The sequence below is a fragment of the Toxorhynchites rutilus genome, chromosome 2 (genome assembly GCF_029784135.1).
Source record: "Toxorhynchites rutilus septentrionalis strain SRP chromosome 2, ASM2978413v1, whole genome shotgun sequence".
In the NCBI taxonomy this organism is placed as follows: domain Eukaryota; kingdom Metazoa; phylum Arthropoda; class Insecta; order Diptera; family Culicidae; genus Toxorhynchites; species Toxorhynchites rutilus.
This window is the reverse complement of record NC_073745.1, coordinates 271,336,018-271,473,623: the sequence shown is the minus strand read 5'-3', so window position 1 is coordinate 271,473,623 and position 137,606 is coordinate 271,336,018. Positions and strand designations below refer to the sequence as shown.

The following is a 137,606-nucleotide window of genomic DNA, read 5'->3' as shown; positions in this document are numbered from 1 at the left end:
TCTAATTGTTATTCTATTCATTGCTGGTGAGTCCCACGAGGTATAACAAAAAGTATTTTGTATGCGAGAAAATATTAAAACTGTTACTTTTAGTTATGTATGATTAATCGTCTTTTGTACCGTTTTGTCTCAATTTTCGAACTGTTAAGCGTTGTATTCAGAAAGAAATCGATTTTTCATTTCTTTTTTTATGCGTTCATTATATGTACAAAAAATGTATTTGTATGTAATGAAAAACTCTGCAAATACTTTTCGGACCACCCAATACTTATAACCGTTTGGGAGAGTTTCACTCCGGCAGTCATCGGGTACGGACGTTATTATTTTTGCTCCGCGTTGGGTTTTATTTGCATCGTTCGTCGTCGTCTTATGTGTCCCAAAATGTTATAGCTCAATCCGCTATACGTTCGGTACAGGTTTTTACTGAATGCATTCGGTTGTCATGAGATATGTGATGATTTTCCAATCTCGTAGGAAAGTGTGAAAAAGTGATATTTCCGATGTTTTGAAACGCTGTTGATGTGATTATTGGAGCCGCATATTTTATTCAACATGTTCATACATGTCGCGAAGCTCAGTCGAGTTTGTTAGTGTTGTGTGTGTGTTTTGCATACAATTTCCCGAAGCTTGCATTCGGCAGCAATCGCATTTTATTTGCGTAGTGAGGCTATCACCAAATACAACTGCGCAGTTGCTTTCGTATATTCCCACGCATTGTAAACAAATTTGGTCACCAGTTCGTCGCGTGTGTAAATTTAACTCGGACGGAAACTAGAGGAAGGGGTGTATTATGTTTATTTTTTTTTTTTTTATCTTCGCTTATTTTTCGTCGGCCTATTTCCGCCACTTTAGTGCCAATCACCGACATCAGGGAGGCGACTCCACCTGTTCCTACCTATCAGACTCAACAACTCATGAGCCGGGCCAACTTCTTTTACTTCCGCTCCGAAGGAAGACGTAACCAGAGATTTTTCGCCTCAGAAAATCCCAACGACGCCAGCTGGGATTGAACCCAGGCCGATCGGATTGTGAGGCTGTTACGCTAACCATACAACCACTGGCGCCGTCGTATTATGTTTAGTGTATTTCGTGTTTACTTTTCGCCGTGTCAAACACTGCACACTGCATGCTGATACCAAAGGAAAGCTATTTGATTGGGTGCGTGTATCATTGGAGCAAACGGGGCCTTGGCAACCCTATCCCAACCAACACAAATTGAGCGTATGCAGCATGAAGCTAGGGCTCGCGCATTATTTATTGTTTGTAGTCAGTAGTGATGCAAATATGGTCAGAGATAAGTCCATTCTATTTTGATACTCCTTAACATGTTTCTTGGGACATTTGATGTGGGGATGGGTATATTTGTGTATATTATTATTCCTTCCCTTTAGTTATCATCTTGTTACTGCTAGCGTGGTTTTTCACATGGTACGGAACTCAATACAGCAATCCACTTCAGAGATGGAATCTGCATGCAGAAAAGGATTCTAGATGATGCTTGGAATTTTTGGACTCGAATTCCGGTGATGTGTGGCAGTTCCGATTTTAAAAATGTTTTATTTCTATTTTCAGCTATTCACATTACATTTATATATATTTACATTACATTTAAAGATATTTCAGATAACATTTCACATTTTCATTTCCAGATTTTAAATTTAAGCTTGAATCAGCCGTCGCGTGATAAAATATAACTAACATATACGTGTTCTCGTTTTTCCGGAAATAGAATTATTTTGGCTGCCCTGTAAAAAGTTTCATCGGTGACCTTTTCAGGTTGACCAGAGATAATCTCAGCCACTGCGTTCAAATAATTTTAAAACATGATACGAGTAATGAATCACTAAATATATTGTCGATTCGAGTAATTTCAGGGGGATTTTCTGGTTGACCTTCTCAGGTTGAATAATATTTCGTCGGTTAACTGAATTTTGCAGGAGTCTCTCGGCAACCTTCTCATGTTGCTCAATGATAAACTTTACCGTCGTTATTAGAAAATATGTTGAAACATAATAACAAAGAAACAAGCGCTTCTTTGCGACCTTCTCAGGTTGCCAAAATAACCTTGGTCTCCGCGAGTGAATAAAAATATATAGAACGAGAGGAGAAGGAGTTTTTTATGGCCTTTTCAGGTCAGGAAAAATATCTATGTACTACGCACGATGAATAACGAAATGCATGACCGGTCCGATAAGAATGTATATTTTCTTCAAATCTCATTTCGCCGTATAGTTGAGAGTTTACGTTTTTAGAATCACATCACTTACCACAGTGAATCCTGATTATTCCTAACCATTCCCACTAACAACTATCCCTTCCATGATAAACGCTAGGGAACCACGCTATAGAGGCGACCCTTCTGGCCTGCGGGCGGCGAATATCATACTAACATTCCTTCCTTCTCCTGGTGACTGTAAGGACGTGGCCGGTGTCGTTATTGACCATTTAAAGCTTGAACCACCGAAAATTGCACAACGAGAATGATTTGCTAGTCCCAAGCGTCATTCTGTGGGTTCTTTGTGCAATTTGGTTGGTTCAGGTAAATCACGGAGAGCAATTATGAATTGTACAGTCTACCCAAGCTCAAGCAAGCTCAAGCTCACCCAATACTTATAACCGTTTGGATTCATAATATTCCAAATAAACACTATAGACACACTACAGAGACCACACGCCATACTGTAAATAAATAAAAACTCATCAGCATGTCAGACCCCTGCTCATTGGCTACGAAAAGCTCAGCTGGTTTGAGCTATTGTTTCTCCTAGCTTTCATGTGTTCACTCACAATGCTTTATGAGCAGGGTTCCCAACCATCAGCATTTGTCAAAACCCGATTGTCGATTGTCGATTGGTTTTCCTGCGGATTCTAACAAAGAGACGAACTCGGCAGATTGCGATATCCGGTCTTTCCACCTAGAGCTAGAATCGGGAGTAGTAGTGCGCGTCGTGTCTAGTTTTAATTGTAATATCTCTTTGTCTTTTTATAGTACTTAGTTTAATAGAAGAAGTTTAGTTCTAGGTGTAATAGTTGTGGAAATTATGCTTTGTGTATTGTTGAAAAGAAAAAAAAGAAAAACCATATTATACTTACCAATGTAACCGACAAGAAGTACAAACCTGAATGTTAAAGAAAAATAGATAGGAAGAGAAAAAGGTAAGAAAAGCTCACAACGAGCATGCGGTTAATGAGCGATGGTTGGTATATTCTAACCTAAACTGTGTAGGTCTGCACAGTGGACCTTTTTTTCTTATTACGCTTTATCTAGTACATGGCGGACGAATAGACAGAAATTAGAGAACATCGCCACCAAACACAGCACACACGTGGATGGAAAAGGCTAACCCAGAAACCAACAAGGGAAATCCGCCAAACCCGAACCACATTACTCAAAATTGCGCAAGTATTGCACAAAAAATGTGGCGTCACAAGTAGGACAAAATAGAAAATGGAAGTAGGAAAATAAGGAGTAAATACACATACCAAACACTTATAATAAAACATATATTCTTCTTGCAATGGTTCTTCTTCTATACAATATTTTTCTTATATCGTAATCGAACTCGAAAGGGATTACCAAGCCTCGCCCCATATAGTTTGGTGGAAAGAAGGACCATCTCAGCCTTTGAGGTGAAGTTATAACGTGGTTGAGGATCCTAACCATTGTGGACGTGTGTAGAACACAAGAGAGAATTCCCATCAGCTCCCAACCGACGTCAAGTAGTTGACAGTGAGCGTTTGGGAAACGACCCTGATGAATGAGCTAGTCATTCATGAAGTAAACTCAAAAATTACATACTTTCAATTATATTTGACTCATTTTCCGTACACTATTTATGTCACTGATTCAAATTCCTAACAAATTTGTCTCAAATTCCGAACAGCACAAAGGTACAGGAATATTATCCACAGGTAAATAAACGAAGAGCTTTCATTTTGTAGATTATTTTGGGGAACGGAAATCAACTCTTCCACCCCGGATGCGAAAACTTCACTCAACGCCACTGCATATAAGTAATCTATAATTCATATCTTCAGAGGCTGAGAGTAAAAGAAGTCGATTTTCTCGATTCGACAGTAGGCACCATAACGAAATTGCAGCGTATTCGTGATTTATTCCAAATGTTGTATTCCAATTCTGTGCCACACCTCGAAACGTACTCATAAGTGGTTGCAGGAACATCTGCTGTTATGGGCGAAGGATATGTGGCCGCCTGCTAGCCCCGATTTTAATCTGTGTTTGGCGTGTCAGAAAGACCATCGCTTGTTCTAAACGCCATCCGAGCAAACCTCAGACAAACATTAACCCGTACCTGGAGAGAAATGCGTCCAGGCCACATTATAAGGATCTACCGTGCATTTTGGAAGCGTGTGGAAACCGTAATTGCAGCAAGTGAAAATTCGTTCGATGATTAACATAATTCAATACTCTTAGAAACATTGGAATAAATAAAAAAAAACCTAACCGAATTTTTCTGTGATTTTTTAAATTTTGACAAACAAAAAAAAGCATTGTCATTTTTCCGCAATACACTGTTCATAGAACAAAAGAAGCTGCTGCATCCTTGCTGCAGATCGGTGAGATGTAGGGGAAATTCGGGAAAGACGCTCCTGTATGATTGACAAATTACATTTTTATTTTAAATTTTAATGATGTACAAACTTGCAATACAGTGTACCTTTGACACTTACTGGATACACCTAGCTGGCCTTCTGCTAAAATTGTGAATAAAAACAAAAAAGTAATGTACAAAGAGCAGCTCGATGTAAAGGGCCTGGCCGGGTAAGGGAGTAAAAAGTGCCCCCAAACCAAATCACCAGCTGTATAACAAATATTTTAAAGGATATTAAATAAGAAATTTTGTCGGTTTATTTGAACCCCTATGTGGTTTGACGTAGGATCTATAGTGAAAAACGTACTTTTTCGTTTATTTCACGACATCCTCAAAAGATCCGAGATAAACATTTGAAAAAAATACTGAATGTGCATCTTACTACGGTGTATCTAGAAAAATTATCAAAAAAAAAAATTTATCAAAAATTTTAGTATAAAACAAAATATTGAAATTTTGAATATTTTTTTTTTTTAGAATTTAGAGATTCAGTACTACTCTAATTCATATTTAAATGTGTTTCTACGGCTTTTCTAGATAGGTGTGATTTTTTTCAGTGTTGCGCGGTACAAAAAAATTTTTTTTATATTTCCAAAGAGTCTGGCTAGGTAAGGGAGAAAAAGTCCCCCGAACAAAATCACCAGCTGTATGGCAAATATTGTATAGGATATTAAATAAGAAATTTTGGCGGTTTATTTGAACCCCTATGTGGTTTAACATAAGAACCCCTATGTGGTTTAACATAAGATCTAACGTACTTTTTCGTTTATTTCACGCCATCCTCAACAGATCCGAGATAAAAAATTGAAAAAAATACTGAATGTGCATCTTACTACGGTGTATCAAGAAAAAATATCAAAAAAAAAATTTCATCAAAAATTTTAGTACTAAAAAAATATTGAAATTATGAAAAAAAAAATTCTGGATTTAGAGATTCAGTATTACTCTTATTCATATTTAAATGTGCTCCTACGGCTTTTCTAGATTGATAAATATCTTCAAACTATTTTTTCATCTAATAATAAAAAAAAAAAATACACAGTACAAAAAAAATGTTTTGAAAAAATTTTGAAAAAAAATATAACTTTGAGACCCACATCTGCTCAAATTTTTATTTAAATGCATTCATATGTGTCTTTTTTCTACATGTGGCGTAATTTTTCCTGAATTTTTAAGAGCACTGCGACGCACAAAAATAATTTTCTTCATCGTCTGCATTTTTTTTTTATTTTCTTGAAATTGATTATTTTATTGTATTCGTGGTTTTCAATTGTAAGATTAAAATAATAAAAAAAAAATCGGATTTTTTTAAGTGTTCTTCTCATTAATCCGAATGATCTTTTCACAAGGACTTAATTTTTTTTTCTCACAGAGCTCTATCGTAATGCTGACTCCTATGAATTTGGTAAACCATCTAAATCCAATGTAAAGATAATCTCATATATTTTAGGATACGAGAAAAAAAGTTGTGCAGCGCAATGCTCTAAATATACCGATAAAATTTAGACATATGAAAAACAAAATTTAAAAAATATTAGAGCAGTTATGGGTCTCTAAATTCAAAATAAATTTAAAATGCCCAAAGGCCAAAAAAAATTTTTTTTCGCACACTCTTCTTAAAAATTTAAGAAAAGAATACGCTACATGTGGAAAAAACAACACATACGAACACATTTAAATAAAAATTAGAGTAAAATTAGGTCTCAGACTAATATTTTTTTTTCAAAATTTCGAAATGCCTGAAAATATATATAATTTTTTTTGTACCGCTAAAAACACTCTAAAAATTCTGAAAAAAATCACATATACCTGAAATAGACGTAGGAAGAAATTTGAATACAAACTAGAGTAGTACTGAATGTCAAAATAAAAATTTGAAATAAAGATAAAAATTAATTTAAATTTTTTTTAGTGTTTGATTTTCTGATGAAAAAATTGTTTGAAAATATTGATCGATACACCTAAGTATGATGTACTTTCAGTTTTTTTTTTCATATTTTTGTCTCAAAGCTATTGAGAATGACGTGAAAAAAACGAAAAGGTGCATTTTTCACCATAGATCCTATGGTATACCAAAAAAGGACTCAAATATATGGTACTACTGCCAAAATGTTTTATTTAGTATCCTATACAATATTTTCCATACAGCTGGTGATTTGGTTTGGGGGACTTTTTACTCCCTTACCCAGACAAACTATTTAGAAACATAAAAAAATTGTTTAGTGCCGCGCAACACTGGAAAAAATCTGAAAAAAAACACACATATCTAGAAAAGCCGTAGAAACACATTTAAATATGAATTAGAGTAGTATTGAATCTCTAAATCCCAAAAAAAAATTATTCAAAATTTAAATTTTTTTTTTAGTACTAAAATTTTTGATGAATTTTTTTTATAATTTTTCTTGATACACCATAGTAAGATGCACATTGAGTATTTTTTTCAAATTTTTATCCCGAATCTTTTGAGGATGGCGTGAAATAAACGAAAAAGTACGTTTTTCACTATAGATCCTACGTCAAACCACATAGGGGTTCAAATAAACCGCCAAAATTTCTTATTTAATGTCCTTTACAATATTTGCCATTCAGCTAGTGATTTGGTTTGGGGGCACTTTTTACTCCCTTACCCGGCCAGGCCCTTTTCGTCTGCAGAAAACAAGGTTTTCATTGTTATCGAGTATTTTTATGGTGTTTTTCGTTAGGTGAGTGTTTTACCATCACTTTTCTTCCAGTTTATCGAATAAGCGGTGAGTTTTCTTATTTTTACTCCAGAAATACTGTTGAAAAAAATACTAAAATCAAGTCAGGTAAGACGGACACTCCACCGAAGAGGAAGGAAGACAAAGATTTTGTTTTCAAAACAATTTTATTTGATCTCCTATTCCGTTTTTTGATAGATGCCCACTAACTACGTTTGCAAGAGCAACCAAATATTATGGACGAATCAACAGAGCGTGTTTCGGACTTTTCCCAGGTTAACTGGGTGCTAGAACCCGCGGCGACCCGTGAGTGCCGAACGAAATAAAAGAACGCGTTTAACTTCACAAACACTTGTGATAATTCACACGGAATTTATTTCTGCTGCTGCTTCGTAGTGGATCACCGATGGTGATAAAAGAGAGGCTGAGCCTGATCTCAGTTCCCTATTTATAGGCTAAGCTATTTTCCCTTTCATTCTCTATGCTGTAGGAAAGAGATGTGGTACAAATAAAAATAAATAAACATTCACCGGATTGAGTACTTAATTCATAAGCGTAAAGAAAAAGAAGAAAAATATACCCCTAATATCTCCCCTTGTATTTCGATGGGCGGGTGAAACGAAAGAATATCGTCGGGAGGGAAACATAATGAACGCCGCTATATAAACGGCGCGCAATTTCGAGCGAGCTCATTCTTAACTTGGATGCAGAAGAACACACAGTGAAAAGCAGCAAAACCAACTTTTCGGACATTATCCACGGGCACAGCAGCAGCAACAGGGGAACCGACCATTTGGACAGTAGCGGAGCACACATCGGACAACAGCAGCAGAGGATCCAACCTTTTGGACAGCAGCGGAGTGCGCATCGGGCAGCAGCAGCAGAGTTCAGTCGTATAGTAGCGGAGCGTACTTTTGGGACAGCATCAGCGGAGCACACATCGAGCAGCAGCAGCAGCGGAGTACTTTTCAATCGGCGGAAGGAAAATCGTAACCAGACAGCAAATATGATGTCCGGATACGACAATGGCGCAGCAGATAGGAATGAAGAACCTACTGATAAAAGTGAGTTCTCTGAAATATCAAAATTTTAGGAAAGTGTCTTAACCATAGAATTTCTATATGTAAAGACTCCGATTGTAAAGGCGGAGTACCTGTGAAAAAAAAAATGGAACTATGATTGGAAAGGCATAGTAGAGACTCCGATTGAAATGGCGGAGGACTCTTTTATTCGAAAACTATAATGGAGAAGATATAGTTTTTTTTTTAGTAGAGTTTTAAATTAACTAAAATGGAGGAATATAATTATAAAATTCTTATAAGTAAAGAGTTCTATTTTACTAGCGGAATATTTTTTCACGCAAACGAACTATGATTGGAAAGGCATAGTTGAAAAAAAAAAAAAAAAAGAGAAATTTGAAACATCAAATGTGAATGTTGTTTTGATGAAATATGATCTGTACGTAAAGTAATTTAGTGTTATATTTACAGAAACAAAAAAAGAAAAAAAGTCTCGGAAGCTGAAGATGAAGATTTTAGAAATGAAAGCAGAATTGGAAAGAACACGTATGCAAAACGAGCAATTAAGTCATACCCTGGCTTCCATTGAGCAGAATGATAATTTCCTCGAGGCAAGATCAAGCACGATACGTGACGAACAGAACAACGGTAACGAGACACTGCTTACTACAATGAACAACATATCATTGAGCAGTCTCAGCATCCCGATATGCGCCCCCACAGCAGGAGATACGGAAATTAATAAGAGATCATACGATCACTGGAAAAACGTGCTGAACGCCTCTATGAATTTGATTCAAGCCATCGATGAACCAACCAAAATGGATTTATTTCGTATAAAAGCAGGTCCATCACTTCTAGAACTGTTTGAAGGAACTGCCACGCAACCAGGAATGCCAGATGAAATTCTTCTTCCATACTCGAACGCGATTGCTCGATTGGATGCCTATTTTGGTTCAAGAGCATATATTTTGTCGCAACGCAGCAAGTTGGCCAATATGGTACAAAAGACGAACGAACTTAACATCGAATACGTGAACAGAGTGGCAGCGGCCTCGAAACTGTGCAATTACAAAACAGATGAAATATTCGAAGCAATTTCTCGTACGATAACTAGAGGATCAACTGACAGCCGTGTCAGAACGTTAGCTTTTCGGGTCCTAACTGATGGTGGGACGCTGAATGAATTGATTGACAAAGTACGAAATCGTGAAGTTGAACTGGATAATGAAGATGATTATCGTAGACTCCATCAACCGAGTTCGGCCAGAGTGGCAGCAGTTTCACACCAACCAAATGATTATGGTCAACGACGTCGGGTTCAGAACAATTCTTTGAGGGGATACAGCGGTGGTCGCGGCAGAGGAGGTTTTCTTCACGGTCCCGTGAGAAATCAAAGGGTCAGCCAATCTTGTTGGAGATGTTTAAGTGCTTATCACACTCCGGATAATTGCTTCCATATCGATAAAGTTTGTCGCAAGTGCGACCGTCGCGGACATTTGGAACGAGCTTGTGAAACAAAGCAGGAGTCTCAGAAACGACGATGGGCAGGTGAAGAAGCAGGTCCTTCGAGCAAGGTAGCAGTTGTCCAGAAAGCGGAAGAAGATAATGAGCAAAAAAAGGTAAAAGAAGTTGACACTGAAACATAAAAATAATTTTTAGATGTTGAATTATATTTTCGTGAACAGAGAAATAACATGAACTAAAGAATAAAACTATTTCAAAATGAATTAAAACGGTTTTCTTTTTTCATAAATGCAACCATTACAGGTATTACAGCCATCTGAAAAGAAAATAACCGATATAAGTAAAATCGACTTTTGTGTCCCAAACGATGAGACTGGATACGTTGCGGCATATGTTGCAGGAATAAAAGTTCTATTTTTCATAGATTCGGGTGCACAAGTTAATACTATTACTTCAGAGTCGTTCGATACTATTCTTCGAGATAAAAACGCTAGACAGAGTATTCATGAACTAAGTTACGATTCGGACAAAACGCTCAGGGCTTATGCTTCACAAGGAAATATTCATGTAGTGGCTACGTTTTCGGCTGAGCTGTTTGTTTCGAAAGAAAGACCAGTGACTATTGAAAAATTTTATGTCGTTCGTGAATCGAGAGCCCTCCTCGGGCTCAATACTGCTGCAAGATACAGTTTGTTGGTGGTAGGCATAAATGTACCAGTGGCTGGAACTGCGGAATCAGACTGGCGATGCGAATTTGCTACAGTACACAGCATTCTAGGGGCTCACGTCGCAGAATTTCCGAAATTCAACGTACCGGCAGTTAAATTACGTTATGATGATTCCATGCCGCCTTCCAGAAATGTCTACACGCATATTCCAGTAGCATTCAAGGAGTTAACTAAACAAAAATTAATGGAACTGCGAGAGTCCGGTATTATAGAAAAAGTAACAACGGATATGAATAAAAGTTTTTGCTCTTCATTGTTGGTTATTCCAAAAGGTAAATCAGATATTCGTCTTGTCATTGATTTGCGTGGACCAAACAAATGCATTTATAGAATGCCATTCAAGATGCCAACATTTGAAGCAATTTTATTTGAATTGCACGGAGCGAATTACTTCTCCACGATAGATTTAACCAACGCCTTTTTTCACATTGTCCTGGACGAAGAATCACGACATCTTACAAATTTTTTTGCGGGTGAAGCGCTCTACAGATGTTGCCGATTGCCTTTCGGACTTACAAATGCCCCTGATATCTTTCAGGAGGTTATGCAAACCATAATACTTGCCGGATGCGAAGGAACTGTTAACTATTTGGATGATATTTTGGTGGTCGGACGAACGAAGGATGAACATGATCAAAACCTGCAGAAAGTTCTCAAAAGGCTGGAAGAGCATAACGTAAAAATAAACCATGAGAAATGTTCTTTTGCGCAACAAGAAACAAAATTTTTGGGTTTCAAATTGTCGAATAGAGGATGGCAAGTTGATGTAGAGAAAATAGGTGCAATCAAAAACTTCCGAAAACCTGAATCACAAGCAGAGGTCAAAAGTTTCCTAGGCTTAATTACCTTCATTGAACGATTCATTCCTCAGCGTGCAGATAAAACTCGTTATTTACGAGAATTGGCGAGTGCTAACGACTTCTACTGGAATCAGGACTTGGAGAATGAATTTAACTACTTGAAGAGCACAGCCTGTACACAGATAAAAGAATTGGGATATTTTTGTCGTGAAGATGTAACAGAGTTGTATGTAGATGCATCGCCTCATGGCCTAGGAGCCATTTTAGTTCAGTATGATGCGGATTATAATCCACGCATAATTTCATGTGCATCAAAGACGTTGACACCGACTGAAAAAAAATATCCCCAAACTCAGAAAGAGGCATTGGCAATGGTATGGGGTGTGGAGCGCTTCCATATGTACCTGCTAAACATATATTTCATAATCAGAACGGACGCGGAATCGAACGAGTATATTTTCGGCGGTTTACACAGAATAGGAAAACGAGCTGTTTCAAGGGCTGAAGCATGGGCACTACGATTGCAACCGTACAACTTTAGAGTTGAACGAGTTCCAGGACATGAGAATGTAGCTGATGCGTTATCCCGATTGGTCACGGAGTCACAGTTTGCTGAACCTTTCGACGATACTACAGAGAAACATATGTTGTATTTTCTGGACACAGGTACAATGGAGTTTACATGGAATGATATTGAGGTTGAGGCCGAGAAAGATGTTGAACTGATTTTAGTACGTGAAGCATTGAAAAGTGGTCGATGGGATAAGACATTAAGAAGATATGAATCAGAAACAAAGAATTTAAGAGCTATGGGAGCATTAGTTTTTATTCGAGATCGAGTGATTTTGCCCAGTACTCTTCGGAACAGAGCACTCCAATCAGCACACGAAGGACACATGGGAATGGTTTCTATGAAAAAGATTCTACGAAATTACTTCTGGTGGCCAGGAATGGCTAGGCAAGTAGAAAAATTTGTAGAGAGTTGTGAAACATGCGTCAGACTTTCACGGAAAAATCCACCTGTACCTTTGACGAGTCGTGAGTTGCCGGAAGGGCCATGGGAATTTCTTCAAATTGATTTTTTTTCATTCAAAGATTGTGGATCCGGAGAATTTTTAGTAGTTGTAGATACCTACTCGCGTTATCTTCACGTCATAGAAATGAAAAACATAGACGCAGAGAGTACGAATGATGCGCTGGGCAAAATTTTTCAACTGTGGGGATATCCGCTGTCAATTCTCAGTGATAACGGGCCTCCATTCCAAAGTGAAAAATTTGTTAGGATTTGGGAGGAAAGAGGTGTGAAAATTCGAAAATCAATTCCATTGAGTGCTCAATCAAATGGAGCTGTTGAGCGCCAAAATAAGGGAATTAAAGACGCTTTAGCCGCCGCGAAGATTGATGGAATTAATTGGAAAGTTGCTCTTGAAAAATATTTGCACATGCATAACAAGGTACGTCCACTCTCGCGGCTCGGTGTTACGCCGTTTGAACTACTTGTCGGATGGAAATTTAGAGGAACATTTCCGTGCTTGTGGGAAACAATCGATCCTGACCAGCTTGATCGAACGGATGTACGCGAGAAAGACGCTTCGTCTAAACTATGTAGTAAAACGTATGCTGACACAGTTAGAGGAGCAAAAGAATCGGAGATAATAGTTGGAGATAAAGTATTTTTAGCACAAAATAATAAGCAAAAAGGGGACCCAACATTCTTGAAGGATCGTTTCACAGTTCTAGCAAGAGATGGACCAAAAGTTATTCTGCAAAGCAGCAGAGGTGTACAATATTCGAGAAATGTTCAAGATGTGAAGAAAGTACCAATTTTTTTACAAGAGATAGATAACACAGAATTATTGGATACTGGTGAGATGCAATTTTCAGAAATGTGTACAAATAATAATGTGGTAGATTCTAATAGGTTTAAACGTACAATGAAGAAACCTTCTCGTTTCAACGATATGGTTTTATACAGCATTTTTGATTAGAGAGTACAGGTGCGTGGTATTGTAGGAAAGAGATGTGGTACAAATAAAAATAAATAAACATTCACCGGATTGAGTACTTAATTCATAAGCGTAAAGAAAAAGAAGAAAAATATACCCCTAATATCTCCCCTTGTATTTCGATGGGCGGGTGAAACGAAAGAATATCGTCGGGAGGGAAACATAATGAACGCCGCTATATAAACGGCGCGCAATTTCGAGCGAGCTCATTCTTAACTTGGATGCAGAAGAACACACAGTGAAAAGCAGCAAAACCAACTTTTCGGACATTATCCACGGGCACAGCAGCAGCAACAGGGGAACCGACCATTTGGACAGTAGCGGAGCACACATCGGACAACAGCAGCAGAGGATCCAACCTTTTGGACAGCAGCGGAGTGCGCATCGGGCAGCAGCAGCAGAGTTCAGTCGTATAGTAGCGGAGCGTACTTTTGGGACAGCATCAGCGGAGCACACATCGAGCAGCAGCAGCAGCGGAGTACTTTTCAATCGGCGGAAGGAAAATCGTAACCAGACAGCAAATATGATGTCCGGATACGACATATGCGTACCCACATTCCGTTTTGCCTGCCAAGATCGGGTCGATGAAATGTCAACAATCGACCTCAAATGCTGCCACCTTGCAATCGAGTTATCGACCTTTCATATGCATTCATCGAACAACTTGACGCCACTTTTTCGCCAACATGTGCAAGGCGTCGACCTGCTTGCAGCGCTGCTTCCAGCACTGCTTGCTGCTTGTTTGTATTGGTTTGTTATTGAAAATGAAAAGGAAATACATTGATCGATTTTAATCATTTTATTAAAAAAAAATAATAAAAATCCATGTATAATAAAAATAAGGTATATAATGGAATCGGTGCATCCGGGTTGTCTGGATTGACGATTCAAATCCGACTGAGTACATTGATGAATACCTCCTTGCCCTTGATGACACAGATATGTGGCTGAGAAGGATTCTTCAATGTGCGTGAAGCACGGGATCTCCGATGGGGAAAATTGCTCGAAATACTATCGATGGCCAGGTCCTGCTGCGGTTGCTGTTGATGCTGTTCCCCGGAATAGCACCCTGGACTTAAAGGATACTGCTGCGGGAAAGCTGACGCTGTTGGCTGGTGTGACAGAAGTGGAAATAAGCAATGTGGTGATAAGGGAAATCATCTTTCTCATTCGCCGATTGATTGAGTCGGATGTATTCATAGCTGAAACAAAATAAAATGATTAGTAAGTGAAAAGCAGAAATGAATTCCCTACTCACCAGTTGTATGATCCGGATAAAAATGCGAACATTAAAATATCATGCGAATACGTTCGCTTACCTCGCCTATTTTCATTCTACTATACAACGGAATCAGTGCATTCGGGTTCCTCCGGGGTGGTAATTCAGCTGAGCAAGTTGATAAATACCTCCTTGTCGTTGAGTTTTCGTGTCTGAAGAGGATTTTTGAATGTGCGCGAAGCACGGAACCTCTAATGGGGAAAGTTCTTCGCAATACCATACCATGGTCAAATTCTGCTGCTGCTGCTGTTGATGCTGTCCCCCGGCATTGCCAACAGGGGTTGGAGGTTACTGATGCAGGAAAACGGATGTTGTTGGCTGCTGTGATAGAAGTGGAAATCCGCACTGTGGTGATGGGAGAAATCATCTTTCTCACTTACCGATTGATGGAAGCAAACGAGTCGAATGTATTCATAGCTGATAAGACAAGATAAAATAATTAATAATTAAAAAGCCGAAATATATTTCATACTCACCAGTTGTATGATCCATTTGTTTTTGTTTGAGATGACAATTTAGCGGAGTGGAAAAAGAACCACCAGTGATGCCATTTGGTTTGTTTAATTATTCAGTATTTTCGACTAAAGAACTATCCGCGTTGACGATATTGGGGAATAGGCATGACAGTATGGATTTGCAGAAGGAATGAATACACTTTTAAAATGAAAATTATGAATGAACATGATTTTTCCTTAATCAAATTAGTACTCTATGTAAGTGAAAATCACTATTGCCTGCAAGTGGTGAAAAAACGTCATAAAAAATATGTTTTGAGATAATTTTATATTATAATGATAAGTTTTTTTGAGAATATCTGAACGTCTATAGAAAATAATTCAAATTAGGGTCATGACAACGTACTTTAAGTAGAAAAATTATGCCAAGAAAAAAATTTCATACAAATTTTAGCAAATATAAACTGATTCGGGCCGACTAATATGATAGAGAATAGTTTGCCTCATACAAACTAATGCCGTATCCAGATGTCGATACCTAATCGTCGTCATCGTGAATAGGTAACAGCGTTACGGTCGTTGTTAGGTCGATGTTTTTTTCGTCGATTGGATTGTGGGTAGTAAAGGAGAACTAATCGTAACGCATACTGCGGTTCATCGTGAATTCAAAATTCGCCTTAACATACCGCCCGCCTTGAGTTCACTCAACATAAACAAAATAATAATTCTTCTAATAAGTAATTCCTAACATAATTATGAACCTCCTAGCTAAATGTTTACAATAGTTACATATTATTACAATTTTACCATTGTTTGATTTCATAAAGTGCGTCGAACGACGATTTATTCCACACATTATCGCTCGTTGTCTTCTCTATGCGTCCTGATCGGAGGATGTGGCAAACATAGGATGTGCCTCGAAAGCCAACTTTCCGGTCCACCTGGGAAGGCTGATGCTCAATGAATTCGTTTGGTGTTTCTTCGCATGCCACCCGCTGACAGATGATTGCAACAATTGTTCTGTCGAAAGAGAAACGTTTGAAATGCAGAAATTTCTTGCGAAGAATCTACGTAACTTATGCTTCGGCCCCTGACATACACGGCCGAAGATGCCGTTATTTGCCAAAATGCCCCACCGGGGCCATCTCATACTGATGATGAATCTCATGTTGGTGATGAACATCCATTCTAGGTGATGTGAAATACGAAAGTGCTGTGAATCCAGAGGCAATGGTAGTAATGGTTATGGAAACAAAAATCGATTGGGTTCCGAACTCATACTGAATAGAGGCAACATAACTTAAAATTCGCTCCCTGGCATTCACGGCGTTCTTACAACCGTTAATTACCAATAGTGCCCCTTATGGGGGCTATACTTATCTGCGTAGGTGGATTTGAATTGGTTGTCCAACCAGCAACAATCTGCAGCCTGTTAGACGTCAATGTGTTGTAGTGCTGGGCTAGAAATCCAAGGAGGTAGTTGATATTCACAACCTTGTCGGAGAAGAGAAAGCAGTAGGCTCCGGAAACAAACTAGTAGGGTTGAACGTAACTTTAATGTTGGCCCCCTGGCCTCTACGGCTGGAAAACCGTAGGTTGCCAAAAGTGCCCCAACGGGGGCTGAAATACTTAATTTATGAAATTGCGAATAACTTTAAACGTTTTACTGCTTTACTGCAAAGCTGATACTGACTCTGAGACGACTCGTATATTCCCTTCGGAGTCTGGATGAATTTTCATGATGAACCCGAAATAGCGTCTAAGATGAGGAACCTTATCATCCTTCAATGGATCCATTGTTCTAATGGAAACGCTATGTTTCTGCTTGGTACACGTGTCATGCTTGAGTGGATGTGACCGATTCGCCGTTAGCCAACGTTTCCAGATCACGCGAAAGAACATTATTACTCTCTGCCATTTGCTGAATCTATTTTTCGAAGCTTCACAGACGCTTGGCTCTGTAATTTGTATGAGTGACCGACCGCCAATAGGTTCATCCCGTGAGTACCTTTGTTTCGAAAGGATTTGAAGTAATACCATCGCTATTATTGTTATAAGCGAATAAAAATGACACGCAACTTTCGACGATGCGCTACGATGTGGTTGTGATGACCCGAAATTGAACCAAAATCTATTAATTGCTGGCGTCCTGCTCGAATCTAATGATTCAATGGGAGAGTTCAATTTATCGATGTCATGTATTTCTCCATCATCTTTAAAAATGTCTGGCATCCCTTTTCGAACATGTGTACTTGCTCCTTCAATTATTGCAACTTCTTCATTGGGTAATCTTACACGGAATTTATCATCTCGATCTCGTGAGATGCTCTCCTCGAACACTTTATCGCATGTCGATTTATCAATCGATGAACAACTCATCATACAACAGGAATACAACTCCGAAAGTTTTGCACTCCATGCAGGTTGCTCGTGATTTTCCTCCGTCAAAACAGTAGCTACCCTAGGACTGGAACAGTTCGCTGAGTCTTGAGATAACTCTCCTGCAACGATCCAACCTAAATGTGTATTCCTCAAAATAGGACCGTGTTGGTCAAGCTTCATCTGCTCATTCAACAACAATTGATAGAAAACCGTCACTCCCAATATTACATCGACTGTATTGGAGTGATTGAAACAAGGATCAGCGAGACACACTACTTTTGGTAAACTCCACGAATTTATATTGAAACTATGTTGTGGTAAGTTCATAGTAATGCGCGGTAGTACGAAGAATTTGATCTCCGTTGTAGTAAATGCAGACACTTGTGAATGAACCTTTGCTATAACAGCTTGTGTAGCTATTATTAGCGACTCTCCAACTCCTTTAACAGGTAATTTTTCTCGACAACGTTTGAAGTCAAGTTTTCGTGAAATATTCTCGGAGATCAAACAAATTTGAGATCCGTTGTCCAACAAGGGGCGAGCAAGAATTGTGTTTCCTTTGCGATCACTAAGTCTAACTATTGCAGTTGGTAATATCGCAGTGATGTGATCCTCTTGAGTATTGTACAATGTAGCGGTGTGGTAGATAGCAGTTTGTGTGGTAGTGGAAGGTGACAAGCGTTCTTGTGGCAACGTATTATTTGAAACTGGTGTATATTGTGGGTACGGTTGAGTATTGATCATCCGGGATTGTGTCTGAACATTTGATAGCTGAGACTGCAAATGCAAATTCGCGGCTTGAGGTCGTCGAGGACTCCATTGGGTACGAGCATTATCTGTAGTAGAATCACCATTGAATTCGTAGTTGACCATATGTGGATGAAGTAAATAATGATGACGCTGTCCACACTTGCTACACATCTCTTCTGAACACTCTGTCGCATAGTGCCCAGGCACTAAACAATTGAAACACAGTCCATGGTTCCTCACGAGCGCTTTCCTATCGATGATTCTCATTTTATCGAACCGACGACATTGGTCCACCGTATGGGATCTTACATCACAAACCACACAACCTTCACTTGATGATACAGCGGTGTGTATCGCAGGACTATTGTAATGTATTCTCACACCAATACTCTTATGAGTGGACGTTGATTGTAAAATTGCACAATGTTTATCCAAAAATTCGATCATCGCACTGTAACTTGGTATATTTTTCGAGCTGTAGTGTGTTTCCCAATGGCGGAGAGTATCATCATCTAATTTTTGCGACAGAATAAATGCTAAAAGTGTGCTCCAGTTTTCCGTTCTCTCACCCAACTTCTAGCTGCTGAAGTTGAACTTTGAATGTGGTCAAAAGAGTATTCAATCCTTGGAAATTCTCACACTTCAGTGGAGGCACATTAAATAATGTCCTGAAATGTTCCTGAGCAATCAATTTATGATTCTCGTATTTCGCTTCGAGAATACTCCAAGCGAGTGTATAATTTGCCGCTATAACCTGAATTTGATTTATTTGGAACAGCGCTTCATCTTTCAACGATGCTCGCAAATAATTAAATTTATCCATCGTATTCAATTGGTTGTTATCGTGTATCAATGATTTGAAATTATCTCGAAAGTTAATCCACTCTGAAAGCTTTCCAGAAAACGTGGGAAGTGTGAGCTCTGGATATTTCGTCCGAGACGGCTGTATAATATAAGTAGGTGCCGAGCGCTGAACAGAATCTTTCAATTTACGCGTATTACATTTTTTTATAAGTGATTCCTTCAATCGAAAATAATAATTTTCAAACTCTTTTTAAACTATAGCATTATTCGATTCAGTCTCTTCTAACAATTGACTCGAATGTTCATCGTCGTCCATTGCCTTTTCGACTACGGTGTCATCTGTGAGAAGTTCGATTTGTAACCTCACATCACAAAACTTCTCAAATATTTCATCTAACCTTTTAATCTGAATTCAACCGATCCTCTATCTCTTTCCTCCAGGTAGTTAGATAGGAATTCCTCTAAATTCTCCAATGATGCTCTTATCTGGCGTTCTTGCTTTGCAAGTTGTCTCAAATCGGTGGATGGCATTGTTCCACGTTCCACCACAAAACTACAGATCACAAACTTAATTGGTGTATGATAATATACTATCCCACCCGAGACCTCATGCTTCCAAACGAATTGATGTGAATCGCAAATGATCGATGATAAAAGGCAATCATCAAATTGTGCGGCACCTAGCCCTATTCAACCGGAGAAACTCAAAACCTTCCAGCACAGCTTCACTTGATCCAATGTCGCCTAGTCTCAATTCGTTTGTATGGATCTATTGTTTCGTTAAATTATTTTCAGTATGATGGAAATGATGCTCTTCTATGGCTTGCGTATCATCAAAGCTAAGCCACCTCAACCACTCGATCTCACACGCACACAATCGCTCTTTGTACTTAGCTGAGTATAATTCTCGTGATGGACATCCTCCGTGTTGCTCCAGTCGATGGACAATCCTCTTTGGGGATCCCGTGACAGAATCAGCAATATATTTCACTTCACTATAGGCGCGCCTGAAATATTCTTGTGGACGCAAATAAAGGAGAACTAATCGTAACGCATACTGCGGTTCATCGTGAATTCAAAACTCGCCTTAACAGAGCGGTATTCAAAACGTAATCCGAATTTGTCATTCCGAATGCCGAAAGCTATTTTAGACATGAAAAAGTGATAAAAATTACAAACCCTTCTAGTCTGATTTTAGTCTTTCCTGACTCATTGTTATTTTTTCAAAGATGCCGGACACATTCGTTTTGCACAATTTCTGCCTCGAGAAAGAATTTTATTATAAAAAGAGACTTAGACTATCAATTCGTATGAAAGCTCTATTTTTTTTCTGTGAAATTCACGAAAAAAAATCAAGCTACCAGCTGCCATAGCTTCAAATGCTCGTTGAATATTTTCTTTTTTAGACCTAATTTCACTCATAGTACGCACAGCACAAAACGAAAGGGCCTTCGGTTTTCGACCTTTTTCATAAATTTACCTAAGAAATCCGTATGTTACTGTCGTTTTAGTTAAAACTTGATAAGATTACTCTCATTGATTTACGTGTGTGGCTTACGATATGCAGAGAAAGAGCTTACAATCATTCGTTTAGAAATGGTATTGTTTTTTACTGAATTTGCTAATCCAAACATTTTATTATTGGTTTTGACTGCCTCTGTTTCAAAATGAATGCTTAGTATTATAAATTACAGGCAGTATCAATACCTGTAAATGATATCATTTTAGTCTGTTCATAATATGAGTCAAAACGGTTCAAGTGCGATGAACAAACAGAACAAAATTATGACTCAGACGCGATCGATTGGTGGCCAAACGCGATGAACAAACTCACCGAAATATTTTCGTTGCTTCCAGATCTGAGAAAACGACAATTAAATTTTCAACTATAGAAGGAAGACTGAATAGTTTGAATTTAAAATAAAACTGTGCTCAAAATATCGCATTTGTGTCACGTCGCGTCGTTTACGAAGATTTGCTAAAACACAAGACTGTGGTCGAGAACATAGTAAATGCGATGCGAAGCGATCAATTGAAGCTCATCGCGTGCTATGACATAGTGATCATTATAGATCCGCGTTTTTTGACGTTTCAATAATATCACACACCAGTCCATTCAACATGTAAACAGCCCAGCACAAGAATGCAAGATATGATAACATTTCTTCACTGTGTAAACATGTGAATAGTTGTAAGATATTTTTTTTACTAAAAAAAATTATAAGTGTGCATATATTTCTCAAAAAAACTTCAGTCGAATATCTAAATTGAAAGTATAGCAAATGGAACTTTTTCTCCAATGTCTTATATTATTTTTTCAATCACTCAATCAACGGCAATTTTAATTTTCATTTGCATGTATTTTCCTGAAAACTTTATGATAAGTCACGATATTGAAAATTGCTTTTAATGTTCATAAAAACATCAAGAGCACCCGTGGCCGAGTGGTTAGCGTCTCACAATGTCATGCCGGGTGTTCGGGTTCGATTCCCGTTCTTGTCGGGGGATTTTTAGTCAAAGAAATTTCCTTCGACTTGCACTGTGGTCACGCGTATTCTAGAGCTTGCCCCTTGGAATATATTCAAGGCGTGTTATTTGGCTTGAGAAATCTCAACTAACTATTAATGAAATGACGCTAGTTAATGCATACGTTGAAACGGCAAAAGTTCCACAGGGAACGTTAACGACATTCAATAATAAAAACATCAAGAGTGGTGTTCGCGATATGCATTATGTAAATTAGAATCAAGTTATATGATTTATCGAATGAAACGAAATAAATTATTTTATAACTCAATTTTTATTTTCGTTTGATAAGTTCGATTGTGAAAATATTTATGAAAACCATCTGGCAATCATCACTTGCGCTCACAGGCCGCAAAACACTCCCCGAACAGTTTCGCCGCATTGGAATCCGCATCGCATCGCGTTCGCTATGTCCTCGGTCTGACGCAGTTTGTCGGTTTACAATCACAAAATTATGATACCCATATCTATTTTTATTTATACCACTGCTGTCTTGTTTCGAATTTTTTTTTCTTCAATAAATTTCAATAACTGTTAACGAAGCCCTTGATTTCATTACAGTGGAACCCCCATTATCTGCGAGCGGATGATCCGCGGTGCGGATTATTCACGACAGCGAGTTTCATAGTAAATCTATAGGCCTTCCCGAAATTTGTCAGTGAATGATTGGCTCATGCACTTCTTTTTTGGTCATGGCTCACATTATCTGATCACTGGTGTGCACGACCTTGTAGATGGATAGTTTAATAAAGATTGTATTGATAAAACATAGTTTTCATGCTGCAATATCTTTTGTTTTAGTTTGAAACTCATTTTTAGTCCTTTATTGCATTATCCACGATTTTCGTTATTCGCGGTTAGCTAGCCATACTATCCAGCGGATAATCGGGATTCTACTGTATCTATTTTTTTTCCAAACAGCTTTTTATAAAAATTCACGAGATTGAAACTTTAACACTTTGATAGTTAAGAGGGAGAAAAATTTTTAAAAATCAGAACGAACAGATATTATGTATTAAAGAAAAATAAAAACAAAACTGAAATCGAATTTAGGCGCAATTTAATTATTTTGCAGATTTTTTTTTCAAAAAAAAGGAAGATTTCAACGTGAAACGGGGAACAGACAAAGGGGTATAAGGAATATCCACGTTTGTCCACGGAGGAGTGTCTAAAATCGTGCAGGAGTGTATGGTCTCAGAATGAAAATTTCTGTATCTATGGGGAACTGGCTAACAGAATTAGCTAAAATAATAGAATGTAGTGCTCCCATGGCCGAGTGGTCGGCATCCCACACTATCATGCCGGGTGTTCCGGTTCGATTCCCGTTCTGGTCGGGAGATTTTTCGTCAAAGAAAATTCTTCCGGCTTGCACTGTAGTCACATGTATTCTAGAGCTTGCTACTCTAGAGTACATCCAAGGCGTGTTATTCGGCTTAGAAATCGCAACCAGGTACTACTTATAAAAATTACGCAAGTAGTGCTACGTTGAGGAGGCAAAAGTTCCACTGGAACGTTAGTACCATCCAAGAAGAATATAATGTACAAATGTCTGCCTCAAAATAAATTATAGACATGCTAACATTTTCACATTCTCAGACAGTCAAGCGGCACTTAAATCCCTTAATGCTTTCAAGAGTTATTTAAAAATTATCTGGGAATGCATTTGCATTTTACGGCAACTATGTCAGATAAGTTCGATACATCTGTACTGGATTTCTGGCCATTGCGGTATAGAGGGAATTGAACAAGCAGATGAACTCGCAAGACGCGACTCAAGCTCACTCTTCACTGGTCCTGAACCGTTCTGTGGAATTTCTGATTGTGTGTTGAGGAGTGAGCTGAAGAAATGGGAGGTCCGGGAAATAACGGCCAACTGTATGGCTGTACAACTTAACCAATAAAAAAAAATATCACGCCGAGTATTAAAATTACTCAATAATTGCTGAGTCTTAATAAGAAAGACTTCAGCACATTCACTGGTCTTATAACTGGTCCTGGTCCGAGTAAATACCATTACAAAAACATAGATTTAGTGCATGATGATATTAGTCGCTTTTGTAATGTCGAACGTGGAACCTCGGAACATTTGCTTTGCAATTGCGGAGCTCTTACAAGACGCAGACTTTAATACCTTGATAAGGCTATTCTGGGCCCATCAGGATTGAAAGTTTCATCAGACAGATAATTTCTGATTGGATTTCAGTCTACTTCTTCATCAATAAGTAGTAGATAAGCTTGAAGCGTAGTAAAAAGAAATGGGAAAAAGTCGTGCTTTCTCTGTCCATGTGTTGTGTGGACGACCCTTCACCAGTGTTGCTAATGGTCACCATCGTATGACTGTTCATGGAGACGTATGTGCTGTGTCATTAATGAACATCATAAAATGAACAGTCAAACAACCGTCGAACTAAAAATGTCATATGACATTTCGGCTTTTTTTCGTCCTATACATTAGATATCCATCGCCCCGTAATTAAACAACAGTGTTCACGGGGAACGCTACCGCTGAAAACGTTCATTCAACACATTCGCACTTGATAGGGAAGAGTTCGACGGTTGCTTTGATATAGCAATCCGTCTGAATACCATCCATCGTGTATGGATGTGTGAGTGAGCAGGTGGATGTATATGTGCAGCTACGCTTGAATGCAGAATAAAGGGAGAAAAAGAATGCACACCACTGCAGTTTTAATCTCAAATGACATTAAAACTACAGTCATATTAGCCGGGATTGAGGGATGGTTATGAGCACGAATGGTAGAATGGAAATAGCATATTTTCATCGCTCTTCTGGGTACGGTCGACAGAAAGAGAAAACATATAAACGTTCAATTCATAGTCGTGTTTGCGGCTGTGCGTTTATTTCTGATGTGACTGTTAGAACCGAGCAATGCATTCTTGGTTACATTTGCAATACATATTGAGCCGTAACTCTTGAGCGAGGGCAGTATGTGATGGTTGAGAGAAATGTCGACAGTTTACAACACTGCCCTTCACTGAGAAAAATGTTTAGAAAATGAGGACATGTCTTCACAACTAGCATCTCGGCTCGCATCTCATCGGCTAAGTTGCTCTACCTGTCTATAAATTTTGCCCCTCTCATTATGTCAAAACGAAAATGCCACTGTGTTGTTTTGGCTTGTTCTGAAAGTGTTTCACCAATTTTGGTGATTTTGCCGTTTTTCCTGTTCCACAAATGAAAATTTATGCTCAGGATTGAGAATAAATGTGTCCTTAATTCGAAAATTTCGAATCGGAAGTTTATTTTGCCGAGCAAACACGACTATTTTTGTGGCTTCCATATTCTCAAAGAACCACACGGATTGGTGTGGCGGACCCGGGGAGGGAGTGCTCTAACAAGTGAATATTAAGACTTATTGCGCTTTGAGGTGTTTTAAACTTTGGGAAGATGACGCCACAGCCCCTGGAACAGGGGGGAGCTGTCACTAGCTTCATCCCCACTGGACAGGAAATGGCCCAGCGTCAGAATCTGATACCTCTGGGAAGGTTGATTGATTTCATCATCCAGCGGACGTACCATGAACTGACAGTGCTGGCGGAACTGTGAGTAATCGTAGTCGTAATTATTGGAAATTATGTTCAATTAATCTGTTTTCAGCCTACCCCGCAAAACTGACATGGAACGCAAAATTGAAATCTACAACTTCTCCGCTAGTACCCGGCAGTTATTTATTCGACTGCTAGCGCTAGTCAAGTGGGCAAACTCCGCTTCGAAAGTTGACAAATCGGCCAAAATTATGGCCTTCCTGGACAAGCAGTCAATTCTGTTCATTGACACCGCTGACATGCTTTCGCGAATGGCACGCGAAACTCTGGTGAATGCCCGACTGCCCAATTTTCATATTCCAGCTGCGGTGGAAATTTTAACCTCAGGCACCTACTCTCGATTGCCCTCCATTATCAGGGAACGTATTGTTCCCCCGGATCCAATTACGCCGCTCGAAAAACGTCAAACACTGCAGCGTTTGAATCAGGTCATACAACACAGGCTAGTAACGGGGAATTTGTTGCCGCAACTGAGAAAATTTAAGATCGAAAATGGACGGGTGACCTTCAAGGTTGATCACGAGTTCGAGGTTTCGCTGACCGTTATGGGGGATGGACCGAATATACCGTGGCGATTGTTGGATATCGATATTTTGGTAGAAGATAAAGAGACCGGAGATGGAAAAGCATTGGTTCATACTCTGCAAGTCAATTACATTCATCAACTGATTCAGGGTCGCATCGTGGACAGTCCAGATTCACTCGCAGAGGTCTACAACTGTCTGCATTATTTCAGTCAATCGTTGCAGTTGGAAGTCCTGTACACGCAGACTCTCCGTCTTATGCGTGATCGCTTGGACGACCATATTCACGTTGATGAGTATATCCCGGGAACGAAGTTAACTGTTTCGTACTGGCGCGAACTGACTAACAAAGATCCTAAATCAGAACTTGGCTATCGGCTCATGATTCAAACGGACCAAAATGATTCCACCAAACAGCTAGCCATTTTGCATATCCCCTCAATTGGTAACAAGGAAGTAGACATCGCAGACCGTGCGGTACGTTCGGATCTGCTATCGATGGAACGCCTACTGGTTCATACGGTTTACGTACGATCACTTGCTCGCCTCAACGACCTCAAAACAGAGTTGCAACTATTCCTCGATGAGGTTGATTATAACATACAAGGAACGCCCGCAATGCTGACGGTCCCAGTTTTGAACCCTTGCCTGCGGGCGGAACAAATTCACATTACTGTTGACACTCACACCGGAATGCTGCGCTGTCACGTGCCGAAGCACTTGAACTGTCCAATCATGCCGGAAATGCAACACGCTCTCAACAACGATAAAAGTAAGCTTCAACATTTGTTCTCGGAGCTTCGTTACTGGATTACCCAACGAAGATGCGAGAAAACGTTGCAGCATTTACCGGCTACGACGCAAGAGCGGTTGCCACTTGTGTTCCCACCGAATCATGCGATCGAGAAGATTGGAGCTCACAAAGTCTACATTCAACTCTATCGTCACTCGAATGTTATTTTGGTAAGTTTTTTAATGCATGCACTCATATGCCAAATTAACAGGCCTCTGTAGTATGACCAATTTTTCATGAGGTTTAACTAAATTTGCAACAAAAGCTGACGTACCAACTGTTGATAGTCCGGTCCGAATAAAGATTGTGGCCGTAGGGAAGCAGACTATAAGGGATAATTCCCTGTCAATACCGCTACGCGCTACGTCAATGGACAACGGTAGTTATCCAACGGTAGAAACAAATCTGTGAAACCTCAAGCATAATGTGGCATTGGTGGAGGAGTAGCATTTAGCTTCATTTGTTCAGATGTTTCAACAGCAATCAAGGTTAGTTATCAAGAAAGTCAAGAAAACACAAACGAAGACGATTCAGTCATTGAAGCGTAATAGCTACTTCTGGAACCTTTTCCGATCTCTTCCAGATTGTGCTCGTTCATTTTGGAAACTAGCCAGAGTTTGAAAAAAAAACCTAAACCTTTTCCCCCTTAGGCTCTTTTTTGTTTAACAGCACAATAGATGGTTTGGAGACATCTGCAGCACTTTATCAACTTCCACAATCTTGGGCTAAACATCAACAGTCTCTTGGAGATCTCCGTTGCTGATCCAATCTGTTTTTTGATCACAATCAACTGAAGGTGCCAATTAGCCAAAATATCACAGTTGACGAATAGCTAGCCTCTCTGAAAACATAGAAGAACATGAAAGGCCCTGGTTTCGACAATACCTTCAATCCGGAACTCAACAAATTGAATGTATGCACCAGTTGATAGTCAGGATCTGGTAAATGGAACAGCTTCCGGATGAGTAGAAATGCCTCTCCGATCGTAACAGAATCCTTCTTGGTAGTAGTGTTGTGATTGAATTTGCCAACCTTGGCTCGTTGATAACAAATGAGCACAACAAAAGTATAACGAGTCCATTTTCACTAACAGAGTTCATCTCTGATCACTTTTGACTACCTCGCGGGCGAACAGAGTCCTGTCACGGTCGCTATATAACGAGTTCCACTGTCGCGGAGGCCGCGTGATATCAATTTGGCAAAATAAACCTAACACGACTGCGTGTCAACTCGCATTTATTCTGTCTGATCTCTTCTTACATTCGTCTGCTTAAATAATATTTTTTTCCTTACAACTCTACAGAAACATTCTGTGAGCTATTCTCAAGACGGAGCATCGCACGAGAGAGAATTAGATAGAGAAAAAATGAGGAAAAGAAGGGGGAAATATGCATAAGTTGTCTTAGGTTTCCGCTTGTTTGGCTCTTTCCGCTAGTTCGGGTTGAATTCTCGTTCTGGCCGGGGGATTTTACGTCAAAGAAATTTCTTCCGACTTGCACTGTGGTTACGCATATTCTATAGCTTGTCACTCTAGAATACATCCAAGGCGTATTATGCAGCATAGAAATCTCAACAAAGTACTACTAATGAAATTTATTGAAGAGTATTCATCAATACCATTTCGGAGTCGAGCGATCGAGAACCATTGCTCGAGCCATCGTTTTCTGGCCTTGCATCGACAACGACATTCATGAGACTACGTTTGGGGATGTTTAGCGTTAGTGCTACGCCGTGGAGTTGCCGACCAAGAATAGAACTCCGGGCCTTATTAAATTGGGTTGACGCCAGTAAGATCCTGATTATACGAGACAAGATACGGAAACGAATGTAATTCGACACTAAAGGCCGACATTCATGCTATTATTCTCCCTGAGTAAGGAAAGGTGAGATCTTCCTGAAAAGGCGTGTGGGTTAATGGTGCGATTGTCTTCGTCCCGGTTAAACCTCGGCAGGTCTTCGGGTACGTTCGATGCTCGTTTCGACTTAGACAATAGATACTAGGCTCATATGTAATATTCCTGACCGGCTCTGTACACGATCCCCATTAAGGGCCGTGACAACCCTAGTATAGCTCCTCTGCTCACAAAGATAATCATGAGATCACTTGGGCGACTATGCCCAAGAAAATATGAACTTAAAAAAAACCACTAAAAGAGGTAAAGCCGACTAAATGTGGACGTACCGCCCGGGTTTGCCGACGTGCCGAAAACCGACTCAAACCGAACCCAACCCGAAACCCGAAACAAGTGGGTCCGGTTCGAGAAAGTCGAATCAAAACAACAAAACGAAGTAAATTAGCGTTGACGACAATGTGCTTCGTGTGTTCGTGACGGCTTCGTACGTCAGATGAGGCTTCGGCTTAGTGTACCCGATGTGGCATCTACATTACATAACGAACCGAATATGCCGCCTGGTACAGGTCGATCGGCATCATTCGGCATAATGTGGACGCGCCTTGAGAAGGCACTAGTGGCGAATGTAGTGAAAAAAAACAAAGATTCTAACGAGTGGTAGAAATGTGAGAGAAGACGAGATATACAAAAAATACGGATAAAGAGACATATCAGACGCTCTGATTGTCACAACAGCGAGCGCCACAGCTCAAGGTTTGATTCAAATATAATCCGGAATCACATTTTATAGCAGCGGCCATAGTAGGCGTATCTGAAATCATTTGACTGCAAATTGTTTTTTTGAAAATCCTGTAGAGGAAAATTGCTTGGAAGCCGAGAGAAAAAATTTGATTTTGGTCACCCAAATGAAATATTCGGTGTGGTGAGGTACTGAAAGATGTTAAATCGACCATGTATAATGTGTTGAAACGTTTTCGTGAACGTACAACTGTTGTTCGGAAGGAACAAAGGACGCGTCGTAGCGGAACTTACGATCGGAAGCTGATGTTGAAGGTATTGAGAACAATTAAGGCAAACCCGGACTGTCGGACTACGACATCGCCAAAAGCACAACTCTAACAAAGTACCACTGACTGTTCGATACAAGAAGTTCCAGAAGATCATCGTCATTTCTGTGCAAAATCTGGTGGCTAGAAACCGCGCTCGAAAGTTTTACAACAAGGTTTTGACGAAATACGAAACGTACGTAAAGATGGATTTTGGATAGCTCCATTCCCTGAAATTCTATAAGACCACTGTCAGAGGAGATATCCCAAGCAAATTTAGGTTCGTTTTCGCTGATAAATCTGCCAGGAAGTTCTTGGTTTCGCAAGGAATTTGCATCTGTGGTCAGAAACCCAAGATTCTCGTCACAAACAAGACAATGGACTCGAAAATATATATGGAAGAGTGCCTCCAGGAACGTCCTCCTCCGTTTATTAAAGCTCACAAAGGTCCGGTGAAGTTTTGATCCGATTTGGCAAGCTGCCACAACAGTCGAGAAGTTCCGCCCGATTCCGCCCATTCGAAAAACATTGGGCAATTGAAATTGAAAAAGGGAACCAAATTGACTCGGGATGCTGCATACATCAAGCTATCGTGGATTAAAATGGCCGCTGCGATTGACCAACAGAGAGTACAAACTTTGATGGAGGATATGCGAATAAAAATACGAAAATTCTTCAAAACTGTAACGGATTATTTTTTTCAAGATTAAAAGAACAATAAATTTTCTGCATTTTGATAAAAAAAAACGTTTGATGTAACTTAAACCAATCCCGAGATACAGCTGGTTTTGGGAATAAATTGAATTTTTCATTCCTGGGTTATTCTTTGACAAGAATAGAAGTAAATGTTATTTGTTCCTCAATCTTGTTTTATTTCAGTGAACATTCAGAGAGAAACTATCAACGTCGACATTTTCCAAAAGTCACCTTATTACCCTTTGGTTATGCAAAAATCGAAACAATATTTCTAGAGCAACGAAAAAAAAATATAAAGAATAGATTTTAGAATTTGAATTTTTCATCAAATACACAATTTTTAATTGAAAAAAAACTGCATTTCTTACACAGTACATTCTAAATAGAACGTTTACAGTGAAAAACTTATCAACTTGTTGCCTTATCAACGAATTTAAACAGAATTTTCTGCCGGCGCTCTAAGATCGCGGTTTTTTTACATAAAAATGACTCACAAATTAATATAATACATTTTCGCAACCCAAGAAAATTGAGACAGTTCACCTGTGAACAGGTTGAAAGTTTACCTGTTTTAGGATAACTTCATAAAGCCCTTTCTAAGGATCATACCAACGGACTTGTTAGTCTGAAAAAAGGAAACGGTCAATATACAACCAACTCCCAGGAAACACTTAGTATCATGATGGAAACACACTTCCCAGGCTCAATCCAATTGACTTTCGAGAATAGAGCTAATGAAATGGCTAGCGCGGTCTTTACGAAGTCGACGGTTGAGTGGGCAGTGGGTTCCTTAAAGCCCTTTCAATATCCAGGACCAGATGGAATTTATCCGGTGCTGTTACAAAAAAGCAACGATATCACTGTCCCTCGGAGGTGTTTAGAGCTAGTATGGTACTAAGCTACATTCCTAGTAAATGGAGAGAAGTCCGGGTTATATTTATTCCCAAGGCTGGTAAACGTGACAGGACGACTCCCTAAGCGTATAGACCAATTAGTCTAACATCTGTCATCTTAAAAATGATGGAAAAGGTCATTGAACTCTATCAAATCATCATTTTTGAACCGTTCAACAAATTTCAATTTGTCTACCAAGCAAATAAATCAACTGAAACAGCGCTTCACGCGTTAATTTCAAAAATAGATAAGTCTTTTGATACTAAGGAAATCTCACTTACAGCTTTTCTTGATATTGAGGGAGCATTGACCAAGGCACCCTACAACTCTATAAATAAAGCTATGAAAAAAATGTAGTTTTGACATTTGCATCTCCAACTGGATACATGTCATGCTAACCAATCGACTAATAGCAGCTAAATTAGGAGGATCTACTCTATCAACGAAAACAACTAGAGGTTGCCCTCAAGGAGGAGTTCTGTCTCCTCTGTTGTGGTCCCTAGTTGTCGACGATCTTCTTAATAACCTAGCTAATTTAGGATACGAAGTCATTGGTTTTGCTGATGATTTTGACATTATCATCTTAGTGAGGGATAAATGTGAGGAAACCTTTTTCAATAGAATGCAAACAGCCCTTAATTACACACTCAAGTAATCCTTCAAAACAGTCAATGTTATTTACCAGAAAAAGAAAGTATAAGATTCCACCTCTTAGATTAGGAGGTGTACAACTGGAGCTTTCAAAACGAACCAAATATTTAGGTATCATGATTGACCAAAAGCTAAATGGGAACGACCAACTGGAGTATGCAATATCTAAAACCCAGACTGCGCTCTGGAGTTGTAGTAGTATATTCGGTAAAAAGTGGGGGCAAAACCGAGAATGATTTACTGGATTTACTCGGCAATTGTGAGACCCAGACTAACATATGCTTCGCTAGTGTGGTGGCCTAAAACTACATAAATATCAGTTCAATAAAAACCTCGATAAACTATAACGTCTGGCATGCTTATCAATAACTGGAGCAATGTCCAGCACACCCTCCAAAGCCCTAGATGCTCTTTTACACCTTCTACCCTTGCTCCAATATGTGCAACTTGAAGCGGAAAAGGTGCTCTTAGGCTGAAACGTATAAAAATTTTCTAGAAGGAGATCTCACAGGGCATTTAAAAATCCTGAAGGATTTTCAGCTAAACACTATAGTAAGTATGAATGAAGACTGGATGGAACTTCAGTGTTCCCTTCAAAATGATTGAATTCAATCGCAACGAATGGGAAGATGGTGGTCCCAAAACTCGTGTTTTATACAGATGGATCTAAAATTGTTCAAATCTAGGGAAGCTGGGATTACTGGACCAGGAATCGAAATGTCAATTTCAATGGGACAGTGGCCTATAGTTTCTCAAGCAGAAATACAAGCTATTCAAACATGTACACATATTTGTTCGGCTAGAAAATACAGGTAAGCCAATATCTGTATCTTCTCAGATGTCAGTCAAAGCTAGTTTGGGAATGTATTCTACACGAGCAGGCATCACCTTAAAAAACGGTAAACTAGCAGATGATAACTGTCGTTTCTGCAATTTCGGATCTTAAACTTCGGAACATTTACTGTGTCAATGCAGTACCCGAATTCAGCGAAGACTGCCGAATCTTATGCCAAACGCAAGCCAAAAAATGCAAGGAACATCATAAAGGAAGTCATACCTTCATAGGGGGATATGCAAAGTCCTGGTGCGGCTATCACTTATTCCTTGAGTGATGAAACGAACTGACACTGCATACATAGTAAACTGGAATGCACTACAATAGATCAAACTAATGGTCGCAGTGGTACAATGGTCCTACAGAAGAAGAAGAACTCAAGGAAAAAAATTGGAGTCTTACCAGACAACTTTTTTTTTTTTTATTAATCCGTTTATTTTTACAGGCTCAGTTACATAAGTTTAATGGAGCCAAACTAGACAACTTTAGAGGTACATATTTGGTTGAACAAAATATTGAAATAATCAATGTTGGTGATTGACGAGAGAATCGACGAAAGCATCCAACTTTTTTCAGCATGTGAAAACAACTTCTTCAATCAATGTGTTCGTCTCGCATCATACGATACCACTCAGTGAGTGAGCGAATCCAAACATGTGGTAGACAAGTTCATTCTGTCTCGTAAGTAGAAAGAACAGCAGGTCTGTCGACCAATGATTCGCTCTCCGTCGATCGAATTTGTGTGCGGATGAGACAGAGAAGGATCGCCAAGTGATAATTTTCCCGTGATTGTACTCATTTGAACCTCGTCCCAAGCCTCGGCCACCCAAAACATAGCATCCCTAATGTTGATTCGCTTAACCATCTCATGGAACTCTCCTTGGCTCCTGGATGCCAAGCTTTTGCTTGTATTTGGACTTGATCATTTGAATAATATTTTGGTTCATGAGCTGTAACAAGGCAATGTTTTTTTTCGAATTTCAAAACATTATTCCTCCCCCATGGGGCGATAGTCAATTTGTGGCTAAGATACTGCATTGTACAAATAAGTCAGTGCAAATCATAGTTATTTTACGTTTACCGAGAGATTTCCTTTTAATTTTCATATGATTCGATTATCCGGAAAATTCGATCATCCGGAGTGAAAATAAAATCAACATTCCGTTTCATCTCTAGTCGAGAGGGAGCAGTCTGAGAAACTGATCATCCATTGCAGACCATTGGACAAAACGATTTCTTCAAAGATTTGGTGTTTTTGCGAAAGCCATCAAAGTCCAGCGCGGATACAACCAGGTTACAAAACTAGAGGGACGAGATCTAGCTTCATGAGGATGCATCGTATGCCTTTTCGAAATTTACAATAAATCGGTCTAGCCAGCAAGTAATCAACTACCCATCCCCTCTTGGATGATGCCTACACACGCTATTAATGATTTTTTCACACGCTACCAATGATACATCATTCATTTTTGATACAAGTTATCTCAAAAGCTTATTTCAATAAGTGCGATCGTTTGCCCCATAGGCTGCGAACTTGTGCCTCCACTATTAGACAAAAATCCGCTTTTGACAATTTGTATTATAATAAATATTAGACAAGAAAAATTCGAAGCATTTATAGATTGCGTTTCGAAGGTTATATATAGTTACTATTTAGTAAGCAAACTGAACCCTATTGGCTTTCCTTTTAAAAGTTATTAGACGACAACTGCGCACCTGCGAGCATTAGCACATCGAAAAGTTATATTTTCATCGCTTCGCATTTTTGCCTTGCGATTCAATTCTTTTCTGAGAGCGACACCACTCTATCACAAAGCGATTCGATCCAAAGCTCCGAGGCTAAGCACCCAATCGGATCAGGAAACGAAAGTAAAGCGACGGCAGAAACTAACGAACGAATCATAAAATGATACAAGCAAGCATCGATGAACACGCGCACAAATACCAAACGATGACTCTCACGCTGCGTTCATTCAGTGTTTTCGTTGACACGTCAGTTTTCTTTTTCATGAGTGATTTAAAACATATTATTGTGTGCGTTGAATGAATCAAATAAGAGAATTGAACGAGCGCTCGTTGATACGATTGGAACCATCCTTGGAAATAATATTCCAAGTGCAGCGAAAAAAATATTTTTCTCGGGTGGTAATATAGTTGCCACGGCCTTATAAAGTATTAAGATAGCTTCTATGAAAAATACATCGAAAATAAAAATTGTCATATGAGAATGAAAATTGTAATTTTGGGTAGCCGTCAACAGCCAATTCGCCCAGTAATTGTTTTAATTTTGAGTGCAAAACAGCAAGTTTTTAAGCAGAGAATAACCTTCCTTTTTTGCAGATCGTCGAGCTAAAGGAAAAAGACTTGAGCCCAAATGAGATGACCTACACTTTTTATCTGGTGCTAGTGAGACCATCATCCGTGGAAGACAGTCAGTCCCAGGATCAAGACCAATCTGGCGCATCTGGAGGCGGTAGAAGCTCAACCAGCCAATCCGGCCCCGGTTCAGTCCCCCCAGGTGGACCTCCAAGTGTCCCAAGTGCCTCTTCTAGTGGTGCTACACAAAACGTACCTTCCTCCGGAACATCATCTTCAACCGTGGAAAATGATGGAATGCCAAAAATGTATCTTAAAGTGCAATCTCTCATCGAATTCGACACATTCGTGGCCACTCACGGCCCGGGAACCTATGTGGATGAGTACGTTCCAAGTTCTATGAAACGAAAATCGCCCTTCGGCGAGGGGTCTTCACCGAAGCAACAGAAAACCATCTATCCGGCGTACTTCATCCCTGAGCTAGCCCACGTTGTGGCAATGTGTGACGAAAAGCTACCGTTTGTGGCGCTTGCCGCCGAACTGACCAGAAGAAAAATTCCCAACGGTGGCCTGCAGGTGGAAGCAAATGCTACCTCTCTGGTGCTAAAATTGTTGAGTTTGCCGCAGCCGAAAGCTCCACTGGTATCGGCATCGGCCGTTGCTTCATCTCAAACCGGGAGCCAAGAGCAGAAACCGGTTGAACAGAAGGTAGTCAGAGTGCCAAAGATCGAAAAAGACGTGTGGAACGCGTTGCTTGGAAGACTGCTATCGGTTTCCGTTCGGGCACAGGTCAACAAAGGCAACCAGACCCGATTATGGACAACGGAATTGGTATTCTATGGTACACCGTTACCAAGTACACACCACAAGGAGCAAGGAATGCGAAGAGCTGTTTATCTGCAATATGATATGCTCCCGGTGGATGCTGTTGACAAAATTGTCGACATGATTCTGAATGATTGGTCAAAGATAGTTTATTTGTATACACTGGTGCATGATTTTCGTGAACAGATTAGAAATGACAAATACAATCTGCACAGCATTGTAACCATCAAATCGTACAGTTATACCAATCTTTTGCTGGCTTACGGTCCAAATAAAGAAGTCAACGTGAATATTTATTGGGACATAGAGGTGAAGGAATTCAAAATGATTTTCACCGGAGGTAATAATGCGATAAATGCACACTCAATGATGCGTGACCAGTTGCAAGCTCATTTGAACCACAATTACGACCTTGCCCAAATAGTGCATCTGCTGCACGAAACCTACCAGCCGTTGAGTTCCATTGCAAAACTGCCCATCATACCCCATTTGGCCATTCTTCAGTCTCCAAAGATTCCGGTGTTATCATTCTGCATCATTCCACAATCACCCACTTTGCTCAGGATGTCCTTCCAAGGTGTATATTGTCTAGAAATACGATTGCGTGGCAGTGGTCTCTGTTCGATACGAGACGGTGCTTGTAGTCGATTCGATCGAAGCCACGTGGTTGAAGAGTTTACTCCAACCCAGGGACTGAAAGGATTCCTCTCGAAGTATGTTGACGAGTCTGCCGTATATCGAAGACGTTCCCAGTCGGAAGATGATAATCCGCCATCTCCAATCACTATGGAGGACCCACACGGGGGACCAGCTTCGGTTGGATCTGGTTTCCTGGGTGGAGGAAGTATACGGGGTCCACAAAGCCCACGTGATCCGGGGTTACGTTTTGCTGCTCCGCTCACCCCACCAACGGGATCAAATCCACACACACCGGCGTCACCACATCCTCAGGGTATGGGTGGAAGTCAGAACCATCCAAATTTCAACATGACTTCCCCACCAGCACCTCACATGCCCCACCCGTCACCGAGCGGAGGTCTCATGCCTTCGTCACCGCTAAATCCTCAACCTAGCCCTATGGCGGCACACTCTCCAGGACCAACCAACATGCCCTACATGCAGACACACACCGACGGGAGCCCATTTGCTGCTCTTTCCCCGGCTGCTTCCAACTGGCCAGGATCACCGGGTATGCCGAGACCATCACCACGACCCGGACAGAGCCCTGATCACAAAACGCAGAGTAAGTAATCTCATTTCGATGGAACTGCCTATGTTTGCATAGATGACGTAAGCGACAAAATGAACAAAATCGACTTTTTGGTTGCTCTGCATTTTACGCAATACAATGCAATGTGCTCCAATAAACGTTGTTTCGCTCCAAGGTAGGTTCACCAGATGCCACAATCAACATTCGGAAAGTGTTCGCGCACTACATTTTGTTTTTCACACAAAATTTGCTACAGATTCTTAGATCCATTTTTGCAATAGGCAAAAATCGAAGATGAACCAAAACACGTGTAAGAAAAGTAGTTGTCAAAAATTAGCTGAACATTCAAAACTTTCTTCGTACTTGTCGGCATAGGTGAGAGACATGAGTACCAATATAATGCCACAAAATAAAATCTAGAATCGAATTTACGTAACCCGCGTAAATTCGAAAGTCGCGATACTTTTTGAACAGACCTCGTGTGTCCATCTTGAATTAGAGGCGAATGAACTGAAAAGATCAACGCCTCTATAATTCATCACATTCGTTCGTTCCACATAGAAAGAGTATAATAGGAAACGGTATTTTCTGCTTGACAAGACAAGAATAAAAATAAATCCTTGAGAAACAGGAAAAATATGTCCCGGATCATCCAACCCGATTCCGTTCATCCAGCGACCCAGTTTTCGGCCAATCTCTGCCAGATTTTAGCATCCTGGATATGTACAGGTAAAGCATCAATATTGGTGCTAACTGCCTGACTGCCTCTTCACAAAACAGGACAGTGTAAGATTCTCGATCAAAGTTATCTAACTTTGCGTGGACGTATCTTTGGCCGGAATCAGCTAGAACCAGTTCCTTTGTAGGTACTGTACGTACCGCTGTTTCGTCCAAATTGAATATCTGTTCCGGAAATTTCTAAACATTGGATAGCGCCTCTTTAACGAAATACTCACGGATTCCATGACACCAGCTCCTGATTTATTGCTCGGAAACGGCTGCACGGTACTTTGGAAGTACGCTCGGCACCCGTCTTGATATTTCTGGATGCCGTTTAATGAACCCATTGATCCGTTTTTGAATGGATTGGAACGAGCACCAAGTAGTAGTAGTCCTGAGAATGGTCGCTTTTCCCGGACCAGGTTTGTAATACTTTCCTAAGACCTTATCGGGCATTGTTGGATACGGAAGTCCATGCAATTTGGCCGCCATTCGAACGGGAAATCATGTGTTTCTGGCACGCGTTTGTTTTACTCATCGCAATATAGCCGAGATACCATACGAAATGGGCACGAAAAAAAACCACCCCTATTTGAAATTAAAGCGTTCCAATATTAAAAGTTTTTTCAAACTTTTCGTCATCCCGGTGAATACTACGTAAAAGTAAGTAGACCATTTTGCCATATCAGTATAGTTGATTTAGTTTTTAGAAAAACAAAATATGTCTTTTGTTCCTGAATGGGTATATTTAGGGAACGACATAAAAAATCCACATGCGTAAATTTGTTCTACCTTATTTTGTTCATCGATGCATCCCTCGGTTTTGACAGCTTATTGTTTACATCTGACACAAACATAATTTTCGAAGCTGTTTAGTCAACTTTTCGTGCGTAGTGACGTGTTTTTAACACTAAGCAAGCTTCCAGAAAATGGGTGGAAAGCAAATCTCAACATAGGTCCGAAATTTGATTGTGCGTGACTTCCAGCGTAAGGAGTCTCAACGAAACATTGCTTAGAACTATCGGGTAAGTCGTGATGCGATCCAATTGGTCGTTCGGAAGAAGAGGACCGAAACGTAAGGGTGGGTTTAGACTAGTGATATATTCATGTGAAGAAATATGATGAGATTTATAGAAATCGCATCAACCGTTTACACTAGCGTGAACTTCTATAATGAATATATTCATATCTTAGGTGAATTTATTCAACTGAAGTAGAACTGCATCCAACTTTAGTGATTTCTCACCAGTGAGAAATTCACAAGCGTTTACATATGCTGAATTTATTCAAGTTATATATACCTCGAATAAGTGTATCATATTTATTCTCACCCATTTACATCTATTTTCACGTGAATAAATCCATCTATAGCTATAGATCTCCCTAATGTAAACCCGCCATAAGACTGACGCCAAGGAAGTCCAGGAAGTGAAGAAAATCCCACGAACGACCATTCGAGCGATTAAAGAAAGGTTGGATCTGCATCTTTCCAATCGCACTATTCGATTACGCTTGGTGGAACGGGACCTGAAGAGCCACTTCGCTAAAAAGCGACCGTTGATTAGCAACACCAATAAAAAACGACTTCAGTTTGCTAGGGACCATGTAAACAAGTCGCTGTAGTTCCGGAAGCGCATTATTTGGTCGAACGAGTCCAAGTTCGAGCTGATTAACAAGAAAAGGTGACTGCGAGGGTGACGGGAGAGCGACGAGGGCTTCCAGGACCGGCATCAACAACCGACTATGAAGCACGGTGGTGGTAAAGGGTGTGTCACATCAAATTGCATCACGGAAAAAACGCTGTATAAATTTAATTTTTAGGAATACGAAATTCAGCTTTCGCTTATAATCAGATAAGAGTGTACAGATCACGTTGACGGAGGCGATCTGGCGTAGTGGTAACATCCATGCCTCTCACGCTGAAGGTCACGAGTTCAATTCTCACTCCCGACATTCTTCCAAAAATGGAAGTAAAAAGTGACGAACCAGCCAAATGAGTTGAAAATCACTATAATACAGATAAAAAAAAAAAAAAAAAAGATCACGTTGACCATGCTTCACTAAATTTGGAAAAATTTCGTCGAACGAAAAAGAGCGTCGTGAATTAATCCTGCGCACTCATTTCGAGAATCCGGAGTTGTCACATCGGGACATCGGTAAGATGCTGGGAATCGTCCAATCCACGGTCAGCAGAGTACTAAAACGATACTTCGAGAACCTAACCATCGACCGGAAGGTGAAGAACGGCAAAAATGGATGCTCCGTCAGTGAAAAAATCACAAGCGCGTAGTTAAGCAGTTTAGACGTGATCCGAGAAGTTCGGTCCGGGATGTCGCCAATAAGCTGAATTTGTCAAGTTCATTCGTCCAGCGGACCAAGCAGCGGGAGGGCCTGCGTACATACAAGGTTCAGAAGGCTCCTAACCGCGACGAAATGCAAAACATGGTGGGGAAGACGCGAGCCCGGAAGCTGTACACCGAAATGCTGACGAAGCCGCATTGCCTGGTAAAGGACGACGAAACCTACGTCAAAGCGGACTTTCGTCAGCTGCCGGGCCTGTTGTTCTTCTCCGCAGAGGACAAATTCAGCGTTCCGGAGGAGATTCGCAAGCAGAAACTATCCAAGTTTGCCAAAAAGTACATGGTGTGGCAAGCGATCTGCTCTTGCGCAAAGCGGAGCGCCCTCTTCGTGATGACCGGCACGGTAAACGGGCAGGTTTACCTTAAGGAGTGCCTACAGAAGCGCTTACTACCACTATTGAAGCAGCACGAGGGCCCGACCATCTTCTGGTCGGATCTCGCTTCCTGCCACTATTCAAAGGACGTGTTGGAGTGGTACGAAGCCAACGGGGTCACCTTCGTGCCAAAGGAAATGAACCCGCCCAACGCGCCGGAGCTTCGCCCAATAGAGAAATATTGGGCGATTATGAAGCAGGCCCTCCGGAAGAACCCAAAAGTTGTCAAATCGGAGGCGGACTTCAAGAGAAAATGGATTTCTGTTCAAAAAAAACTACAACCTGACGTTGTACAGAACCTTATGGACGGGGTAAAGAGGAAGGTGCGAGCATACGGGCTTGGGCTCGAAGTATGAATAAAAAGAAAATGCCAAAATGGTTTAATAGTTTTTATTTTACTGTCTAAAATTTTCAAAAGGATCGGTCTACTGGGCGAATTTTTACAGCGTTTTTTCCGTGATGCAATTTGATGTGACACACCCTTTAGTATCATGATGTAGGACAGTTTCTCGTGGGTTGGGATGGGAAACTTAGTGCAGGTCAACGATATTATGACTGCCGATAGTTACAACGACATTTGTGCGGGAATCTGAAAGAATTCATGCTGAAAATGGGACTGCACCTTCCAGCAAGATAAGAACCCGAAGCATACTGCGAAGAAAAAAGCAGCATTCTTCCGATCGGCCCGGATCAAACCAATGGTGTGGCCGACCCAAATTCCCAACTTGAACCCTGTTGAGAATTTATGGGTGATTTCGGACAACAAGGTGGGCAAAACTGATGTTACGAACAAGCAAAACTTTTTTGCTGAGTTGAAGAAGGTTTGGAACGAACTGGACCCCCAACACCTCCGGAATTTCGTGGAGAGTATGCCAAGGTTGATCATCGAGACCAAAGGGGATCATACTGACTCTTAATTATTTGTTTTTATTATTTTTTTAGTGAATTTTTCTATGCCATACCCTGAAAGTGCCCATTTAGGAGTAAAAGCCTGTTTTTTGTTTTTCTAAAAAATAAATCAACAATTTCGAAATGGCAAAATGGTTGGTTAACTACTTTTACGTACTATTGACTGGAATACCGATAAGTTTGAAAAAAACTTTTAATATTGGAACTCTTTTATTTCAAATGGGGGTGGATTTTTTTGTGCCCATCACTGTATGAAAAAATCAATATAATGAAAATCATGTTCGTGAAATACTAGGATATGCATACTGCTGCTGAACATTCCAACTAAGGTTCCAACTTCGTATAGAACTAACATTATTTTCACTATAAAAAAATGGTTGTATCTCGAGAACGGTTTGTCCTAGGATAGAACGTTATTTATAGTTTTTCATGTAGAATCGCATGATGATTCCATTCTTCACGTTACTTTTCTTAAATGGTTACGATTTCACAAAGTATTGAAATTTCAAAAAATTCATATCTCCATTTTAGTGAGATTACCACGGCAACACTGTACGTCAAACTTTGTTAAATTAGAGCGGGTTTCCAATAAGAATATATAAAAAAATCGATGGAGGAGGTGTTTTAAAATATAAAGTTTTTAATATTTAATTCAATTTTTGATAAATATTCCATTAGTTTTCCAACAACTTTGTCAAACTAGAGATTGGCAAACCGTTCATGAATCGATCAAAATAACTAATTCACCAAAAAGAGTGAACGAACTGCCGTTCTTTTTTGTTGGGCAACAGTTCATGTGAACTGTATACCCAGTTCAGAACGAACTGTGCGAACGGTGAACGGTGAACTGATATTACAGTTCAGAACGAACTGACCGCTGACTGAACTGTGTATACAGTTCAGAACGAACTGTGTGCGATGACCGCCGAATGAACTGTGTATGCAGTTCAGAACGAACTGTGTACGGTAAGCGGCGCATAAGAGGAAAGAAAACGAACGAGTGATAGATGAATGGTGCTGCAAGGTAAATAGTTCTTAAATTAACGAATGGAAACAAACGATAGCCCCATGAAATAACAAAAATAATATGTCGCTATTGTCGCTTTCATAAAAAAACGCAACATTTCAGGATACGATGGTTTTAAATTGGATTGCTATATTATTTTTCAAATAAAATTTTAATTTCATATTTTGTAGTTCAGGGTAAATATTTCAGCAAGTTGATATGCAAATCTATCTCACTTAAAAAATATAGTTGAAGCGGAAAGATTTAAACAGTCGTGTTTTTATTATATCAAATTGTGCTCGATAATTTTTAAATGGACGTTCGCAGTTTGGATACAGTTTTGCTATAGCATTTATTGCAATACATCGCAATCAAAGCAGCACAATGCTAGTTTATGCTGAAAATAATGAAGAACGACTCAAACAAGATCAAAATTTTAAAAACAAAGTTTGATTTTCTATTGTGCTAAGTTTTTTCTAACCAATATCGGACGAATAATGATTAAAACAGCATTTTATGAATGAACAGTCTTACATAACATCCCACACTTTTTATACTTGCTTTGACATATCCCTCCACTGTACAAAAGAGTGAGTGAACTGCTCAAAAGAACTAGTTCACTTAAGTGAACGGTTGTTCACTGAACGGTTCATTAAAGTGAACCATTTTGCCCACCTCTATGTCAAACATCAAATTCTAATCATACATCCAGATTTTCAGTTACGATTTTTTAAAAGAAAGGTCAATGATTTTGGAAACGCCCTTTTGAAAAATCAGTTGTATTTTAAATTGGTTATTTAATAATGAAAAATTGTGATTTTGAGTAGCTTCTATCATATGTATCAAGTTTCAATAAAATTGAAGAGCGTCACGTGAAAATTTGCTGTTTTTTGGCTGATTTTGCATGGAATTGCTTTATTATAGATATCGAGCAAGTCGATAGCATCGAAGCGAATGAAAGATGCAATTGACATAATTTTTCGTGTTGCTTGGTTTGCTTGTTGCATATCTTCAGAGATTGTTTTGGTTTGCGTCCCTGATATTTTTCTTTTGGAAATATTATAGAAACGCTCAATTATATGCAGTTCAAGCTTGGTAAGAGATTATCTTAATTTACAAATCGCGAAATTTTGCTCGGTGTGATAGTGACAGTGATTGTAACGACCTCTCGATTCGATTTACATAATAAGATCCTGTATAACGCACACCAACAAACCGCTTCGTTCGTGAACCCGAAAAAGTTTTTTTCATTACAGAGTCAGGTTGAAACTAACCTAGGTTCAAAAATGGATCGGTATAAGGGGGCTCCACGGCAATTCATTAAATTGTTGCATTTGAAACACGAAAGTGAATAAGAAAGTAATCAGATTCGTAATTAATTCAATATACAGTAATTTACATTTAATGCGACATGCCGAGGCATCACTCAGTGTTGCATTCAAATCGATTTTAATCTGTAATTGGACATTGTGTATGAGAGTGGTACAGTGTCGACGTCTGGTGGCGACTTTTAATTTGGGCCCCGAACTCGATGTTTACAAAAATGTTCAATTAGACGTAAAAATGTCCAATTAAACGTGTCGCATTACAGTTCTGTCCAATTAGCTAAATGTCGCATTAAATGTAAATTACTGTACTATTGACGTGGCCGGTGAATTGGATTCATCTTCACCTTCCGTTTAGAAACTATCATAGACTCGCGACAAATTCAGAGCATTTCTTCAGACATATAATGAAATTTCTTCAAAACTTTTTTTTTTCATTTGACAACAACTGAATTTGTATTTTACACTGTAGTCATTTTTAGGCCTAAGCCAGGGTTGCCACATATACAGAATATTCTGTATTTTACAGATTTTTCGCTAAATTTGAGATACAGAATCTGTATATAGAGAATTACTAATTTTCAGCAAAAATACAGAATTTACAGATTTTTTCAAAATTCAATTTATTACAGTGCATACATAGATACCTTGGTTTATAAAACGAATAACGCAATACAACGAGATGGGTTTCGTTGGAAGCAGCTATTAAGAGAAATCTTGAGCAATTTGAAGAGCTTAAACTAACTATTTATAATGAGAGAAGACTGTTATTGTTGATCATGTTGAGTAACTTATGTTTGGAGAGCTACGTACAACGATTCGCCGATGGTGAATACTACCAAACCTTAATGACTTTATGTGCCAATTTCCTCAATTCGTTGAAACAGGCAATAGACAAGGCTTGGATAACGAATTAAGGGTACTCAAGTCGAATCTTATAGGGCAAAAATTGAGTGACTCGGATATATTTTGGTCCCAGCTGTTGAATGCCAAAAGACGTGATGGGAATTTTTTGTAGGTCGGTCGTAAGACATTTTTGATGACATTCATAAGCATGTGTTGAGAGAATGTTTAGCTTTACAGTGTCTACAAAACAAAGTCTGGAAATCGGTTGGCTCGCACAATTATGGACTCTATTTCGGAAGCGAAGTACTATGTATCGGTTCAAGGAGGAGCGTCAAGAATAAAGTTGAAGGAAAATTTGAAGGCAAAGTTCAACAAAACCATGTAGAAATATCATACAATTCACAGGCGAAAACCCTTTCTATGATTTATTTTGTTGTATTGACAGGACTTTAACAACCCATAAATAACAAAAATAAGTTCAAAGTGAAAATAAACCTTTATTTTAATTTATTCCGATACAGATTTTTTGGCTAAAAACACAGATGTACAGATTTTTTCAGAAAATTTTACAGAATTAAATGTAGCAACCCTGGCGTAAGCGTATTCTTATTCTATCGATACACAATACATGTCGCCTTTTTCGGCGTAAGAATATTCCTATTGTTCAAATGTTCACAGTTTGACTGTCCACAGCGAGACTGTTGATATGATGTTTCCATTGTTGTGTTGTTAATAGTGTCAATTACCGATGCAGCAGACCGAAAATGTGAGCGGTAAGGGACTGGAAATACCGTCACATGATGATTGTTGCGTGGACATAGTAGCTAGAATAACACACAAAGATGGTCAGTTGAGGACCCTGAGTTATGAGCTCATGATTGTTCGCTTAGTAACGGACACGCCACTACGAAGCTACGAAGACCACCTATTATCGTAAATGTAAATGTTAATACTAAAGACGAAACAACCTGGTGCTTACGTCCAGCAATGCGAACAAATATTCATTGCGCATAAATTGACGTAAGCATTTTCCAAATGGAGCAAATTTGTTTCAATCCACAAAATCTCTCAACCCATCCTTTTATCGATAATATTCTTTAATTGGACAAATTATTTCATTGGAAATGTGCATAGTTATGCTTTTAGGCAAAAAAAAACCAATATGCGTTTTCCCAACACTAATGGTATTGGTGATTACGTCTTCTCTGCAAACACGGACAGAGAAGGAACAAATCTAAACATATCTCCCCATAATAGCTTCTCACCACAACACTTCACGAGTGCTACCGGCGCGGTCATGGGCAGGAGCCATTCCAACGTTGTTAACCCACGAGTCATTGGATACCCTATGTCGAGCTACACCTCATCCACAGAAAGAAATTCCCGGGCCAGAGCTTAGTCCGCTGGAGCGATTCCTCGGATCGGTATTCATGCGTCGTCAATTACAGCGCATCGTCCATCAAGAGGAAAATGTAATCATCTAATCCCTAATAATATCAACGGAAATCTAAAATACACCTTCATTTCACAGCTCACTGCCATCACATCCAATGAACCGGGAGTAGTTCTATTCAAGGCAGATAATCTGCAGTATCAGGTATTCCTCAACCCAAACCACATGCAGTCGTTGCATATGAAGGTTAGTCAGATGCCCATGGCACCAAGCATGGACGGCAAAACACCGTACCAGTGGGCCCCAGAAGATCTCCAAATTCTCGAACAATTCTTCGACCAACGAGTAGCCGTTCCACCCTACAGACCTGCGGTCGTTACCAGCTTCACCCGGATGCTGAATCTACCTTCCCAAGTGATGAAAGACTTCATTCAAATCATGCGCCTAGATTTGCTGCCAGAGCTCGGCCAGGGTAACAAATGGAACGTGCAATTCATTCTTCGTATGCCACCATCGGCGACCCCAATCGTTCCGGTCGGAACGACCACCATTCTGTCGCACAGGCAGAAAATTCTATTCTTCATCCAAATAACCCGAGTGCCCTACCTTCCGAACATGGAATGGAAAGATTCGGTCACCATGCTGCTGCCTATGGTCTACGATATGACGGTCAATCACACCCAGCTGGCGGAGCGTCGTGAGCAAGTTACCCCTCAGCTGACCAGTGCGGTTAGTGCACATTTGCGACGTTTCGTCGAATGCACAGTTCTGCAGCCGGGCGAATGCTCCCTATTCCCAGCGGTGCGCGATTTACTCATGAACATGACGCTTCCCAACGAGCAGCCTCCTCCAGGACAGATGGCCAATCAAGTAAGTTAACATCTGATCGCAATTTTAGACATAACAAATACCTAACGAAAAGCATAAAATTCCAGATTGGTCCCATGGGAGGATTAGCCCCGGGAGCAGGTCCAGGCCAGATGGCCCAAATCGTGCCCCCTCCTGTAGGCGCACAAGTTGGATCAAGTCCCAACCCGATGATGCATTCACCCATGCAAATGGGTGCCACCGGGCAGCAACCGAATTACGGTGGAATGGTCGGTGGAGGAGGGCAATCTGTTGGTCCTGGTCAAGGAGCAGGGGGTCCAAATTAAAGATAAAAGTCGCTGGGGATATACTTTTTTCTCTGGAAATAGACACTGGTTGTATATCAAATGTTAGACACAGGAATGAATAATCAAAATGTGAATACACATATATGAAAATAAACATTCTTCATAACAAGCTCGAGAAAGTATACGTTTAAACGTGTTTTTATTTTTGTTTCCGCCCAATGCACTTTCCTGTAGCTACCAAGAACTTTTTTCAAAAAAACTTGTATGGTACGGCAATAAAAACATATATCAGTAACAGTCATAGAATTCGAAGACGGAAAACTGTGGTGCTAAAATCATGAGCAAGGAAGAAGACCCAGATGATAACTTAGCGCATCCGGGAGTTACATATCGAGCGCTGCAAAATAATTTATGAATTTTCTTAAGTAGAGACTACACAATAAACAGGAGCTGCGCGAGGAAGAATGCATTCACTTGCGAGGCGCTATCATGAGCAATACCGACACAGCCTTTACTATCGCCAGACCAAAACGTACATGTACATGACATTACAACAAGTGTGTTCAATGAAGTTCTTACTGAACTTTATTACAGCATTACACGTAATACAAATAAACGAGTTGAAAAAAAACATTACACGTATTTGGTCCAACACGTTGTTGGATGTATTCGGTTGATGGGCAAACGCGAGGATAATCTCATACACACATTTTTAGTTCGGTTAATGGAAAAAATAAGCACCGAAGAAATCAATAGTATAAGTCCCTCGGAAATTCCAGATCCGTCTACCAATGAGCAACTCGCCCGCATTCTAAAATCCAATCGATTCAGAATTACATTCTGTCCATTGGACGCAAGTTCAATCGAGCAGTGCAAATGTGATAACCTTGCCATGCTTTCGAAAATTACTAACAAAAATTAGGTCTCCCGCATCAAATATGTGTTCTATGTTACGAAGTAACACATTCTCTGCAAGCAGCAAAAAATCTTGAACTATGGATAAAATCTTGACGGAAATACAGCGAAATTTATGAATAAATAGTTGATTTAGGATCAGAACTTTTGAGTATGTGAAAACTTTGAATAATATTGGCATAACTCGATTGGAATTGAGTCTAAGGGTGGGTTTAGACTAGTGATATATTCATGTGAAGAAAAATGATGAGATTTATAGAAATCGCATCAACCGTTTACACTAGCGTGAACTTCTATAACGAATATATTCATATTTTCGGTGAATTTATTCACCTGAAGTAGAACTGCATCCAACTTTAGTGATTTCTCACCAGTGAGAAATTCACAAGCGTTTATATATGCTGAATTTATTTAAGTTATATATATATATATATATATATATATATATATATATATATATATATATATATACCTCGAATAAGTGTATCATATTTATTCTCACCCGTTTACACCTATTTATACGTGAATAAATCCATCTATAGCTATAGATCTCCCTAATGTAAACCCGCCATAATGGATAATATAATGCAAAATTGTTATCCGTTCGGGTAATAATATTCATTTTTTTACATTTTACATTTTTTTACAGGTACATTAAATTAAGAAAATTAATGTTTTTCCGTCAGTGGTCATCGTCTATAGCACTCCATTCCTCTGTATGTCAGATATCCCATCCCCAAATATCTGTTTCATCTTCATCAAAGAATAGACTGATGATACTCGGGTTCGGAAAGATACCCAGCAAACATTAAATCGCATAACTTGGCGTATTCTAAGTCGCATATAAAGTAGAATCGAATCAAAGTCACATATAATATCGATCAATGGATTATGTACATATAAAATCGTATAAAATGCGGAAACCTCGGTTTTATGATATACACTATCATAAAATCGACCTATACGAAATCATTTACAGTAGAACCCCGATTATCCACGAGCGGATGATCCGAGGTGTGAATTATTCGCGACAGCCAGTTCCGTAGTAAATATATAGGCTTTCTCGAAATTTTTCAGTGAATGCTTTTTTGGTCATGGCTTTTACATTATTTGGCCACTGGTGTACACGACCTGATAGAGTTTTATGATTTCTGTATTAATGAAACATAACACCCTATTATAGAAATCGAGTCGATAAGAATTTTGCTCGTTAGCTCTATTTTACTATTATAGATACCCAGCAAGTCGATAGTATCACTTGGTCGATATAAAGCTATCTGTGCAACTTTTTTTTTTCCAAAATATATATTTTTTCATGAAGGTTCATATAGCGTAACACATGAAAAAAAATTTGGGAAAATTATTCAACAGTAAATTGTATTACTTCGTAATAGCGGCCTTAACACATCATATTAAAAAATTTTCATGTGCGTCATATATTCATATATTCATATAAATATTCATCCAAACTATATTATCATATATTCATCCAAACTAATTTGCAAGCAATCGTCATGTATGTATATCGCCTCCACTTTTGCATGTATATAAAAGTTAGGTGAATCATATACGCTACTTATACGATTTAATGTTTGCTGGGTACGACATGAAATGCTTGATTGAACTGAACTTTCTGAATTACCACTTTTTGCTTCTTCATAGAACACAGGAGTCACGAACGTTTCGCGTATGCTTCTCGAATGACAATGCGCAACATAAACATAAACATAAAACACGCTTTCGTTCAATTCGTTCTATTATATCGATCACATCCGATAAATTTTATAGATCGTTCAAACATTCAAACATACTTACGATACATTAGTTATTTTTTATTCAGCAATCAAACGTTAATCTGGTTAATCTGGTTAAACAGAAATTGCTATATTTCACGGATTGTTAGATAACAGGAACAAGTTTCAAAACAAATTGAGCTTGTGAATCTTGGTATGACTGTAAAAATAACTCTGCTGGGAAGACAACGTGAATAATTATGGCAACTCTGCTATCAGCTGTCATTTACCGTAATCGCACGCGAATGTGTAACATAAACAGTCGAAATCGATGCACATCGCGAGTTGAGTGATTGAAAGTAGTTCCAGATAAAATTTTAAAATGTCTATTGATGTAAGTATTGTTCAAAGTTCTTTCTATCACATTCGTGCGTTAACGAACTTTGCTTCCGCAGTTTGCCTGGTGGAAGAAACCACCACCCATTGTCGAAAGTACTGAAGATGTTCTACGGAAGTTTATACTGGAGCCCTCGATTCCAGTAAATGATCCGAAGCCTCATTTTTGCCCCCGTGTACCCAACGTTGAATCATTGTACCATATTCCTCCTGCACCGCTTAGCACCCGTGTAGTACCAGATCGGTGTCAAGAAACCGGAAGAATAATTGATTTCATCGAAGTGCCGATTGAGAATGCCGGCAGTAATGCTAAGAACTCTATGTCACTACAGCGTGAGCCTGGTGGCATTGATGATTCCAGCAGAGGTTCCGCCTCATATTTTCCGTTTTGGCCGGGTGGATTCGACGAACCGGAGAAAGCACTCCAACTGCTGGACATTGATAACACCGTGTTTGAAGAAAATCTGAAAACCTGTCCACCAGGATTTGCCAATGGGATGGATTTTGGGGATACGAGAAGTTCGACTGGAGGAGTGGTGGATTTGTTATCGGTGATTGAACAAGGATTGGATGGTCTCGATATTTGGGATTCGGGCAACGGTGCGGATGGTGGGGTTGATCATACCAGAGATTCTAATGTCACGCAGTCAATGGGGGTGGATGAAAGCTTGGATGAATCTCTACTCACTGTAGAAAAGAAGGAAGAACAAGTATTGCCGATCAGCGAAGTTAACACGAAATCCAGCACTTTGGCTGAATGGGCGGAAATTCTCGATGTATCGAAACCGGTTGCTGATTTTAAAACTAAAATTCCGGACATGGCCCACAAATACCCGTTCGAGCTGGATATTTTCCAAAAGCAAGCGATTATCAAACTAGAAGAGCACAATCATGTTTTTGTGGCGGCCCACACATCGGCGGGCAAAACCGTCGTAGCGGAATATGCTATAGCCTTGTCTAAAAAGCATATGACGAAAACTATTTACACGTCACCGATTAAAGCATTGTCGAATCAAAAGTATCGTGATTTCAAAACCACTTTCGAGGATGTTGGACTAATTACGGGCGATATTCAGATTGATCCGACCGCTTCTTGTCTCATCATGACGACGGAAATCCTTCGCTCGATGTTGTATTGCGGCAGCGATATAACTCGTGATTTGGAATATGTGATATTTGATGAAGTTCACTATATAACAGACGCAGATCGTGGCCACGTGTGGGAGGAAGTTTTAATTCTACTTCCAGATCATGTCTGTATCGTGATGCTGAGTGCGACCGTTCCAAACACGTTGGAGTTCGCCAATTGGGTTGGCAAAACTAAACAGAAACGGGTGTATGTCGTGAGCACTCCGAAACGTCCGGTTCCTCTTAAACATTATCTCTATACAGGTTGGCTTTTCTTAGAAATTATAAAAGTTAAGGAATCTCAATTATCCAATTTTTTTTTTCAGGTTGCGGTGGAAAGTCCAAGGATGATATTTTCCTCATTGTGGATGAGCAGAGCACATTTTTGACAGCTGGTTACCGAAAAGCTAAGGAAGCTACAGATGCTAAAGCGGCAAAGAGTGCAAACAAAAACGTCGGTCGTCCCGGTCAGTTCAATCAAAAGCAAGAACAAACCCTATGGGTTGGTTTGATAGACCATTTACAGAAAAATGATAAGCTGCCGGTTGTAGCATTCACATTGTCTCGCAATCGCTGTGATAATAATGCCAACGCGCTAATGTCCTGCGACTTGACAACAGCGCGCGAAAAGTACCACATTACGTCCTTCTTCCAGCTATGTTTGCAAAAACTGAAGCCTCCGGATCGTATTCTCCCACAGGTTATCCAGGTACAGAACTGTTTACAGCGTGGAATCGGGATACATCATAGTGGCATATTGCCGATTCTCAAAGAAATTGTTGAGATGCTGTTCGCTAAAGGATTGGTGAAGGTGCTATTCGCCACGGAGACTTTTGCGATGGGCGTGAATATGCCTGCTAGAACGGTTATTTTCGATTCAACTAAAAAGTATGACGGGCAGACCTCACGGATGTTGCAACCAGCCGAGTACACGCAAATGGCGGGTCGCGCAGGCCGGCGAGGGCTGGACCAGAATGGAACCGTTATCATAATTTGCAAGATGGGAGTGCCTTCGGAAAGTGACTTGAGGAACATGATCCTTGGCAAACCGATGCGGCTTGAATCCCAGTTCAGACTAACTTATGCGATGATTTTATACCTTCTGAGAGTGGAGCTCGTAACGGTGGAGAATATGATGCTGCACAGTTTCAGGGAGTTCGGGAAACGCCAAAAGTTGCCGGAGAGTAAATTCGAGCTGAGCAGAATGGAAGAAAAGATATCAAAGCTAAGCGATTTGAGTGAGCACTTGAAACCATTGTGTCAATTCTATGACGCTGCTGTTAACTATTTGAGCCAATGGAACGAACTTATGGTAAGTAACAAAGTATGTGAGGAGTGAGTACAAAACTATTGCCATACAGAACATAAAAATATACAAATTTGCTACATATCGAAGGGAACGGGACCAGAGTAGCAAAATCTCACACTCATTTTACTGACAACGCGAGATATTGAGACAACACTAAATTCAATCACCAATGCCCCTGCAGTTCATGACAAATGAACCGAACTTAATTACATGCAGCCGACACTCTGTCACGTGTAACATTTGGTTTTTGCATTATTTCCCACACTCATTCGTTTCACTGTCTCACTGACAATGAACACCCGAAATATTCATACGCATCTCCGATCAGGTGGCAGTGGAAGGGCGATTACACATTATCCGGTTTCAGCCGGACCGGTTTCAAAAAGCGCCGCTGGGTTTGGACGGATAACCGGATAACAATGTGAAAGAGTCATCGCACTACACAAAACCGTACATCATTCACATACACATACATGCATTTATTAATATAGTGGAATGACAGGTAAACATTGCAAATATTTCAGCTACATGCAGCTGATTGCATATGGGAAATCCTGAAACCACAACTGCTGCGGCAACCACGAGCCTTCCCAAATTTGTGTCCATTGGAGAGTACATTCGGCCAGGGTGTAGTACGCCAGGCCTCGCGTACACTACTTGCACATCAGAGCGGTGTTCTTATGTTAAATAAACATGAAAAACCTACTGAACAAAAAACATGGCTGTAATAAACAGTATTTCAAAAAAACTAACTTTAGTCCAGTTGCGGTGTACTTATCCACACGCTAAGTTCTTTTATTTCCAAACATACACAACTAGCATGATTTATTTCACACGCTCTGTTGCCACATATTTTTTCAACAGTCTCAGAAAAAAGTGTAAAATTTGATGAACCAATAATTATATCATTTCGTAACAAGGGGGGGGGGGGGTACTTAATTATATGTGATATGTGTTCAGTTCCTGTGATTATCCTTAGAATTTACCTACGAGAGAGTATATGCTTATTCATCCATTCTAGACTGTCTATTTTATTCCACCATTGCAGTAATTATTCTTACGATTAAAATTACATAGTAATTTTCCTTCAAACACTATCTCACTATCTCTTCGTCCAGAAAGGCGCTCAGCATACATATGTCGCAATTCCTGGTGCACGTACTCCTGGAGCAAGGACAGCTTCTCGAACGCATTTCGCTTCAACGCACAACTGTTAATAAGCGGATCCTGGGCGATGAATGACGAATCAGAAATGCCAACAACTGGGTGATTTCGCTCTATCTGAACCGATACTTTTGTGTCGGACAGGGGAACATCTTGATCGCCGAGCACAGATCGGACAGTTTTGGTTTGAGTTCCTCGAGTCGAGTTGCGGACACCTCATCGTCGATCGTGTTCCGGGTCAGGACGAACTGTGTGGAATACCGTATAAGAATTAGAAGAGATAACTATTTTGGTGTGTTTAATTGAACAAAAACTGACCTTCACATTCAGCTCGATGAAGTCGCTCAAAATTTTGCCCTTGATGAACCAGTTGGAAATTTATTTCACATCCTTGATCTCGATCAATACTGATTTCGAATAAGGGAAGTTGTCTGTGAACAAAACAAAAACAGAGGTTAATTAAGAACTCGATCAATTTGTCGAAAGACACTACCCACCGTTAATAACACAATCCATGGCAATATACTCCATGATGCCCTCGTGCGCCTGTGACCATTGCTTCGCTTTGATCAGAAAGGTTCATCACTTAACTTGTTCCATAGCAGCGAAATAAAAATTTCGGCATCCATATCACTTGCGACTTCTGAATTGACTCCAAAACAAACAAACGTCAATACCACACATACTAATGCATGAGAGGAAAAATTGCCTGAATTGTACTAACACTAACAGACATCACAAACAACTGTCAATTCGCTTTGAGCTTCATGCTCCGCTTTTGGGAAATGATAGTGATAATGGACTTTCAGGTGCAGTAAACACATATATAAAATAAAAAGTTATGAATGAAAATTAACTTTTTCTTATATGTTATATGTTTTTATGTAATAGAGTAGCACGTTTTTTGCAAGAGAGGAAATACCCCGGAACAATAATTATGTTTGATAGTGATTTTATATTACAATATTGAGTTTTAGTGAAAATATCAAGAAAATTATACAGAAATGATTAAACAAGAATCAGTACCGCAGGTTTTAAGAAATGAAATAAGTAATGAAATAAATTTTCATTAAAAATTTAAACAACTCAAAACTGTCTTAAGGTTTAATAATCTTATAGAGAATGATTTGCTTTCCCAAACTGATGTCTCCACCAGACGTCGACACTATACTACTTTCATCGCGTATAATACTTGTCCGATCGCCGGACATGTAGTCGCAGTAGACGGCTGCATCACGGCGCCGTAAATAGGTTGGTACGGTTGAAATTTGCCATTTGGGTTTCAGACCGGTCCGGCAGAAACCGGATAATGTGTAATCGGCCGAAGGGTACAAATATCCATCCAGAGAAATATCATCTCACTGACACCGTGTCAGACGTTTAAACGCGTGTTCGTGTGTATGTTTTACTGGTATGTTTCTAGTCCCGGTCCCATTTTTTGCCGCTTATTGCACACTAGAGATGGGCAAATCAGCTCATCATGGTGAGCGGCTCAGAGCCGTCCAGCTCATACAAGTGAGCTGCTCATTCGGAACAGCTCTTCAGCTCAATTGAATTTTGCGGCTGTCCACACAATTGCATAACTACCATGGGACATTTTATAGTGCTCATTTTCTTAATAGACGGAAATAAAAAAAAATAAACGAATTTAATTTGTAATTGTACACAAACTAAATTTAATATGGATTCTAATAATATAATATACAACAAATATTGAATGCTGAAATCCAACATAGAAGATGCTTAGGATATGCTGAACTTTAACAACAGAAGAACCAGCAGTAGCCAAATAAAATGCCTTCAGAAATATTGGCTGAGACAACGTTTTTTGATAAAACTAGCGAGATTTTTTTTTGCATCCAAGGATATAAAAATAAATCCATTAATAGGCGCAACGAGAAGCAATTCTTCGCCATGACAAAGGTAGGGAGACGAAAAATTCTTCCGCGTCTCAAAATTCACACTCTCTGCTGCTTTTGCGCTCCACAGCTATGCAACTCATCAGCTCAACAGCTCAGCAGCTCATCAGCTCATCAGCTCAGCAGCTCATCAGCTCAGCAGCTCATCAGCTCAGCAGCTCATCAGCTCAACAACTCAGCAGCTCATCAGCTCTCCAGCTCCGTAATGAGCTGATGAGTTGCGTTGTTTTGATTGCGAGCCGATCCGAATCCGCTCACTATGATGAAGCGATTCGAATGAACAGCTCATGGGCGGATGGCACATCTCTATTGCACACACATCGATGGGCAACGGCGCATTCGAGTGCTGAGTTTATGGGTGTATGACCAACGAAAATTTCACCAGGACGCAATGAAAGGTGATATTTCCGGCTTGGGCATTCACTGACATCGAAAATGGACTGATATTTCTGTCGATGGAACGAAAACTATATCAAAACAAACGTGATGGTAAGTCAGCAGTCATAGGCACCGCGGCACCGCGATAGAAAGAAGAGAAGAGTGTCGGTGGAGATATTTTGCACTGAAAAAATTGCTTTTCGATTTCAACAAGTTCTTTCGACATTTTGCATTTTTGAACGGGACACGTTCGAAACACTGTATCTTCTGAAATTTTACGGCAATGAGTGAAATATTTCACATTACACAAAAACAAGGGTGGGTGTCTGTACTCAAAAAGGGGTATGTTGGTTTTGATCAACGTGGTTGAACATATGCTACAGGTAAGCCAGATTTTTAGTATCGTACATAAAAATTACTCAAACAGGTTAACAGGCAACCTTTCGATACGTCAGCTCGCAGAAAAGCTGGATTTGTCCAAATTTACTGTTCACAGTGTGTTAAAAATAATTCCTGAACGATTGACTACCGAAAGGAAACGAAAAAGTGACAAGAAGAAACCTGAGAAGATCCCAAACCCAAACGACTCGATTCGAACTGTGGCTATGAAAATAGGATTCGTCGAAAAGTCAAAGAAACGATATGGATTGAGGTCAAAAGCAAAAAAGTCCCCAACCGCAACGATAAACAAAATTCGATGGCGGAATCACGTGCTTGAAAACTGTATTGTAATTATTTGACGAAATTTTCATGTGTTGTGGACGATGCAACTTACGTTCTTGAATGGTACCCACATCCAGTCGTACAACAACAAGCGTCGCCCCATTGGCATACCAACAGTAACGGAAAAAAAATATTATGATAAGAGTACGGATCGGGACGACCGTGCTGTATAAAAATGGAAGTGAAAATATTTGCGGATCGGGACGACCGTATTAAAAAATTATAATGATAAGAGTGCGGATCGGGACGTCCGTGCTGTGTGCAAGTGAAAACGCTTGTCAATATGTAATGGTAGAACACATGCGAATTTAATTTTTCGAATTTTCCCATTTTCTTTCAGAGTTTTACGAAACTTTTCAATTGTCATGTTTGGTTGGAATATGTGCATGTGCCTCTTCTTTCCTGAAGAGAAAGGGGTGTTATACCATCATAGAAACATTTCTTGTACCCAAAAACCATCATATCCCAAATTTGGTAAATTTGGCAGTTCTCGAGTTATGCAGAAATTTGTGTTTCATTTGTATGGCAGCCCCCATGCCCTTAGAGAGGGGATAGGTGTGTCGAACCACCATAGAAACATCGTTTCATTTGCTTGATTAATTCTAGAGTAATGTCGAAGTTTGTGTTTCATTGGTATGGCAAGTGAGTATATCTCAAGAATATATATAAATAAATTTTTTATCAAAATTAAATAAAATTATTGCAAAAGCTGCATTACAACTGAATCGCACTTTGTAATTTACTCGACGAAATCGAACAGAGGTTCGCGCCTAACCTAACCACCGGAAGACGCGGTTTGCTAGTTAGACTATTCTGCGAATAATCGGGGTTCTACTGTATATAGAAAAAGAAGATAGATAGATAGATAGTAGTACTTTTTCCTCATTTTTTTCTCAAAATAGGCCTCAGTTTCGGTATTCACTTCATCATCGGTCTTAAATTTCTTGCCAGCGAGCATTCTCTTCAGGTATGCGAGCAGAAAATAGTCACTGGGGCCAGATCTGGAGAATACGGTGGATGCGAAAGCAATTCGAAGCCCAATTCATGCAATTACACACGAAATTAGGATGTTTTTTTTTATTTTTTTCACAATAACAAAAATTGCTTCACTCTCAATGCTGGAACTCACGAACCAATCCGCCGGTTGCTGTCAAATTTTGACACGTATCCATTGAAAGATGCTGCTTTGTGATAGTCAAGTAGATTTTTGTAAGAGGCGCCATCTAGACGTCAACCTTATGAACTTTTCAGCCGAACTGTTACTGGAGGGATCAATCATTGAGACTTCCAGACTAAGTAGCTCTATTTACCAGAACTACAATATAGACAAGCTTGTGATGGATGGATGGAGACTGGGCCATTTTTAACGTTAGTAGCTTGTTTTTTTTTGTGGTGCGGCTCGCAAAGCTTACACTAAAGAGAATACTATTCAAAATTTGTCATTTTCTGTTATGTGAGAAACTATGGCAATAATTTCATACTCATAAAGATTACACATTCGATGGTATACTGATAAATCCCTTTGTCCCTAGCCCAAAATGTTCATGTCCAAGAAAATCGCGAACGAGATGAAACCTGGCAGAGTGTTGATAGTAACTCACAAGCACCACTATAACAAACTAGCAGTTCTATTGACGCTGGCCCAGCAAGAGAGAAACTCCGTCCGTTATAAGGTGCTGATACTAGATCATCGAATACCCTCCCTAGTGGCGGAAAATTTAGAACGAGGCGAACTGTGGCACCGAATGCTATCCCTATCTGCTGGAAACCGTCATTTTCTTCCCGAAGGAATGGGTGGTCATTCGGTGATTCAGATCTCCGTAGGAGATATTGTAGCCGTCACTAAGCAGACTATCAAATGCGATCCGGTGAAAATACTACAAAACTGGGATAATCGTCAGATACCTAGATTCAGGGATCAGCCACCCTCTTCATCCGTTTTGGATGCAATAGCTGCCCTCAGTGAGATAAATATGGCCGCCGTCAACGAAACTAATAAGTTAGAAATCTTGAAATTTCAATTCAATCTTGATCAGTTGAAGCAAAACGAAGAACTAAAGAAGGCAAGAGAAAAACTCGATCTGTACATTCCGTATACTGATATTGCTGACTTCGTACACGAATTTGCCATAGTTTTCGATCGCAAACAGTTGGAGAAGAAATTGGAAGACCTGAAGTATCAAGTATCGTATAAGAGTTTGTCACTCTATCCGGACTACTGTAACAAGCTCAAGGTGCTCCAAGAACTGCGGTACATTGATGAAATGCAGCAAGGTAGCGCTTAGCATGCTTCAGTCATATTGTGTTTTCTCTCATGGTATTCCTCTTCCACAGTCGCAATGAAAGGACGGGTAGCCTGCGAAATGGGACAAAACGAGTTGATGATCACCGAGCTGGTACTTAGAAACATTTTAACCGATCTGCAACCGGCAGAAATTGCTGCTTTGCTCTCCAGCTTGGTGTTCCAGGCGAAAACTGATGTGGAACCCAAAATGACCGATACATTGACGAAGGTTTGTTGGTAATATTGTTTAGCAAAGATACGACATTTATTTATGAATTCTAGGCTCGGGTACTCTTCGAAGAAGTTGAAAACGACATCCGATATGTGGAGCAGATGTACAGTGTCACAGATATTTTGGACAAAGATAAATTGAACTTTGGTCTGATAGAGGTCGTGTACGAATGGGCCCGTAACAAGCCGTTTGCGGAGATTATGGAGCTGACCGATATTAAGGAGGGAATCATAGTTCGCTGTATACAGCAGCTCAACGAAACATTGTGCAATGTTAAGGATGCCGCACGAATAATTGGAGATCCGGTGCTTAACAGCAAAATGGAGGAAGCTTCTAATGCCATCAAAAGGGATATTGTGTTTGCAGCTAGCTTGTACACCTCCAGTACTCCAATCGAAATTGAAGCGGAGGCCGATTAATTCAAACATTGTGTTAACTCAGTAACTCATACAATTATGATAGGATTCATAGAATCGAAATCTATTTTTATGTGGTTTTATAGCGTTCAAATAAAATTATCATATTTCACTCTCGCATGAATATGCTTCGAAATTTACATTTTCCGCCAAATATATATAGAACTTGCCACTTCAAATACAATATTCGAGACATAGATTTTTGGGTCATTCAACCACAATTCGGCATGGTCAAAATGCGGTTATACTTCTGGCGGTACAATCAATCCATCGGTTATGATCAATGCTTTCTTTATTTTATTCATCAGTTGAATCCATGTAAGAAAATCAGTACTAAATAAAGTCCTCCTGACGGTGCTTTGACTGGCATTTAATTTCTTGCCGATATTATGGGCCCTATTCCAAAAAACGAGACATACGAGCAATTCGTCTCGTCTCGACTTCAGTCACCGTCGAGACGAGCAAAATATCCTATCCGCGTTGACGTTGAACTTCGTATTACGAAATGAGGGAATAGGCATGACAATATGGGTTTGCAGAAAAAATAAAAATTATGAATGAAAATTATTTTTACCAAATAAAATTGGACTCAATGTAAATGAAAATCACTTTTGCTTGCAAGTAGTGAAAAAATATACACAAATTGTGTCTAAGGATAGGTTTAGACTAGTGATATATTCATGTGAAGAAATATGATGAGATTTATATAGCGAATTCGTTTTTGTTCAGTTTCACCCCCAGTGCCGCACTAACTGCTGTCAAAACGATTTTTTATTCACTCAGTTTCGTACTCAGTGTCGCACCAAACTCCTGACTGTATTGTTACAAGTATATATAAACATTTTTCGTTAATTATAATGTTAATGGTGTAGAAAACCGATTACTCGCGGTCTACTCGAGTTTAGAAGTTTGACATATTTTCTTCAGGAAAAGGAAGGGATAAAAGGATATGTTGACAATGTTCACTCTCACATTCACACTCACATTCATTACACTCAATTCTTAAGCCTATCTTATATCTAATATGTATTTACATTTCATTTTATTTTATTGTTATTGTTTCTAAATTCGATCTGGCAACAAGATACTCCTCGCACGACCAAACAACGTGTTCGATGTCGTGGTAACCTTGGCCACAGTCACAGATATTGCTGTCGGCAAGATCAAAACGAAAGAGTAGCGCGTTTAACGAACAGTGATTGGACATGAGTCGGGAGAAGGTGCGAATAAAGTCCCGACTCAAGTCCAGACTTTTGAACCATGGTTTGAGGCTAACCTTAGGGATAATTGAGTGGAGCCACCGGCCCAATTCATCTTCGTTCCATTTGCGTTGCCAGTCAACGATGGTATTTTTACGAACTAAAGAATAAAATTCATTAAAGGCGATTTGACGCTGGTAAATTTCGCCTTCAATTGCACCTACCTTTGCTTATGAGTCAGCCCTCTCATTACCCGGAATTGAGCAATGTGGGACCCAGACAAAGGTAAGGACATAACAGCGTCTGGTTAAAGCACTCAAAATTTCTCGTATTCTCTCAAGGAAGTACGGCGAGTGCTTTTCCGACCTAACTGAACGGATAGCTTCGACAGAGCTAAGATCCGTTACAATGTAATAGTGTTCAACAGGTCGTGAGGCGACGCTGTCCAGCGCCCAGTGTATTGCTGCCAATTCAACAATATACACTGAGCAAGGATTCTGAAGACTGTAGGAGGTGCTAAAAAATTCGTTGAACACTCCAAATCCTGTGGACTCATTCATAGAGGATCCATCAGTAAAGTACATATTATCACAATTGATACGCCCATACTTTGCATTGAAGATCGTAGGAACGGTCCCCGATCGATTATAATCTGGAATTCCATGGATTTTCTCCTTCATGAACAGATCAAAATGTACAGAGGAATTGATGTAGTCAGGAAAACAAACACGGTTGGGAATATACGAAGAAGGATCAACCTGCATGGGGATGAATTCATGATATGAAGTCATGAATTCAGAATGAAAATTTAGCCCGATCAGCTGCTCAAAATTTCCGATCACCAATGGGTTCATAACCTTACACCGGATGAAGAACCGAAGAGATAATAAATTGAAGCGATATTTTAGTGGGAGTACGCCTGCCAAAACCTCGAGACTCATGGTATGCGTTGAGGGCATACATCCCAAAGCAATACGGAGACAAAGATACTGAATTCGCTAGAGTTTAATGAGATGTGTTTTGGCAGCTGATTGAAAACAGAAACTGCCATACTCCATCACTGAGAGAATAGTTGTTCGATACAATATTATAAGATCTTCGGGATGGGCTCCCCACCAGGTGCCGGTAATTGTACGGAGAAAGTTTATTCTTTGTTGGCATTTTTTACTCAGATACCTAATATGGGCCCCCCAAGTACATTTGAAGTCGAACCAGACCCCAAGATACTTGAATGACATAGCATGAGTGATCGGTTTACCCAAAAGTTGAAACTTTGGTTTTGCTGGTCTATGCTTCCTAGAAAAAACCACCATCTCTGTTTTCTCCGTGGAGAATTCGATCCCTAGCCCAATGACCCAGGTTGAAAAATTGTTCAAAGTATCTTGTAAGGGTTCTTGCAGGTCGGATTCGTTTGATCCTACGACAGACACCACTCCATCATCTGCAAGTTGTCTTAGGTTGCAATTTTGTGTAAGGCAATTGTCAATATCGCTTACATAGAAGTTGTACAAAAGGGGGCTTAAACATGAGCCTTGGGGGACTCCCATGTAGGAGATCCAACTTACTGTCAAATCCCCATGAGAAAAATTCAAATGTTTCTCACAAAGCAAGTTATATAACATATTCAATAGAGGCGGCAGGCCCCGAGAGTGTAATTTGTCTGACAAAACCTCTATTGAAACAGAATCAAAGGCCCTCTTTATGGCCAAGAATACTGAAGAATACTGAATACTTGTTTTTTTTTCGGCGTAAGCCATTTGAATTTCTGAAGAAAGCAACGCAAGACAATCATTCGTCCCCTTGCCCCTGCGGAACCCATATTGTGTATCTGAGAGCAAGGCGCTTGTATAAATATATAACAGGTGAAGCAACATCATCACTTCAATGAGAAGGGGATTACGGTTTGTGGAGCGGGGGTTGTTTGTTTTGTTATTGCTAGGATACGCCATTTTTGCATTTTCACATGCGAGAGTAGTGGATGAACTGGATGAGAATGAAATTCTACAAAACCATCTCTTCTTTTTCACATAAATTTGCGAAAGCCGAACATAGTAGGCATCGTTCGAATAAGCGTCGTGGCAGTTTGTAGAGAGCCGCCGGCAGCTGTTTGTAAACAATACCGACAGCAATTCCAATATGGCTGAAAGTGCATTTCATATGATTGTTTCACCTGGTATATATAGAGGCGCCTTGATACAAACTAATGTCGTATCCAGATGTCGACACCAAGACGGGTCTATGGTACTAGGTGAGGCCGTTTCATCACTAAATTGGTTAGGGGAGCGGTATATGAAAACAGTACGGAAGAAAGCAGAAGGGGAATTATTTACTTGCAGCGTGAAAGAGACAGACTGATCACGAGCGAGCTTCGGCACTAGCGTATTGTGTTTTATTTACAAACAAAACACAGTAGACTTCCAATATGGCTATAGAGTGGTTTTAGCCCACCTTAGGGTATACTTCTAGGCGCCTTGGTCGACACCATTCCGCCGTCAACGCGAATTCCACGTATTCCAGTACACGAGTTTCATTGAAATGTTTTATTTGGAAGACTGGAGAGACTTCAGTCACTTTTTCTCGGTATGATCAGTGATGTCCGATGAGAAGAAATGTTTTTAATTTGAGAAAAACAACAAACATTTTTAAAATTGATCAATTGATACTCTTTTCTCAGTGCCAAAATAATAAAAAAAACACAACGAACAGGAATAAGTTTCATATATCTTTTGGTTTCATTGATATTTTTTCTCCAGCATATGGCATATGGTTATCATGGATTTATTGGGGGCAATGTTTGTTCTCCTAATCAACGATTTATCAAGAAAATTTTAAATCTATATGCATGTATTTCCAATGAAGTAGTTATTTTGAATTACTCATTTTCGTTCAATATGACACTTTTCGTACCGTGTTAATATATTGAAAACAGTCATCTGGCATCCCTGGATATGAGTACAATGTTTACATTTGGTTGTGTTGTTTGTAAAAGGCCCATTTGAAAATCTGTAAAATCTTGCAATTACTGAATTGAATTTGATGATTGCAGTTGAAAACATACATTGCTTATGCAATACTCCCGTAAGCGTTATTTTCAAGAACGAACGGATGCAAATCGTCACAATCTTCGCACAATTGAGACTCATTATCACGAACTTCAAACCGCATCATTTCAGAATTACATCGCCCACTTGGAGACGACTGCGAAGCAAAACCCTTCCTATTTTTGGACGTTTATTCGCAATCGGAAGCACTCAAATCGATTCCCAGCCGAGATGACTTTCAACGGTAATAGTGCTGATTCCCCGGTAGGAATAGCAAATCTGTTCGCAGATCACTTCGAAAAGGTACACAGCACCATTTCACCAGCATTCTCGCCTGACAGTCTCAGAAATTGTCCAGTTTTCGATTTGAATTTACCGCTGTTTGAAATATCACAGCACGATGTCTCTTCTGCCTTGAGTAAATTGGACGTGTCTAAAGGTTCTGGAACTGATAAGCTTCCGCCACTGTTCCTGAAAGAATGCGCCTCTGCAGATACCATTGACAATAATTTTCAATAAGTCGCTACGTCACAGCACTTTTCCGCATCAGTGGAAAACAGCTTCAATATGTCCGATCTTCAAATCAGACTCCAATCACTCCGTTGAAAATTACCGAGGCATTTCCATTCTATGTTGCGTAGCAAAAATATTCGAAAGACTAGTTCATAAAATTTTATATACCGCATGTCAACCGATGATATCTGAATATCAACATGGCTTCGTCAGTAAACGATCGACAACAACTAATCTGTTGACGTTCACTAATTTTTTATCAACGGAAATCGAGCTCAGACACCAGGTAGACAAGGTTCCCCACGAACTTGCAGTAGCGAATCTTAGTCACCTAAGTTTTCCGTATTGGATGTGTGAATGGTTGCGTTCCTACTTATCTGGACGGTGGGCGTATGCAAACATCAATGGCTCTCACTCTCGATACTTTCCTATCACATCAGGGGTGCCACAGGGAAGTGTTCTCGGGCCGCTTATCTTCGTTTTGTTCATAAACGACCTGAGCTTTCGACTGAATGCTGGAAAACTTCTCTATGCCGACGATCTGAAAATTTATAGATCAATAACATCTCATCTTGACTGTTGCGCGCTTCAGGCTGACGTAGAGGAGCTACGGCGGTGGTGTGAGGATAACGGAATGGAATTGAACATCAAAAAATGCAAAACAGTGTCGTTCACCCGCCGGCAGTCTCGAATTGAATTCCGTTATTCAGTTGGGCCTGAAACACTAGAGTGTGTTGATTCCATTCGCGATCTTGGAGTCGTCCTCGATAACAAACTGAGGTTTAATGAGCATATCTGCGTCACTACCGCTATAGCGTTTGCAGCCCTCGTCGGTGCACCAATAACTTCAGAGATGTTTACGCAATCAAATCGCTATACTTCTTAGTACGTAGCATTTTGTAGTATGCTGCCTGCGTGTGGTCTCCGTTTCACAGCACCCAAATCACACGAATGGAGAGAGTACAGCGCAGTTTCATCAGCTATGCACTCCGACAACTCCCTTGGATAGATCCAGACCATCTCCCCGACTACTCGAGCCGCTGCAGACTGATCGCGTTGGAATCGTTAGCTTCTAGGCGCGCCAACCTTCAAAACATATTTGTGTTTGATCTGTTAAATGGAAATATTGACTGTTCGTCCTTATTATATTATGTATCACTCTATGTACCATTCCGACAACTACGTGAGCGAGATTTGTTGTTTATCAATCGCCATAGGACTTCCTACGGATTCCATAACCCCTTAGAGCATTGTTCCGTGAATTCAATAGTGCTTGTGCCGTGTTCGATTTCAACGTGTCCAAAACTGTCTTTAAAAATAGGATTAAGAATTTAATATGAGGATTCAGTCTGTGGAATTATAAACAATTCGAGACGGTGATAAATAAATAAATAAATTATTCCGACATTTTCGACATAAAAAATGCAGTAAAATAAACAGTGTGAAAGTTTCTCTTACAAAAAAAAAGAAAAAATTTAACGCTTTCGTGTGAGTTCTGATCTTAGACTACTAGCTTTATTTCTATTTTGTTCAAATATATATATTATTTTCTTACTTATAAAAAGGTGAAAGAATTCCCCTTTACCTAAACTACAGGTACTAAAATTAAAGAAGAGAAAAGAAATATTTGTTGATGCCTGCTCATCAGGCCTAAAATCTATCTCATTGTTTTCTTTCCCTATCCTATCTGGAGATGTAAACAATCTTCTTGGGGAATAGGTTTTTTTCCCTGTTTTTGTTTTCCTTGCATCATTTTCTATTTTATTGCATTCATCCGTAATAATAAATACCTATATTTTATAGTTTTATTGCCTATTCTTTCATGCCCTCGCTGTGCCGGGTCTTATTTCCTTAACTTATTTGGTCTCCTCTTATTCCTTATGGAATTTCCTACTTTATTGCAATCTATTCATAAATAAACAAAGACCTACGTTCGATCTCTTTACTACTTATCATTTTATTCATCTGATGGATCATCTGTCCGTAACACAATGCATCCACATGTTAAGTGTCTCGAGCTTTACTGAATCGACGATCGTTGGCGATTCACTATGAGCGAGCGATTAATTTCGCTTTAGAAACCCATTAATTGTCTCCCAGGATAATGCGGTTGACGCCTTTTGGCCATGGCCATTGACGGGAATGACAGATTATTCGATTGAAGGTCTCGATATTGGTAGATCAGGAACTCGGGAATTTGGTCTTGAGAAAGACAGTTTGAAATGTGGCTTGCACTGGAGATAATTCACTCATTGGAGATAACAACACAGGAATATTACTAAAACACTACTGGATTTGTTAGCGGCGATGCTACACTGTTAACGGTTGGTTTTAAAATTAACGATGCTAAACACTCGAAGGCCGGAATTGGAATTGCTTTATGGAGTTTTTTAAACTGTGCGTCAGAATATATTGCTGTCTGTAGTTGTGTCATGCACCATATAATGCATTTTTGATGGGAATGCTGCGGTTTGGATAAGAATAAGGGATGGAAAAGGAAAATTATGTGATAAGAACATGCTCATCATTCGTCGTTGGGTTATTTTATGGCTCGTTTACATTATGGATATCTATAGCTACTAATTTGGTAATGTTTCATGTTGAGGATTTAAAAAAAATAGACTCCCTATAGATTGGCGGAAGATAAAAATATATTTGGGATGTATAAACCTCCTATTCACCGGTACTCAGCTTTATCAATGTTCCAGATTTATCTGGAATTGTCCAGACTTTCACGGAATATCCAGACATCTAGAATATTCCCTGCCTAGTCCTATTGCTCAATGACATCACTAATTTTACTATTAAGAAGACTATATAGTGATTTTGACAACAGGATTTTTTTTCAGGTTCTATTTTCTGCCAGCTTTTGTTCATTCGTTTCATCGATTGATGCATGCTGCTGTTAAGAACAGAACCGTTTTGACATAGATCTGCTGTCTATGATTTACTTTACGAAATTGTAAAAATGAGACATGTTACATTATACAATGTGTCAAAAGGTTGGCGTAAAATACAAATAGTGTCTATAGTTGAACAACACAACAATTCAAATAAGAATGTCTTTTTCCAATTGTACTCGAAACTAGGATTCTCTCACAACGCAACAAACAATGTTTTGAATACAACTCGGACGTCGAATAGCATTTGCAAAAATGGTAAACAAAACTTTTCGAACATATGCCAAGGTTGAGCGACTAGAACTAGTTGCCTTGCACAATGTACAATCAAGCATGTTGTTTGTAATGAGGACATACACTTTCTCTGTGCCTTGAATGATCTGTTAATCCATGCTATAATCTAATATATGTGTACTTGGGGAGCCCCACAGAACAAGTCGGCTACGGAGATTGGTTCATTGATACGGCATTTGCATAAAAATCAAGATTGGTTGAGTTTAAATAACATCTATGATCACAAATTTTCTGGGAGATGATCAACTCGAGATGCTCATCAAATAAAAAAAGAACTCATCAGACGAGAATTCACTCGCTTTCGTCACGCAAACTGAATAAATATGAATGGTCTTAGTTATTGTTCCTATAATCCTATCTAGGTTACCGAAACGAATTTGAGAATCTTATGTGATGAATATGTTTCATTATTTAAAATTATTTTCCGAAATAACTCGATCGAATTCGGTACAGAAGGTGCAAATAATATTATTATACCAGAAACATTACTTGGCGCTATCTTGGAGAGATGGATGGTTTAAAGTTTTTCATCCAAATTTTAACATTTGAAAACTGGCTTCGTGTCTTGTAACCGTGACGTGACGGGTCGTGAACGAGACGTGGATGTTGTATGTGAATCGCACTTAATACGACACGTTTAATTGGATATTTTTGAAAACATTGAATTAGTGACCTAAATTCTGGCCCCACATTGATAGACCCCACCAGACGTCGACACTGTGCCACTATCATCGCGAATGTCCAATTACAGGTCAAAATCGCATCCAATGTGACACTGAGTGGTGCCTCGGCGTGTCGAATTAGATGTATCTTACTGCATTAGAAATACAGTGACTCAAATCCGTAATCGTACTCCACCATGCAGTTCTCTTTTCCTTTCTTTTGAAAGTCGAAAACAGTATATTTATCAATTTTTCCATTAAGCAGTTCTTAAAATCTTTATTTTTAGTTATTTAATGGTTTCAAAATTTCCCACACAAATAACTTCCTTAGTTTTTTACTGGGATTGATGTCGGAAGATTGTGGAGGAATATCAATAACTTTTGAGTAATTGTAAAGTAACCATGTGCGAACTTCATATGTCTTGAGCTCTGGGTCATTTTTTTTTTTTTTTAATTCGTTTATTTTTACAGGCTCAGTTACTTAAGTTTAAAGGAGCCGAATTCTTAAATATAATTTTAAAACTATATATATAAACAATTTTCTTACATCTATGGTTAGTAAGGTGGAAAACCGATTACTCGCGGTGTACTCGAGTTTAGGAGGGTGACATATTTTTAGGATAAGGATGGGATATAAGGAAATTGTAACAATGTTGATGAACACTCATTTCATAAATCTATTCGTATATCTATAGTGTATTTACATTTCAACTTATTCTACTATTTATAGCAAGGAGACGAATTACCCGCAAAGGAAGGAAAGGAGGGTATAAGGATGTAGGGACAATCACACACGAAGATCTATAGCTTTAAGGAAAACATATATATGGGACATGTAATCAAGGTCTAACCGAGCCAACACATCTCTCACCGGCACATTGGGCTGTCTTCTTCGGGCCCGAAGGGAGTTTTTTAAATTCGATCTGGCGACCAGATACACCTCGCACGACCAAACAATGTGCTCGATGTCGTGATAACCTTGGCCACAAACGCAGAGATTGCTGCTGGCAAGATTGAAACGGAAGAGTAGTGCATCTAACGAACAGTGATTGGACATGAGTCGGGAGAAGGTGCGAATAAAGTCCCGACTCAAGTCCAGACTTTTGAACCACGGTTTGAGGCTAACCTTAGGGATAATCGAGTGAAACCACCGGCCCAATTCATCTTCATTCCACTTGCGTTGCCAGTTAGCGATGGTATTTTTGCAGACTAAAAAATAAAATTCATTGAAGGCGATTTGACGCTGATAAATATCGCCTTCAATTGCACCTACCTTTGCTAATGAGTCAGCCCTCTCATTACCCGGAATGGAGCAATGTGAAGGGACCCAGATAAAGGTAATGACATAACAGCGTCTGGATAAAGCACTCAAAATTTCTCGTATTCTCTCAAGGAAGTACGGCGAGTGCTTTTCCGGCCTCACTGAACGGATAGCTTCGACAGAGCTAAGACTATCCGTTACAATGTAATAGTGTTCAACAGGTCGTGAGGCGACGCTGTCCAGCGCCCAATGAATTGCTGCCAATTCAGCAATATACACTGAGCAAGGATTCTGAAGACTGTGTGAGGTGCTAAAAAATTCGTTGAACACTCCAAATCCTGTGGACTCGTGTATAGTGGACCCATCAGTAAAGTACATATTATCGCAATTGATACCCCCATACTTTTCATCGAAGATCGTTGGAGCGATCCTCGATCGTTGGTAATCTGAATATCCATGGATATCTTGCTTCATGAACAGATCGAAATGTACAGAGGAATTGATGTAGTCAGGAAAACAAACACGGTTGGGAATATACGAAGAAGGAACAACCTGCATAGAGGTGAATTCATGATATGAACTCATGAATCCAGAATGAAAATTTAGCTCGATCAATTGCTCAAAATTTCCGATCACCAATGGATTCATAACCTTACACCGGATGAGGAACCGAAGAGATAATAAATTGAAGCGATCTTTTAGTGGGAGTACGCCTGCCAAAACCTCGAGACTCATGGTATGCGTTGAGGGCATACATCCCAACGCAATACGGAGACAAAGATACTGAATTCGCTCGAGTTTAATGAGGTGTGTTTTGGCAGCTGATTGAAAACAGAAACTGCCATACTCCATCACTGAGAGAATAGTTGTTCGATACAACATTATAAGATCTTCTGGGTGGGCTCCCCACCAGGTGCCGGTAATTGTACGGAGAAAGTTTATTCTTTGTTGGCATTTTTTACTCAGATACCTAATATGGGCCCCCCAAGTACATTTGGAGTCGAACCAGACCCCAAGATACTTGAATGACATAGCATGAGTGATCGGTTTACCCAAAAGTTGAAGCTTTGGTTTTGCTGGTCTATGCTTCCTAGAAAAAACCACCATCTCTGTTTTCTCCGTGGAGAATTCGATCCCTAGCCCAATGGCCCAGGTTGAAAAATTGTTCAAAGTATCTTGTAAGGGTCCTTGCAGGTCGGATTCGTTTGGTCCTACGACAGACACCACTCCATCATCTGCAAGTTGTCTTAGGCTGCAATTTTGTGTAAGACAATTGTCGATGTCGCTTACATAGAAGTTGTACAAAAGGGGGCTTAAACATGAGCCCTGGGGGAGGCCCATGTAAGAGACCCGACTTACTGCCGAATCTCTGTGAGACTCTGGGTCATTGTCTTGGCATAACTTTAATCCTCCATACCATCTCATTTTGTTAACACTTTGCTACATACTACACATTTAGAATGTTCAAGTAAACAAATTGAGCAAAAAAAAGTTTGTAATGTGCCTAGGAAAGGCAGCAAGAATGCACGAGCACAGAGGGGCAAACCGTTTCTCAGCAAAAAAAGATCAATAACTCCAATTTGATTATTCCAAACAGCATGAAACACATCAATGTCTTACTGGTAAGATGTTATTTCCTAATTTGATACTTTTGACTCCGATGGTTATCGTTTCGTATGGAGGAAGCTAACGATGAATTAAACGTAATAAAATCTAAAAGCAATGTTTAAACATGATGGTGGTGGAGGGATGATATGATGGTGCATGTATGAGGAATTTGGTTTTCATCGATGGTGTATTAGGTCAGAATATTTACTCCATTATCCTGAAGGAAAATATGGAGCAAAGTGTCAACAAAATGGAATAGAATTGAGGATTCAGGTTTTTCCAAGACAATGCTCAGGACATATGAAGTTCGCACATTACAATCACTCAAAAGTTATTGATATTCCTATACAATCTTCTGACATCAATCCCAGTAAAAAACTAAGGAAGTTATATGTGTAGGAAATTCAGGAACCATAAAATTTCTAAAAAAAAATTTAAAAATAAATTTTAAAAAACCACCATATGAAAAAATTGATAAATATATTTTCCAAATACACAAAAAACTCGTAGATAAGGCTAAAGGCAGCTGAAGATAGTTTCAATGAAAAAGGGATACCATAATAATGATGGAATTAGGAAGTTGGCCAATGCCTTCGAAATCGAGTAGAGATTTCAACCAGCGTACGATTATGAGTTTGAGTCAATTTTTATACATTTGTTGCACATTAATTCGCCATTTTTAGAGAAATCCTGACAAAATTTGAATCCTCGAATCCAAACCTTTTAACTCTCATATGACACTATAATTTTATTTGAATAGAATGTTCCGAAAGCTTGTTTTCGACTTTCAAAAGAAGGGAAAAGAGGTCTGCATGGTGGAGTACGATTACGGTTTTGAGTCACTGTATAAACAAGAATAAAAGTTCAGAGCACAAACTAACAAAAACATCGACTAAAAAAAATATCAGTTAAAAGTATATGACAACCCTGCCGGTACTGTGTTATTTTTTAAATGAAACTTTGACGACCTTAAACTTATTTGAAATTCATAAATATTCTTAAGGAGGCCGTACACTGTTTGCCCGGAGGTCAAATATTTGATATTTTTTGACAGATAAGGTTTGATTTGATATTTGTACAAACACTATTTTGTTTGCCACTCTTCAATTTTCAACAGTGGTAAACAATGTCAAACACCGAACATGGAAAAAATCCGCTGAAATATTCAAGGTAACCTAACCATGTACCGACAGGTTCGAAGAACAGACTGAAAAAAATATTTTAGACATCCAATAATTGAATATTTGCTTGTCGTGTTTTGTGTAGAATATATTTGATCAGTACACGTTGACCAAATTTTATCTGTCAAAAAGAGTCAAATATTTGGCTTCGGTCAAACAGTGTATGAGCACCCTTACAATTTAATTTTTGTGAATACTAACTTCTGCACATTTGGTCAACTGTGCAAATTGTGCTGCATGGACAAATCCTTTTGACAGCTCTCACACTGTCAGAAAGATTCCGCACACCGTTTGTCGACTCATTTTGATATCGGCTCCAGTCGACGAAACGCATATTAAAAAATAATTTAATGACATGGCTGACTGTGTCGTTAGTGTGTGCTTGGTCGTGGTAAGTTTTTTCTCGCTACAAATTCTCGCTGAAATTCAACGGATACACAGCCGAAATTAGCGTCGAATTGCACAGAAAAGATAGCTGTACAAGAAAATCAATTTCGCTGTTGTGAGGAAGTGTTTTTAAATGAGCATTTCTCGAATGAAGAAATGGAATCCATTTTTTCACTCGTCTGATTTTCGCTTCCGAAACCCGATGTCTATTCTGCCCTTTTCCCTCTTGGTTGAAAAGAGTGTGCAACGTTTGACACAAAAAGAGGACCGGGATGCGCGAAGAGGTGCAAAATGGAGAAATCGGAACAAGCGACAGATTTTTTTTTACTGTCTTTAAATTTGGATCAATACTTATTCTATTGTAATCTGTTTTGCTAGTCGATTAATTTGTTTTATTTTCTATCTCTTGCAGCTTGTGTAACTAAAAACCGCTATTTTAGACTAAAACAGCAGTATAATCGAATCTACACCTACAAAAAGCAACCAACAGAAAATCAAACACTACTCATCAATATTGTTTCTTTACAACCAATTAACGACGGAAAAATACTCAAAAAATAACATCTTTCACCGAAACCAAGTAATCGCGATAGTAATCCTAGTGTTATCGAGAAAAAAGCCTTATAGAAAAAAAAATTCGTAATACAATTGTGATCTCCAAGTTTATTTCTTTATTTTTTGTTTGAACAAAAATGTGTTTATAAGAAGAAAGTATTGAAGAACAAAAGTTATAACAGAACAACTCAGCACGCATTTACGACATTTCTTGAAACTGATACCAAGAAGAAAGAAACTTACCACCACCATCACAAAACAGCCTGACGACTGAACATCAATTGGCAACACACAAAAGGAAAATAAAAGCAAAACAGACAGCGGCCAGTGGCGGCTCCATCTGCCCGGCGAACCTAGCCAGCAGCAGCTCCAGGACCTGCTAGGGATTTGTGCACGGAACGTACGGGACAGTAAGTGTTATTATTTTGACTTGTCACAATCTAGTATGTATATTATGTAAGTGATTTGTTTATCTGTTTTCGTGAAAAAAAAACAATACAGCAAAGTCATCCATTAAGTTCTTTCCTGTTTTTTTTATTAAGAATAAAAACGGAGAACTATACTATTGAATGAAGATTAGTAGCTTGAATTCGCCATAGTCAGTTGTACCCCCTTTTTTGGGGTTTACATAAAACTGAATTACCTAGGCAGACCTGGGTTTGCACTTGAATTCTTCTAAAACTGATTTGATGTTCTAGAACATCCAGTGAGTATTCTGGGGGAAATAAAATAATCAGAGAATTGTTCGAATTGTGCATCGGTACAACTGAACGTCAAATATCGGCACTTCACGGATATATTATAGGAATTGTCTTTGGGATTTTGGTTACCGTTGGGAACCCATATGGAAACTCACTCTTAAATATTCAATTTGTACGGTGCTGTTGGAAATCAATTCACTCTAGAGATTTCAAAACATCTATATCCAAGCCTATTGTTATACAGTAACCCTTAAGTTCTAGGTTGATTCAGGAATATTCAATCTAACGAAGCAAGTAGGCTGTGTATTGTTTTGTTACAAGATGTAATGAATAAATTGGATTGTCTTGGTGTCGAAAGAGTCCTCCAAATGGCTTCAATAATCGATATTTTTTAAGTTCTGAGCTCTGATTTCAGGCATGATGCAGATAATCTATATTTTCATTTCATAATTCAGGCCCGACGAATTTAGTTGAAGAAACAAATCCTGCAGAGGGATCGGCTTTTTTATTATCTTCTATCCGCAGTGACCTGGCGCCCGGTAATGGTAACCTGGTTGGTTGCAGCTATTTATTATAATGATAAAATACATTCCAGACTTACTTTGATTGACATTTGTATGTTTTTAATACATTTAGAACAGTTTGGCTATCTGAGAAAACAAATACAGTAACGTCTCGATTATATTACTGGGCGTCTTTATTACGTCTCGTTTATATCACTCGATTTTTTCACTGAAAATGTTTTGTTCATATCACATTTTTCGAAACATAAGAAATAATATGGTAATTTCAATTCATCGTTGAATTATTGAACAAAAAAAATGAAAACTAAACAGAAAAAAAAAGATTTTTAAGTATTCATACATAAGTATTGATCAGCCGTTTTCATGTAGCTTGCGAATAGTTTTTTTTACAGCGGGAAATATAGCTTATATTCCGTATTTCTTTCTGAAGCCCCTTGTACTACTTTCATGAGCACTAGGGATTGTTAACCGGTTTTACCGGTAATACCGGTTCATTTTTCATTACCGAATTACCGGTAATTTAACAATCAGTAACCGGCAGTTTCGGTAATTTTCATTTTTACCCCATAAATAATATTTGCCTTTATGTCGCTTTGAAATATTATTCGAGAATTAAAATAAAATCGAAAAAGTACGAAAAAGTGTTGATTCTACGTCCTCCGAACTTCAGTTCAAAAATCATTGCACGACCTGGAAACGAAACACTAGATGAGCTTCAGCGATGAAGAACTGACAGTGATAAAGGGAAAAATATAAAATAGCTATAAAGCGAACCAGTTCTGATCGCTGTTGAACTGCTATTGCGGAAGAACTGCACCCTCTATGAAGCTGTTGTCGGATTGCAATTTATGCTAGAACAGCTATCGGAGCAACCATCGGAAATTTCGAAGCAGCTCCTTGAAACCCTGATTGGAACGATTGCAAAAAGACGTTTCGTATATGTAGATTTGTTCCCGTATATGAATAATTATTCTGCTCGTGGTAGTGACACAATTAATGATTACTTTGGCGTCTTCTATCGAGCGTCACGGACTGCATCGATCAAGCAGGGTTTTTGAATTGTTCGCGACTTGATGAAATTTGACGATGATGGTATTGATTCAGTAGCTGGACAACAGGAGGAAAAAATCCCATGGATGATGCAGAATCAGCAGAACAGTTGATCATCAAGGAAGAACTTGAACGAAGATTGCAGCAATCAAAGGTATCAACGTCCAGCCCAAGCTTAACGTCTATAAACGGATTGATGAAAACCCTCAGACAAGATTTTCGTACAGAGGGCATCAGAGGCAAATACATGACAATGGTCTTCGTTCTCTGAAAGTGCGTCTTCCTCTTCTCGAAGTTTTGTTAATGAGACCCGATCAAGATTAGAAGACGATAAAATTAACATTCTCTGTGTCCTTAAGTATTACTTTAACACTAAACCTACAGATGTTTCATGTATACCTATTCCTACCACAGCGGGTCAAGTGACCCTTTATAAATAGTTAGTGAACAATGACTCGATTTATATAGTTTTTTTTTAGAAATGTGGCATACCATATTTCTCCTGTATATTTCGACATTTTGTGATAACAATTATCAACAAAATATTAAAATTAAAATTTTTGACACGCAAAATAGAACTGTGGCTTGGATTGGTTACTGTTAGCTCGCAATGCAATTAATTCTGATCATTCACTATTTATTCACAAATACAACAAAATATATAAAGCAATAGCAAAAAATGTGTAATGCAATGATTTTGTATCACAACCACATATACCAATCTTTCTGATATCATATAAATGTTTGCAAGGGTCAAATGACCCGTTGCGGTAGTTAGGGCAGATTACATATATTTCTCAGTAAAAAAAACAAGAGAGAAGTGAACACTGAAAAATACATTCGATGTATGTTTTAGGAAAAGTAGTGTAGGCAAATGATGTTGTGATAATGTAATTTGCAAGAAAATTTCAACTAAAAGTTTAAAATGGGTCATTTGACCCCTCGTTTAGTGTTAACCAACAAACTAAGTTATTATAACTTGCAAAATGTTTTTTGTCAACTAATCATTATCAATAAAAGCTATTTCTACAAGAAAATGGTTTATTTTAAAGTATTTTTTACCGGTAATGGAATTTTCATTACCGAATAAACGGTTATTGAAATCTTGGCACGGTAATGCAATCCCTAATCTCGACGTTCCATGCATTTTCCAGTCATTTGGCATAAAAAAATCGATTTTCCAAATTTAAATCTAGTTTTTTTCAGAATTTCGAAAAAAAAAGATTTTTGAGAAAAATGAATTCTAATTTTCAGAATATTTTGTTTGATATTTTTTAATGAAAATATCATTTTATATAAAAATCGACGATGTTATAAACATGAAAACTCAACCAGTTTTTGTTGTACACGTTTCTTGTCCTATCAGATCGACACTGTTTTCGGAAGTTTATGTTTAAGGACGATAGTTAGATGGATTCACTGGAATATTTTTTTTTTAAGATTCCAGAAGCCATAAGAGCTTCCGTACCAATTCAATCGAAGTGTTCGGCAACGTTGGGATTTAAACCAGGATGATCCTTTTCATAGCTAACAATTCCATAATAAACACCGTCGCAAACCAGCCAAATTCATGAACATTAAACATTGGCACTTTTGCTCTCATCCAACAAGGCGGTTTATTTAGTATGGTGGAATATTCTTTATCCCAACCCGTGATCAATCATTTCGTATAGTCCGCTATTGCATCCATCGGTGTTGTCACAAGCAGACTATCGATTGCTTCAAATACTCACAGTTCGAGGCTTTCAAGGCATGTTATTTGGCATAGAAATCTCAACTAAGTATGATTGAAATCACAAAATCGGCAAGTAATACCACGTTGAGACGGTGAAACTCCGCTAGGAACGTTAGTGCCAGTCAAGAAGAAGAAGCATGTGAGTTAACACAATTGAACTCTCAAAGAACTTTAATCCACATACGATCGCTGTTATTCCCGCGAAAACAGGACACTGAGTCATCGAAAATTGAAGCACGCGTATTCACTAATACAAAAATGTCGCGATGGTCATTTGGATATCTTGTTTTAATTATAAATGTTATAATATTTAACAACAAATGAAGCTATCCAGAACCATTTTTGACCAAAATTTGACGATTTGTTTTAATGTTAATCTATTTATAATTATTGAAAACTTTTTTCTTGTCAACGAGCTCTCAATAAAATTTATATTTGTAGAAGAACGCAAAATAACTGTGATAATACTTCTCCCACCTTTAGGGCGAATACCAGGCTTGCCGTCAGCAGCAGCTTACCACCAGATCATAATTCATCGGAAGTGTTTAAATCCGATTTAGTGTTAACATTGTTGTGGCGCAGCGAATACTGAAAGTGGATAAAAAATAACACCAAACATAAAACATGTGTAACAACTAAGCAAACGGAAGCCAAAAAACGAAAAGCAACAAGTATTGTCCTTTAATTTTTCTTCAGCGAGAAAGAGGACACTCGATTCTCTTGTTAGTTTCTGCTGTATTTTTGCTAACAATTTGGACTTGAACGCGCATCAGGTATCAAATGAAAAGAAGGAGTGGAAAAAAGCAAACAAACTGAGAGCCGATTAGTTTCCTTTTGAATTCTTTCCGTCACCGCCATCACAAGAAAAGCAACACAAACCCAACTTCAACATCAACATCATCTGCAACATATTAGCTAGTGAGAGCAGTGAAAAACAAAACTAAAGGTATAATTTCCCGAGTTAAGGAAAACTAAACAGAAGAAAACTATACAACCAAGTACAAAGCATCAGTTGAAACAAGCAAACTTTAAAACAAGGGAAAAACAAAACATTTCGTTAAGTTAGTTTATTTTTTAAAAAACAAGTACGGTTCGAAGCTGCTTAGTTCGCTGAATTGCATCTCTATCTACTGGTGAAACGGTTCACTTCGAGAGGCCAGAGTGAACTAGCGCGGGCACGCGAAACAATAAGAACAAAAGCAAGTGCGTGATTAATAAGAAGACACTAGTGAAGTGTAGTATCTTGGTGGGAAGCAGCCGGACACTCGTTTTATACGAAGGTGAACATTATAGTAAATATTTAAAGAAAAAACACCTAAACGTTTAAAGTAAAAAACAAAAGAGAAATTAAAAATTCTGAAGTAAAAGAATACAAATAAAACCATTCTGTGATAAAATTTAAAAAAAGTAAACAAAAATAAGTGTACGTTTATTGATGCAAACTAAGTTTAAGCTAAGAAGTAAGTGAAAACCCCTCCCCTGTAAAGGGTGCCACACGAAAAGAAAAAAAAACATTCAAACGAAGCAACAAACTGTTATAAAAAAACTACAAGTGAAAAACAAACATTTATCATACCATAAGCGGGTGTGTGTGTGTGTGTGAGATACTAAAAACGGAGAAAGACTAAGTGAACAACTATAACCAGCGACAACCGAACAAGCGTAACCGGACAGTGATTCCTTTTACATAGAAATTATTTGCCGAAAGCAAACCATTAGCTTTTATCCATCGAATTTCCTCTTGTTTTATTAACTGTTTAAGTTAAGTTTTTAAGTTTCCCTTCAGTGACAAGAAAGAACAGAGCTGTTTTTATTTTTCAAAAACCGTGTTAAATTCTCGGAGCGCAGAGAAGAAAAACCACATTCTTTAAGGAAGAAGTTAAAAAACCGATCGGAAATATTTTTGAAGTTATTATCGAACTAACTGCAAGTGCGACGAACTCGTGTACATGAATCATACAACTTTAATGTGCTTTGTGTATAAATCTTCCTTTTTACAATAGGGGAAGAAGTGCGATATCGTAAGCATCCACCAACTTCGAAGAGGAACGAACTGATCCAGCAATTGGAGAAATAAGTGTGCGCGACAATTGAATATCTGACGAATTGACTAAAATATTATATCTAACAAAACAAGCAAAAGGATTATTGGGAGGAGAAGGTAATATTCAATAAGGCTGATTTGTGAATATAGAAACCAAATTCAAATATTATTAATTAGTGAAAAACAAGCAAGAGAGCACTCGCGTGTCTCTTAACATAAGTGATAAGAAGGAAGCTGGAGGTGGACACGAAAGCTGAATTTAATTATATGCGTGAGCTTTAGTGAATTTTTGTGTAATCGGTAGCTGGCAACTCAAACATCCCACGTTTTTGATTTGGAATCTTCGTCAGTCGGGACAATCTATATAAAAAGAAGAAAACAGTGAGCAATTGTTGATCTGAAAGATCCATAGAGGTGCAAACATCGCAGTAGTCTGGATTGAAACGTTTGGATCGAGAAGAAAGTGAGATTGCATCGAAAGACATTTCAACAGAAAGCAGCAGATCACGGTTTAAGGAACCTAATACGGTGCTCAGAGATTTTTATCAGCATCTGCAAAAGTAAATAAATCAAGTTGGATACTCTGTCGCGTTCTAGACGTTTGGTGGGACCTATTCCCGAGACGCTGTTGAACATGGGCAGTCAGACAAAACCCTTCCGTTCGGCTGATGGTGAGTAAATTCTGTTAGTTTCAATTTAAAATTTCAGTGTTCTAGAGGCGAATGAACTGAAAAGTTTAAACCCTCTTAAAGTCATAAAACAAGAAGAATTTCAGTGTTCAAATGTTTTGTTACTTACGCGAGTTTGCGTTACTTATTGTGTATTAAAGATAGGAAACTTCGTTACTTAGGGGGGAGGGGTCCAAACTCCGTATTTTTAGCGTTACGTTTTTTGTGCACGACGCAAAACTGTTACGATTTTAACGAAATGCTCTTCGGCGGCCTTCTGTGAGTTTTTTAAAGTTTTCTTCGTTTCACCTCCAGAGATTTAGCTTCTACTTGTCGTAGCCATTTCATCAATCAACTCATTTAACGCAAAAGCTTCTTATTCTAACTTTTCCTGTCTTCTAGATAAAGAGAATTTCGAACTTTGAAGCTAGCTGAACATTTTTATTGATGCTATCCTTCCAAAGTGAAGCATTCCATCATAAACTTGTCGCATAGCACAACCGTTTCGTCACTAATGTTTTCTAAAAACATTCGATATTAATGAAAAAAGCTTTGGTGCTGGGGTTTCCAAACGAGAGATAGAAGACCAAAAACAGGAAGTGGGTTATATAACCGTATAACCGCAAGGTTGATGTAGAACTATCGTTGATTTAGTGATCATTTGTTTGATGTTGAATCTGAGTCCATTCTGAATTAATGAATAAATGAATATTTGGGGGACTTCGAAAACAAGAGCTTTACGTTGGAGGCACAAGGTTTTATGCATCCAATATTGGATACGGAAATATTCTGAAGAATAATCTTCAGAAGATTCCTGTTAATTACACTTGATTGAAAAATCACAAAACTAAATGCATTTGATCGCTGTGTTGTATGAATAGAAAACATTGAGATAAACTCTTTCGCTTGAATGTAATTTTCAATTCCAAGGTGAACATCTTTTCGGGGTACTTTCGTATTAGCGTCACCGGAGCCGAAATATAATAGATAACATTTTATTGTTCGCACTGGCATTCACATATTATCTGTATTGTTGTTGTCTTGTTGTATGCAGTGTTTTGTAATTTTTTAGTGCTACGAAAATGCGTATTTGGGATTTGGGGTATTTAAGGTATGAATTGGTTTTTCTTAATTCAATTTATTCTGAGGTCAACGTAATCAATCGATAAGGAACAGAGGCGGCCCTAAGTCGCCGAGGTGTCGCAATCCGAGTCGGTCGCCGATCCGCCGTCGGAAGCGGCGGCCTTTCGCAAACAAAGCTGTGTTCCATCGAATGCCCGGTTAGTTTGAAATATAGGAAACGATCCTTTAGTTAGGTCAGCGAGCGTCGGACGACATACGTTTGCCCGGTTAAGTAATTGCTATCTATTGTATTTCGGCTCCGGTGACGCTAATACGAAAGTACCCTTTCCGGATTCTTCTTGATAACCACCGAATGAAAAAAGTTGTGCGCGTATATGTGTGTGGCGTCTGCTCCGATGCCTCAAGCAGAACAAATTTCCGATGCTGGTACTCTCTTGGTCGCCTTCTTCTCCTGATGAATCGGCTCTTCTGCGCTCCGTCACAGTTCGAAACATACTGAATGCGTTTAAGGTTAGGTTAGGTTTTGTATTATAGAGAATGAATGCGTTTAACCACCAGAATAACGCTTAAGTATGCTTTTTTCCGTGATTGAATCGAAAGAAGGCGTGGTTTACTATGGCAATTCGGATTCGGTAAATTTCGGTAAAAATACTGCATCTTCGCTACGCTGAAACCTCATTTGTATCTGCTCCCGTGTGAATTGGCCCTGTAACGATGCAACAATCGCCTAATTCTTCAATGCTATGATTGACTTCTGTTTGGAGTGACAAATCATGCAGTCGTAATGATAAATATAAACAAGGAGGGGAGATAGTGGGAGGGAAATATTTACGCTAGGGTATTGGTAATGAATCTCGGCGGAGGCAAATATTCAGTATTTTTCCAAGCAGTTAACTTTGTTTATTTTCTGTCATCAATGCATTGAACTGACGCTATGGCTAATTTTATGGACGCTATTGTGCACCAAAAAAATATTTGGGGAATACCAAATTATTCAATAAGTTATATTAAGTTATTAATTTATTTGGGCTCGCGTGCCAGTCGCAAAACTGCTTTCAACTAGGATTGCATTTGATAGAGTTTATTTCGTTTATTTAGTCGTCTGCGTCTGCGTTATAGCGTTCTGAAATTTTGTATGTGATTTGGTTTTGCTTGCCAGTAGCAGAACTTTCTCAACTAAGGATGACAGCTGCGCTTATCTCGAGCATGTATTGTTCTGCGAGCACAAGATGCAATGAAGACAGTTTGACTGGGAAGAATGAAATGATATAGTCGAGTCGGTAGAGGGAGATAGCGACTAAACGCCCGACTGACTGTTTAGTTGTTTTGGCGGAGAAACTGCGTGAAGAAGCCAAAAGTCATTTCCAACCGAATACGGATTCAGTCAGTCAGATATTCAGCTGACTATCCTCAGTTGACTATGACTATACCGAGCCTACACTTTCACAATTTGTTTATCAGATTAAAACGAGCACTTATGTGAATTGATCGTACGGAAAGTATATATTGACTATAAGCAGTAGGGAAATGCTGAAGAGCTTGAGCGAACAATATTATTTGCGTGGGACGAGATACGAATTTTGACATGTCGTGCAGCTTAAGGGGGTAGTACACTATGAACATCATAAAAAGTATGTGATTTTAGCGTTTTTTTTTTCAACGAGAAAATGAATTACTATGATCAATCTGATATTACAGTTTTATTTGACATGTATTACTGAAAACAAAAAAATATATTGATGTCAACTGGACTGCCCCCTGAATAGCCTCAACTAGTTTGTTGAACCCTTGCAACCAAAACCTTGTGAACTGGTGGGAATTCCGCAAGTTTTTCTAGTTCAATCAATGATTTTTCTACGTAATCTTAGATGTATTTCCTGTCATCGTACGTTTTTCAAAATATTGATTTTTGACGAAATGGCGACATTTTCTGTAAAAAAATTACGTTTTTGCCTCAAAAATCGAAACAAAAACATTCACCAAAATTTTATTGTATATAATCTCGGTTGAAATTATGTGCATGAGGTGAGTTATAATAACAATGTAAGGATAATTTATAAGACTAGTCCAAAAACATTTATTTTTGCATGAATTACAGAGCCAGTTAATACAATCGGTAAGTTCTTCTGCGTTTTCAATTCGGTCAAATAACCTATTAGGTATATCAATTAAGGGGGTAGAACACTATGAAAACTTGAAAAAAATAAAAATAAAATTTCTGGCCTAAAATGTTCTCTGGGATGTCTACCTTTCTGTAGTTTTTGTCCCAGGTAAATAGAGTAATTCCAAAAATAGAGTAATTTCATTGGTAAGGCGTTGGAGTGTATTAGTTTTCGAGGCTTCACTATTGAGGTTTTAGCACAATTGCACGAACTAATCTCCTTGAACCCAGATCTGTCATGCTATTTTCGGAATACCGAATAGTTATGTGAACGATTATATGATCGTCGAATTCATGTAGAATGAACTATAACGAACATCCACTGAAATCGTAAAACATTTTCAGATACGTCAGTTGCTTTAGCCCAGAAACTACGATTAGTTTTCAACCGAGCGGTCCAAACTCAAACGCTTCGGTCGGTCATGAATCGAGCTGTTTCACTAGACCGTGCGTTTTAGCGCCCTACAACATGCGAACGCACCTCGAGTTAGGTTCGACGTAATAGTTTTTGGCACAATTATCCGACCACGAATGCGCTGAAAAGTAAAAAATACATCATCACATCACTTACCTCAGTTAATCTCGATTCTTGCTTTCCCCCACTAACAACATAATAATCGCAAGGGAATCACGCTATAGAAACGACCCTTCTGGCCGCGAGTGTCATACTAATATTCCTTCCCTTTCCTTGGTGACTGTAAGGATGTGGCCAGCGTCGTTATTAACTTTTCAAAGTTCGAATCACGGAGAGCAACTACAAAGTGTACAGTCTCTTATATGTAGCTCACATGAAAACTAGAACAAAGAATTTCCTGAAAAAAATTGTATGATCAGAAAATACATATAAAACTTCACTGACCCTTAGAATTAAGCCAGCTACTATAATATTTAGAACAACAATTACAGAAGAAATGCTAAGGCTGCACACACATGATATGCTTGCTTGTACACAGTAGGTATCGTAAGCTTTAAACTGTATAAAGATGAATGTTGAAGGAAAAAGGCTGTTTCCTTGTTTATTACTAATATACATGATTGGGATATATTCTTCATTTTTCAGATTCGAAAATGAGTACTTTTGATTCTGATTTCAAAATTGAATTGGGCGACTATTATTTGAACACGAGACGTGATGATTAGATCTGATATCGCTAACCGGAGCGACACAATGCCCATTCCCTTAATCGTATGCAATATACAACATAAAAATCAAGCTATCCTGCGTGGTCATCAGCCCACAGCACCAAACAAAAGCAACAACCATCGAATTGATTAATTACTAATTATGAAATAACCAGTACAGCTGCCTCTGTTTATTCATCCCATAGGGGTCCGGCTTCCGGCTAAACGAGTATAACATTGTAAATGTGCAATAAAATGAATAATTACATTATAATGATTGCAAAGTGCCACTAGCGTATGCACATAATGTGTCGCGTATTAATTCCGATGAAGTCGTCGATAGTTGCCCAGGGGCTAGAGGATAATTGACCGAATATTGAACGGTATAAGTTTAGGATCGACTCTTATTGTACGCAACAGAATTGAACGGTAGCAATAACTTTTAACAGAAAATCGCATTGGTAGCGGCAACGCAAGTGAGAAATGTCTAACTCGATGATTTTTATTAAATATTCTCATTGTTGCGCTGCCCTCAGTTAGATATTTTTACCAGCAAATATTGAGGGTAATATCGACGCTCAAATTTGTCTTGTTATTCTGCTAATTAGGAGTCGACCTTTGCTTTTTTATTCTTCAAGCAAAGGGAATCCTGATCATTTATCACATAATTTTCCCACGGAGAGAGCCATTGGTTCCAAATTTACTTACATGGGGTTCAAATCATGTTCGAGAAATATTAGAAAATGCATACTGCTGCTGGACGTTACGACCAAGGTTCCTACCTCGTATAAAAATTTCACGAACATTTTTTTTCATTATTAAAAATGGTTATCTCGAAAACGGTTAGTCCTAGGATGAAACGTTATAAATAGTTTTCAAGCAGAATTTTATGTTACTTAACTTTCTTTCTGGACGGCGCCAGTGGTTGTATGGTTAGCGTAACAGCCTCACAATCCGATCGGCCTGGGTTCAATCCCAGCTGGCGTCGTTGGGATTTTCTGAGGCGAAAAATCTCTGGTTACGTCTTCCTTCGGAGCGGAAGTAAAAGAAGTTGGCCCGGCTCATGAGTTGTTGAGTCTGATAGGTAGGAACAGGTGGAGTCGCCTCCCTGATGTCGGTGATTGGCACTAAAGTGGCGGAAATAGGCCGACGAAAAATAAGCGAAGATAAGAATAAGAACTTTCTTTCTTAACTTTCCTATATTAGTGCAGTGTTTTTTAGTGTTTTGAGATATAAAAGTTTTTAATATTATTAAAATTTTGAATAAGATTTTTTAACAGTACATATTTTATGCAAGTATTTGAAGAATCTTGAAGGAAAATAACGTCTGATAATATTTTTTAACAATTTGAAATTGCTTCCGAGCTTGCTACTCTAATAGAGTTAATTGCTTCACACCACCGTAGATTTTGACACTGTACATTTTGAATAGCGAGTTTATTGAATAATTGTTTTTTTTAAATGCACTGGATTCTTTTTTTACGCGTTTTTTTCCGTGGTTTTATTTTACACGATTTTCGAAATTGAAATTACGCGATGTGCTTATCGTTGCCTCGTTGGGAATAAAAATTCCACGAGTGTGGTTGTGACGAGCGCGGCCCGATAAAGGGGCAATCTTTTTTCACGCGATTTTCTCGAAATAACGCAAACGGAGTTTCGTTCGGAGTTTCGAAAAATTAATTTTGGGCGGACGAAGTTCTCCGGGTCAGCTAGTTTACTTTTTTCAAAATTGCAAACAACATTAAATAAGAAATATATACACTCTTGCAAGTAAATTTAAAGTAAATGACACAATAAATAAGAGATTGAGATATCTAATCTGTTTCCGCAACCCAGAGATATCTATCGAAACTATACAGAAAGCTAAATGATAAACACCGTTCCGGGTTATAATTCATAGATTAAAGTAGCAATAACCAAAGCAACGGAGTATGCGAAAAAAAACAACAGATGGATGTTAGCGGCCATTTCTGGAATGAAACGAAGGGTACGGTGGAATCCAGATACATTGGCTCAGCTTTTCTAAGCTCAACGCGTGCACAGGACTTGATCGACGGATTTAAGAAATGTTTCGAAGATAAACCTAGTTTGTTGAAGAAAGCCGGTCAACTCAGCTCGGACGGTCCCCATGTTAATTGGAATGTTATGAAGCAGTTGAATGAAGAAATCTGCGGAATCCGAGACAGCCAAAACTACGAGCGCACGAATATAGAACGTTTAAGAACGTTCCATTAAGACTGGAGGTGTATTGTTCAACTACTGGATCGGCAAAGTTCCCCCTGAAGTCTTGCGAAGTAAGATGGACCGAAAATCAGCCGGTGGCAGAAAGAGCCCTGGATATGCTGCCGTACCTTAAAACATACGTGACCGCAGTCAAAGCACAAAAGAAGCGTAAGTAGAAAGATACGCATCCAGATTTCCGTAGGAGCTTTGCTGCTGTTTTCACAGCAAATACCTTTAGAGTAGTTTCAGAGACTGTTCAGGATAAATTGTTGGGGACTAAATTAAGCTTTTTTTTAACATCAGCCGCTGCAGTTCAAGCTTTTCTGATGAGTTTTCGAGTGACGAGCCTATGGCACCTTTCCTTTTCTCCGAACTGACGAACCTTATCAAACCAATAATGGATAAATTACTCAAGCCTTCGCTTTTGAAGGTAATCTGAAGTTCCTCATAAGCGTTGATCTTTCTGATGATTCGTTTCTACCAACAGCTAAAATTGAATTGGGATTCGCTTTTAAAGCTGCAATCAAAAGTGTTGTGGAGAAAAATCAAGTTTCTGAGAAAAATATCTTGATTTATTGACAGAACTGTAAAGCATTCTACATATCATTCATACGAAAAATGGAGGAACGATCACTTTTGTCGCATCCCGTGACACGATATAAATATATCTTGTATCGATCCAGCAGTTTTTGCAAACTATCCTGATGTTGCAAAAAAGCGCATGAATTTCGCTCTTAAACATTTCGTGGAGAAAGACAGAATCAGTATTATCGTGGTGGACAAAATTAAACAGGAGTTCGTCGAGTTTTGTGATACTCTGGGTTCGTGCGATATGCTAAAAAACTACCGCCGAAAAGAAGAACGTTTGGACATCTTGTAGGTGAAATTCGTAGGCGCATATACAATTCGGGGAATGGATATACAAACTTGTTTGGCTTTGTCAAAGGGATCCTTATTCTGTCGCATGGATTGCTACATTGGAGCGGGGTTTCTCCGAGAACAAAGAATGTGTGGTTGTAAACTACAATGAGCAGAGTTCGGTAACTCAGCGTATTGTTCACAATATCATCTTGGATGCTAGTGGAGTTTTTAATGTTGAAATAACAAAAAGTCTCATGTAATACGCGAAGAGCTCTCACGAGTGTTATATTGAAGCTCTCAAGAAGTCCAATCAGGAAGATGCAGATAAGAAGATCGTCGCGGAACGGAAGCGCGAAGCGGCGCAGGAAGCGTAGGTGTTAGAGGCCAGAAAGGTGCAAATACTTGCGGATGCTCAGAAAGAGTTATCATCAATTCAGGAGCAGATGAAGTTAATAAGGCAGTAATCAATGAACCAACAAATGAACGTTTTTCAAAGATAATTTTTGTATGTCAAATTGTATTATGAATAAATAAAAAATAAAAAAAACTTTTTAAGTTGAACATAAAAATGAACATATATCGTGGAATGAACATAATATCGTGGTGCACGTCGGATTTCCATTATCCACAGTTACCACAGTATTTTAGTCTCATCAATGCCCTAGTTTAATGAAGGAGTAGATGCGATAACTTATACCTGCTGCTTGCCTAATTATTTTGAAGCTTTTAGTACATCATCTGTATTATGATTATGTTTAATCACAATGAAACCCTTTAACTTAAAAAAAATTCTACTTTTTTATTTCTAGTTTTTAGTAGATTATTTGTATTATTAGTGTATATATATATTAGTATACACATTAGTATAACGAAACCATTATACTACTTTTTTTTAATTTATATTTCTCCTTTTCGTTTTCTTCGGAATGTTTCACATGTTATATGTAAAGTTAATAGAATCGTTTAAAAAACGTTCTCTCTGTATATGCGAGTTTTATTTTATTTAACTTTTTTTTCAATAATTCTGTTCCGTTTTTACAGTTCTATTGTTTGTTTTACTATATTTCTTGTTCTATGACAATCTTCAACAGAGAAAAAATTAATTCATCTTGTTTTGCAAACGTGTAAAGTACTTGCATGCATGTTAAAAACCAGGAATTTTTCAAAAAATCTTCCAGGAAAACCGAGAAAAACCAGGGATTTTAAAACACAAATCAAGTTGCCACCCTGTGTACGAAACAAATACTTACTAATTCTAGCTGATAATAATAAATATTAGCATTCAAAAAAAAAAAGAAAAGTCTAAAAACTTCGGTACAAGAATTTGCATTTTGGAAGTCTTCTTATCCTCATTGATTGCGTGTTCGCATACTAAACAATCGGTCGTGACACCAAAACTCAGAGTCCCCATCTTTATGTTGTTATAGAATAACTACGTCCTCGTAATATTTATCAGCGATGGAGATCGATTCACGTTAAAAAAAACTGTACAAAACTACTATAAAATACTAATTTAGTCATTTTACGCGAGCTGCAACTGGTCTTTCAAAATGGAGGAGAAAAACACTTGAATTTGGGTAGCTTTGGATTGCATATTTTACACGGTTCATCCTAGGATGGAAGGATTCAAGAAAAACTCGTCAAAAATTTCCGACATACAGATCCTGCAATATGCCTAGGATGCGAAGCTCTGGCGTGAAGCGTTAATGTATCCTGCGACGAAAGCAGTACCCCAATGGTTTCCGTCATTGTTTCCGGTTGAAAATAGGTTCGGAAACCTATTCGAGAAGCTTTTGACTATTGACTATTTTTATGTTTGACGGATTTTGGACGTATCATTGGAGCTTCAGCAGACTTAGTACTGAAGTAATATTACTAGCAACAAATGCAAAAAGTTTGCTTTGAATGAACGACTGGAGCATTTTTGGAAAGGATGGGTATACGGAACTTTTTACCAAAAATGGTCTTCTGTTTCTTGTGTGGAAACCCCAACGTTGAGTCCGTTGAGCTTCAGCGATGTTGTTATGAGCGAGACAGTACTCGTTTTGGAGAGGAGACCCGCGAGGGTTTGAATCCGGTACCCAGTGTTTGCCAAATGATCCACTCATTAAAAAAATCGCTTTCGTTCGTTCAAATATGATCTTTCAGGAAACATTTCCCCCAGCGGTATTCTATTGTTGTTATGTGCTGCAAATCACGACACAAAAGAGAACGAGACAACTCTGCATCGGCTCGCACTTCATTGCACACCAGCATGCAAGCAAAGCTATCATATACGCTTTCGGTGCAGAAAGCTTATTTTCTTCTTTGCATCTAACATATGCATACCGACCTCTCCATGCATCATGAAACAGCAGGATCGTACGGACAACGCAAAGCGAAAGATTCATATTCAGCTAATGTAGCAGATCCTGATTTTTAAGTCTCAGAGAGTGCAAACTATATGATTATTTAGCTCGATAGAGGCTAAGGGAAGAGTAGTCAGATTATATTTTCCATTTTTAACGCCTCTATCCCTTGAAATGTGTATATTCATATAGACCGCAAAGTTTTACTTGCAACACCGCTCTCTTTCCCCATTTGTTGCTCTCCGCAAATGGTGACCGAATGATGACGTAATTTTTCTTGTATCATTTATTGCTTTGCACTTGTCTGTGCAGTGGGTTTCGCTATAGTAGAGCGGGACGATATATGCGGTTCAAACTTGTATGCAGGCTTCGAAAATGGTATGCGATGTTTGATACAGATCGGATATGCAATCAACAGTCTTCTTTCCTCTCTCAGTTTAATCACTAAATATTACACAAGTGATTACTGACATTCATACAAGTATCTGAATGATCCTCTCATATTTGGTTATATGTTCGTGAGAGTTTACTTGCATGACACATTGTGTATCATTCGATTTTGATCGAAATCCAAACACTGCCGGTACCCGTGTGCAGTGCAAGGTTTAGCGATGTAAACACGGAATTAACACCGAATGTTTTTATGAAAACATGCGTGAATAAACGGTTGTGCTATGCGATAGAAATGCGATTAAAATGTTGAGCTAGATAGTCAACGAATCCGGAGTTCTCATTCTTTTTATCAAGAACGCACAGAGGGAAGCCGAAAGTTTGCAAGAAAAAAATGTTTCGTTAAAAACCTAACAGTTTCGTGAAATTGAACGAAAATGAAATGAAAAATGATTATCAAAATTACTCGTTCTGTACTAGTGTTTGAGGATCCTTCAAGATAACTATTGACCGTACTTAAAAATCGAATTTGTTATGTTTTGCAACACTTCTTAATCGTTGTTTAAATGAATCAAAATCACAAACATTTCATTTATTCGAAGGTATCAACATACGTACATAAATTTCGTTGTTTTCGCTAATTAAATGTTTTAAGAAGTATAACTACAGAATTAGTAAGAAGTTTGATTACTAGTCTACATCTGGATTTTTCAGAGAAATTACTGGAGAATCAGGTAATATCGGGAATTTTGAATTTTTGGAAGTTTAGTTTAACTTTCCAACAATTTTTCCTTGCAAATATTTGGAGAAGTTAGGGGTCTCTTATCGGTCGTTCCATATCGGTGTATTGTGTTTTTTTTTGTTCCCGTGTGTAAGATACGCGAAAGAGTGCTACTTTTAAACCTATCCGAAATTATTGTTTTGAAATATCTATAAATTGGGTGTTCGTGAGAGGATTATCTCTGTTAAAATGAATTTGAATTTGAAAAGTGAACCAATCGAAGAGTTTCAATGATCACCTGTTTCATGTTATTTATTGTTTCGGGACACATTTGTATCTGTTTGTATGTGCTGATACACGCTTTGCAAATTTTTGAGTGAGTGTTAAGCAGCAACGAAGAGAGTTACGCAGGCCAAAAGTTAAAATGTTTTCATTCTCTTTTCTTTGTACCTCAAACATTTCATATATAATATTTCTCGTTAGTGTGTTAGTGTCAATTTGTATATAGGGCTTTTGCTACACATACATGCAGAGCATCTGTTGGGCAAACATCATTTGTCTACATTCGTAGCTTCTATTCTCAGAAGCGGATTCATTATCAATCGACGTTCTTGTAGATGATTTAAATATAGTTGCGATCTTCCTATTAGCGCGAAATATTCCATAGAACTAACTTGAACTTTGTTAAACAGTTAGGCAAGCTATTTACCGAACAAGAGCTTTTGTGTGACGCATATTGTTTAACTTACTTGCACCTATTTCGCGATGTTCATTGAGCGACTTTCCTACTAGATTTCAATCGAAAAAATAACAGGAAAGGATTATCAGCATGTTCGGACCTAGATTCAAGACACAGAGGCTCGAGCTCACGTTCGAATGCTTCCTTGTATTTTCCATGATTTAGCCAATTGATGGATTTTCTTCGTTTCCGATCAATTTTCTTATAACCATATTTCACTTCTCCGCAGAGAACTCAGGTACCCGGAAATCATATCTGAATGTTGGTTGATCGAAGCCTAAATGGGAGCACACTTCACAAAATCCGGCTATACAATCGCAATATGCAGTTTGCACTTGTTCTGATAAAACTTTTTGAATAATCAATCTGCTTCGATTGATATGGATCATAGCCATAACAGAAAATTCTATTTTTCTCCGCATATATGACTCTGACGCTAAAAGTAAATATTTTTATGTAAAGAGACATATATTCGCATGTTAGTAATATAGTGTAGCGCGTAATTTCTATAACTATTTCGCTAAAATAAATATTTAAACAAAGCTGAATTTTCTTGATCCATATAAATCCTGTGCATCTCTTCTGCCTGCCCAACAGATCACTAATACATATGCACGCTGCAAGCGCCCTATAGTTTTCGTATGATATCCTGTCGATTTGTAGTTGGTTCATTTCCACATAGGATTCCAGTTGAGTGATGAGACGTTCCAAAGTTAACTCTACGCCGTCGCGATTGAATTTGATAAAAGTACATGCGATAAATGATAGAATATACAGCTGGTCCAATTGATTGGACAGGTCTTCCTTCTCAGGATACCTAAAGATAATCTCTGTCGCATGCTTTGACACATGAGATTCTCGGATTTGCGCTTCGTGGAATGGTTGATAGTTCGTGTTTACATAATCACATCACTTACCTCAGTGAATCCTGATTCATACCTCTTCCCACTAACAATTATTTCTTCCTTGAGAAACGCTAAGGAACCACGCTATAGAGGCAATCCTTCTGGTCGTTATTGACTATTTAAAGCACGAATCACTGAAACTTGCACAATGAGAATGATTTGCTACTCCAACACCCATTCAGTGTGTTGTTTGTGCAATTTCGCTGGTTTAGGTCAATCACGGAGAGCAACTACGAAGTGTACAGCCTACCCAAATTCAAGCTCAAGCTAAAATTGTATTTATTTTTTAAAAAACTTTATTATTTTCGCTTCCCAAATGGTGCAACACGAAGTCAGTGTGCAGAACATGCAGAACATCGCAGACATGTTTCAGAAGTGAAATTAGAAATGGAAAATTCAATATAATCAAAACACCTCTAAAATAAAAAATAAAACTGCAGTGACCGCACCGATTTATTTTTCTCTTAATGCGGATCGATTTATCGACGTAAATTTTTCGTTCGCTTCGATTTTCGGTTGCACAGTATTCCTTCGATTTTTGTAAAAAAGTATTCGATCAATCGAACGGTTACCAGACATTGCTAGCCATGTCTAGTCCCAGATCTCAACGTGCAGGAAAATTTGTTAATGTCATACGTACTGGATGTTTTCTTTACTTTTTTCATAAATACCTTTTTGAAACTCCGGCGCGGATGATCACGTTTTGATTGTGTTATTGAGTCATAAGTCCAAGTCACGGGACCTGCTTTATCTATTGATTACAGACGCCGATTTCAGTCTCGAAAGTAATATTTATTTTTTCCTCCAAAAGCAGCCCCCTTTTTGGACTACGTCGATTACGGTCAGCGGGATATGTTCTTCAGCGGCCAGGGTAATCCGCCCTCGGCTGCAACCCGCCTGCCGATGACGCCGTCGAGTTCGTTTCCCCCAATCGGTACCTTCTCGCTTGAATCGGCCTCCATGTCGGCCAGTGCGACTCCTGCCGGCCAGAGCGCGGTCTTTGGAGGTGGCGATTCGATGAGCGTGCTGAACAACTCAAGCTCCGGTGGGACGATCGGTGTGTTCAGCTCGAACTCGATACTGAACAGTAGCGGCAGCAGTGGTGGTGGCAGTAACGGCGGAGGTAACTCTAGCAACAACAACAACTCGTATGGCGGAGGTCCTCCGAGTAGCAATGGTGTCGATGCTAATCAGGGCACTCGAGAGACGGGTATCATAGAGAAGTTGCTGGTGAGTGAATATTTTTTAAATTGTTGATTCACATAGCTTAACAGTTTTTTTTGTTCTAGCATTCGTATGGTTTCATCCAATGCTGCGAGCGTCAGGCTAGGCTGTTTTTCCATTTTTCTCAATTTGGGGGAACAATCGAACATCTTAAAATCGGTGACCCTGTTGAGTTCGAGATGACCTACGATCGTCGTACCGGCAAACCGATCGCGAGTCAAGTGACCAAGATAGCCCCGGAGGTGGTGCTCTCGGAGGAGCGTGTCACCGGTACCGTTACCACCGAGCTGAAAACCGAATTATCTTCGTCCGCTTCGAGTGACACCACTACGGGTCGTATTAGCTACGAAAATCGAGGCGAATGCTTCTTCCTACCTTATACCAAAGATGATGTTGAAGGGAACGTGAATTTGAGAGCTGGTGATAAAGTCAGCTTTCAGATCGCCACCAATCAAAGGTATCTATTGTGGTGTTTTGATGAAGGGAATTCAGCATTAAATTCTGCAATTTCAGGGGCAACTTGGGGGCATGCCACATTCGACTGGAAAATCCGGCTCATCCAGTCAAATACCGTGGAGTGGTTTGCTCGATGAAGGATACTTTCGGATTCATCGAGCGTGCCGATGTAGTAAAGGAGATTTTCTTCCATTTCTCTGAGACGGATAACATCGAATTGCGCCCGGGAGACGACGTCGAATTTATCATACAGACAAGAAATGTAAGCGACAGAATAGTAATGATACTTTCCTTTTTCAACATTCGTGTTTATGCTTCAAGCAGGGCAAAGAGGTTGCATGTAACATCGCCCGACTCGCGCCGGGCTCGGTTATTTTTGAAGACGTCAACTCCACAATCTACAAAGGGCAAGTGCTCAAATCACTTGATCGAAACAATGCGCTGCGCCAAGGCAACGATCCGCTACCCGGACGCATTAGATATAGGGCGGCTGATCATTCTGAAGTAGAAGTGCCATTCGGGGATAAGGACCAGAAGGGCGACTTTACCCTGCGCCACGGTGATTGGGTTCAGTTTTTGTTGGCAACCGATCGCCGCGATCAACTGCAACGAGCAACGTCAATTTCGCTGTTGGATGAAACCTTCCAGGTTTCCGGTGAGAAGCGCGAACAAGGTGTTGTTGCTTCACTCAAAGAGGGCTTTGGTTTTCTGCGTTGCGTTGAGCGCAACATAAGGCTTTTCTTCCACTTCACTGAGGTTTTGGATACGGTGCGTTGTTCAAAACAGTATCACCTAAGCGAGCACCTCATCAATCAATTACTGTTCCTTTCAGAGTCGCGAGATATGCATCGACGACGAGGTTGAGTTTACCGTCATACAAGATCCTGGTTCAAGTTTCGCAAATACACGCCAGAGTGCAATTCGCATCAAGCATTTGCCTCTCGGATCGGTTAAATTTGAGACCCTAATCGAGAGCAACGTCGAAGGCATTGTTTCGCGTGAGGCCCCCAAAAGCCCAATCAAATCTCAAGAGCGTACTGAAGGTGGCGTCATTTCCTACGGCCAAAGCCCGAACAAAAAGACTATAATGTATTTCTTGAAAGATTGTGATAAAGCACCACGTGTGGGTGATAAAATTAGATTCAATATCTGTCAGGTTAGTCAATAGGAATATGGTCGATTGTGGTTCACTACCTTAACATGGATGTTTTTTGCCTCCCAAACAGGTTAAACGTAACAAGGAGTTGATTGCTACTAACATTCAGGAAATTACTAACAATTCTAATCAACTGCAACAGCAAACGTCGATAAATGCCGGTGGCGATTCTCAGCAAATTCTTCAACAACAACAGCAACAGCAACAGTCTCAACAGATTCAGCTCACTTCGCTGCAAACACTTCAGCAGCAACCGCATTCTCCGAGTGCAGGTATGAACAATGGCAACCGCACTATGAACAACAACTCAAGCATCATGAAGGTTAGCTATGCGAACGGAAACATAAAATCAGGGAAGATTCACCACGGTTTCATCGCTGTTCTAAAGGTGGGTTAGATGATGCCACGAAAAATCTCTTGCTTTGACACTAATATAACTTATAATCTGCAGGAAAACTTTGGCTTCATCGAGACCATCGACCATGATCAGGAAGTATTTTTCCACTTTAGCAACTTTATCGGGAACACTAGTACCCTTGAGCTTGGCCAGGAGGTTGAGTACTCGCTGTCCTCTCGCAGTTCGGTCAACGCTGGCAATTGCATTCCGGCTGAAAATGTCAAGATTATACCGAAGGGCAGCATTCCGCAGCCGAAAGTGCTGCCATCGGTTTACAGTGGCGTTGTACTGCGTCCGCTGCGTTGCATCAACCCAGATCAGTTGGAGTATTGTGGGCTGGTACAGGTACGCAACGAAAATGGGGACGCGCAGTCGACGCACGAATTTGGAATCACAAGCCTGAAGAACAAGAGAGATTTGTTGCAGAAGGACGATGGTGTGACTTTTAAGATTGACGAACAGAACCGTGCTGTAGAGGTAAATTGTTTTTTTTTATTTAAATTCGTGGTATTTTATATGATATTTTTTCTAAGGTCACATCGATTCGTACTAAAAAACAAGCCAAAGTTGATTCCGTTAAAGGACTGTATGGATTTTTGGACTTTGAGGTTGAGGAGGGCAAGAAACTGTTCTTCCATATGTCCGAAGTTCAAGGAGGTGGCTCCCTGTATCCCGGTGATACGGTAGAGTTTTCCATCGTCACTAACCAGGCAAGTGTAGAGTTATCGAACCATTTTGTTTTCTTAAACTCAATAATTCATCCATTTCATTTTGAACCATACCATCTAATGTAAACTGTTTTCGTCACCAACAGCGTAACGGTAAAACGTCCGCTTGCAACATGATTAAGGTTTCCGACACGAATGGAATGCGAGCGGAGAGACTCCTATCGCGCATCAAGATCAACTCGGTTGACGACAGCGGGCCCCGTTTGATGGTGCTTCGTGCTCCGAAAGGGCCAGATGGTACAATAGGCTTCCATATTTCTGTCAGAGCTCCACGTTTAGTTGGTGAGTAGTCCATGAAACCCCATTAGATCAATCATGAAATTTTGGTATAGAATAGGGCGATTGATTTGAAGTGTTTCTGACCCAAAAACTTAGCTTAGATCATCCAGAAATGGAGCACTTAATTATGGCGATAGTGGTGCTTCCAGTGGTTAGACATACAATTTTTTAACAACATTCTTTTCTTGTAAACAGTACTGTTCGGACCACTTTTCTCAATTAAAAATGAACGAGTTTCCGAGATATATATCATGCAGGAGGAGAAAAGGGAAACAATTATACACCTCCAAAATCCATCAGCCTCGAAAGCTATCAAAACTTCTGGAATTCTGAAAAGCACATGAAACCACTTACGATTTCCCGCGATGTGCTAACCAAGCTTTGGAATAGAACCCTTGATAGTCAACTGCGGTTGAAGGTCGTTGGGAAAGTCAAGATTATCGCAGATATGAGTCATCATCAAAGCAATCAAAACGACGAACAGTAACGACGAGTAACGATATTTTCATCGTCTCCTAGCACAACATCTATAACTTTCAACACAAACGACTTCGTCATGTCATGGGAAAGATAAAAAAGGAAGTCTTTCTTTTTCAATTTGTATAATTTTGAGAAACTTCATAAACCCCACTTCTACCAAAATTAACTTTTTAGCAGGTTTTGAGTCCTTCAGGTACCTACATCGACTATCAAAGTTTCAGAAAAAGTTAGTTCTACGAATCCCCTTGAACCGGGGTTGAAACTTTTCGTTTGTTTGAGAAACCCCATAAGTCCATGTTTCTAGTTATCACCACGGGCAACGCTGCGATAGATATACTATTTCATTCATTGTTTACATCCGAGCCGTAAAAAGCATACGCTACTAAATTTAAACGGAATGTCTTCTGATTCGCATTGGGACCCGGGCATGACCATGAAATGTAAGCATGGTGTTCAGCGGAGAGTAGAATACAAAGCAGAGCGGATTGTCTCTGCAGATAGGTTTGTTTTGTTGAAAATACAAGCGAACAGGACTGATAATTGCAAAACTTGATCTATATCTAACGTCATTGGAGCTTGAGCTTGGGTAGACTGTACAATTCGTAGTTGCTCTCCGTGATTGACCTGAAGATCTATCTATATCTAACGTCATTGGAAGAGAAATATCTCGGATGGATTAGGTAACCCATTCAGAGGAAATACTTAGTGTTCCGACAATACTCTAACGATTAAAGAGGTAAATCATCTCCCGGGAACCCCAAGCTGAGAACTGTAATTGACTTTGTTCGACAACACATTTGGTCGTTTCCCGTAAAAGTATCCCACTACTGCACCGAGAAAGCACGAGAAAACAACTAATTCGTCGGAAAGCAGTTGCCGGAAAACCCCCAATGGCCAAAAAATCCACTCCTAGTTTTCGCAGTAAAATCCGTTTTCTCACTCGAGAGACATTAATAACATGGCGGAGGAAAAAATACGTAGTGCCAACAGCAGTACTTTTTGGCTTCAGAGATCGAAACCAATCAGTTTTTTGGCTTCGGAGATACTACATAATCAGATGAAAAAATTTCGATCTATATAAAGAAAATCGATGATATCAGGAAGTTGAAAGCCTGTATTCCGAATGTAGATTTTATAACACCGAAACCCGGGATGAACATGGCCAATAATACAATTCGAGTAACAAGGTTCATCATATGAATTGTTTTTGGACAATTTTTGGACCCTTTGAAAGTTTGATTGGAAATAAAATTTATTTCATTTCATGGAAACTTGAAAAAATTAAAAAAATATATTTCTGGCCTAAAATATTCTCTGGTATGTCTCCTTTACTGTAGTTTTTATCCCAGATTTATCTGATGCTCCGTACCGTAGCTACAAGACAATTAGTGGAACTAAATCTTTGCCTAGGAGCGCGGATCCAAAATTTAAAACGCGTTTTTCTCGAAACTAAGTTTTGCAAACTGGTGGGGGTTCTACCTCCGGAACGGTCCATCTGATTTTGATGAAATAGTTTTCCCAGATTCTCCACTTAATTTCCTGTCATCGTACGTGGGATTTTTTTTTAAGTTTTGGAAAATAAAATTTTGGTGAATGTTTTTGTCTCGATTTTTGAGGCAAAAACGCAATTCTTTTACAAAAAATGTCGCCATTTCGGCAAAATCTAAATAAATAGCGTAGATAATAAGCGCGTCGGTTTTCCGAGCCGAAGGTTGGGGGTTTGAATCCCGCCATGTCGTTGTGCTTGCCATACAATGCATGATTGGATACTCGAAAGGCATAGTTAGCCTCAATTCAGAACTGTGGAAGCGCCCCCTCCCTCTCTACCTCTCTCCTTCAATGCAGAGTATACCTTATAAACAATCTTATTCTTATTTGATATGATCATTATGAACATTGAAGGTGCATAAAATTGAATTGAATCACTTCAAACTGATAAATACACTACTGATTTCTCGTTTGTTTGAGAAACTCCCTAAGTCCACCAACTTTACAACGTTATTATTTTAGCTTAAATTGTCATATACATGAAAAAGTGATTCCACATGATATGCTTTGGGTGTGATAACCGAATCTGATATGTAATAACAAATATGAGGACCAGGGGTGGCATTGCGCATTTCGAAACGAGTAACTCGTTTCGAGAGAATTCGAACTCAAATCGAAATGGTTTTAGTATTATGTATATTTTTGAAGTTCATATTTTCGATGTACTAGATTTAGAGCAAAATTTGTCTCGCAGAGAAATGTGAAATTTTTGGGTTCGTAAACAAAGCTGGTCAAGACATGTCAAAATGGTCGAAACGAACAAAAATCACTCGTTTCGAAATGCGCAATGTCACCCCAGGTCAATGGTTCGCGACCAACAGCGCGAATGTTGAGCAAGTGTGAAAATAGATTCTCTTTTTTAACCCTATCCTTACCCCCCATCCAACTCCTTTCCTCCCATTCAAAATGCAATGTATGACACATCCACAACCAGCACAGTAATACGATGCACAGCATAACAGAAGCCGAACTTACACAAACAAATATGTGCATGCAAACCGATTCCTGCTAATATAACATCATTCCAAATCCAACTTTTCAATTTGTAGCATCGCGAAAAAAATCCACAAGTGTTGAAAAGTATTCCGGTGTTTAATTTTTCAAGTGTTAGAAGTTTCCGTGTATAATCCTAAGCTATCAACCCGAGGCCTCCTTCAGCCGAAGGATCCGTAGTTCCTCAATGGTGTGATCCACCATCAATATTTTGAGAAAAACAGTTTTTAGTCTTTTTCTCTCAAGCGATTTATGGGATTTCTCAAACAAACGATTCAATTGAAGCATGGATGAGGAAATACAACACAACACTACGAAATAAGCAGTAATGACTACCTGGTTCAAACCTTTCATCTGAACCCGTCGTCATTCAAACACTTTTCTGCATCTTCAAGTGCGACAGCACAAACGCAGTCAGCCATGTGTGAAACGATCACTACTACTAATGTGCTGCCTTGCGTAAAAATAATATTTAAGGTTCAAAATTCTTTTGACGTAGAACTGCGTCTTTCATTAGGGTGCCTAATCAAAAAACAGGTCACGTTTTTATCAAATAAAGTCAACTTTAATAATTATTTTTGTCGTGAACGGATTCTGGTGATTTACATACCAAACGAATCGGAATTTCCCTAAGATGTGTTTGATATGCTATACATTATAATCGCATAGTTTGTATATGGCTTAAATTGATGAAAATTGAAGCATTCCCATTCCCTCATACATTTGTTCTGTCCATTTGTGTGCTTTCCCGAACAGAGCTGTCAATTCGCGTTGACGGCGGAATGGTGTCGACATCTGGATACGACATTAGTTTGTATGAGGCCAACTATTCGCTATCAGATTAGTCGGCCCTAATGCAGTTTTAAATTGCTAAAATTTGGATGAATTTTTTTTTGCGTTATTAACCTACAAGAAGTACGTTGTTCTGACCCTAGTAAAAACTTTCTTGTATGAATTTTCAGATATTCTAACCAAAAGTTACCACTATAATATGAAATTATCTTTAAAAACAATTTTTGTACGATATTTTTTCACTACTTGCAAGAAAAAGTGATTTTTATTTACATAGAGCAATAATTTGATTTGGGAAAAATAATTTTCATTCATAATTTTAATTTTAAAAGTGTATTCATCTCTTCTGCAAACCCATATTGTCATGCCTACTCCCCCATTTCGTAATACGAAGCGTAATGGCGTCAACGCGGATAACGAGCAACTTATGACGAGCAACGAAGGGGAAATCGTAAGATGTAAAGCCTCCGTGAACAAAGGAAAAGAAGAAGAATGAAGGGGAATATTTGCCTAGAGTATAAACAGTGGATCTTGTTGAGGCAAACTTCATTCTTCGTGAGGACAGCGACTGAACAACACCGTTGCAATGGGAATGGAGGAGTAATATGAGGAAAGAGTAGAGTTTTCCAAAAAGTCTTTTTGAAGGCTAGAGGCGAATGAACTGAAGTAGGTCTCTTAAATTCAACAAGGAAAGGAAGGAAAGTCAAACTTTCAGTATTGTTCTAGATACGAAACAATGAACATCGCTTGTTCTTCCTTGCTTTGTTTTCGTTTCGGACTGAGCTGTGAACATTGGAGCTGGCATTGCAATCATTGCATGAAACTGACGACATTGCATTAATGTTTTGAGCTACACAATTGCGTGGGGAATCATCAAGCTAGGCTATCGTTAGCTCACCAAGAAAATAAATATTCTGGAATTTTGTCAGTGATTTGGTTTCGCATGACGGTAGGGAAACTCTTTTCACAAAGGATGACAGCTAAGCTAATCTAGACTGGCAATATTAACAAAAAAGGTTCTGTTGAGAAGAGCGCAAAACAGAGATAAGTGTATGTATATTTAGTTGCTTCAAGCCATATGTGGATATTTGTGTGCGCACGTGCGTGCTTCATAACCCGTACGTAAAAATAGTGCATCTTCGCTACGCTGAAACCCCATTTGTAATGATAAATATTAACAAGGAGGGGAGATAGCGGGAGGGAATTATTTACGCTAGAGTATTAGTTATGAATTTCTGCTGAGGCAAATATCCAGTCTTTTTCCAAGTAGTTAACATTGTTTGTTTTCTGTCATCATAAAGGCTTCGTTGGTGCCTTTGACATTGCATCAATGTATTGAACTGACGCTATGGTGAACCAGGTGTTAAGGTTGTGCACCAAAAATTATTTGGGGAATACCAAGTTATTCAATAAGTTATAATAAGTCATTAATTTATTTGGGTTCGCATGCAGATATAGTTTCTTTCAATTATATCACTGGTACCCAAACTTCCAGTATAATTTCGATGAAGTGAAAAAGAACTGTCCCACTCCTATCTTAAATCTTTCAAGAACCATCTCCAAATCTCACCGGAGTAATAACCGATCGATCCGTTTAAGAATGGCCAAAGCCATCTTCACCTAAGGGCTCGAATGAGCGTGCGCGTCCAGAGATAAACTCCTAAAAACTCTACCACCCAATTACAACACTGCACTGCACTGCGGATTATCTCTGGCCTGCTACCATCAATACCAGCACCTTCGGTATACGCTTAAGTAGCGGAACTTCCGTTTGAAATTTTCGTGGATGTCATAATCGGCGATAATCTACAGAACTGATAGCTCCCTCGCTATACCAGCGGTGGTGAGGAAACGAACCTGACTGTTCTAACGAAACAAATCTTGTACCAGGTGACACACTCCTACAGGGTTTTTCAATAAGAGCGCTACAAGTTTTTAAAAAAAAAAAAATCATGTGAAAGTACATTTGATGCCATTATGAATGGAACTCGATTCCTTTTGCATGGACACCTTGCTTGCCCAGACGCTGAACCCTATTCTCGACGGTTTTCAAGCATAAATCGGCCGATACTGCTGCAATTTCACGATCGATATTCGTACGAAGTTCATCAATCGTCGATGGCTTGTTGGCATAGACCATAGACTTTACGTAGCCCCACAGGAAATAGTCTAACGGCATCAATTAACACGATCGAGGCGGCCAATTGACTGGGCCACTTCGTGAGATAACACACTCACCAAACTTGGTTTTCAATAAATCGATTGTTAAATTCGCTGTGTGGCATGTGGCGCCGTCCATTTGAAACCACACATTGTCCAAGTCCATATCATTCTATTCGGCCAAAAATATTCGGTTATCATTGAGCGGTAGCGATTCCCATTCACAGTAACGTGCCGATCTTGATCACCACGGAAGAAGTACGGCCCAATGATGCCGCGGGACCATAAACCGCACCAAGCTGTATTTTTTCGGGATGCAATGGTGACTCATGGAGTACGTGTGGATTGCTGCCTGACCAATAACGCATATTTTGCTTCTTGACGAAGTCATTCAGCCAGAAATGAGCCTCATCGCTGAAGATGATTTTTCGATGGAAATCCGGATCATTTTCAAGTTGTTGCTCAGCCCAATTCACGAACATACGACACTTCTGGTGGTCAAGCGGTTTCAGTTCTTGCGTCAATTTGATCTTGTAAGGATGTAGGCCAAGATATTTTCGCAAAATTCGCCACAACGACGTCGCAGAGATGCCCAACGCTTGAAAACGACGTGTGAGAGACTGATTTGGGTCTGCCTCAATTGATGCGCTAGTGGCAGCAATATTCTCGACACTACGGACACTTCTTTGTCTCACTGGCACGGAAACATTTTGTACTGTGCCTGTGGATTCAAATTTTCCCACTAGACGCTCAGTTGTTGGTCTGGCAGGACGATTATGACGACTATAAATTGGACGTAGCGCTCTTAAAGTTGAGGCCATTGATTCCGAATTTAGGTAGCAAATTTGAATAAACGACTCGTTGTTGGATCGTATATCTTTCCAATATGAAATGACAAACCTTACAACAGATGTATACTTCACAGTTGGCCTGATTAACGAACAATAAAAAATACGTAAACGTAAAAGTACGTAAGAGGATCATCAATGCAGCGACTTTTAAGGTTAAGGTGGTTAAATCTTACCATCAACCTAGCCTATCGCATAAGCCGTTTGAAAAAAAAATCGGAATTATCCGCCACAGAATTATCTTCACTCGAACAGAATATTGAGAAATGAGGGATAAGTACTTGGATTTTGAAACCCGGCCTTTATTATTTTTTTTTGTTTAGCGAATTAAAAACTTTCCCGAACATCGACGTGTTTAGTACTAGGTCACGCTTTCTGGTGCAAATAAATCTCTGCTATAGTATTTATTGTGTGTGCATAAAACATAATATGACGATTTTCAATCCTAGAAGTTCTACATAATAATTTGCAAATGTCTCTCTTTCAGGAATCTGGTCGGAATAAACACCTTTACACTATTATTAAAGGATAATAACGCTATTTTTTGTTTTATTTTTCTAATGATTTATTATTTAAATTATTTAAACAATTTTTTTATCGCAAACATATTGTGACCGTAAAATTCGTAAGTGATTATTATTTATAAACAAAAGCTATACAAAGCAAGATAAAACAAATGAAATGGAACAATATACTGCATATAATATGGGAGAGAGAAAAGAAAACCCCCCGAAGGAATTATATTAGCAAAACAAACACAATAATAGTACCACAAGAAAATCATAGCAAAAGAAGTGAAACAAGCATATTATCCAAGAAACTACGACAGAAAAAAAATGTAGGAAAAATTGCAAATACTGGAATGTGGTCGAACATGAGAGCTAGTAAGTAACGGCTAATCACGAGGGTAACGTATAATCAAAATATGCGGAAATCATAAGACGACGCGTGTTTTGTAATCATGATTTTTTTGTCCTTTCACAAGGAAACTCAATTGTAAAACAAATGAGAAAAGGCCACGTTATTATATATGAACAAATAAGAACAAAAATGTGAACACAAAACCATTAACCACTGTTTAACCGTTTTTTAACGCAACGTCAGCAAATAAATATGTTATCGATATTGTTTCTAAAATATGGATAATGTTTAACTGTGAAACAGGAGGGAAAATTTACAAACATTCTTTTATATATTGTTTTATGCGTGAAACACTCGTGCGTTTTCATACTGTTGTTCTTATTCTTATCCAATTCAGCTGTATCAGTTAGAGTTTGTTTCCCTTCGTGCTGGCGGTCTATTTGAACCGCATAAAAAGGAAGGAACGGTCAAATAACAACATAAATAGAGTAATATATTAACGCAAACAACCATTAAGGCATGAATCTAATTCATTGTTCTACGAATCGCTAAATGTAACACAAAACAAGTAAAGAATACCAAAATCATTTTTTCTTTCAAATTTGTAATCTTCAGACTGTTATTGCCCACTTTTCAATGTGTCCTGTCATTAGAATTTACCCTAAAAACATCATATATATATATTGAGAGCCTCTGCGCTTCAATGTATATTTACGTTTTGTTGTTTTATTAATAGTGCTCTTCGCGGGTCAGTTCTTGAATACTTCGCGTTATTTTCCTAGTGAAGACAGAAGGCCGAAACACGGCAAGAGTAGTGGATGAAGTTTTTGTTTTAACAATGCTCCAAAATGTAACTATATTTTATTGCATTGTGTGCAACAAAGGCAACGTTTTTGCACTGTGCAAACAGAAACCTCGCCTAAGAAAGAAGAAAATCACATTCTGCTAAACTAGGCGAAAAAAAACGTAACACACAATACATATATACATGAAGTTATTGCTTGAACCGTAAACGTACTATTATAAGTGTGATTGAAGTGAAACTATTTTAGGGATTCTACTTACAAGTAACAAGTAGCAGGAACGCGGCAAATTGAAGAGACATGGGAAGGAATAGGTAATGGAGGGAGGCAAACGGAGAACATCTAGAAATGCTCCCCGTTTTATTAATCATTAACTTGATCTAGTCTTCGTAACAAAAGCAAGCAAACGAGAGAGATGACGAGAGTATAAGAGAGAGTAAAACAAGCAACGGTAAATAAGAGAAACAAAACATTACAAACATAATTAGACCCTTCACAGCTATTAATGAGCGAAGAAACAGAACATTCACGTCAAGTACACACAATAAACCGTTTTTTTCTTTCTAGACCCTAGAAACACTGGGTACTCCAGTTTTTTCAAACGCATACTACGCTGATAATCAGTCACGAAAAACAGCAGTAAACAAACAACAAATGATCACATACACACAAACATGGAATATAAAACAAAGAAAAAAAAACTTCAAGAGACTACGGGATCAAAAAGTGCATGTGAAAGCCATTGAGTGTTAACTTTTTCACAAACACAAACAAAAAAAAAGAAAGTAAAAACCTTTTTAAAATGTAACGAAACGCTTCTGATTTTTGTCCCGTATATTCAAAAAACAAATGGAAATAAAAAGCCAGAATACACACAGAAACAGCAAGGAGAAACAATAAAAAAAAGATGAAAAACAATTGAAAAAAACAAGAAAAATATAAAAAAGAAGAAAAAAATCACATCAATAAACAATGTAATTTAAAACGAAAATCTCTAATGTAACCAAGTAAAAGATAAATGAAACTGTAAGGCTAACTACGCAAACAAAAACTATAATTCAGACAACATTGTGAAAGCAAGGAAAGGAACAAAGAAAAAAAAACGAAATAAAAAGCAAAAAAGAGATCTAAAAAATGCAACTATTGAAGCAAATGTGTTTCGAAGGTCTAATGTGCGCGAACAGTCCGAAAGCCAGTTTGCTCCAGATTGAGAACTTACGCTACGGCCATGAATGTGAAAGCAATTTGAGGCAATGAGGCAATTTGTGGTTCTCATGAACGAGTAGTTAGTTGCGCTAGTTTTTTTTTATTACCATTCATGGAAGGAAATTGTTCAAATTGTTCCTCAAACCAAACCTCTCAGCAACTTGGAGTTCATTTCGTCTTCGACAGTCCGAAGCATTCGGAGGTAAGACTGTTCACATCTATTATATCGTTGAAGTAATACCGTTATCGGTTTCGTGGCAGGTGAAGTAATTATTTCATCCTAACTGTGTGATTGGTTGTTTAATTCGAACTCCGATTTAATAATAAAATGGCACAGAAAGGGTCTCACAATTAAGGAATCGCCTAACACTAAACCTACCATGGGGGGTCAAATGACCCATTTTAAGCTTTTAGTCAAAATTTTCTTGCAAATTATATTGTCACAACATAATTTGACTACACTACTTTTCTTGAAACATACATCGAATGTATTTTTCAGTGTTTACTCCTCTTGTTATTTTCTTTTACTGAGAAATATATGTAATCTGTCCTAACTACCGCAACGGGTCATTTGACCCTTGCAAACCTTCATATGATATCAGAAAGATCTGTATGTGTGGTTGTGATACAGAAGCATTGCATTACACATTTTTGATATTGCTTTATATATTTTGTTGTATTTGTGAATGAATGAATGTATGATTAGAATAATTGTATTGCTGACTATCCAAGCGAGCTAACAGTAACCATTCCAAGCTACAGTGTCATTTTGCGTGCCAAAAAAATTGTAATTTCATTATTTTGCTAATAATTGTTAACCTAAAAATGTCGAAATATACAGAAGAAATATGGTATGTCACGTTTCTTAACAAAACTATGTAAATCTAGTGATTGTTCACTAACTATCCATATTCATCGATATAATCACCCAACCCCGCTGTTTCCGCTTCCGCTCAACCGGCCTCGTCTTCTTCTTCTTTTTCGTGTCCCCTCCCCGTGTCAAAGTTTGTCCAGAGGATTCAGATCACGAATGATATGGCAATATGATCCTCCGTGATCGAAGTTTCAAAAGTTTGACCGAATGCGTTGATGTGGTTGATCGAAAAAACGCAAACGATATTGTGGTCGATCAGAGGTTTACTCTAGAATTTCGTGTCTACGTACCTTCCCATGACGTAGAAATCTCGAGGGTGATAACTGAAGCGTATCTGACGTGTAAATGAAGGAGTTCGCTGTTGAGTCCCCTCGCTTTGATGAGGGTAACAATCTTAGACTGCCGGAAACTCATAAAAGTTTTCCAGGAAGAAGGAAAAGAATTACGCCGTTCGATTCTTCTCGAGTCACTCTTGCTCGGCCTTCCTTGACTACGTCATGGTAGAGAAATTGAGGCTACTGGTGTGACTCTTCGTGCCAAATCCCATGACTTGCCAAAATGCCAAAAGTCAAAATATGATGGTCTCACAGCAGATTATTGCGCCAACAAGGAGCACTGTGCCACTTGCGGAGAACAACATGTGGGCGAACCCTGCAGTGTGACTGAGCAAAAGTGTCCATATTGCGGGGGAACCCCACACATGCTCTCCGGATGTGAAACTCACAAGAGTCGCTGGGATAAACAGAAGCGCTCTTTGAAAGAGTGCCCCAGCACTCAAGGGGGCATCAAAAATGCCATATGTTCCTGTTTCAACGTCAATTACAACTTCCTAATTCTTCAATGTTTCCAACACCATTAGAACAATTGTTATCGCAATGCTTCCTATAGTGAAGACACATTTGCAACAATTGATGTAAACTTGGCCCCTCCTTGCAATGGTTATCTCTGTCTGATGTCTGATTTAAATAGAGAGGTCGGAGTTATCACTGTTTTACAAAGGGATTGTCATACTCTTATTTCTAAATTGGATACGTTAAAATTTTTGATTTATTCATGATTAATTATGATGTTTTTGTTCTGTCCGATCTTGGCTTTCTTCACTAAATGATCTCTCTTTCCAAAATTTAAATATTATATGCTTGGATCATGATACGGAGGGTTGCTACTGGGAATCAATAAGTGCCACTCATTTTTTAGAATTGGTCGGTGTTAAGTCAGAGGGGACCAAGTCGCAAAATTGAAAATTTCAAGTTATTGATTACATTTGATTAAGCATTATGTATGTAGCTTACATTTATCCACATTTATCAGATTTGCAAAATCACGCATACAGCAGGAATAACGGATCGAAATTGTTATGATTGAACGACGAAAATCCCTCATAGTATGCAGTCAGAGCGGACCATGTACTATTTACCATGGCGAAATGGCACTATATCATGTGCAGACAGAGTGGACCATGTGACAATCATTTGTATGTTAACAAATATTCAAGCGCCGAATTCAATCCAACAAAACATTTTCTTGAAGCTAATAGGTACCTTGTCGAAATGTGCTTGAACCCGTTAGTGTTAAATGTTCACATTCGGAGTATATTAAAAAATAATTTGGTCCACTCCGACTGAACGGATTAGTGAAAAATTGTGGTCTTCAGTGTGAATGATCGCAAATGTTCTATTCCAGAGTGCGATTTAGGCTGTGACGATGACAATGAATTCAAATTTGACGATTCTATTGACGAATACTGCCTAAGATGATTGAAAATGGGAAGTTTATGCTTAATAATATGCCGTGCAATCATATTCATGCCAACAGTAGATGGCAGAGACTATTATGTTGAATGCAAACAAATGTTTATGCAGTTTCAAATTCACAATCTTTCTCGCTCTAATTTTCATAGCAGAATGGCACACTTTGACTCACAATTGTCAATTGATTGAGAAATATTTCGAAATTGTTCAGTCATAGTGAACCAACTTTAAAAAAAAGCTTTAGTTGGTTCAGTTTGGTTCAGGCTACCGTCAGATTGCAAGTGGAATGTTATTCAGGACCCCAACAGTAGTGATCACTTGCTAATCACAATATCTATCCTCAGTGGGTGGAGTTCTTCTGAATCCATAAACAGGCATATGACCTCACAAGACACATTAATCGTCAACGGTTTGTCAAGGGAGACCGCTATGAGCACTCTTTGGAATACGGCTAGGAGAATGCGTGGCTGGAACCATACAAATGAAAGTTGAGGAATACTCTGACCGTTGGATTTGATTTTCAAATTTGCAAGGAAAGTTTGCCCCGATTTCATCCCTGCACAACACATCGTACACGATATATTGCTTCAAAGCGATTATGAGAATTTTTCGATGGTGGAATTCTCAATTGCACTTCTCTCATGTAACAATTCAGCTCCGGGGTCGGACAAGATTAAATTCAACTTGTTGAAGAATCTTCCCGACTTGGCAAAACAGCGTTTGCTGAACTTGTTCAACAAGTTTCTGGAGCTGAATATTGTCCCGCATGACTGGAGACAAGTGAGAGTGATAGCCATACGAAAACCCAACAAGCCGGCTTGCGATCACAACTCGTATAGGCCGATTGCACTGTTATCCTGTATTCGTAAATTGTTAGAGAAAATGATTCTACTTCGTTTGGACAAGTGGGTCGAAACGAACAATTTGCTGTCAAATACGCAGTTTGGCTTCCGCCGAGGTAAAGGGACGAATGATTGTCTCGCGCTGCTATCTTCTGAAATTCAAATCGCATTTGCTCGCAAAGAACAAATGGCTTCCGTTTTCCTCGATATCAAAGGGGCATTTGATTCAGTTTCCATGGAAATTCTCTCAGAGAAACTTCATAATCGTGGATTTTCACCAATTCTGAATAATTTCCTGTACAATTTATTGTCAGAAAAGCACATGATTTTCATCTCATCTCGAAATCTTCTCGTTACAGTTTTATGGGCCTACCGCAAGGCTCCTGCCTAAGCCCCCTCTTGTACAGTTTTTACGTCAATGATATGGATGATTGTCTAACTAGAGACTGCACGCTGAGACAACTTGCAGACGATGGAGTTATTTCCATCACGGGTACTACTCCCGTCGTTCTGAAAAAGTCGTTGCAAGATACTCTGAACAATCTGTTCACGTGGGGGCCCTCAAGCTGGGTATCGAATTCTCTACGGAGAAAACTGAAATGGTCGTTTTTTCTAGGAAGCACGAACCCGCACAATTCCAGATTCAACTATCCGGCAAAACGATCCAACACTCTATGTTTTTCAAATACCTGGGTGTATATTTTGATTCTAAATGTACCTGGGGGAGACACATTGCGTATTTGAAACAGAAATGCCAGCAAAGAATCAATTTTCTCCAAACAATAACCGGAACATGGTGGAGCGCCCATCCTGGAGACCTCATTCAGTTGTACAAAACAACGATATTATCAGTGTTAAAATATGGCAGTTTTTGCTTCCGATCAGCTGCCAGGATTCATATTCTCAAACTGGAGAGAATACAATATCGCTGCTTGCGTATAGCCTTGGGGTGTTTGCATTCGACACATACGATGTGTCTCGAAGTCTTGGCAGGAGTACCCCCGCTTACTCTTCGGTTCACAGAATTATCCTACAGATTTCTCATCCGTTGCAAGATCATGAATCCATTGGTGATTGATAACTCCGAAAATCTACTCCAACTGACTCCTCAGTCAAGCTTTATGTCTTTATACCATGAGTACCTTACCCACGACGTGCACCCTTCACCAGGCCTCTCCAACCAAGTTTGCTTCCCATACTTTTGCAATTCCTCTGTCATTTTTGATCTGTCCATGCGACAAAAAACCCATAGAATCCCAGATCATCTACGCCCCGATTCTATTCCGCCGATATTTTCGGCAGAATATGGGAAAGTTAGATCTGATAAAATGTTCTTTATTGACGGTTCATTCATAAACGGGTCCACTGGCTTCGGCATCTTCAATGAAAATTCTAGTGCCTCTTTCAAACTCAAAGATCCTTGTTCCGTGTATGTCGCTGAACTGGGTGCGATATACTACTCACTAGGGATCATTGAAACATTACCTATCGACCATTATTTTATTTTTTCAGACAGTCTCAGCTCAATAGAGGCAATCCGCTCAATGAAAGTTGATAAACGGTCATCTTATTTCCTAACAAGAATAAGACATCTATTGAGTGTTTTGGTCGAAAAATTATTCAAGATTACCTTAGCATGGGTTCCCTCTCATTGCTCTATTCCGGGGAATGAGAAAGCGGACTCGCTAGCTAAGGTGGGTGCATCAGAAGGCACACTTTTTGAAAGGCAAATTGCTTATAATGAATTTTTCCACATTGCTCGTCAGCACACGCTCGTAAGTTGGCAGCGCATGTGGAGTGAAGATGAGTTCGGTCGTTGGTTACACACGATTATCCCTAAGGTCTCGAAATTATGTTTCTGTAAGTTATGGTTCAAGGGGTTGAATGTAGGTCGTGATTTCATTCGCGTGATATCTCGGCTTATGTCCAATCACTACAACCTAAACGCGCATCTCTATCGCATTGGGCTCGCAGCAAACAATCTTTGTGATTGTGGCGATGGCTACCACGACATCGAGCATGTTGTCTGGTCGTGTATCCGGTTCCATGCTGCTCGCTCTCAGCTCTCTAGAGCACTGAGAGCACAAGGCAGAAAATCGGATATCCCCGTCCGGGATATCTTAGATAGCCGTGATCCTGATCTTCTGCTTCATCTATATCTGTTCCTCAGAAACGCCGAATTAACGTTTGATGATGTTTCCTTCGTTGTGTCCCTGTTTCATATCCCTCCTATCCGATCTATAAACTTTTACTTAGTCGCGGCAATACATACACACACTCTTTACAGATACACGGGCCAAAGGTTGTGCAGTCCACTGATCATTCAACAAGAGCCAAAGGTTGTACCGCTCATGACAACTCTACACGAGCTGAAACTCAACCCAAACTGTATGTTTTGAAATCATTGAGCACTATAAGAAAAATTAAATATGCTGCTGAAAGTAGAATTGTTTTAATGTTTAAACAAATTGATGGTAGATATTCTATATTTACTTGAAAATAAAATACAGCAAGCTAGAAACGACAAATTTAGGGTTAACGGCTGTGGTGGTTGATAGTATCTGCGTCGTTTAAGTTCAGCGATTCTTGTCTTAATGTCAAAGTTTGCGCAATGGATAATTTCAAAGAACAATTTTTCAATTACCTGAAGACTTATGATTTGACCGTTGACCAGGAATATAATTGCAATAAAATTGCCTTATTTTTCAAAATGATTACCAGATAAACGTTTACTCATTTGGAGGAAAAAGGCGTCACATGAATCAAAGCTTACAAAAATCAGATGATTCTCATGTTAAAATGTTTCTGGTACTCATAAATATCCATTGACGATAATTGGAAAATCGAAGAACCCTCGATGTTTGAAAGCAGAAACCATTTTCTTGCATGCTTCTAAAATTAGTTGCGAACATTTTTTTTGAGCGTGATATACCGTTCTGAATCATATTTCGGACAACATCATATTTCGGACACTTTGTTCTAATATCTTGAAATGCTTAATGCACTGATGATATAACTATAAAATTAATATCACAATTGCTTCTCTAAAGTAATCCCTTGGTTTCACTATCATTTCACATGAGAACTACGTTTGAATTATAACATAATTGGCAGAAATCTTACAACACTACTCATCATCGTTTGTGTTTGACGTTTCCTCAGCGTGAGCACGTAGAATTTACCCGGTCATAAATATTTAAATTTCTCCCGTGTGTCATCAGTTCTCATCATCGTTAACAGTTTACTGTGATTGCTTGGTAAGTGTTTCGCAGTTGACTATGAAAAATAATCAACTGTAATATAATGTTCGTCCAAAAAATTACAAAATAAAGTGTCCGAAATTTGAATTCAATCTGTCCGAAATTTGATTTACTGACCGAAGTTTGATGCTTATTCGCTTCATTTGAAAAGCATTTTATTCGATGATTTTTTTTATGTTTTCAATCAAATAGGTACCAAAGTAGAAAGCTTAAAAGCATATTGAACTAATTTATTAAAAATTCCAACCAAATAATACCTGTGCATAAAGTTTAGATCTGTTTCCTGCATCATATGTCTTAAGCGTCCGAAATAAGATTCATAACGGTAATTGTAAGAAATCGAAAGAATTTAGCAATTTAATTTCAATATCGTAAACGATCGAAAGAAGGACAGAAGAAAAAACACTATACGATAAGAGCGAACCGTGTGTAAGATCCTAAAATAACAATCCTATCGGGAGCGGGTGCAATAAAACCTGGTGCAATAAAACCTAGTAGAAAGGAAAGGAACCGAAAACAATCGCACACATTTCTTATCGCGTTAGGCTCCGTTGCTCTTAGAATGCAGTTATGGATATCGTATGTTTTGAAATACAGATAGCGATAGGTAAAGGACTTGTATGAAAAGAAGCAAGGACGTTTATAGTCTTCTCTTTCTTTCGCACGTTAGACTTAAATTTAGGGTAGATTTAGGATAAACTAAAATTGTATAAAAACCCAAGGTTCTCTGAATAAAGTAAGTAGTCTTTGGAATCGTGTCTTACGATTAAGTAGTCCGAAACCACCTCCATTGAATCGACTGACGAGAGTTCTTCAGATTCAAGTCTTCCAACGTTCGCAGCAATAGTTGCATAATTTGCGCTCGGAGTTCGTGAAGATCTTGTACTCGTTGATCCTCCCGCTTAGTTGATGTTCGATATTTTGATCAGCTCCCGTTCGTTGCTCGTTCCGTACGGAATTAGTGCGAAGGCAGTCAGTTCAATTTATTGAAAGGAATAAGTCTGATTAGCTTCCGTTCGTGGCTCGTTCCGTAGGGAATTAGTGCGAAGGCAGACAATTCAGTTTATTCCAGGAATAGGTTATTTCTCGTGACGCTTTTCTTCTACTTCAACTTTGTAAATTGCCAATCCAGACTCAGAAAGGTTGATTCCTTCGCTCAACCGAGTTTGCGTATTGGGCAACTTTTACATTTGGTGGCTCCAGAGAGGAGGAGCCTTTCATTACCAACGAACTCATAAGTGCGTGCTCATCGCCATAAGAATGAGCAAAGGGCCAGTTGGATAGAGAACCCAACAGGATTAAAAGCTTAATAGAAGCTTATGCGCGTGCTCAACGCCATAAGAGTGAGCAAGTTGGATAAACAAATCCAACAGGACTAAAAGTTTAAAAGGCCTTGTGAAAGTGCAAATCACCTTGAAGTGAATAAGTTGGATAAAGAATTCCAACAGGACTAAAAGTTTAAAAAGCTTTCTGAAAGTGTGCTAACCTGAAAGCGAGAAAATAAATCTCTCAAGCTTAAGAAAGCTTAAAAAGGCTCAACGCCTTGAGAAGTGAGCAAAGTGTAATTACAAACAACTGGAAACGGATCCTGAAAATTATACATTATTTCAACGGCTGAGTATCTTGAAAGCAACACCATGATACGTTTCGTGGAAAATCAAAACGGAAATTGCCGTTTGTGCTCGGAACCAGACCATAAACAGGATATGGTTGAATGCGACGATTGTGACCGATGGTTCCACATCGGTTGTGTTAACTTAACGGTCGCGCCGACAGCGGAAGAAAAATGGATCTGCCCGAAATGCGTGCAGATCCAACAAAGATTAGCATCATTGGAAATATCTGCTCGGAAGAAAGATGAGCAGATAAAACAACAACTGGATGCAATGGACAAATTAATGGCGACTATGAAAGGCCAATGCTCAACGTCATCCTCGGGCCAAGTAACAAATCAGCCCACGGATCGATCATTTACCCAAACAGTGAGTATGTCTAGTGACTGGACTATATATTTAAAGAGGCAATCATTGACGACCCTACCCAGATTTTCTGGCGCATCAAAGGATTGGCCAAAATTTAAGAAAACATTCCATGATACAACGGCAGAGGGAGGTTTCTCAAATTTAGAGAACCTCAACCGCCTGGAACAAGTTCTGAAAGGGGACGCGTATAAAACCGTCCAACAATTGATGATTAACTCAGAGAATGTTCCGAAAATAATCGAAAAGCTGGAAGAATGCTTTGGAAGGAAGGATCTTGTATATAAAGAACTTCTGAACGACCTGAGACGTATCAAAAAGGACAGCCGAACCGTAGTTCCGGATATATCAGACGCACTAGATAACATGGTGGTGAATATGGAGGCGCTGGGCCAAAAGGAATATCTACGTGATCATCGTTTAATAGAAGAAATCATAGAGAAGCTGCCATACACGATACAAGTGAAATGGGTTGAAGTGATCCAAAGCAACACTTCGATCCCAACACTCAACGATTTGAATAAGTGGTTATTGCCACATTCAAGAATAGCCCGTATGATGCAAAAGTCTAATAACAGTGTGTCGACTACGGAAAGGAAACCTCGAGTTAATGTTCATCAAACTATGAAATGTGCACTTTGTTCAGCCAGTCATAGGCTATTCCAATGTAAGAATTTCAAACAAATGAAAACATTGGAACGTAGAGAGTTTTTGGCTAAAAAAGGAATTTGTTTCAAGTGCCTAAACTCCAATGACCACATTATGAGAAATTGTAGCATGAAAGGAATATGTGGAATCGATGGGTGCAACAAGGAGCACAATCGCTTACTTCATCAAAGATCGGAGTATAAAAGAAATCAGGATACGGCTGCTGACGTACGACGAGGTCCCGAAGAAACCACGAATATTCATCGACAACGCAAGGAACACCTTTACTATCAAATAGTTCCTATAACAGTCCAAAACGGCGAAAGAATGATAGACACCTACGCCTTCCTGGACACAGGATCATCAGTAACACTATTGGACGAGAGAATGGCTAACATGTTAGAGTTGGAAGGAAAAGTTGACCCGCTTACATTAAAATGGACACAGGATTGTTTAAAATCCTGCTCAAGCAAGAGGGTAAAATTCTGGATAAAGGGCATAGGAAAACCAGTGATGGCCCGGACTATGCATGATCTAAATCTTCCTATCCAAACAGTTGACATGGAACAAATTGCCAAGAATTATCCCTACTTGAAGGACATTCCGCTTCAAGATTATAAGGAAGCTCAGCCTACATTGTTAATTGGATTGGACAACAGCGAATTACTGAGTGCCATCAAAACGGTAAAAGGAAATGGTCCTATGGCAGTAAAAACGCGACTCGGATGGGTGATATACGGAAAGGAGTATAACATAAACCGTCAAGATTATACAATGGTCATCCAGGAAGAACAGGAGATGAGCAAAATGATGCAGCGATACTTCTCAATCGACGATTTTGGAGTGAAATTAGTGGAAAAACTGCCAAGATCACCAGAGGAAGAAAGAGCACAACAGATTCTCGACAACACCATCAAGCTAAAAGACAACCGTTACGAGGTCGGTCTGCTATGGAAAACCAAAGATGTACAATTTCCGGACAGCTATCATACAGCCTTACGGAGATTGGTGATTATGGAGAATAAATTGAAACAAGATGAAAAATTGAAGGATTGGGCTATCAATACCTTCGCTGATTATGTGAAAAAGGGATATGCTAGAAAACTAGCACATTCAGAGCTAATTAACGCGGTTCCGAGAACATACTATCTCCCGCATTTTATAGTTCACAACCAGAATAAAATACCTCCAAAACCAAGATTGGTATTTGATGCAGCTTCAAAAATAAATGGCGTATCGTTTAACTCTAATCTTTTGTCTGGACCTGATGCTACTACATCACTCGTTGGAGTATTGCTGCGATTCAGAGAGGGACGTATTGCAGTTTGTGGAGATATTCAAGAGATGTTCCACCAAGTCAAAATAAAACCGGAGGATCAGCATGCTCAACGATTTTTATGGCGAGATTGTGAAAACAATCGAGAACCTGATGTATACATTATGGAGGTAATGATTTTTGGATCGACATGTTCACCATCATGCGCGCAAGCAGTGAAAAATAAAAACGCTGCAGCATTTATGGAATCGAAACCGAAAGCAGCCCTGGCAATTGAAAAACAACACTATGTGGATGACTATCTGGATAGTTTTACAAACATTCGAGAGGCAACCGCTATTACCAAAGACGTCATCGATATACACCAACATGGCGGATTCTTCATTCGAAACTTTATATCGAACAGTAAGGAATTACTGAGCAATTTATCCAGCGATCGGATCCAATCTACCGACATTAAGGTAATAGAGGATAAGGATTCATGTGCTGAAAAAGTTCTTGGTGTCTATTGGAACACGAAACTGGATTTGATCGGGTATCGATTATCGTTGAAGAAGCTGAGCAATGAAGTAAGACAAACGCTACGATTACCCACGAAAAGAGAGGTGTTAGCATTTGTTATGAGTTTGTATGATCCATTAGGATTGATATCAAATTATACGACAATGGGAAAGATTTTGCTTCAAGAGCTGCACAAAGACGAGTTAGACTGGGATGATGAAGTACCCAAACATTTGAGCAAACAGTGGCAAAATTGGCTTGCGAAAATTCAACAAGCCTCTAACGTAAAAATACCCAGGTGTATAATACCGGATGGAGCAGGAAAATTGGAGCTACATACATTCGTAGATGCATCTGAACGAGCATACGCTGCAGTTATATACTTACGTTGTATTGCAAACGGCTCGGTTTATATACGATTATTGGCAGCAAAGGCAAAAGTCGGACCTATTCATCAGTTGTCTATTCCAAAAATGGAACTACAAGCAGCCTTACTAGGAACCAGATTGACAAATACCATTCAGAACGAGCAACGAATTAAAATAGATAGTATTACCTACTGGACAGACTCGGAAAATGTTTTGTCATGGTTACAACCGAAGAATAGAAGATATAAAATATTCGTCACTCATCGAGTTGCTGAGGTTTTAGATACAACCAATATACAGCAATGGCGTTATATACCGTCTGAATTAAATCCCGCCGACGAAGCTACAAAAGATTTCAAAGGGCAATCTATATGGACAAAAGGACCTCAATTCCTTAAGAAGCCAGTGATCGAATATCCTAACAGGAAGATTAAGGAGTCAACGGAAGAGTTGAGACAAGTAGTGGGATTGCACCAAACAAGTTCTATATTCATCGGAATCAAACGATACTCCAGTTGGAATGTGTTGATACACCATGTATGTGTTGTGAAAAAATATGTTGATTGGCTGCAATACAAGAAAAACCAACGATTGAATATACAATCTAATTTTAATCGCAATATAACATATGAGGATCGAAAAATTGCAGAAAGAGTTGTGTTTCGTAAAATACAAATGACACATTTCGCTAAGGAAATTCATGACATTGAATTAAACGGTTATGTTGATATTAGAAATAAACAGTTATCAGCGGTTACTCCAATACTAGATGAATATAACGTAATGAGAGTTGGAGGTCGTCTCGAAAATGCAACTAAATTGCAAATGAATACAATACATCCTGTGATTTTACCTGCTGAAGACCATGGAACACGTTTGATCGTTGCTGAATATCATCAAAAATACTTTCATCGTTCGGATAACGTAGTACTTGGAGCATTACAATTACGGTATTATATACCACACATGCGTACAGTTCTCAACAAAATAAAAACGGACTGCTCTAAATGCATTATAATGAAAGCTAAACCTTTGCCACCTCAAATGGCACCATTACCGGCAGCTAGAGTAGATTTGTATGCTCATCCATTCACGAATACTGGAGTGGACTACTTCGGTCCTTTTGAAGTATTGGTAAGACGATCAATAGAGAAAAGATGGGGCGTGCTCTTTACATGCATGACTACGAGAGCCGTGCATATTGAAATGGCTGAGAAGTTAGATACAGATCACTTCCTAATGTGTTTTAAAAACTTTCAAAACCGCCGTGGAAAGATCAAACATGTATACAGCGATAATGGCACAAATTTTGTTGGAGCTGAAAAACAACTAAACAAACTAATCCACGAAATCGACGAAAGGATGTCGAAATCTGAAGCTGTAAAACTGAAGATAGAATGGACCTTTAACCCACCAGCATCACCGCACTTTGGAGGAGTTTGGGAGCGACTCATCAGAACTATTAAAGACAATTTATATTATATGATAGGTTGTAGTCGGACACCTTATCCTGAAACGTTACGAGCAGCTCTAATACAAGTAGAGTTTATCTTAAACTGTCGCCCACTAACACACATACCGTGCAATAATGATGTGGAAGAGGCTCTAACACCGTTCCATTTCCTAATTGGACGGGCAGGTGAATACGTTCCACCTCAAAATTTGGACAGCAACAACCTCACTCGAGTTCAATGGGAACTAGTGAACCACTACAGTCAACAGTTTTGGGATCGATTCAAGAAACAATATATACCAACATTAATATCGCGACAAAAATGGACGCATAAAGTTCAGCCCATTGAAATAGACGACATAGTATTGATAACAGACAGTACTATACGTTGGGGCCTATGGTTGAGAGGACGAGTAACTGGAGTTATAAAAGGAAAAGACGGCCAAGTACGTACAGCGTTCGTTAAAACACCCAAAGGGACCTTTAAACGAGCAGCACATAAGCTAGCAGTATTGAATATACGCAAGGATGCCGCTCTGAAAGACATAACGTCTAAAGAAGTAAACAAAATGAACACCTCATTTACCGCACTCCATCAAGTTATTGAAAGAAACAGCAGTGTGAATTGTGAGAAATTTGAGCCGAAGAAAAAGAAACGACGAATCAATCCTTGTACTACAACTGTATTAACAGCGGAAACTTCAAAAGTTTTGGTACAATCGGATTACTCTCAAAAAGGCGAATCTAGAAGGAAAATAAGATGGAAATCAGATACAGTTAACCGGTTAACGCTCATGCAACTGTTGATTGCTGCAATGTTATTCGTGGGATGCAGTGTACTAGGCTCAACATCTCATGGATTGATCGCATACGACTGTGCCAATGCAGATGTAAATATGACTTCATATTCTTTGTTGGATGTGGCATCTTGCTTACCGCCAACAACTAACCTGACAACAACGGAACTTCGGATACAAATGTTACAAAGAAATTCGAAAATTCAAACAAAGGTATTTCAATGTAAAGTCATCATCAAGAGGTCGATTCGACACTGTGGTATGCACTCCCACACTTCTGATTATCAACACGGCTTTGCCTACATCGTGAAGGAGTTTTCATCCGAGGAATGTCGAAAAGCTCACTATAGTGGAGCAGTTACACTAGCCGATAACACTGTTATTCAGGAATTGAATCTCAACAGCACAAATAGAGGTCAAGTATTGGTGGTAGGATCAATAACTGGCAGTTCCTGCAGTGGAGGAGTGTACAAAACGCCGTTATACACGTGGACAAACGCCTTAGTATATTATGAATATACGATTACACTTCAAGATTATGTCGCCTCTGTAGACATTGAAAGTAGCCAGATAATGTTGAAAGGAGGTTTAACGTGTACATACACACATGGACGTTGTTTGGACGCTGAAGAAGGCTATCTAACTTGGGACATCGACATGAACCGTAGATGTGAAGAAAGCGAGTTTGAAGTTATTTTTGAAGGAGTTGTCAACAAAACAACGAATAACCAAATGAAAACCATTGGAGAGGTTGTAGTGTACAGCACAATATCGGAACGACATTTATTTTCGATAAAAACTACAGCAAGGACATATATATGTGGACACGTTGGGTTTAAAACAGACCATCCCAGAATATTAGTTTTGGAGTTATCCAACATGAGATCGCCATTTGTTAGAAAACCTACGTCAGGTTCAAATAATGATCTATTTACTTACTTCAATTCGAAAATAACATTCGTCGAAAACTACATTGGTCAGAAATTAGACGACGTATACAATTCGGTTATGACAGAGATGTGCAAACTAGATAAGGCTCTACTGGAAACTAAATTGACATTAGCAAGAATCAATCCAACGGAGTTTGTATCGAGCATAATGAAGAGGTCAGGATATACAGCAGTTGTTGCTGGGGAAGTGCTTCATGTTATTGAATGCAAACCAGTATTTGTTACGCCAAGATCCGAAGCGCGATGCTTCCAAGAAATTCCAGTTGAATTTAACAACAGGTCGATGTTTTTGGCACCTGTGACAAGAATACTCCAGAACCGCGGGATTGAAATAGATTGCACACCTTTAATACCAGCAAAATTCATGTTCGGAGGAAAATGGTATACAACTGATGGACGATTACGTGAAACAACTCCACCAGAGAAATTAGTGTCGGACATAGTTACAACATGGTCCTACACACCTCTTCCAAATCTAATGCAAAGTGGTGTCTATGATGCAGACAATCTTAAAAAGATGAGGGATATGATTTATGAACAAGGAGATCGTAGAGTGGCAACGAATGTAATACACAAGGTGCTGATTGGACAACGACCCAATGATCAAGGATTCAACTTCGGAGCCTTAGTATCTGGAGATGTAATCGACGATGCAATAACAAGGTATTGGATGCGGCTTATGTCTTGGTCTACATGGCTCGGAAACATCACATCAACGGCGATTGGTCTATATATGATGGGCAGGATGATAAAGTTTATCGTCGATACAATCATGCACGGCAGAATTCTATACGACATATATGGATTCGGCTGGCAATTGATGGCATCTTGCTGGGATTCACTCACAACGTTTCTTTCTCACCGGAATGCAGTACGACATTTACGTGAAACATCAATCAATTCAAGGAAGACTGAACCATCTGATGACATCAATATTGCTACGACTAGGGAGACGGCAATACCTATGGAAGATACGACAACACAACCCATTTGTGGACGAATTTTACCAAGAGTATAAATAATGTGAATTAGTGAATTAAAATAATTAAAAGTGAATTAGATAATAGCTAACAAAAATTTAAAAAAAAAAAACAACTGAATACTTATACAATTGCTAATTCTTTGAAGTGTAAATTCGAGCAGGTAGATTTACGGAAGGGGAAATGTAAGAAATCGAAAGAATTTAGCAATTTAATTTCAATATCGTAAACGATCGAAAGAAGGACAGAAGAAAAAAACACTATACGATAAGAGCGAACCGTGTGTAAGATCCTAAAATAACAATCCTATCGGGAGCGGGTGCAATAAAACCTGGTGCAATAAAACCTAGTAGAAAGGAAAGGAACCGAAAACAATCGCACACATTTCTTATCGCGTTAGGCTCCGTTGCTCTTAGAATGCAGTTATGGATATCGTATGTTTTGAAATACAGATAGCGATAGGTAAAGGACTTGTATGAAAAGAAGCAAGGACGTTTATAGTCTTCTCTTTCTTTCGCACGTTAGACTTAAATTTAGGGTAGATTTAGGATAAACTAAAATTGTATAAAAACCCAAGGTTCTCTGAATAAAGTAAGTAGTCTTTGGAATCGTGTCTTACGATTAAGTAGTCCGAAACCACCTCCATTGAATCGACTGACGAGAGTTCTTCAGATTCAAGTCTTCCAACGTTCGCAGCAATAGTTGCATAATTTGCGCTCGGAGTTCGTGAAGATCTTGTACTCGTTGATCCTCCCGCTTAGTTGATGTTCGATATTTTGATCAGCTCCCGTTCGTTGCTCGTTCCGTACGGAATTAGTGCGAAGGCAGTCAGTTCAATTTATTGAAAGGAATAAGTCTGATTAGCTTCCGTTCGTGGCTCGTTCCGTAGGGAATTAGTGCGAAGGCAGACAATTCAGTTTATTCCAGGAATAGGTTATTTCTCGTGACGCTTTTCTTCTACTTCAACTTTGTAAATTGCCAATCCAGACTCAGAAAGGTTGATTCCTTCGCTCAACCGAGTTTGCGTATTGGGCAACTTTTACAGTAATCGAGACGTCACTGTATGATATAAGTTTGGGGAAATTATGTTTCTGTAAGTTAATCAATGTTTTTGCAATGCGAAAATAATGTGAATTTTTATAACATCTCAAATTACATTCGAATGCCCCTCACAGCAAATATTCAAATTGAAAATGGTGTCAATTGTACACGAAAATACTGCGTTTCTGCGAAATTCTGCGTTTTCACTGGTCCAAAGTGAACCACTGAACCACTAAACGATGTGTTACTACCAATGGAGATTACACAAATGATTTCTATTGCAAAAGGGAGAAAGAAATAGATAAAACTATCGCTGGTAAGTATGCTGAAATAGGAAAAAAATACAACTATGGGATTGCCAATAGTCTAAACATTTTCACAAAAGCGAGATTTGTTTTACAACAAAACTATACACACGCGAATACGGGGTGCAGTTAACGTCTCCTTATCTGCCTACATCACAATTCAGGAATTAAAACATAGCATTAGGCCATAAGATTAGCTTTATTCACAACTCTCATATTGTTTTACTTTATTTATTTTACGATCTATTTTATCAGCACTATGTTTAATCTAACGAGCTTGGTTATACTTTGCTTTGTGATTATGCTACTCAGGTTTGATGTTTTGTTTTCAGACCATCCTTATCAATATTTTTGTAGCAAGGCAGTGTTTTTTTGCTTGCATCCCGAGTCGCAGAGTCGGCAACTCTAAAAATGCAAAGTGTTAATATGATGAGTGCATTTCCTCTTGGGAATAATACCGAATATCCGGCCCTTATCACATTGTGAACGAATTGTTGTACGCAAGAGCGAGTTCTCTGCGGGCAGGTTTGGTTTGGTTTTCATTCGATGTTTTTATAAAGCAAACGGTATTCTTAGATATTATAACACGACAATTCTTTGGCTTAAATAACAACGCACTCATGGGGAAATTTGCTTCCGGCTGCAACCTGCTCCGGTTTAGGGCACACTGTAATTGGGAAAATATTAGTATCAAATAGTTTCAATGGTTCATATGTGCAGCGCTGCTTACTTCGTTGGCACCTGTTACCCCAGTATCCGGTTCCCTCGCAGCGACATTTGTATTGTGGCATTGCGGTCACTTGCGTGCATGATCCTCCGTTCAGACAGGGCGCCCTGCTACAAATGTCACCGGAGCGACCCTTGGAACGAAAGATTTTTTCATTCATTACAAAAACTCGTTCAAATGATTCGATCATTTTCAATACCTTCAAAGCATCTTGACATTCCTTGCGAGTTGCGTAGCGGAACTCGGACTTGCATCCGAAGGCACACGTACATTGACCGTTGTCTATTCGGCAGCCGTGCTGCGTTTGATCCAATTCACACGCTTGGGTGTAGTGAGCGAGACCTGCGGAGTTTGAATAATCGAGTACAAATTTAAATAATCGAATACAAATTTGTGAAGAATTAGGTGCCGTTCATGAAGGTTAAGAAAAGGTCTATTATATTCAATATAAACACTATCTTGGACACATATTAAACACTATCTTGGACACAATGTTTATGGAACCTTCGCTACGTGGTAACGCTTGCATTAAAAAATGGGCAATTTTCGGATGGCGATAAAAAACTATAAAATATTGTTTAATAGGACAAATTTCCCATAAAACATAGGGCCCTATTCCAGAAAACGAGACGAGCAATTCGTCTCGTCTCGTCTTGGCTTCAGTCACTGTCGAGACGAGCAAAATATCCAATACCAGTTCACGAGTTTCATTGAAATGTTTTATTTGGTAGACTGGAGAGACTTCAGTCAGTTTTTCTCGGTACGATCAGTGATGTCAGATGAGAAGACATGTTTTTGTTTTGAGAAAAACAACAAACAGTTTTAAAATTGATCAATGGTTCCATTGATATTTTTCCTCGAGCATATGGGTTCATCACTCAGACGTTTTGTTATTATGGATTTATTGGGAGCAATGTTTGTTCACCTAATCAACGATTTATCAAGGAAAGTTTTAAATCTATATATATATATATATATATATATATATATATATATATATATATATATATATATATATATATATATATATATATATATATATATATATATATATATATATATTAGACTGTCGAGACGAGGAGACGAGGCGAGCGCTCGTCTGCTCGTCTCGTTTTCTGGAATAGGGCCCATAATTTTATTGACCACTTTGTTACCACTTTGATTTTTTGTTTTGAATACTTTTGAACATCCGCGCTTTCTCACTAAGCGAAGATTCCTAGGTCCAAGCGCAGAACTATTCATTGATTGATGTTCTAATTGACCTTCTACAATTTCCTTTTACTATACATTTCCTAGTACTTCAGCCAGAACTCGTCATTAATATAAAATTATTTTCAGATACAATTCTCGTTCAAGATTCTTCTTGACCTAACTTGCAAATAACATGATTCTCCGCTACATGGAATACATGTTTGATACAGAAAATATAGGGCCCTATTCCATAAAAAGAGACGAGCAATTCATCTCGTCTCGCCTCGGCTTCAGTCACTGTCGAGACGAGCAAAATATCCCATTCCAGTACACGAGTTTCATTGAAATGTTTTATTTGGTAGACTGGAGAGACTTCAGTCAATTTCTCTCGGTATGATCAGTGATGTCAGATGAGAAGACATGTTTTGTTTTGAGAAAACCAACAAACAGTTCTAAAATTGTTCAATCGGTACTCTTTTCTCAGTGCAAAAATATTTAAAAAACATAACAAAAAGGAATAAGTTTCATATATCTTTTGGTTTCATTGATATATTTCCTCGAGTATATGGTTTCATCACTCAGACGTTTTGTTATTATAGATTTATTGGGGGCAATGCTTGTTCACCTAATCAATGATTTATCAAGAAAATTTTAAATCTATATATATATATGCATTTCCAATAAAGTAGTTGTTTTAAATTACTCATTTTCGTTCAATATGTGAAGACCTTTTTCGTGCCGTGTTAATATATTCAAAACAGTCATTTCCACTTTCTAACAAAGATCAATTTCGTTAGCGCAAATACAAATTGACTAACAACGCTTATCACGATGTAATTTTAGAACATATGGGAATTCAATTTTACGAATTTTCCCATTTTCCTTTAAAGTTTTCCGAAAATTTTCAGTTCGAATATTGGTTGGTTGAAATATGTGTAATATTTTTATGGGACGCCCTCCCCCTCCAGAGGGAGGGATGTCAGACCATCATAGAAAATTTTATTGTACTCTAAAATCCTCAAATTCCGTTTTTGTAAATTTTGCTTAATTAATTTCCGAGTTATGCAGAAATTGCCGCCTCTTTCAGAGGAGGAAGGTATTCCAAACCATCAAAGAAACATTTTTCGTACCCAAAAACCCACAATTACCAAATTTGGCTCCATTTGCTTGATTAGTTTTTAAATTATGCAGAAATTTGTGTTTCATTTGTATGACAATTTTGATTTTTTTAACCACCAGTTATCATTGAAAATTCATAACTTGAAAACGAAAAAACCAAAATTACATCTCTGATTTTTTTATATAATGCGTAGAAAAATCTCAGCTTTCAAGAGAAAAATATAAAAATTCATAGCGCCCTCAACAAAAAACAAATACAATCAATTTTTCCAAAAAATATTAAGTGAAAGGCTTCAATTTGATATATCGACCATCTTAATTGGTCAGTGGTTCAAAAATTATGAATTTAAAAAAAAATACATTTTTGGGAAAAAGTCTAAAAAAATGATTTTTCGGACCACCTGGGTACCCAGATGAAAAAATAAAAAAAACGAGTCTAATATTTTGCGATAAACAACAATTCTCGGTGTGATAGTGATAGGGATTGTATCGACTTCTCGATTCGATTTACCCTTTGTTACAATCGCCTTATATCCCCTCCTTTTCCTAGAGAAAATATGTCACCCTTCTAAACCGGAGTTTAATATTTTGTGATGAACAACAATTCTACCATTTTCACGAAAATCTAAGAACCACTTTATTCGAAGATTTTCGAGGATCAAAAAATCTAAACTTTGAGTGCTTAGGGGTGCTAAATCACGTCTGATTGAGCTGAAACTTTACACAGGTTTTATTTTTTTTTGCCAATAAACAAAATGTTCATTCGACATGACTATTTTCGCTGGTCATTTCGAATTTAAAAAAGTTACCCAAAAAAAAAGTTCACCACCTCGAAAAAACACTCTATGCTAAATATCAGCTCAATCGGTCTTAAGGGAGAGTGGCGAAAAGCGGTCAAAGTTTGAGTTTTTTCGATAATCGAAAAATCACCCAAGGGAGGAGTAAAGCAAATCGAGGTTTTCAAAAAAAAAATCTTGATGTCTTAAAATTGCATGAAACGTGGAGATCTACTGCCATCTCGAATTTTTTTTTCAATTTTTCATCATATTTCGGACAGCTTTCATATTTCGGACACTCTGTAATGATGATATAAAGGGTTATTCTAAAGAATCAATTGTGATATAAATTTTATGATTATGTCATCAGGGCATTAAGCATTTCAAGTTATTATTGCAGAATGTCCTAAATATGATTCGGAACGGTATAAATATTAAAAGTTTTTTCAAACCTTTCGGTATTCGTATCAATACTACGTAAAAGTAGGTAGCTGGTAGACCATTTTGCCATTTCAGTATCGTTGAATTATTTTTTAAGAAAAAAAAATGTTCCCAAATGGGTACTTTCAGGGTATGGTTATGTACGTGAATTTGTGTTACAGTGTTCTCTTCACCGGACACAAACATAATTTTCGTAGCTAGTGATCCTCGATTTTTGAAATTAATCGTTCATCATCATCGAATACTTTTCAGCAGTTTGTTATTCGATACGATTAATCGACCCAAATAATCAATTAATCGATCGACTTTTTGTGGTCGTCTGTCTGCTCTCAGCCACCATACCTTTTTTACCGTTCTGATCGTTTGTCTACTCTCAGCCACCACAGCAAGAAACCATGCTTATCTTATATTTTACTCAACCAAGTATCAGTTTATGCTTTTTCTAAACGAAGAGAGATTTCTAGTGAACTTGTTCACGAATCAATACGGTGCTCCTATAGGTAATAGATAACGGTACTCAGCATCAAACAAAGTAGTCACCCATACAAGCAGGGTTGCCAAATATAATTTTGAAAAACCAGGGAGAATGAGAATAAAAATCAGGATGAATCAGGATAGCTCATATTGGGTTGTCCGAAAAGTTAATGTCGATTTTTGGGAAAACAAAAACATCATTTTCAATCAAAGCATCATAATTAAATTTTATATCCATAGCTCTGTTTCACAATCTTTCGCCATCTTTCACACAGCGTAAATATTATATCCTTCCAGAATTTGTTTGCTTTCTCGTTGAAGACTGCTGCGAGTCATACATATGAGAAACAGGTTGCTTGGTAGTAGCCACAGACAGAATCCATTCCAAATCTCACCAGAAACAGAGTATATCTTCCTTCGGGTAAAGACCGGATATGTAATAGAATTAATAAGCATGGTATAAATCCTCGCATAAGCGGAAATGCTAGTGTTGCAACTGACTTTTTGATCGTTTATATTTTTTCCGAAAATCCTACAGCATCACTACAGTCAATTGCAGAGAAATCAATATTCAAATTTTCACTGAATTCATCATCCATGCTTTGGAATGAATCTTTACTCGACAATTGAGGAAAACATATCAGCAGTGGAAGACTTGTTTTTCCTAATTTTTATGATTTTTAGTACTGTTATAGATATATTTACCATATCCCCATCATTGAAGTTGATTCTACTTTGAATCAGACGAACAAATTATATATAAAATCGTTCTATATTGACAGTGGATTCAAAATTTTTCTCTTGAGTAATTTTGGAAAACCACGAAACAATTGAGGGTAGAGATAAAAAAAGTTGATTGCAGATTTGCGTCTAGAGAATTTAACTTAATGTATGATATATACAAGTGCGAACCGGCGAACTATGACAGCCATGACAGATGACAGAAAACTTTGGCATGGAAACCAGTACATTTATTACGAATAATGTAAAAAATCAGGAAAAATCAGGATCATTTCAGAAAAATCAGGATAAATTGGGTGTTCTTCAGGATATCATGGAGCGTGCTAAAAAGTCTGGGAAATCCTGAAAAATCAGGAAGGTTGGTATCTCTGCATACAAGACAACGCACAGTGCTTTGGATGCATAAAAATGTGGGACAAAAATCATAACAGCAGAATTTAGCTATACACTGGAGAAATAGTTTAGTAAAAGCAGCTACCAAATCTTTAGTAGCCAAAACATTGGTAAAATATACAAATGTTTTGTAAATATTACCAAAATTGCGTAAAAGCGATGTCAGACGCAATGAAAGTTCCTACCAGAGATTCGTAGATTTTACTTCATACCATTAGTAACTTTGTTTTTTTTGTCATACCTAACATCTGTGATGTGCGCACTTTGCATTTCGGAGGTAAGCATTTTGTTGATGTTACGTTTCATTACATATATACATATTTAATATTATAGAGACACGAAAGAACAAAATGCGGATGAAACGTGCTGGTGCTACCGACACTCCCTAAATAATGCTAACTAGAGCGATGCAGCAGGAAGATGAACGGGAACTTTCCTCGTGTACGCTGCTCATAGAATAAGTTATATATTATTATTATAATGTATTCTAAGTATGTAATCAAATAGAATTTTTTAAATTAAAATAATTATTAAAAAACATTTTTATTATCCCTGATGATTATCTCTCACAAATGAGAAGCAAAATTTTCACTGGTATTGCACCAATGTTGGACCAACAAATCGTAGTTTGTTTGACGTTTGTGCCGACCATTTTTCTTTCGTAATATGTACCAATGATTAGTAGGGTAGAAAATGACTAGAGAATTGGTAACATGTACCAAAAAATTCGTCGTATTTACTAACTATTCCTCTCAGTGTAGTAACACTTTGGAGTGTTACATGTTCATAAGCATCAAAACTACTGTTTGCATAAATGTCTCATTTTATTTGAATAATCGCAAAAGTGTCCAAGCGACAAAATCTTTGTTTATTTAAAGTGAAAAGTTCTGATCATTTCGGAAACGCAGAAATGATTATTTGAATAACTACTGGTTTAAAATATGTCGAAGTAGTTGTTTTTAAAAAGCAGAATAATTGTTTGCATAAGAGTCTTATGTCATCTGAATAATTTCATGTAAACAATTTTTTGTCAAAAGTGAAAAGTGCTGGCATTAATTACACATTTATTGCATCCATCTCATATATTCAAAATAAAATTTTGTATTGATTATATTTCATATGTTTTACTCTTGGAGACCGTTTCGAAAGATTTCAAACAGAAACGAATTATAAAATATAATTTTTAAATAAAAACATCACATTGAAACAAATTGTTAATTTAATACATGTAGGGTAAATGATCTTGGTTTGTCCAGCCGAAAATATGATCATGGTTTGCCCACTTTTTTGAAGGCTCTAATTCAGCGCTCCTGTGGCCTTCGAATGTTTCGAAACATATAAATGAAATTGCCTTTTACATGATTTATAGTAGTTTGATAGTATATTTTTACGAAATCACATGTTTTAAAGGATTATAAAATACACCTTCTATTTGTGTCAATGCGCCCCTCATTCGAGCTAACTTTTAATCGATCACCAGATGATTATTTGGCACGTACTCAGACCTTTTCTGGATTACAACACTTATAAATATTGTAAACATCATGCTTGCTCACCATTTGTATCGGATTTACATAGCTAAACCATTAAATTAACGCATTTTGATGAACTCAATTCTGATCATGAGTTGTCCAATTCAATAATGTTGTTTTGTCCACATGATTTCTATGGCAACCGCTTGGCGCGCTGCAGTTTGTTTATGTTTGTTTATGGTGTGCTTCGCGCATAGCAGAAGTATGGTTTTTCTGTGTTGATTGTGTTGAGGTGTACACTTCTAAAATGCCCAAGAAAAGGCAATATTCTGAAGAAAGCCTAAATTATGAATGAATCAATATGATGACAGTAAACTCAATGATAAATGCAACATCTAATTGTGAATTCGAATGTTTTCATTCAAAAATGGAGATTTCTAAAACCGGACAAACCATGATCATTTTTTTTGGCAAACCATGATCAGAGGTGGTCAAACCATGATCATAATTCTTCTTTAAGGAAAATCGTTAAAAAACGCAAAAATTTGAATAATTTCAACACCTTATGGTAGTATTAGCAACTAGAGACTTGGGGCTTTTCAACAAACCCAAACTCGTATCGATTATGTGTGATTTTCATGAAGAAAAATCGATTTGCATTTACTAGTTGCGTAAAAACACCACAAATTGGACAAACCAAGATCATTTACCCTATATAGTTCACCAAAAATTTAATAATGTTTATTTTTCATAATCTCGCATGTATTACTCTTTTTTCAAGGGAACATAATTCCGACCAGTACGACACCCATGCCCAAATTTAATACGACCGCAAAGGGTTAATCGTAACACTGAGAGACATTATTAGTTAAACTAATATTTCTCATCGTCTGCTCTCGTGGCCGAGTGGTTAGTGTCACACATTATCGTGCCGGGAGTTCGGGTTCAATTCCCGTTCTGGCCGGGAGATTTGTCGTCAAAGAAATTTCTTCCGACTAACACTGTGGAAGAGGAACAGGACCTGAAGAGCTACTTCGCCAAAAAGCGACCGATGATCAGCTCATCAATATAAAAACGGCTTCAGTTTGCAAGGAAACCATGTCAACAAGTCGTTGGAGTTCCGGAAACGCGTTATTTGGTCGGACGAGTCCAAGTTAGAGCTGTTTAACAAGAAGAGACGACTCCGAGTGTGGCGGAAGAGCGACGAGAACCTCCGGGACCGGCATCTACAACCGACTATCGAGAACGGTGGTGGCGGCGTCATGGTGTGGGGTTGTTTCTCGTGGGCTGGGGTGGGAAACTTAGCGCAGGTCAACGGTATTATGACTGCCGATGGTTACATCGACATTTTGTGCGAGAACTTGGATGAATCCATGCTGTAAATGGAACTATGGTTTTGGACAACAAGGTAGACAACTGAGTCTTCTAGGCCAGATGCTTGTCCAATGTTTAATTCAAATATGAAATAATCGATTAATATTTCGCATATTTTTAGATCACTCTGATTGGAAATGCTCATGTGACGTTATTTGACGCTTCTGGTCACTACAGTAGCTGTATATGTTCTTGAGGAACTGAGTTTTGACTTGATTTGTTTTTTTATCATAACATGACTGAAAAGGGGAGTTGCGTACATGAAATCCTTTAAAGTCTTGTAATAAAGACAATTCTTTGAACTTTTTTAGCGTAAATTTGCTTTTTTCCTGCCCACATTGAGTGAAATTTTGATTCAGAAACATACAAAAAATGAAACCGTAATCGAATACAAAAATTTATCCTCTTAGTTAACAGGGAATACGAATAAGTTCCAGTTACCCATAGGGGAATATGTGAAGACGAACTTTGATTGTATCTTTGGATATTTTATGTTTTTATAGCAGCTTCTTGCGGTTCAATATACTGTTTATTGGAATAATTGGTACTCCCACTGGCAATGATCCATTTCACTTCACACGTGCAAATATTCCAATAGTTTGGATTTGCGACTAACAAATCAACTTACTTTTTAGTTCCTGCCTAACCTTGCTTTGAAATAAACTTACATACCAGAATATAACCGCCAGTTGAATTAAAAAGATTAAACCACTCAAAATGCTTTATTTCGAAGCCGCAAAAATCACATCCGCACGCGGGATTACTTATGATTTTCGTTGCTTGTTTTCCTTTTCCCCTTTCTATGAGACTGGGAACTGCTGAAGTGGAATTTGTTGAGTTCAAAGCTGTTTCAGCTGTATCATTTAATTAATGTTTCGAAATACACTTTGTTATCTATGTTGGTTTCATGCAACATTTCCAAATCCTGTTCATTGACAGTAAAAGAGTAAAGCAACGGATGAATTGAGTTCTGAGTCAGAAATACGTCTAAGGACACTCTCACGGCTTAAAGATAAATTTAAACTACCAGTTACCAGCGATAGTGCAGATGATAAGGGCGCTCAAAAGAATCCTCCAATGCATCGTCCTGGTATCTCTGTGGTTAATCCGGATAAATGTTTCTTCCTCTGCTTATTGCATTCACCACTCTTTTTGATCGTCACTGAACTTGCGCCGGGCTGCCCAGTTTCCTCTGAACAAAAGGTTGTAGCGCGTTATCTACGAGCATTAATAGGTTCTGCGCGATGTTCTAATGTAGCAACCAGTGGAAAAATACTGAGGAATAAACTCTTTGATTCCTGGGTCACACACTATCTACTGTAGAGTGTGCTAGTACTTTAGTATGAAAATGACTTAAACTTGGACGCGATTTCTCCTCTGCGTTAATGTGTGGACTCACGCGCGGCCGACGAAAGACTAACTGCCACGATTATGCTTGGAAATATTCATAATTTCTCTACACTTAAGAATGCTCACTTCTTCTCTCCATTTCTGCTGTGAATTCGGTCATGCCTTCTGCCGCATGTGGTTTTGATAAGTTAAAAATGTAGAGCATAATTGTAGCGGTTCATGGAGATTGCAGATAAATGCGTTTTAATTCCGAACATTTGCATCGGATATTATTCAGTAGTTTAAGATATGGGCATCTTTTTCCCCACAAAGAACGACAGTCTTACCGACCTACCGAGTTCGACCATTCAAAATTCGAATGAGCCTCCTTGTGTGTTGCATTGCAATGCTATATAATCAGCGAACGCAGCGAGGAACGAACCGTATTCCGTATGGCTTGGTGTGTGGTGATAAGCCACTTCCCGATAACGTATATTTGTAGGAATTCAGTCCATTGCCCTTGTTGCATTTCTTCCGTTTTGCTTCTATTTTTGTGTGTTTGATTCATTCACGAATGAGACGAGATTATCTACGATCGAGACCTCATTTATGTTTTTACTTCCAAAAAATGTAGCACAAATGCGTGTTTTGATTATTTTTTATCGATTCGCTGCTTCGAGGAAAATATGAATTTCTTGAGAGCTGACATTTCACTGTAACAACAGACTAATGCAAATAGAAGATTTAACTCCTCGTTGTTAAAATTGGTCAACATCCCAACGTAGATTCGTTTTATGAAACAATCATCACAATGAGGTAAATTTGAACCAAATACGCAAGGACAAACGGAGATTGAATCACCTCGATTCGCTGGACAGATTCTGACAGTGAATCGAGATGTAGAAATGCACTGCGCACCACGACCATTTTACTGTCGACAGATGCGATGTACTCGAGCAACCGTGGATTGTTTACGATTCTACAGGAAAACAATCATCGTGAGAGACGGCGCACGACGCATGAAGATGCTTGGTGTGTCTATTGGGTCTAAGGAGAGAACGGTTCAGTTTTATTCAAAAATTATGCTGGCCAGAACAGTCAATGGCGACCGCTACCGGGACATGATCACTGTCTTTTGTATACCACACGCCAGCGCCCTTGTGGAGGAACTGGCACCCAGGCCTGAAATTTTGTAAGGCCTCCCAGTGCCAGAGGACATGTCCCCAGCAAATTTAAGTGCGTTTTTGCTGATAAATTTGCCAGGACTCGAAAATATATGGGGAAATGCAGAACATGTATAGGGAAATGGCCAGAATTGGAAAACTGCAAATACATTCGAGAGGTCGTTCAGTGGTACCGTGACAATGTGATCAATGACATTGATAAAGATCTCCCAATTGCCCGCAATTCTGCCCAATCGGAAAATATTGGGCGATTGTCAAGCGGAAATTGATGAAGGATGCCAAAGCGACTCGGGATGCGGCAGACATGAAGAGAACGTGGAACAAAATGGCCACTGAGTTTGACCAATAGAAAGTCCCAGGGTACGTATATGGAAAGGTAGTCTGGACTGACTAGTGCATCAATAGTAGTGAGCCTGTGACGTGTTAGCTTTGCAAGTATCATGGAGCGGTATAATAAATTTGTCCAAATAAGTTTATATCTATTGTATTTTAGCTTAATTTGTATATCTATTCATTGCAGCGTAAAGATAATCTATTTAGATTCAAAACCTAATCAAAACATAGGGGAAATTATGGTTCGGTAATTCGGATTTTAGCTTCCTGAAGCTCTCTGTAGCTCTCCGATACCTCCTGCCGCAGTGCATGAATTAAGCCATCAGAACTGGCCGAATCGCTAGGTTTTCCATTAGAGATGTTGATGCTGCTGCTCCCGATTTCCTTTGAGGGAATATCCCTCTCGGGATATTTCCGTCAAAGGAAATCGGGAGCAGCAGCAGTCTTGTTTATTCCCATTAGAAAGTTGGGCCAATTCCGCGCATGTTACGGATGTTTTACTGGATTTAACTTTTGCTTGATGTCAATCAAGACCTTTCAGCGAGCCGTCCGATTTTGATTTCCCGAGGCATAAAATCGTTGGCCTTTCTGACAGTAGGAAAAGCTAAAAATAAACTGTTTTGTTTATTATTTGTATAATCTGGATTTGTTTGAATTTACCTGTTGGTATCAGTTTTCGATGATATTGTTCTTCCAAGCCATCGATATGCACGAAACAATCTGGGCTGAAGTGAAGCGAGCAAATGTACATGTTTTTAGTATTGCTGTTTGGGTCCTGTCCGAAGAATCGAAGCCATTTCTTCCGAATGGTCATATCCATCGGAAATCGATGAAAAGATAATTTGTGGGAAATGTTTCATAATTCGAGTTGGACTCGAGCCGGGTGCCACTCATCGAGCCATAGGGTTGTCTGAAAACGGAAATATTATAAATATATATTCCTTCACAGTCGAGCCGCCGTATCAAAAAGCTGCACAGAAACAACACATTCAGGGTACTAATTCCGAAAAGCCTTTAACGGTAATGGTTCACTAACTTCTCTATCTTATGTATTATTGAGGTATTTTCAAAAAAATAGCAAAACATGTGCTATTTTTAACAAAAAAAAAACTTGTTATGAATTGCTTTGCGATCGCTGCTTTTCGTCAAAGCTAAGATGTCATAGTTGAGAGTGTATAAGTGTATCGTATCTTACACATTTCCAGGTCTACCTTGTCATAAACGTACCCTGAGAAAGTCCAAAATTTGATATCCGGAGAAAAATGTGAAAATTAATAAAAGCTGTAACGATTTTTTTCAATATTTTTCTGCATATGAAAACATTTTTTGTATCTTTATCCAATCACGAGATATAACTGGTTTCGTGATTCCAGATTCTAAAAGTTTCAAGCCTTATTTCACCTTTGAAAGCAGAGAAAAGCGACAAAATAATAAGACCACTCTGTTATGTCAACTGATTTTGTAACATTGCTATTTTTTTATAAGTGAGTTATGACACGAATGCCACGCACTTCAGTGGTAAAGTGTCACAAATAAATAAATAAATATAAATAAGTAAGTTACTTACCAAGGTGTCGGATGCTACCACATCTTGACAAAGGCGCGTAGAAGTATATCCTAAGGTGGGTCAAATTGCTATAACCACTCTTCAGCCATCTTGGAAGTCTACTGTGTTTTGTTTGTAAACAAAACACAATACGCTTGTGCCCAAGCTCACTCGTGATCAGTCTGTCTCATTCACACTTCAAGGAAAAAAATCCCCTTCTGCTTTCTTCCGTACTCTTTTCATATACCGCTCCCCTAACCAACTTAGTGACGAAACGGCCTCACCTAGTACCATAGATCCGTCTTGATCTTGACAAGAATAAAGTAACGACATGGGCTGTGTATTAGGCAAATGGTGGAACGGGGCGAAAGTTTGCTGCAATCCTGGGACGATCGAAAACATACGTTTTCAATGCTTTTTATTATCCAATCTACGTGTAGCATACGGACATCCCCAGAAAACTACAGCAACGAAAACTAGAGACGAGTTAAGCTTGTCCGTAAGTGCCAGGAGAAGTCTTGTTGAGAAGAAGTTCATTTGTGGAAACCTCAAAAGGATTCGATGTTTACACGAAAACATCACCTAGCACGACAAAAATTTGCGAAAGATCATCTCGACTGGGTTGGACTCCAAAATCAACATTATATAGTCGGATGAAACAAAAGGGAAATTGATCAGATCCAACGGAAAACACTAGGTTCGGCGTCTTATTGACTAGGCTGTCAGGCCACAATTCACAACCATAACATTGAAACATGGAGGGGGAGAATCGTATTCTGGAAAAATTTCTCCTGGTGCGGAGTCGATCCAATTTTCGGGATAAAAGGCTACTGGAACAATTCCATGTGCTAAGATCATGAAAACATAACAGCAAAGCTACCACAGGCGAGAGGTATGCTTAGGGTATTTATGTTGCATACATAGGGGTCTTTATAATCCTTAGCATACATTCCATACTGTAAATTTCAGTTTCAGGATCAGAAAATTAATGTTTGACAAGACCTGTCCGTCGCTCCCGATCTGAATGCGATAGAAAACCTGTGACAGATTGGGAAAAAAATTCCTGAACCAGTGTGAAAGGATATGATGAATAAAAGATTGTTGTCTGTATTCAAAATTCAAAAGGTATTCAAAAGTTGTTCTCAGTGTACTCAGTGTACTCACTGCAATCAAGGCGCGTAGAAGTATATCCTAAGGTGGGCCAACTTGCTAAAACCACTCTTCAGCCATCTTGGAAGTCTACTGTGTTTTGTTTGTAAACAAAACACAATACGCTTGTGCCGGAGCTCGC

At 38.8% G+C, this 137,606-nt stretch overlaps 5 protein-coding genes and 3 long non-coding RNA genes across 11 annotated transcripts in view; 4 read left to right on the top strand and 4 right to left on the bottom strand.

The window, feature by feature from the left end:
- Nucleotides 1–14,159: 14,159 nt before the first annotated feature.
- LOC129769324 (uncharacterized) lies at nucleotides 14,160–15,234 on the bottom strand. Its single transcript, XR_008741861.1, has 3 exons — nucleotides 15,088–15,234; nucleotides 14,591–15,028; nucleotides 14,160–14,534 (listed from the first exon to the last, which is right to left on the bottom strand). It is a non-coding gene; the product is annotated as an uncharacterized LOC129769324 (long non-coding RNA).
- A 9,407-nt stretch (nucleotides 15,235–24,641) lies between these two features.
- On the top strand, nucleotides 24,642–46,965 carry LOC129767577 (mediator of RNA polymerase II transcription subunit 14). Its single transcript, XM_055768618.1, has 6 exons — nucleotides 24,642–25,092; nucleotides 25,148–26,582; nucleotides 34,728–36,771; nucleotides 45,536–45,750; nucleotides 45,810–46,541; nucleotides 46,607–46,965. The coding sequence occupies exons 1-6, from the start codon at nucleotides 24,938–24,940 to the stop codon at nucleotides 46,823–46,825; spliced, it is 4,800 nt and encodes a 1,599-aa protein (XP_055624593.1). The 5' UTR covers nucleotides 24,642–24,937; the 3' UTR covers nucleotides 46,826–46,965.
- A 2,729-nt stretch (nucleotides 46,966–49,694) lies between these two features.
- LOC129769974 (SKI2 subunit of superkiller complex protein) lies at nucleotides 49,695–59,686 on the top strand. The gene is made up of 6 exons (XM_055772522.1): nucleotides 49,695–49,828; nucleotides 49,890–51,222; nucleotides 51,285–52,270; nucleotides 57,984–58,725; nucleotides 58,786–58,964; nucleotides 59,018–59,686. The coding sequence occupies exons 1-6, from the start codon at nucleotides 49,817–49,819 to the stop codon at nucleotides 59,384–59,386; spliced, it is 3,621 nt and encodes a 1,206-aa protein (XP_055628497.1). The 5' UTR covers nucleotides 49,695–49,816; the 3' UTR covers nucleotides 59,387–59,686.
- Nucleotides 53,493–54,177, bottom strand: LOC129769975 (uncharacterized). Its single transcript, XR_008742004.1, has 3 exons — nucleotides 53,929–54,177; nucleotides 53,750–53,862; nucleotides 53,493–53,679 (listed from the first exon to the last, which is right to left on the bottom strand). It is a non-coding gene; the product is annotated as an uncharacterized LOC129769975 (long non-coding RNA).
- Nucleotides 59,687–72,355: 12,669 nt separating the features above from the next.
- Nucleotides 72,356–105,878, top strand: LOC129765233 (cold shock domain-containing protein E1). Of its 2 annotated transcripts, none has more exons than XM_055765312.1 (13): nucleotides 72,356–72,433; nucleotides 72,842–73,394; nucleotides 77,478–79,709; nucleotides 93,071–93,489; nucleotides 93,549–93,940; nucleotides 93,997–94,201; nucleotides 94,264–94,707; nucleotides 94,772–95,095; nucleotides 95,166–95,483; nucleotides 95,547–95,969; nucleotides 96,026–96,202; nucleotides 96,307–96,502; nucleotides 103,808–105,878. In XM_055765312.1, exons 3-13 carry the CDS (start codon nucleotides 79,673–79,675, stop codon nucleotides 103,822–103,824), a joined length of 2,952 nt encoding a protein of 983 aa, XP_055621287.1. In that variant the 5' UTR covers nucleotides 72,356–72,433; nucleotides 72,842–73,394; nucleotides 77,478–79,672; the 3' UTR covers nucleotides 103,825–105,878. The 2 variants fall into 2 exon arrangements, with proteins under 2 accessions (XP_055621287.1, XP_055621286.1); XM_055765311.1 differs by having other exon boundaries at nucleotides 94,261–94,707.
- An 8,676-nt stretch (nucleotides 105,879–114,554) lies between these two features.
- Nucleotides 114,555–117,468, top strand: LOC129766888 (uncharacterized). The gene is made up of 2 exons (XM_055767488.1): nucleotides 114,555–117,389; nucleotides 117,463–117,468. Exons 1-2 carry the CDS (start codon nucleotides 114,555–114,557, stop codon nucleotides 117,466–117,468), a joined length of 2,841 nt encoding a protein of 946 aa, XP_055623463.1.
- A 5,927-nt stretch (nucleotides 117,469–123,395) lies between these two features.
- LOC129770517 (protein crumbs-like) lies at nucleotides 123,396–133,354 on the bottom strand. 2 transcript variants are annotated; one of them, XR_008742131.1, is made up of 5 exons: nucleotides 132,958–133,354; nucleotides 124,142–124,284; nucleotides 123,946–124,075; nucleotides 123,674–123,882; nucleotides 123,396–123,620 (listed from the first exon to the last, which is right to left on the bottom strand). XR_008742131.1 is itself a non-coding variant. In XM_055773409.1 (4 exons), the coding sequence occupies exons 1-4, from the start codon at nucleotides 133,004–133,006 to the stop codon at nucleotides 123,818–123,820; spliced, it is 387 nt and encodes a 128-aa protein (XP_055629384.1). In that variant the 5' UTR covers nucleotides 133,007–133,354; the 3' UTR covers nucleotides 123,396–123,817. The 2 variants fall into 2 exon arrangements, 1 of the variants encoding a protein (XP_055629384.1); XM_055773409.1 differs by having other exon boundaries at nucleotides 123,396–123,882.
- Nucleotides 133,355–135,228: 1,874 nt separating this feature from the next.
- LOC129771364 (uncharacterized) overlaps nucleotides 135,229–137,606 on the bottom strand; it is a 9,599-nt gene continuing 7,221 nt past the window's right edge. Inside the window, exons 1-3 of one of the 2 annotated variants that reach the window (XR_008742355.1) lie at nucleotides 135,806–135,907; nucleotides 135,430–135,679; nucleotides 135,229–135,373 (exon numbers count right to left, since the gene is read on the bottom strand). This is a non-coding gene — a long non-coding RNA (uncharacterized LOC129771364). Of the gene's footprint in view, nucleotides 135,374–135,429; nucleotides 135,680–135,805; nucleotides 135,908–137,606 lie in introns of those variants that run through there. The other variant, XR_008742354.1, reaches the window with a different exon arrangement.

Excerpts from the sequence above, each read along its gene's own strand:
- LOC129767577 (XM_055768618.1), top strand. The coding sequence starts at position 24,938 with ATGACGCCACAGCCCCTGGAACAGGGGGGAGCTGTCACTAGCTTCATC. Across the intron at positions 26,583-34,727 it reads GTCACTCGAATGTTATTTTG|ATCGTCGAGCTAAAGGAAAA; the intron begins GTAAGTTTTTTA and ends CCTTTTTTGCAG. Across the intron at positions 46,542-46,606 it reads CAGGACAGATGGCCAATCAA|ATTGGTCCCATGGGAGGATT; the intron begins GTAAGTTAACAT and ends ATAAAATTCCAG.
- LOC129769974 (XM_055772522.1), top strand. Across the intron at positions 51,223-51,284 it reads TAAACATTATCTCTATACAG|GTTGCGGTGGAAAGTCCAAG; the intron begins GTTGGCTTTTCT and ends TTTTTTTTTCAG. Across the intron at positions 58,726-58,785 it reads CATTGATGAAATGCAGCAAG|TCGCAATGAAAGGACGGGTA; the intron begins GTAGCGCTTAGC and ends CCTCTTCCACAG.
- LOC129765233 (XM_055765311.1), top strand. The coding sequence starts at position 79,673 with ATGGGCAGTCAGACAAAACCCTTCCGTTCGGCTGATG. Across the intron at positions 93,490-93,548 it reads GTATCATAGAGAAGTTGCTG|CATTCGTATGGTTTCATCCA; the intron begins GTGAGTGAATAT and ends TTTTTGTTCTAG. Across the intron at positions 94,202-94,260 it reads TTATCATACAGACAAGAAAT|CAGGGCAAAGAGGTTGCATG; the intron begins GTAAGCGACAGA and ends TTATGCTTCAAG.
- LOC129766888 (XM_055767488.1), top strand. The coding sequence starts at position 114,555 with ATGATACGTTTCGTGGAAAATCAAAACGGAAATTGCCGTTTGTGCTCG.
- LOC129770517 (XM_055773409.1), bottom strand. The coding sequence starts at position 133,006 with ATGCATTGGAGGATTCTTTTGAGCGCCCTTATCATCTGCACTATCGCT. Across the intron at positions 124,285-132,957 it reads TATCATCTGCACTATCGCTG|GTCTCGCTCACTACACCCAA; the intron begins GTAACTGGTAGT and ends CAAACTCCGCAG. Across the intron at positions 123,883-123,945 it reads GGGTAACAGGTGCCAACGAA|TGTGCCCTAAACCGGAGCAG; the intron begins GTAAGCAGCGCT and ends TCCCAATTACAG.